A 144,179-nucleotide genomic window follows, 5' to 3' on the forward strand; every position below is an offset into this window, starting at 1 on the left:
CTAGAATCTCTTTAACATTATTGTTATGGATCAACACAAAAGGAATCTCCAAAACCTTTTCCTCCACAGGTATTTCCTTCCAGGAACATCATCATCTAAACCGCTTCTAGATTTCTTTCCATAAAGAGTTGCGTGCAATTGAAGTAGAGATTTTACAGAGGGCAAAAAGAGGATGTAACTGGTGGGATGAATTATTATTCAAGCCAATGTTAATTAACAGGCCCAGGACAGAATGACGTGGAATGTGTGCAGTGTGCTGCCACATGAGTGATTTGTAGTGCTTCTTCCATAATGCACTGCATAAATACTCAAAGATGTTTCTTATTTATTATGGTAGTTTCTAATGTACTGGTAGAACACTAAACAAAAAATATTGAGGAATTTGATTTGGAGTAAAGCAACCTGAGTTTTTGTACCAGCCTGCTAGGTACAGCCATGTGCTGAAGAGTGACTTTTCCATCAATAACTCAGAGGTTACATTATGCACGTCATTGTAGTCCTTGTACTTTGTATAAGTGCACTGTGTAATGTTTGCACATCTTTTCCCCGAACTAACCCTGGGGTTAATGAGGGCATGGCAATATTGTATCTTTTATGAAGTCCACACTCTATAGAATAAATTCCATTTTAATCAGAAAATAATTGCTTTTTGAGCCACAACCTTTTAGAATAAAAAGTTTGAACACTGTAGAGTAGGAATGTAGTGGAGAGAACCTTAAAACACAGGAAGATATTTTTATGCAGTTTAAAATGGTACAGGTTGAGTTATTTAGATGCTCACAGGGGATTGGTTGCAAGACTCCAAGAGGAGTCCAAAGTTCCTGTGTTCAAGTCCATTATATAAAACAGCCTAGAATTTGTCCTTACTCATATTCTTCCATAAACCTTAAATCTTCTCTAGATCACTTATAATGATATCTATCACAATGTAACTTCTGTGTAGATAATTGTGATGCTCTATTTTTAGGGAATAATGATGAGAAAATAATCTGCATGCATTTTCTATCCACAGGTATTTAAATCTGTCCATACAGACCTTGCAAAAGTGGAGGCCACCTGCTTATGTACTGACTCCACACACTTCCGACTTTAATTCTTTTATTATCATTCTTATTATAGAGTTGATTACAGAGGGGTTAAATTTACAATTAATTAGATCGCATAGTTTATAACTAGTGGCAGTTTACTATAATTTACAATAATTACAATTAACTAATTACAAAGAATTAAAAGGGGAAGCATGGTTCAAAAAGAATTGTACTGACTATAATTCCTGATGGTAAGTACACAGTATCAGGAATCTTCATAAATGAAAGAATTTTAGAACTATTGGTTTAGGGAAAGAAAACTATTGGTTTAGGGGAAGGAGAGCTTTCAGTATATTTGAACCTTTTCTAATGTGACTGAAGCTATATTTGATTTAAGATTTAGTTGACCAAAAATGGAAAACCACCTGGATGCGTTCAGGAGAGAGTTAGTGGATGTTCAGGGCATTCCACTCTTCTGGAGCATTGCTGAGCAGTGGTCTCTAGTGGAATCATTTGAGGCCCGACCTGATGACCTTCTGATCTCCACCTACCCTAAATCTGGTAAGACAGTTCATTCAATTGTACTAGAGGATTACACGATGATCTATGCCCATTTGCCCTCGAATCTGCATGTTCTTCATCAGGTCCAACCTGGGGTGTTTACATGCTTGTCAGAGGAGCACTGTGGAGGTTTGTGGAGCCACTTACATTGTAATTTGGCACACATTCACTCTGTGTTCTGAAATGATCTCAACTGAACAGAGACTGTATCTAGAGAAGAGCTAATTCTATTGCTTATTTTGTTTTGAAGTTCAATCAAGTTATTAAAATTATATACACCTATGTGACCTGGATATATACAGACTTTAGGTTATTTTACATGTTTTGTTTGTTTTAGACAGAGTCTTACTATACAGTTAAACTGTCTTCTAACTTGTAATACTCCTGCTTCAGCCTCTCAAATGCTGGGATTTAAAGGTGGGCAACATCACTCACAACAAAGTTCATACATATTGTCTATGAAAGCCATGTATGTGTTTTGCAATAAGCTGAAAGGAAAATTTAAAGTGATTCAATAAGAATTCATAATGCTTATCTTTGGATATATTCATAATATTCATAATACAGCCTTCTGATCCACCTAGTGACCTATGAGATAGCAGAGAGATTAGACTCTCTTTTAACTATCCAATTAATTTACCTGAATTCATTACAAATTGGTCACTGTAATTCTTAAGCTAAATTTTCCCTTATATTCCTATCTCAGTATTTATTGTTCACTGACTCTCCATTTTATTTTACTTTTTCATATATTTTTATTGTAATTAATAGAAGGGTTACATGATATTTGCCAGATAGATGGTGCATTAATTCCCATACATTGATACCCTTTCACATGTCTTGGTCCCCATTTCCCTCCCTTCCATCCCCACCCCTCATCTTGTTTTCCCCCGTTCCCTATTCAATTTCAAATAACCAAATACAAATATATCCAATATATCAGGTAACAAAGTGAGATACTGTAACAATATGAGATAACCAAGGGACAGCAAAAGAGATGAGAGATAACATAGTACCTTAAGGACAACAATCATTCATTGTATGGCTTATGTTTCTATATCCTAGAGATCCTTTCATTTAGTGTCCTACTATATGGCCTTTTGTATCAAGGTTTTGCTCTATTGCAAATCTCTGCTAGGAGAGCCCAAGGTTTCTACTGATTATGACAAATGAGGGAAGCCATTGAGCCTCAGTTCCTTTGTGACTCTCCATTTTATTACAAGGAACAAAATTATTACAAGGAAGGGGGAAAACAAGATGAGGGGTGGGGGTAGAGGGGAGGGAAATGGGGACCAAGACATGTGAAAGGGTATCAATGTATGGAATTAATGCACCATCTATCTGGCAAATATCATGCAACCCTTCTATTAATTACAATAAAAAATATATGAAAAAAAAGAAAATACAGTTTACTGCAAAGATAACTTTTTGAACTGAATTGTTTTCTAGCAGAGTAAATACTACATGGCTATGCTTAGCATGTAGTCATAGGCAGAATAGCTACATGCCCTTGGGTAGGTTTTGTTAATGTTGCTTTCCCACAAACTGTTGATTATATTATTATTTCAATGTTGGGTCATAAGATGCAAATCACTACCTCTTTCCTTGAAATAAATGATGTGTCCCTTTTATTTTTTCAAAGATTATGAGGGAAAAACTTTTTCAATACAAGCATTAAAAATAGCAAAATTGATGTTTCTCTTGACAAAACACTTTCATAGATCATGGTTTGGGTCACTTATTGATAAGAGATAAAGTGTTTTTAAGTTACATTTTGGAACTTCTCTCTGAAGACTAATGAGATAAGAAAGCAAAACATTTGAGGATAGACTGAGCTCTCTTTTTTACTTAGTAAGTAATATTACAGTTATCTACAAGGAATAGGAAGATGAGTTAGATTTAGAAGGAAGAAGGAAAATAATGGACACAAGAAACAACTCTAAGAAAGATCTTGGATATGCTAGTGTCTGATTTAGGGGTACGTATATAAGTTTATCATTTCATTCTGATTGATTAATTTTAAGTCTTCAGTTACCACTCATAATTATTCAGTTCTGAGACCTGTGTGAACACCTTTGGTAAAGAGAAAATGAGTGAGACCATTTAGAAGATGTTTTTCATAGACATTTAATTATTACCTTTAGCAATGTCTCAGAAACCTGATAGTGGGAACTGAAAGGCAATTAAACAAACAATGGCACCATACGCTTTAGATCCATTTCTCAAAGGACTGGAGAGACCTAGTGTCATAAAGTTCGGAGTGAATCAGGTTGCTCTGCTCATTCAGAATCAATTGCCTTAGCTAGGGTGCTATCCACTGCCCATTACATGTGACTCCTCAAAATTATTATCTCCCTTTTTTACACACTCCACTGAATGTCAAAAATTTTTATCTAAAGTTCTTTTCAATGTCTAGTAATGGATTTGTTAACATCAGTGGGAAAACGTAGAGATATTTCTAGATGGAGAAGAGAAAGGAAGTAACATTTTTATTTCAGATAAATTCTTTACTATTGTCCTCTTTTAAAAGGAAATTTTAGTTTCTTCTTGTTTTATTCTTTTTCTGTAGGAACAACCTGGACCAGTGAAATATTGGATCTAATCTATAACAATGGGGATGCAGAGAAATGTAAACGAGATGTGATATACAGGAGAGTGCCATTCATGGAACTCATAATTCCTGGGATAACAAATGGTACTTACTTTTATGTCACTTTTCATGAGGAGAATGATTCAAGGAAGGATTAGCTGGTTCAAATTGTAAGTGTTTATAAGAGAATAGTCAGATTTTGGCTATGCTGATATTGTGTAACATTCCTTCTCCATCCAAAGACAATATTTTCATGAGAAAAGATTTTGTTGTAACATAATTTCCTTATTATATAGAAATATTCAGAATTGGAGTAATGTGTCATTATTACATAAAGAAAATTTAGTGTTGGACTGAAAAATGAGTCATATATACTACCAATTAGTTGATACTTACAAACTCAAGGAAAGATTATGGGAATAAATGACCAGGAGCTTTATGATATAATTGGATGATAGAACTTTTTATGAGATCTCAAAAGGAATTTTAAAACGTTATAGCTCAAGTTTTTCATATTGCAAAAGAAAAACTCGATTTTTATTGATGTCTGAGAAGATAATTACCCTATACTAGTCATGGGAGATTAAATATATTCTATTTATAGGAGATTTACTAACCAAGATTCCTAACAGTTTATCTCATTGGTGATTTCAAGAATAGTTAAAACTGTACAACCATATCATATAGCTATATTAGGCTATAAACTGGATTAATGAAAACAAAGTTTTGGGTTACATTGTACATAACTGTGATTGTGTATTTATAATTTCTTTTGTTGTTTCGTGTGTTTATAGGTGTTACACAGTTGAATAATATGCAGTCTCCTCGATTAGTGAAAACACACCTACCTGTTGAACTTCTCCCTCCTTCATTTTGGAAGAATGATTGTAAGGTAGCAAAATTTAACAAAATAAATTCTTTGTGCTGAAATTTCTTCCTTAAAAAATATAAATTATGCAGAAACAAAAGAAAAGAGATTATTACCTTGGATAAATAAAAATAGAATGTGGCTACCATATTTCAAGGACTAAACTAAAACCACTGAACACCAGAAATATTGAGATTATACTTCATACTCAAGTCTTGAAAAACTATCACATTTTCTTCCCTTTTAAATTCCCTTACCCACAGTACAACTACGTTTAAAGAATTGACATGCAAGTAATTTCGAAACCAATATCATTTATATGTAAATCACAAATTCATTAGAAAATTCATTTCGTGTATAAGAATATCTAAATGTTTATATCATTAAACATTAATTCAATGTAATTTATAGGACATCTTTTCTTCATGAATTCATTTTAGGCTCCCTCTCCTCTCTTTTTCTCTGTTTCTCTTGTGCCAGTACTAGGGCTAGGACCCAAAGATCCAGGCTCTTACTCAGTTTTTGTTTCCCCTCTCAGGATTGTCATTACCCCTTCAGCCACATCTCCAGACAAACTTTTAGCTAATTATTTGAGGAATGAATTTTCTCTATTTTGCACAGGCCAAAATGGAACTAATATCCTTGGGTCTCATCCTCCTGAGTAGTTAGGATTAGAGGCATGAGTCAGTGGCTGGCTAGGCTTCTAAACATTTTAATTCTAGCATTTGAGAAGAAAAGTACATAGGTCCTAAGTATACATCTTGACAGGTTTTAATAAACTGAGCATGCCCACAAAATTCACATTTAGATTCAACAGGATATTGTTGAATCCCCAAAGCTCAGCACCCACTGCCAATCAGAAACCTCTGTCTTCCAAGATTATTATCCATTTCATCTTTGTATCACAAAACGATAACAAAAGCAGCTTGCGAGTTCCAAGTCCCACAGATCTTCCCATTATAGTTTTTGGAAGAAGAGTGAAAAATCCTATGGGTTTTTTTTTCTCCCTAATACCAGAGAACTGGGGAGACAATTGGGATGTCCTTCTCTACGCTATGAGAAGCCAAAACAAACCATAGTAAAGAAGGTATAAGTGATGGTGATAGAAACTGAAAACAAATTCTTCATTGTCATCATCTAGTTATGTTGAAACAAGCAGTGATCAACAGTGTTTCTGGAGTTTGTTCTCAAGCAGTTACATGAGCAGGCTCTCAACTATTCAAACTCCACACTGTATCATTTTCAAACTTTCTTTCAACCACTCTATCCCCACTCCCATCCTTATCCCAGAATTTGCAAACTACCATCAACGATGTGAGAATATTGAAGCTTAATTTCCTTTGCCTACTGTTTGGGAGAAAATGAACATTTCATTGTTGTTAGATGAAAGAATCCTAGATGGATTTTCCTTTAGAAATACATTCACAGTGTGCAATATTAATATGCTTCCTCAGTGAAATACACTGTGTGAATTTCAATAGATTTTGTTTGAATATTGGATATCCAAGATATATGACAAAATCATTACCACTGTAAAATTTTCTGCCTTCAAGTAGATTTCAAAGCTTCAAACATAAAAAATATTTTAATCTCACACCAGATATAAAATAACAATCACTATTATCATAATTTTATAATTTTTATCTTAATTTACTTACTAATGTTTTTGGTCAGTCCTGGGCTTGAAGTCAGGGCTTGGGAACTATCCTTGGGCTTTCTCAAGGCTAGCACTCTACCACTTGAACCACAGCCCCAATTCCAGCTTTTTCTGTGTATGTGGCACATAGGAATCAAACCCAGGCCTTCTTGCGTGCTAGGGAAGCACTTTACCACTAGGCCATGCTCCCAGCCCCTAATAATATTTTATTTTTAAATTTATTTTTATTGCAATGTATAGAGTGGTTACAATTACATTTGCCAGATAGTAGGTGCATTACTTTTCACACATTGGTACACCTTCTCATGTTTTTTGTCCCCATTTCCCTCCCCCACCCATCCCAATCATCTTGCTTCCCCTTCCCTTTCCTATTTCAAATAATCAGATAAACATATATTCAATACACCATGTAACAAAGTGAGATACAGTAACAATATGAGATTAACCAAAGGGGAACAAAAAAGAAGAGAAATAACAGTACATTAAGAACAGCAATCGCACAAGATAACACTCTTGTTTCCTTATCATGACTCTATTAATATTTCCTAGTAAACAATTTTAAATAAAGTTTACCTTTGATTAATTTTAATAAGACATAAAAATTTTAAATTTATGATACAACAGCTACTTCGTTATTTAATATGTAACTATAGTTTTAATTTTACTTCACATTTAATGTCTCAAGGGATGGTTTCTATAAAAGCCAAAAGGAAAACAAGGAGAGAAGATATAAGATGGGAAGTGAGAATTTTTATTCAAACAAGACACAGGGCTGGGACATAGCTCAGTGGAAAAATACTTGCCTAGCAAGTCAAAGTCCTGGGTTCAATCCCCAGTACCCAAAAGAAAAGACAAAAATAATAAAGTTAAATCCCATTCCCACCAAAAGAAAAATTCCAACAAAACCCAAAAGACAATTGTAGATATAATATCTGAGCTCATTGTTATAAGTATTAAGGTCAAGAAATACAGAACAGAAAATAACGACAATGTAAAAAAATGTGTAAAAAATATTAGAACAGAGAAATATTCTGATTTTCTGTATCACTCTACAGATGATTTACATGGCACGGAATGCCAAAGATGTGGCTGTATCTTACTATTACTTTTACCAGATGGCCAAAATGCATCCAGAACCAGGCACCTGGGAAGACTTCTTGGATAAATTCATGGCAGGAAAAGGTGGGTACTAGGGTTGTCACTTCCATATATGAATTTTGATAGAACAAAATTCACATATAACAAGTTTTTTTTCCTAGGTATATTATGAACTTAATGAGGAATGCTTTTTATGTACTTCATTTTTTTATAAAAAACATTTTTATTTTAATATTAGAGGGGTTACAGATACATTCGCCAGATAGTAGGTGCATTACTTTTCACACATGGATACCCCTTCTCATGTTTTTTTCTCCATTTTTTCCCAGCCCCTCCCAATCATCTTCTTTTCCCCCATTCCCTTTGGTATTTCAAATAAACAAATAAACATATATACAATATACCAGATAACACAGTCAGATATAGTAACAATATGAGATTGACCAAAAAGCAACCAAAGAGAATAGAACATTAAGAACAACAATCACACAAGATAAAGCTCTTGTTTCTATCCTAGAGATCCTTCGTTGAGCCTCATCCTATATAACCTTCTGTATCTAAGTTCTGCACTATTGTAATCCTCTGCTAGGAGAGTCCTAGGTGTGTACTAATTATTACAAATGAGGGAAACCATTGAGCTTATGATCTGCCTTACTAAATTGTTTTATTATATACTTCTTTTTTTACCTCTTTTTTTTAACCTAATACGACTCAATGAATATTTGCTGGTACTGGAGGTACAGAATGACATTTGACAGGTTTTTTAGTTAATGAAAATAGTTGTAATTTTACAAACATTTCCCTTTAAATTTAGTGAGTTTTGGTTCTTGGTATGACCATGTGAAAGGCTGGTGGGAGAAAAGGAGAGATTATCGTATCCTTTATCTATTTTATGAAGACATGAAAAAGGTAAGAGGCTACTGTAATTTCTTTTTAATAGTTTGAAATAAATTTAAGATTAACTTTCTTTCCTGTTAACTTTCTTTTCCTCCTGGCTTATACTACCCTACCCACTACCTTAAACATAGATTTTTTTTTTTACTCATCTACTTTTGTTTGTCACTACCACAATCCCACTGTAGCCCAGGTACCTGGACTTCTTCATTTCACTTTTATGATTTACAAAGAGATAGTTGTCATTCTGAACCCAAAGTATTCCCACTCCCATTTCCCAATGTTTCAGTGGTTTCTGTCTTGATGGGAAATATAAATCATTAAAATAGTTAAAAAATCTGACATTTCTTAACTTGATTTCTCTAATATCTTCTGAGGATTCTGAGTGAATACACATGAAAAGTTTCCAATGGTTTCATTATTTCCTCAGCAAGTTTTCACCGTAGATTTAGTGACTAGGTAAATTGTTGCTCTATTTTTTGCTCCTGCCTCAGTTCATGGTCCAGAAGGTCCAACTCAGCCTTATCATGGTCATTTGGATGTCTATAAATCTCCTTAATATGAATTAGATACACCCATTTTTTTCTATGATTAGATAAATCTGTTTTATATCTCTAAGGAAACCAGCTCATTCAGTTCTACTAACTCCTTATAAAGGTCCCTTATTCAAATTCACAATTTATTCTCCATATTGTTAAAACTACTTCACACCCTTTTATAGATTAAGGGAGACAGTGCCCAGTTATGGATTTCAACAAAATAAGGAGTGGCTCAAAATGACGCTTTCAGAAAATACACAAGCATCCCTCATTTAGATAAAAGAATTTTAGAATAGACATAAAAAGATAACATATCCACGTAGCAAGAAATACCTCAAAATGACTCAAGGGTTCAAGAGTCTCTGTATCATCAGATCATCCTAAATATTTAATTCTATGTTTGAACATTCCATCCTTTCCTCATCACCTGGCCAGTTGACTTTCATGTGATTGACCTAGAATTCCAAATTTATTGTACAATTAAGGTTGTATCTAATTTTCAACATAATCTGTAGCTACAAAAGGAAGAGTGATTCTAGAAGAGAAGAGAAATAACATTAAGAACAACAATCACAAGATAAAGCTCTTGCTTCCATATCCTTAGAGATCCTATCATTTAGTTTCATCTTATATGACCTTATGTACCTAGGTTATTTTCTTTTTTTCCTCTTTTAACCTTCAATCTGATATGCCATTTTCTACACTGTTTGAAAAAGCAAATTGGAAAATATCATAGAAATCTAAAATTCTCTCTTCCATTTTAATGGCACAAATAGAAACTTGTTAAAGGTATTCCCTTCTTTATGGTCAAGTCTATCAGAAATGATTCTTTTTTCTATACGTTTTTAGGATCCAAAGGGGGAAATTCAGAAGCTATTAACATTTCTAGAGAAAGACTTGCCAGAAGAAACTGTGAATAAAATCATTTACCATAGTTCTTTCAGTGTAATGAAGCAGAACCCGAATGCAAATTATACCAGTATAAGCAAAGAGGAGATGGACCATTCTGTGTCTCCTTTCATGAGAAAGGGTAAGGATATAATGTTACAGTTTCTGTAGTTTGCTGATTACGCTGCGGAGAGTATAAGTGTGTTTTTAGAGGTTGAGCTGAGTGATATGGGGACAGATAAGCTGAAAGAAAAGAAATCCCAGAGGAAATAGTCTGTGGTTGATATTTTATTTATGCTGCACTGCTAACTAATACTGTTCATCTCATTTATAATGCAAGTGTTTATGCACATAATTATTTTTATCAGAATACCCTGTTGATCTGAATTGTCTAGATATGGGTGATTTTCCTTAAAATTTTATCACACTAGGAAGTTAACTTTAATTACGTTAGATGAACTAACATAGCTGTTGTTATTATTTCTATAATTTATTGCATTCCATTACTGAACTCTATATATAGCATCTTGCACAAAACTGATCTTTAACACATACATTGAATTGTGTGCGTGTGCATGAAAGTGTGTAAGGAAGAATCAACTTTGGTATAAAATAAAATAAACTTTAAGGAACTCAGTAAGACTTAATCAAAGATTTATTTTTTATTTACTTTGTTGATGAAGACTTCACACTTGCTTGGCTTTTATTTTATTTTTTTTCTCTTTTTGAAATGGAAAGCAAAACAGATACTTGTAAGTGTGCTATGCCTGATGTATTATAAACTGGAAGATGAAGAGAACTGGTAGAAACTTGTTATGACTTTTTCTGTTGAGTTATACACATCAAACATTCCAATTTCATTGACCAAAGCAAATAAAATCTCAGGTCCAAAGTTAATGGAAAAAGTGGTATCATATACATGAGAACAGAAATGTACAATATTACTAGTCAAGGAGGGGCTGCTTAATTACTACCAAATAATAAAATCTTAGATGATTTCAGAGAATAAAAGTTGTTTGATGATAGGCTATAATAAACAATGCTAATTTTAATTATAATGAATAAAATTATATAATAGATTCTAGAGCTCTTTTACAACCAGAAGTTAATGAAATATTCCCTGAATGAGTAAGTGTGGCTGGGCGTTTCTGGGTGTTTCCAGATCTAAACTCCATGAGATTTCTTTTTTTCTCCTACGGGATGAACATCTGGAGATATTGTTATAGTGTTGTAGTTACAACTTGAGTTATTATTAGAAGATACCTCATAAGTAAATGCTAAAACCATTAATGGATGGCCTATAATGCACAAGTTAGGGCTTCCTTTACCCCAAAGAATTTATTGGATTTAAATGTCAAAAGAGGAAATATAAGTAAATTAAATGAAAAAGTTGGGTCAGACTGACACACAGTCATCCCTTCATATCCCTGGGGGATTGTCTCTAGGGACTCCCATGGATCCTGAATGCACAAATACACAACTGCCTTACAGAAAATAATGGAGTAATACATGACCTATCTGCAACTTCCTGTGTACTTCCAATCATTTCCAAATGACTAATAACAGCTTATGTAAAAGCCACTGTAGGGAAACATGGCAATGAAAAAATCTCAGCACATATTCTGCAAGCATTTCTAATGATGGGGTAGATCTAAAGAGGCAAATATTCACAATACCAAGAGTTTCTTGTAACTATTTTGAATGTTTTCTATATGGGTTTCCAAAATGTAGATTTCCTAAAAACTAGATTTTTAAAAAAAGTAGTACTTTTTAAACCTTACGATCATTGTAAATTTAATGTCTAGTAGGAGTCTTAAATTTTCTCATATTATGAAGTTTGAAGACTCAGATATGTTTAGTTACCTTTATTCTACCAATTTTACAATTTTGTCATTAAAATGATTTTTCCATAGGTTATCATTTGACATGGGAGAATACGTATTTTTTGTTGTTGCTATTGTTTGTTTGCGTGGTGGGCCTTGAACTTGGTGTAGGCATTGTCCCTGAGTGCTAGCGCTCTACTACTTCGAACCACAACCCCACTTCCGGTTTTTAAATGGTTAGTTGGAGATAAGAGTGTCATGGAGACTTTTGTGCCCAGGCTGGCTTCCAACCATAATTCTCAGATCTTAGCCCCTTGAATAGGTAGGATTGCAGGCGTGAGCCACTGGTGCCTGGCTAACATTAGAGTTTTAAAATGACTGCAAAAGTTCCTCTCTATTCTTGCTAACAGAGGTATTGTAGCCAAAGAATCAGGACTTGGAGATGCTGGCATTTCCCTCCAGGGTCTTTGCTTTAAGTTAATTAGGGGCTTATTGCTCTTTACCCAAGTCAATGGGAAAACCTATGGGAAAACGTTATGCATGTTTAAGAGTGGTACAGTATGAGGTGAGAGCTAGGTGAGGTCCTAAAATTAAAAGTTTAAATTTAAAGTTTAAGTATAGTAATTCATGTTAAAAGTGTTGTTAGAAGCTACTGTGGCTCAAACTTGCCATCCCAATAAGTTGTGAGGGAGAGACTAGAGGATTGAGAGTTGTACTAGTCTGAGCAAATTTAGCACGATCCTATCTCAAAAATAAAACAGGATGTTGGACTTTGTCCAAAGCTTTTCTGCATCTTTTGAGATGGGGATTCTCTTGGTTCTTTTAATGTATTGTATTGCGCTTATAAATAAAATGTGATATATATTCATATACATATTCCATCATGTATATATGGCAGAATTTCATTAATCTGTTTGGAAGAATATTATTTGCAAGGATATGGGTGGACCTGAAAATAACAATAGTAAGTAAAGTATGTCAGGGACACAAAAATGACATGCTGTCACTCATATATGGAAGTTAGGTATATGGAAACATATACATGTAGTATGTATATATGCACAAACATACTAATTAATTATGATATATGCAATGGTGGATTCCAATGGTGTCCTTTAAACAACAAAATGAACACTGGGGAGCTAGAACATGTGTTGTGGGGGAGGTGTGACTCAAGGGGAGGAGGTGGGGTTGCCAGTGCTGTCATAATGAACAAGGTACATCTGTGAACATAGAGCTAAGTAAATGGCGATGCTGAGATATAAGGGAGAATGATGAAAGGATGAAAGATCACTATATTCACAACTAATGCATTGAAAATCCCTTTGTAAAACATAATAAAAAATGATATAAAAATTGTAATTTGAAAAATAAAATAAGGCCAGGCGCTGTGGTTCACACCTGTAATCCTAGCTAATTAGGAGGCTGAGATCTACTGATGGGGATCCAAAGCCAGCCCTGAACTCTTGAGACTTGGTGAGACTCTTATCTCCAATTAATCTCTAGAAAATAGGAAACAGGGCTTGGTTCAAGGGGCTGAAGAGCTCAGGCTCAGTAGAACTGTAGCCTTGAGGAATCTAGCCCTAGATACTGGTCCTGATGGAAACCAGTAGGTAGGGGAAGATAAATAAAGAGGGTGAGTGAGGTGAACAGAGTTGAAGTGTTTTATATGCACGTGAGAAAATACAAAAACACAATTTGCTGAAATGGTTTTAAGATGGGCCAGAGTGAAGAGGACTAAGGTTCAACCAGGGTACTTTATGCTCATATATTAGAAAGTCACAAACTCCATTGTATGACTACATGTATTTATACTAATCAAAGTGCAAAGGAAATAAACAAAGGACCGGGTTATCCCAAGTGATAGAGAACTTAACTATCATGTCCGAGGCCCTGGATTTCAATACACAGTAACACATACACACACACACACACACACACACACACAGGCATAATCAAGGGACGTTTTTTATAATATTCTCAATTTTTCTCAGGCATTTCAGGAGACTGGAAGAATCAGTTTACTGTGGCCCAGTATGAGAGATTTGAAGAAGATTATGAAAAGAAAATGGGAGCATCTACACTGAAATTTCGATCTGAGATCTAGGAAATACTTATTTGTTCACTATCTCTTTCGCTGGTACCAAAATTGACAAAAATTCCTGTGTATGCTGTTTATTTACCTAGATTTATAGCTTCTAATATAGAAGCCAAAGAATTTAAAAACCTTTATGTCAATATTGCTCCTATTTTAACTATCTTCTGCAATATTTATAATGAAAATTAATAGTAAGAGTATGAATAAAAAGTCCATTACATGACTATACAAAAATATCATAATGAATGAATATGTGCTAATAAAAATATACTTAAAATTTTAAATTCATAGATAATTTATATTTAAAATTAAAGTGCTGATCACGGGCTTTGTGAAGAAGATAGCTATGGAAATGTTCAAATGAAAGGATTACAAGTAAATGTCCCATTATAATATCTGATTTTTATTTATTCTATGCCCATGTAAGTATAAAAGTAAAATCATCTTTGTACAAGGAATTCACTGAAATTTATTGCCAGAAAATAGATTTCTATACACAAATTCTCCATTTATTAAACATAATGGCTTCCTGTTAAAGTTTATACAGTTCAATAGCCAAGGTATGGAATTAGCTCAGATGCCCCACATTAGATGAGTGGATCAAAAAAAACAAGTGGTGCCTATAGACAACAGAATTTTATGCAGCCATTAGAAATAATAAAATGATGTTATGTGCAGGAAAATAGATGGGACTAGAAGAAAACATGTTAAGTGTGGCAAGCCAAGTTCAGGTATACAAAAGGTTTATGTTCTTTCTGATATGTGGAAATTAGATATAAAATCTCCTGGGATATGATAAATGAAACAAGATTCTAGATATTCATCCACAGTGAAACCAAAAGAAGATATTCTAAGGATAGAAACACAAAGCACAGGGCCTATTTTCATCTTCATGTTTATATAAAATAATATATAAATATATAAATACATACTAAAACAAACTCAAAAATTTATACAAAATGAAACAAAGAAGAAGCTTTATTTTTTCTTTTCTTATTTTTAGTTTTTAGTTTTTAATGATGTTTGTCTTCATTACGGTATGTATGGTAATTGTAGGTGTATATCTTTAGGAGGTTGGGAAGGAGGTATCAAATTTGGGGGTGGGGAGGTGAAAAAAATGAATCAGTGGAGCTCACGGGATAGTGATGAAAAGTGAACTATAAAACTAGTAGATGAGAACTAGAAGGGGGAACTAGGGGAGAATGATGACACAGAAGATATTATACACATTTACTGACTCATAAATGCAAATTAATAGGTAAAAAATAATAAAGTTTGAACTTTCTTCACATAAAATAACACCAATAAACTATTAGGTATTATTTTCATGATGGTGTACTAGGAACTGTCAGGGTGAAATCTAGGCAGCAACTAATATAAATCTAATCTAAGCTGGGCGAGGTGGCTCACACCTGTAATCCTAGCTACTCAGGAGGCTAGGATCTGAGGATCAAGGTTCAAAGCCAACCCTAGCACAAAAGGACCTGAGACTTATCTCCAATTAACCTCTAGAAAACAGAAAGTGGGGCTTGGCTCAAGGGTAGGGCTGTAGTGTTGAGCTGAAGAGCTCAAGGACAGTGCCCAGGACAAGTTCAAGTCCCATGACCCCTCCCCCCCACAAAAAACCTAATCAAACTTATAAAACGTCTATAAATAAATAATTATTATTACAAAATCAAAAACAAAATAGTATCTTGATTTCAAGAACTAAGTCAAATTAGAAATGAAAACAAAATCTTCTCAATTTCACTCTGAGCTAAAAATTACTCAGAAAACTAAGCATTTTTTGTTTACATAATGTTAGTTGCCTTTACTCCCATATTCTTTTATTAATATCTCCTGAATTATCCCTTTCATGTTATCACAACTCAGTTTTGCATACTAACTGTAATATCATAGTTTCGACCTCATCTAGATGTGATTAAATTTACAAACATCACCAAAAACTTTCCTTGATGTGGAAAAACAGATGTTCTCAAGTCACATTCATTATGATACTTTTGTCAGAGGTACTTAAAATCTGCTTTTTTCTGTGCCCAAGATTTAACGAAAAGCAGAGGAGCTTAGCCTTTGTATGTCTTTGCACTAGGCCTTTCCCTCTTCAGTCATTTTCCAAACACACAGGAATCCAGAAGGAATAAGACTCATCAATAACGTATTATGACAAAGGACTAAGAAAATTATCTCAAAGAACAAATTATTTCTAAGAAAATTATTATCTCTAAGAAGAAATGGAGCCCTACCAGGCAAAATGACATGCTGATCCTGATCTGTAATGAGATTACTTCTCTAGTAACTACTCAGAAAACAAGAACTGAAATAATTGCCAACAAGGACATACTTTGGCAGGAACTCTTTAATAATTGTTCTATGTCCCTCCCCTTACCTCAGTTGTCTGTTTATTAAACCTAAAGCTCCTGTCTATGCCCACAAAGCTGCCTGAAGATGAATGGCAGTGCTGTCTTCATTGTTTACTTGTTTGATACAGAGAGGCGAATAGCTGAATCTGACTTGTGAAATTCTTGAAGTATCTGGTCTAACACTCTAGTTTTAGTTTGATGTTCTAATCTGGTCATCTTTGAATCTTTCCAAATATTCACACTAAAGCTAGCACTGCCTGGTGCTGGTGGCTCAAGCCTGTAATCCTAGCTTATTCTGGAGGCTGTGATCTGAGGATCTCAGTTCAAAGCCAGTCTGGGAGCAAAAGTCCATGAGACTCTTATCTACGATTAACCTTCAGAAAACCAAAAGTGGTGTTGTGGTTCACAGTGGTAGAGTGCTAGCCTTGAGCAAAAAAGGGCTTAGGGCTAGTACCCAGGCCTAGAGTTCAAGACCTATGAAGATAAACAAAACAAAACAAGGAAAAAAAAAGCAAAACAAATAAAATCATTCACATTAAATACAAAGTCCTAGGTGTAGTACAATAATATCAACAGACTGATTTCCTTATAAATTTCACATATATATTATATGAATATATGGTATTCATTCTGAAATACAAATGGATTTTAAAGGAATAAAACTATAATAAATTATCAGGAATACACTTTGAGTAGCTATAAGAAGCACACTGGTATTCATTATAATATTTACTAGTCATGTGAAAATGATAAAAATGTGATTGAAAATCATTTATTATTTGTGCATGTGTCTTGGTCCTGAGCTTGAAGTCAGGGCTTGGGCTTGTGTCCTGTCCTTAAGCAAATTTTGCTTAAAGTTAGTTCTGTGTGTGATTAATTAGACACAGGAGTCTAACAGACTTTTCTTCCCCTGACTGGCTTCAAACTATGATCCTCAGAGCTGAGCCTCCTGAGGAACTATGATTATAGGCATGAGCCACTGGAACCCAGCTTTAAAAATTGCTTATTACTTAAAAAAATTTTGTTTAATAATTTGATTGGGAATTATGGTTCCAAGTCTAGATATTTTCAGTTCTTGTTTGCCATACTTGATTATAGACACCATATTGGCTCTTGATGTTACCTCCTCTAATGCAAATCAGTTTGAAGCTTTCATAAATATTTCACTTATTTGCTTTTTAACATGATATGCATAGCAATGTTTACTCTGATTTTTGCTGTAGGACAGTGAAGAAGACATTACAGTGTTTGAAAAAGTGAACATTGTCTCTTGTAGACTTGCAAAGCACATTCAGTAATCTACTAGGGAAATCATATTTGTATTCTACTGGTTTCCCTCTCTAAAATCCTGCTAAAAGAAACCAGAACAAAGTGCTAGGTACTAGTTTAAAGTTAAAATGGGAGAAATTCTATGAAAACTTGTCTTACTTTTTTCTTGATTTCTTCATCTACAGTAGCCTCCTGTGCTCTTTGCGCTTATGTATATATGGCTGTGATAGGCAACTTCTATCCCCTGGATACTCAACTCCAGATGCTGGGGGGGGGAGGAGAATGTCAGATAGATGTTTACCTGTTACACACGGAGACCAGAACAGGCTCAGACCTCTTACCAGCTGCCACATTGTTTCGGTACTTAGAGCTTAAGTTGCTGACTGCCTAATATTCCATGACGCATATTAACATGCTCTACATTTTTCTGTCTAACATTGACTCCCTGCCAATGCTCTGGATCAAACAATATCTCAAGAAGTCTGCCAGCTGCTTTGTTGACCTTGCTAATGCCCGGAAAGCCATTATCTCTTCTCTGCTGCATTTCAGGCATGCTCGCTCTCTCTCTCTCTCTCTCTCTCTCTCTCTCTCTCTCTCTCTCTCTCTCTCTCTCTCTCTCTCTCTCTCTCTCTCTCTCCCTCCCTCCCTCCCTCCCTCCCTCCCTCCCTCCCTCCCTCTCTCTCTCTCCCTCTCTCTGTCAGTAGCAATGCTACTCTCACTGTTGGATACTAGGATTCTATTTCCCATTCAGATATCAAATTCAGGATTCAGTCTTCATGTATCGAATACTCATGTGCTCAAAAACTTCACGAGGTGACAAACACCATGACGTCTTAACAGGGTTCAGTGACAGATTGATTTTGAGGGATATATTTTGTGATGTGATTGTCCTGAGAATAACCAAAGATGTGTGGGCTTTGGTTCCATAATGTCCACATTATGGAACTGGAGGTTCAAGAATATTATTGTGCTGCTTAGGATCCATCTGCGTCACAGATTCAGATACAACACAACTGATGTCCATTCCAACAGGAAATGCCACCTCTGTCTCAAAATGTAGCAGGAATTTTAAGTGTTTTGAATAGTCAGGCAAGGCATGCCCTGTTGACTTTATCTTTAAAATCAACAGTTTTTTTCTTCCTGAAATATCTTGGAGGAGACTCTTGGCTCAGACTTAAAATTCAAATATTAAGCAATACTTTTTTTTAGCTCTCTATAAATTATTCTGGTCTAACAATGCTACATAGAAATCTTAGCCAAGGATCCAACCAGTTTCTCTTGACCCAAGATTAGGAATTTATAGAATCTGAAAAAACATAGATGGTCTATTCTTCAAGAATGGAACATAGCTGGGTGTCAGGGGCTCACACCTGTAATCCTAGCTTCTCAGGGCACTGAGATCTGAAGATGAAGATGAGAAGTTACCTTCGGTAGGAAAGTTCATGAGCTTTATATCACCAATGAACTACTGAAAACTGGTACTGGAGGTCTGGCTCAAGAGTGCTAGACTTGGGGGGGAAAACTCAGAAACAATGTCCAGGTCCTGAATTTAAGTCCCATGACTGGAATATACAGGAAAGAATACAAGAGAACATAGAAGGAAAAAAGGAAGGAAGGAAGGAAAGAAAGAAGGAAGGAAGGAAGGAAGAAAGAAAGGAACAAACGAACTACAGAAGAAAATCTTGGCATAAATCTTGGTCGTTGTTTGTGATGTTTTCATTGATTGCAGCATGGATGCTTCTCATTAGAGTTGTGGAGAAAGAGTTATTTGAGTGTTGATATTAGTTATTCCAGGAAATAAAAGTAAAACTTTCTCTTCAAAATGTAAAAAAAAAATGAAAAAATATCTAGTTCAGATGAAGACATTCACTTTGTGATGATTGAGCTTACCTTATGTCTCTCATGATGGCACTTGTGAAATTTGTATTCTGGATTCACGGCATGATTTTTATAGTGATTGTGTCTGTACCCAGACAATTCTTTTCTATCCTGAATCAAAGGGAATCTGGGTCAAATATTTTTCTTAGTAGTTTGAAGTTTCAGTTAATGTTTGTAGAAGATCAAATACAGAAAAATAATATCTTGTCATTCTAGTGGTTATACAATTCTGTTATTTGTAAAATAGGAAGTCAGTGATATGTCTTTTGACATCAGGAAGAAGTAGTCACAATCTGAGAACTCCATCCATTATGCCTCCAGTTAACTAGACCAAAAATGGCACATATACTTCTTGGCTTTCTTCCTGTTTCCCATCCTTTGTTATCTTGTCTTTAAAAATCTTGAAACCTTTGACTAGTAATAGTAAATCAAATTGTCAAATTGTCAGACACATTTTCTGATCCTCCTCTTATAAGAGAAATAACAAAAATTTAACTTAATTTAGAAATATGAGACTATTGTGCCAAAGTTAAATCAGATGACAAATTGCTGTGAAAAAAAATGAATTAGAATTGGTAGCTTGAGGAGATATTTGTTCCATGTGTAGAAGAAGAATATTAACGCCTTCAACATATACAGAACTATAAATATACATAAATCTTACAATATAAAACTAAGAAGACTAATAAAAGTATAGTTGCCCCACTAATGAAGAATGTTAGAGTAATATAGAGCAATCAAGGGCTGATGTCATTTAAAACAATATGACTATAGTATTATTTTTAAGATCCTACAATACCACAACATTTGGCTATAATTAAATATTGGCTACTGGGCTGAATAAAAGGTATTTTGGCCAGGAGTGGTGGCTCATGCCTGTAGTCCCAGGTGAGAGCTGAGAATGAAGGTTCAAAGCCAGCCTAGGCACAAAAGAACTGGAGACTCTTTTCTCCAATTGACCTCTAGAAAATGGGAAGTGGGGCTTGGCTCAAGGGTAGGGAAGTAGCCTTGAGCTGAAGAGATCAGGGACAAGTTCAAGTTTCATGACCCACAAAGAAAAAAAAAAAGGTATTTTGCTGCTGGAAATCTGAATTGTTACAATGTTGTTACAATTGTTATAATTGTGCTTATTGCTGGTACTCTATCTCTTGAGCCATGAACCCACTTCCCATTTTTTCACTTTCTGCCAGCTATTTGGGTCTGTCTTGGCTGACTGTGACCCTCAGATATCAAATCTTGGCTAATTGAGTAATTAAGAGCTGCCCGTGCCCAATTTAAAAAAAAAAGTATTTTTCTTTACAGAAAAATCAGTATCAAGTAATATTACATCACAACACTATTATTTTAGGTTACAAAATGTGAGAATTAATTTTGAGAAAAGATACTGAAAATCTCTAAGTAAATAGGAAACCCTGGCAGTCTCTCTTTTTTTTTTCTTTTATCTTTTTTCTTTCTTTTTTATTTTTGTGGGAGTGAACTCTGGGCCTGGCCACTGTCCCTGAGCCTGTCAATATAACTGATGGTCTAAAAGTATCTTCCAATTAGGCCTCCTGACTTACCCCAGACTAACAGTGACATAGTTGACAAGACAAAGGCTTAGAGGCTGTCAGTATCATTAAACCACAGATAACTGCTCTTAAGTAAAAAAACAACCAAATGAACTAAAAAAACCTCTTAGCTTCTGGGCTATAATGATGGGGAGTAAAGGAGGGCAGGTTAAAAAAATGTCCTTCTTTACACACATTACTGAGTGTCTTGTGGGCCCTTTTTCATGTACGTGTGACTCAGCAAATCAAAAACAAGAAAATGAAATCAGACACACAGAGCTGAAACAAGGGAGATGATAAGGGCAACAGGAAGCCAGTACACCTGAAACCCTCAGCTTGGTCCTCTTGTTCTGCTTTTCAGAAAGATGTTTCACACTTCCTACATATTTGGAAACTCACTTTTCTCTGAAGATAAGAACAGATACACACATATAATTATGTTCCTCATAATCAAATGATTAGGAGACCCTCCAAAAGAATGTTGAAAACCACAAGCTTTGTTTCACTGAATCTTTGCTGCTTCCCACCTCCCCTCCTATCCCCTTACACCTCTGTCTCAGGCCCCCAAAACCATGCAAGAACATCAAATTTAGACGATCAAATTTAGCTGGGCAGCATCCTCCTCTATTTCCTCCTCAGTGCTTCCTGATTCTGCCAGATGTTGAAACAGCAGAACTTCCTCCCATGTGTATGTATCAAACTGTTTATATCTTAGTTGCCTGTAATGTCACAGAACACTGTGTTCAGATCTCTCCTTGAACTTGTTTCTTTTTTCCTGGAGACAAGAAGACAAGTATTTTGCCCTCTAGAGCCACCAGTGGCTCCCAGCTGGCTTCTCAGCAGCAGCAGCACTGACTGAAAGTGAAAACGGAACCACAAGATCTCATTGTGAGGTGAGTGTTTTGATTTTCTTTGCTTGATGATTTTTGTCTTACAGTTGCAGAATATTGTGCCCCTGAGAACAATTGCTGTTTGGGACAGTTCCATAACCTGAAAACTCGGTGTTGTGTTTATGCTGTGCAGAACATTTTAGTCTTTCAATGTTTACCTCTTGTTTCTCTGGCTCAATGGAATGCTTTTGAGACATAACAGGCTGGGGTGGGGGGAGGGGGCTTATTATGAACCTTATTATGAACCTTTAAGCCACTTAAGAAAAAAGGAACCTCCCCTAGTCTCCTCTCTTCTCTCTCCTCTCCTCTCCTCCCCTCTCTTTGTACTCTCTTTGACATCCACCCACAGGAATACACACACACACACACACACACACACACACACACACACACACACACACACAATTAATGACTTTAAGCATATTTCACAATAGAGAATAAGTTATTTACTACGTATATTTTAGGGATGGGGGTTGGATATAGGACAAATAGAGCTGAAAGATTTTAGGGTTAGACGAATTGAATAAATAATATTTTGAATAAAAGAATCATTCCCTTTTGAGATCACATAACTCAATTTCCCCTAATAGGAACACATTGTTTTTAATTTCTCTTTTATTTCATTAATCTTCCTTAAAACCAATTTGGCATCTTAATTTTTTAGCCTATGGCTCAACTTCTATGGGAAGACATTTTGTGTCGTGTAGACCATAAATTTTTATACTCTAGATTCTTTTAATACAAAAATACTGATCATATGAGGGAAACATATCATCTGATAACTGCATCCAAAGCACACACATTTGAAAAAAGCCAAAAATTAAACAGATTCATTACATTGTGATATAGTTAAAATGCAACCAAATAGAAATTGCAGTGTTCAGCCACATCAGTTTAAAAAAATGCCTAACATCTTAATTTTTTGTGGAGTCTTAATGGCCTTTATGAATTACCTTGTATATTCTAAACTATGTAGCATCCTATGAGAACAAATCTGGTTCAGTGATACAAATCATCTTTCATCTTTTAGCTCTTCCCCTGTAGATCCCGCCACTGAAATTCTGAGCCATTGCTCACAGGGAAGCAATGCTTATTTAGAGTCACTTCTCTACAGGTTCCAAAAGTGGTCACATCTGCTTTTCAGGCATGACTTACAAGTATTCAGAATGGCTTCTTTGCTTTCCTTGTGTTGCTCATTCCATCTTTGGCAACATCTTTAGAGCATGAAGGACTCTAACTTTTTGTCAGAAAACAGTTGCCTTGTAAAAGAATCATTCTTTTACATTATGGTGAATACCTTATTTGAGTGAGATAAGCCACAGATTTTTTTGTTGTTGTTTCTGTTTTTACTCAGGGTTGGGTCCTGTGTAAATGTACAGTATGATAAAGTGAGCAGACTGAAAAGATACTTCCTGGTAACAAGTCCCTTTCTGTGATTCTTGGAGTGAACATGCTAAAGTCCTGCTTTCCAATCTTATCTACAAGGAGAAATCAATACAATCCTCAGAGTGGCTTGAGATTAGAGATAATATATATAAAGCACAATACTGCAACTTATATTCCAGAAGTTACTAAATTCATTTTGTCAAATACACATTCTATATTGCTAGAGAACAAAATAAAGATGGTTTAAAGTCATCCTCCATTTTTTAAATCTCACATTGATGATTTCAAATTCTTGTTAAAATACAAATTCTGATTGGAGACTGCATTTCTAAGAAGCTCTCGGATGAGATCAGTTGCACTTAACACTGACTATAATTTGGATTAGCTCCTAGAGAAAATAGAGTCAGTCAGTAGAGAAAATAAATGTAGCCTATAGATATACATTCTATCAATTAAAGCTGTGGGATCATGGCCCACAGTTAATGGAAACCACAATTCTGCAAAACCCAGCACAGCTCCAGTGTAAACTTCTACAAGTGTACACACACACACACACACACACACACACACACACACACACACAATAATCACACCATGAACCATCACAATTTGTTTGCTCAAAGTCAGTGACAAAGAACAAAACCTTAGAACTAGAGAAAGTAGACTTATTGTCTATGGGTCTAATGTAAGGATGAATGACAGGAGAAGGTCCCTGAGGAAAACTGAGGTACAGCTAAGTTCTAAGAACCACCCATAGACTCATTTTCCTAGGAATCTAGGATTTGTTATTTGCAAGCCATAGTTCTGTGGATTCAACTTGAAGCGTTTGTTTCAAAAGAATCACTAAAGACCTTGGTTCTATTTTTTGCTGAGCCAGTTGCCCCACCTAAAATATGTAATCTTATGCCCATAAGGATGCCCTTTGTATCCAATTCTCTGTGTATTCAGGGTGCTAAAGGTCAATTCTACCTTATATTTCAGTGCCTTAAGGCTCGCCTTTGTTTCTCAGATTTTGATTTCTATTGTCCTCATTGCTCCTTTTCATTTTTCTACTGTTTGACAGTGACAGTCTATTTTGCAAATAAGCATTCTGCTGGAAAATGAGCTCTCCACAAGATGTCCTGAGAAAAGACTTGAAGATGATCCATGGCTGTCCTATGATTTATGCTTTTACAAGCAACTGGGAAAAGATTGAACAGTTCCAGAGCAGGCCAGATGACATTGTGATAGCCACCTACCCTAAATCAGGTGAGTTCTACAGCCTGCAAAACATAGATGTGGCCTTATTATCCTCGGTGAACATTCCATTCCTCAGTGCAGCTATCTAGTTGTAGTGTACAGTGAAATAAATACTTAAAATAGAGAATAAAAACTGTCAAATTACATGACTAGAGAAGGTGTTCCAATGTCTCTTGCCACCAGAATTAAATGCTGACTACAGACTTGTTGCCTTTTGCCACAGGTACCACTTGGATTAGTGAAATCGTGGATATGATTCTAAATAATGGAGATATTGAAAAGTGCAGACGAGATGTTATTACTGCTAGAGTTGCAATGTTGGAACTGAGTGCTCCTGGATTAACAATGACAGGTAACACTAATTGATCTGGTGATAATTCTATAATATTATTTATACAATATAACAATTTTCACACTTGACTCCCATTTAACATAACAGGAGTAAATTCAGCAGCATAAAATTAATGTTTGGAGCTGTGAGTTTGGCCTAGTTGTAGAGTGCTTGCCTAGCATGCACAAAGACCTGCGTTTGATTCCTCAGTACCACCTACATAGAAAAAAGCCAGAAGTGGTGCTGATGAGGCTCAAGTAGCAGAGCTCTAGCCTTGAGAAAATCCAAGGACAGTGTTCAGACCTTGAGCTCAAGCCCAGGACTGGAAAAATAATTAAAAGTTTGAAAATAATACAATAACCAAGGTATATAAAGAAACTTGTTTAGTCTGTTGCATATCCAGATATAATAGCAAATAAGGAAAGTTTTACTATTGAAAACTTGGTTCATAATAAATTTCCTTACATTTTATGGACTTATTTTAAGAGATCAGAGTAAGAAGATTCTCACTGAAGTGGTTAGCTAATTCACAGTCCAATGAAATGAATCCAGAAAATTGGCACTTGGAAGTTGCATAAGGGGGGATCAAGGGAATGGCGCAGGTGAATGAAGAGAAGAAATGGAGAAGAATGAAGTCATAATATTAAATGCATAATCTACAAAACTGAAAACTGAGGGGAGGGGTTAGTTGAGAGGAATGGGGAAATTATGAAATGGATGGCATGAATCAAGATGTATTATAAACTGGTCTATTACATGGTAACTCCACTGTAAAACTGTGTTAGAATAAGAAAGTACAACTTAAATAAGAAACACTAGTTCTTCTTAAAGTGATATTTACTGTTAATAACGTTTATGTTTGATTTCATAAGTATTTTTCAGTATTTCCAAAAGATTATTGTACACTATTGTGGTCTAGACATTAAAGGATCAAAAAGTTATCTATTTTATACCCAGAAAGTTTATAGTTCTATTTGACATTTAAAAAGTAAATTAATAATATATCAGTACTGATACCCTTATATATGAACAGAGTTTATGAGAGAAAATCTTATTTTTTTTTTGGCTAGTCCTGGGCTTGGGCTCAGGGCCTGACCATTGTCCTTGGACTTTCTCAAGGCTTAGCATTCTACCACTTGAGCCTCAGCACCACTTCCAGCTTTTTTTCTATGTATGTGGTACTGAGGAATGGAACCCGGGTCTTTGTGCATGCTAGGCAAGCACTCTACCAGTAGGCCAAACTCCCAGCCCAAGAGAGAGAATCTTATTTTATATTGGCTAAGTGTCTACTCTGAATTAAGACCCAAAGTCATATATATAGCTGTAGAAAGCATATTTGAAGGAGGTAAGCCAGGAAAACTTTGATGTAGAAAACATTTTAGTTTCTCATGTATGTAGTGGCACATGAGAAATGTGGGGAAAATGAAAGAACCAATGGTTATTCCCAAGGTTTTATTTTGATCAACTAAAAGGACTATGGATCAAGGTTCGAGAAGTAATGTACCCACTCTCTGACGAATGTGACTGTAACTCCTCTACACATCACCCCAACAATAAAATACAATAAAAAAGAAGTAAGGTACCCACTACCTGATGAATGTGACTGTAATCCCTCTATATATCACTCCAACAATAAAATACAATTTAAAGAAAAGAAAAGAAGTAATGTACCCACTCCCCAACGAATGTGACTGTAACCCCTCTATACATTACCCAGACAATAAAATACATTTAAAGAAAAGAAAATGAACTATGGACCGATCTATTTTATGAAAAACAAAGTTCTCATTTCTCTGCACTGCATGACCTGGCTAAAGGTCACAATAAAATCCCTGGCAGAATTATAGAGGCCTATAATTAGTATTTCCAAATAAGGATACCCAATCCAACAGCCAGCTTAACTGAAAATTTTAATCATTCTCTTTACTAAAATATTACATAATGAATTTATCTGATCATTTTTCATTTTTGTTTCTGTTGATGCCATTTTATTGTTATAAATGGTTCTTAATGCTGATGGGTTATTCCCTCTTATCGATTATATATTCTTTATGAACAAATAAGTTACATCTCTACTCTAATGTAATCTAGTCATATTCTAGCTATATTGAGAGCTGAGGGTTACAAAGAAGTATGGGAATATATAGTAAATAAATACATAAATGAGCATATGCAAGTAAATATTACTAAGTACTTAAGTTTTGGAAAATAATAATAATAAAATAAAAATAATCTCCTGGATGAGAGACCTGAAGGAGAAGCTAAGGAAAATTTTCAAGTGACTAAAGTGAATTCTGTTATCCCTCATTTGGAGATAAGAAATGTGAAGCACATTCCTCACTTTTGTGAAGTAATTTTCAAATTGTCTTATAATGAGTAAGTACTAGTAAATGTTTAACCCAGGGATCTCAGTCTGTTGCATAGTATTACTTCCCGGAATTCTGAGACATACCTCCGGTTCAGAATTTAGTTGTGTTATTATACATGCCCCCCAAAATGCATTGAAAAGTTGATTGGGAAGATAAAGGAATGCAGGTTCCTTGAGCACTAACTTCCATATACTTAACAAATTTCCCAGGTGTAGAAGCATTAGAACAGATGCCTTCTCCTCGGCTTGTGAAGACACATTTGCCAGTTGACCTTCTTCCTAAGTCATTCTGGGAGAACAACTGCAAGGTACATTCTGCAATGTAAGCAGGATTTTCAATGTGACCCTGGCCTTTTACTCACGCACATTGGAAAACAAAACAAACAAAGACAAAAACACACACAAAAATAAACAAAATGAGCCAAATGTCATATTGACTTGTGATCCTGAGAGTGGAGATACATGAAGAGTGCCACTTAAAATAAAATTTCCAGATAATTTTGGGTTACTTGAGTTTTCTAAACAAGTAGCAACAGATGTCTCATATCAACACAAATTGCTACTTTTATTCCTCTGTTTGCCCTAGATAATATGATCTCCTGCAAAACATAAGCATAAAGATGCCAATTTTTATTGGAACTCTTGGTAAAAATGCTTCATTTGTACTTATATATTTGCTTGAAAAGAATATTTTATTTCAAGTAAATTTTATCTAATAGTCATAGTATTTGATGGCTTTTTAACTAGTATTTTCTAGGTTTTGGTACAGGAAGAATTTTTCAATGCTGTGGAGCTAGTGAATGAAACATTGCTTGTATTATGTCATTACTAAATTGCAATAGATGAAGGATTGGTTCCTATTTTTGGTTTTGCTCCCAACCTTAATTGTGGTCTTTCTTTTGTTTCTGTTGGTCTTGTAAGAGGGCTATCAATTTTATATTTTTGTTTAAAGTGCCACATTTTTGTTTTTATTCTTTTTTATTTTTAGTTTTTTAGATTTGCTTCATTATGATTATTATTTCTCACCTGTTAGTATGGGGGATTAAAGATTATTTTATTCTTATTTTAATAATTTATTTCAGTAAGAACTTAGAATGTGATTTTATTCCTTTTGCCATTTTTTTCCTTTTTTTGGCCAGGCCTGGGGACTCAACTCAGGGCCTGAACACTGTCCTTGAGCTTTTTTTCCTCAGGGCTAGCGCTCTACCATGTAAGTCACACCACCACTTCTGGCTTTTCTAAGTATGTGGTACTGAGGAATCAAACCTGGGTCTCCGTGCATTCTAGGCAAGCACTCTAACCACTAAGCAAAACTTCCAGCCCTCCTTTTGTCTTATTTAATGTAAGTGCTCAGTGGTGTAAAATTTCCTTCTTATTTGCTTTTATTTTACAAGATTTGATTACTTGTACTTTCAGTTTGATAGAGTATACAGTTTCACTTTTGAATTTTACCCTTTTACTGTAGGATTATTTTACAATGGATTTTTTTTCCCGTGTGTTGAAAGATTTTCATATTGCCTTTCAGTTACTGATTTTTCTTTTATTCTATTGTGGCCAAAACTACCCTGTGTAATTTTGATCCTTTTTGAATTACTTACAGAATATTTGAGTCTAGTTTTGTTGCTAGAGTCAGTTGAGAAAATTTGATTTCCTTAGTTAGTTGAAATATCCTGTAAGTTTTGGTCAGACCTTACTCTTCAATGATATTATTCAGTTCTTCTATACCCTTATTGTATTTCTAGCAATTCTATCAATTAAGATGAGTTATAAATGCACCAACCTACTCTACTAATTTATCTTTTGTTGGTTCTAGCTCTGCCAGGTGTTGTTGAATGTATTTTAAAAGTCTATTGCTTATTGGATTGCAGCATTTTCCTAGATGATTAGTTCTTTTGTCATTGTGTAATTCCTTCTTTTCCCCTTACAGCTTCTGTACTGAAATCTTGCATTAGTGCAATCCCTCCTTGTTTTTGCACATTCATATTTTCATGTACAGTTAAATTTTAAGCTGATAAGGTGTATTGGCTTACATCTGGAATAGAGCTACTCAGAAGGCTGAGGTATGAACATCAGTTCAAAGCCAGCTGGGTAGGAAATCCTGGAATTCCAATCCAGGAAATGCAATAAATTACCCACCCCCCCAAAAATGAGCCTGAATTGGAGCTGGAGCTTAAGTGGTAGAGCACTATCCTTGAGCCAGAAAGCTCCAGTCCCTGAGTTAGGCCCAGGATTGGCACACAAAGAATCCTTCAGTTCTCCAAATAATTTTTGCAGTTTAATTCCTTGTCATCTCACCCTGGAGCTCTAAGTAGATGAATGATAGAGCTTTGATTATTACCTCACACATCTTTAGGGTTCTGTTCACTTAGGGTTCTCTTCTGTCTGCTCCCTCACTCTTGTCCATATATTGAGTAACTTCAGGTATGTGCCTTAAGTTGAACTGGTTTTATTCCTCGTCATTTCCATGTACTAGAATCCTATTCAGTAACATTTTTTATGCCAGTTATTGTACATTTTAGATCTACAGTTTCCCTATAATGTATTTGTTCTCTACCTACGTCTACATTTGTTTCAAGAGAATTTTTTTAGTGTTCCGGCTTCTGACAGTTGCTTTAGAATTATTGTCAGATAAGTCAACATTTATTTCTTTGCAGTTTGCGATCATTTGCCTTTCATATTTGTATTGCCTTTTCCTACTTTTTGGATAATTTCCACTTATATCCTGAGTATTTTGAATTTGATAGATTTTTTTCAAAAATCCTATCTAATGAATTAAGTTTAGCACTTTCGTGCCATATGTAAATGGTCTTAATCTCAACACTGCATTGCTCTGATGAAAAAGCACCTTAATTGATTCTTTTTTTTTCTTGTGTCTGTCATGGAGCTTGAACTCTGGATCTGCCCCTAACCCTAGCTCTTCAGCTTAGGGCTAGTGCTCCATCACTTTGAGCCACAGCACTACTTCCTGGTTTTCCTTTTGAAAACATTTCCCAACCCCTTCTTTATTTTTACATTCCTGTTTACTAAATATAAAATGTTCTTGGACAATTTTGATGCTCATGTGGTTTGGGGACAAAAATGGTATGCATTTCACTACATCAGAATGTTTTTTTCCAACTAGCAGATCAAATATGCCTTAATACATTTTTCTTTCCAGGTAGATGTCAAGCAGCTGGTAGACTAGCCATTTTTTGGTGCAATTATTAGAGAGATGCTAATTTGTAAATTGTGTACTGCTCATTTGGAGAAATAAGCCAGTAGACAAGATTTTCCTGTTGAGGAAAAGGAATTCTAGGCAAAAAGAATTTTGCTATTTTACTTATCTATTGATTAAGATTTTACAGATAATATACCAACTATCTAATTTCCTTCTTCCTTTTCCAGATAGTTTATATGGCCCGAAATGCAAAGGATGTTGTAGTCTCATATTACCACTTTGACTTGATGAATAGTTTACAACCTTATCCTGGCACCTGGGAAGAATATTTGCAGAAATTCATGACTGGAAATGGTAGGTGGACTGGCAGAATAAGACAGATAGTACTTAACAAATTTGTTAAAAATTTTTTTCTTAAAAGTAGGTGATAAGAGATAATGTGAATGGAGCAAGTTTGATGGAGAAAATTTTCATGCATATGTAGGACTAATAGAGGGAATCTAAAAATGTCTAAAATAAGAAGTTTTGAAAGTAGAACTTTCGTTAGTAATGTTTATATATATATATATAACTTATTTTTAAGTTTTAAAACTTATTTACATTCAAAGTCAGCATAAGTATATTAAGGTTACATGTGGAAAATAAAATCAACCACAATCAGTATTTTTTAATCATACCAGTTAATAAGCATCATTACTAGTCACTGACATAAAAAAGATACAATGGAATCTCTTCTAATTGTGAGAAATTCTTTAGTCACAATGCACAGTGTTTAACTTACTCAAATATTATATTTATGATACTTAGATATTTATGGATGAAATTAAATTTCATCTGAATTGCTTTTTTCATTTTATGTATCTAAAATTTGTTCATATATCCATAGAAAAATGGATTTAACCTTTAAAATTGATTTTCTTTTCTCCATTTTTCTGCTTACCAAATTCCACAAACTATTTTGCAATTTATTGTTAAGAAATAAAATTAACATAAGAAGGGCTATCAAGGTATGAGAAATAATGCACCTATTATTTGGCAAATTTTACTGTAACCCCTCTATACATTACAATAAAAAAAAGCAAGAAAGAAAATTATCTGGGTGCCCATGGCTCATAATCCTAGCTACTCAGAAGACAGAGATCTAAGGATTGTGATTTGAAGCCAGTCCAGGCAAGAAAGTCTGTCAGACCTTTATCTCCACTAAACTACCAAACAACGGAAAGTGGATCTGTGACTCAAAGTAGTAAAGCTAGACTTGAGCTCTGTTTGGAGACAGTTCCCTGGCTCTGAGTTCAAGCTCCAAGAATAGCAACAAAGAGAGAGAAAAAGAGCAGGGGGAAGGAGGGAAGTGGGGAGAGAGAGAGACAGGAAAGAAAGAAAAAGGAAAAAGGAAAGTTGATGAGTATTTATGGCAATGGTTTCTTGTCCTTAGTGGCTTATGGTTCATGGTTTAATCATGTTAAGAGCTGGTGGAAGAAAAAGGAAGAGCATCCAATACTTTTCTTATTTTATGAAGACATGAAAAAGGTAGGACAGTAAATATTTGTTTTCAATTATACCCTACAGTTTACTTGTATAAAAGGATTAATGCTAAAATTTCAACTTAGATTGTAGAGTCTAAAATGACACCACACATTTCCTGTCCTCCACACCTGCTTACCTACATTTTGATACACTTAAAGTTTATTTGTTTTCATTTTAAAACACATGGCTTGTCTAATTTCTTCTTCTTTCTTAACTATTGGGTTTTGGACCGTCCTCTCTTTTTGAAATTCTCTCTTGAATTTACCAGGATTTCACTTTCTCGCTTACTTTCTGGATATATTTCAATGTATTTCTACATTCTACATTTTCATATATAACTGTCCTTTTTGATTTTTGTTGCTATATTTGGGCTATCAGTCTCATGGATATTTTTTTGCCAGTCTTGGTGCATGAACTCAGGGCCTGACTACTGTCTTTGGACTTTCTCAAGGCTAGAGCTCTGCCACTTGAGCTACAACATCTCTTCAGGCTTTTTCCTGTGTATGTGGTACTGAGGAATCAAACCGGGGTCTTCACGAATGCTAGGCAACCACTCTACCACCAGGCCAAACTCCTGGCTCATGGATATTTTTTCTACAAATATTTGTAGAATATTTGTGTGCTAATGACTTAATGACTCCCAGATCTGTACAGTCATTTGGCTTTAAACATGATCTTATACTAAATCCAACATGCTCAAAACCAAATATAATGTTTCTTTCCCAAAATACAGAGGGGTTGCAGTTACATTCATCAGGTAGTGCTTACATTACTTCTTGAGTTGTTACCACTTCCCATGTTTTTCTCCCACTTTCCCTCCCCCCTCCCCTAACCCCTCCCACTTATCTTGTTTTTCCCTTACCTTCCCAATGGAAGCTCCTAATGTAACCTTTCTTTATTGCTTTACGTCTTATATTCTGGACTTGTGAGGCATTTGCATGTTTTGCCTACTTTCAAATATGTTCCTGCTTTACTTTCTCCCTTTATCTCTTTCAGATCAGAGACTTACAGTTGTCCACCTAGCCTTGTACGAAGTAGTAGCAACTCAATAACATTGCAAATTTGTAGAGGTTAATTGGAGATAAGAGTCTCTGGTCCTTTTGTGCCCTGGATGGCTTTGAACCTTGATCCTCAGATCTGAGCCTCCTGAGTAGTTAGGATTACAGTGGTGAGCCACTGCACCTGCCATTGAGTGATTGTTTTAATGAATAAGTGGATACACAATGATAATCAAAATTTTAGTGGCATCAATTCTAATTTTCATAAGACATAAGAAATCACGTTTCTCATATCTTACTACAAAACGTTTCCTGAGTTGTTCTGCTCAGCCCTTATTTGTGGTCTATAAAAGAATCTTACATCCAAAACTGACAATATAGTCTCTTTATCCAGAGCTTAATAACATTTGTGAGATTTTCTGTCCATACAAAATGGCAAAACAGGGTTTATGAAACCTTTTTAATAATATGGTAGCATTGTATCAATGTTTGGTAAGAGTTAAGTTGTAAATTTTTCATGAGACATAGAATTGTATATTTGTCAAGTATTTCTTGGATAGCAGAGCAATATTTATTAGCTTTATAGATTAAAAATATAAATGCCGGGCACAGTGGCTCACGCCTGTAATCCTAGCTACTCAGGAGGCTGAGATCTGAGGATCAAGATTCCAAGCCATCCCAGGCACAAAAGGACATGAGACTCTTATCTCGAATTAACTTCTAGAAAACGGGAAGTGGGGCTTGGTTCAACAGTACAGTGGGTAGCCTTGTGCTAAAGAGCTCAGGGAGAGGGCCCAAGCCCAGTTCAAGCCTTATGACCTACAAAAAAAATTAGATGCTGATCTTTCCATAAGTTTGAAAAATATACATAACATATTTTTTTTGCTAGTCCTTGGACTTTCTCAAGGCTACAGCTCTACCACTGGAGCCTCAGCACCACTTTGGGCTTTTTTCTTTGTATGTGGTACCGAGGAATCCAACCCAGGTCTTCCAGCATGCTAGGCAAGCACTCTACCACTAGGCCAAACTCCCAGCCCATACATAAAATATTTTTTGCAATATTTTTTAGTACTAGCTTCAGTCTGGGCTAGGCTGCTATTCAAATTTGGATGCAGATTCAATGCTTTCTCTACGTGCCATTCTTGCAAGCATTTTGTTCTTTCTTCATTCAGCTCAAGAGACTTATTCAAATCAACACATTCAATCAGTTAATAGTCTAGCCAAATCACTTTTTTAGGCATTGCATTATACTGTAGAATCCTCCTCAAAATGCTACAAATACCCTACTTGCAAGAAACCTGATTTTTTTTCTACTGCTATCCAGTCATATGAAGAACTCAAATATAAGAACAAATATGGAGAACATATCAAGAAGAAAATTCAGGAAAAAGTCTGATAGTTTACATGTGCTATACATTCTGCTGTCTTTACTGATATGCTTAATCCTTTGGCAGTGGCCATATTATTCTTCAGGTCCTTTGCAAGTCTATCCATGCATTTTCCTAGAGTCACTACTAAATTTGCTTTCAGACCTTTCTATTTCTAATGCCTCCCATCATTGAAATGGCAATCTCATTTTTCTTTCATGGTAGTTTGATGGGAAAATATTACCCAAACTTCTCTTAAAGGAAACTCCTTGCCAACATACCTATATGTGTGCCTATAGACATGCACTCAGTCAATAATACATGTTTTTTCATATATTTTATTGTAATTAATAGAAGGGTTACATTATATTCACCAGATAGAAGGTTCATTCCTTCACAAACATTGATACCCTTTCTCATGTCTTGGTCCCTATTTCCTTCCCACCACCCCTGGCCCCTCAACCTGTTTTCCTCCCTTCCCTATCCGACTTCAAAAAACCAAATACGCATATATACAATATAACAGATAACCAGGTGAAATACTGTAACACTATGAGAGAACCAAGGGATAGCAAAAGAGATGAGAGATAACAGTACATTAAGGACAACAATCACTCATTATATGGCTTTTGTTTCTGTATCCTGGAGGTCCTTTCATTTAGTGTCATACTATATGGCCTTATGTATCTAGGTTTTGCTCTATTGTAAATCTCTGCTAGAAAAGCCCAAGAGGTTTCTACTGATTAGGCCAAATGAGGGAAACCATTTAGCCTATGTTTCTTTGAGTCTGGCTTATTCCACTTAATATGATTTTTTTCTAAGTCTTTCCATTTCCTTACAAATGGGGGGATGTCATTCTTTCTGACAGCAGCATAGAATTCCATTGTGTATAAATACCACATCTTGTTGATCCACTCATCAACTGAGGGGCATCTGGGTTGGTTCCCTACCTTTGCTATGGTAAATAGTGCTGCAATGAACATTGTTGTGTTAGTGGATTTAGTATGTCCTTATTTCTGGACGATTGGGTAAATGCTAAGTACTGGAAATTACTGAGTCATTGGGGAGCTCTATGTTTAGTCTTTTGAGAAACCACCATACTGCTTTCCATAGTGGTTGAACTAGTTTGCACTCCCACCAACAGTGTAGTAGTGATCCCTCTTGGCCACATTCCCGACAGCATCTGTTGTTATTCGATTTCCTGATCATGGCAATTCTAACTGGAGTGAGGTGGAAAGAAATGTAAATCAAAATAATATATGTTTTTAATAAGGAGATGCTTTTTCTTAAAAGATACAGCCTAAAATCTTCACCCAGACACCTAAGGATGGTCTCAGTTTAGCTCAGACTCACCTTTCCACTCTGATAGCTTCTTTCCCTAGTGTAAATAATTCACTCTAACTCCAACCACTACTTTATTTTGTTTTCTTTCTTGTGAACACTATGAAATACTACATTTCTATTTCTTCTACTGGAAATTTGCTTTCCAGCATTTCATTCAACAGTACATCTTGTTACATTCTATATCTTAATATCCTATTTCAGCTAAGATGCTTTTTCTCTGAAAAACTTTTAGAAAGTTTAATTCATATTTAGTTGTACTCCCAAAATGTGTAAAAATTTCATTGCCACTTTAGAAACTTAAAAATAGCTACTATTTAGTTTTTTCCATTTTATTCTAAATGCTCAATGAATAATTTAGGCTTTTATGTTTGTACTGGAAATTTTACTTCCTTTTTTTTCTCTTTCATGCTAAGAATCAATCACAGATTCTCATGCAATTTAGAAAATATTCTATGACTGATTTATATACCTAGGTCAGGCATCCATTCCTTCTTTTGGGGCTTTGAGCTCAGAGTCTCACACTTGCTGGGTTGTCATTCTACTGCTTGAAACACATCAAGGTATTTTCTTATTATATGTGAATTAGGATAACGAAGATACACTTATTTTGTTTTTGCTAGACAACTATTGATTTCAAAGCTCTTGTGATTAAATGATTGAAAAAGTCATGAAAATTTTCAACCAAACAAAATGAGCATTTCTTTTTGTAGTGGAAGTCCACCTGAAGAAAACATGTAACAGAAGTTATATCATTTTGATATTATTTTAGTAATTTACTTGTTTACCATTTTGGGGGCATATCGTTTAACACACAGAATCCAAAGGGAGAAATCCAGAAGGTTAGCCACTTTTTGGGGAAGACCTTAAGTGATGAAGTCGTAGACAGGATAATCTATCAGACTTCATTTGAAATGATGAAGAACAATCCTATGGTGAATTACACGCACCTACCTACTGCAGTGATGGATCACAGCAAGTCCCCTTTCATGCGTAAAGGTAATGCTGACTTTTATTTCTTTTTCTTTATTTTCTTATAAAGGCTTTATTCTGATTCTGTATTAAGCCTGTTTAGGGTTCAAACCTTCCACTATAAAAAATCCTAAAAATACCTACCATCCAAAGTTGCTAAGTTGGACTCAACATTATTAAATGAAATAATGCATGTAAAGCTATTACTAGAAAACCTAAATATCTTATAATCATTTCCCTATATAGTTTTTTGGTAAATGTAAGTGCTTCAATTTTAATATAGATAATTCCAATTTTAAAATTTTGATTCCATTCATTATTTGTCTAAATCAGTTGCACTTGCCTAGTTAGATCTTGAAGTAAAGTCCTAGTTCAGCAAAAGCAAGTCTTTGTCTTAATTGGTACAATTCTCCTCCTCCTCAATGACATACAAATTTTATTCAGTGAGTTATTATCTTCTTGATCTTTACCATATTACATACAAATAATCATCAGAAGAAAGAGATTTATCTCGAGTTTCTCAGGAAATATAGCCACTGGCACATATACAAATGAGTGTCAACGAAGAGGACAGTAAGTAGTAAGACAACAATTTTAATGTAGAAGGATACAATGTCAGATAGATCAATGTCATTCAGTTGCCCAATAGACCATACAATCTTGAAGGATTAATTATGTCTAGCTTTTTACTACTGTCCCAAATTTCAACAGAACAGCAACAAGAGTCCACACTTGGGCCAACATTTTATTTTTAAAAACTCTCACGAAATATATGTATTTGTACTGTAAAATTTATGTACAGATTGAAAGAGCTTTGAATACTTTACATATAACTCCTCACTGTTTAAATGTGTTCTCCTCTGTTTCTAATGACAACGGAATCCTACCACAAATACATTTGTGTTGATCTTCATCTAATATGAGAGATTAATGTGAATTTATTTATATTGCCTAAAATTTATGTTTAAGATGCTTTGGGAATATTATATGTTTAATTTTAATGTCATTCTCAACATAAATGCAAATGAAGAACAAATGTGGTGAATTAGAGAATACAAGTATATTACAAGTACCATAATACTCAAATTCTAGGGAAGTATAGTTACTAGCTCTGCATTCTATGGTTCTTTGAATAGTTTCTACAGCTACCACAGGACATAATATATCCCTTACAACTGATTTAGAGATTTCAATGACAAGCCCAATAGCAGAATAGTTCATAACGAAAAAAAATAAGGAAAGTGAAATATGCTGTGTTGGCAAAGGCCAGTAGAGAAAATGAACAAGGGTAAATATGGGCAAAATACTTTATATATAGGTGTAAAATTACAGCAATTTAACTTGTTGAAATTGCTTTATGAAAGAAAGGGATGAAGAGAGATACAGGGTGGATTTGCCTGTGATAAACTGTGTGTGTGTGTGTGTGTGTGTGTGTGTGTGTGTGTGTGTGTGTGTAGATTTATCTATCATGTGTCACAATGAAACTCCTCATACTAGTAATATATGCTAATAAAAATAAAGAGAAAAATGGGGAAAATAGTAAAATAATCTATTGCAAAAAAGTGTTATAATCTCCATGAATTTAGATTTAAAAATTAGCTCTCCTTAAGAACATCTCTTTAAGAGATACACACTATGTTTGCCAATGATGAAATGCTAATTTTTTTAAAGAAATGTTCCTCTACAGGCCAGGTCTTAAGATTTCTGGCCTTCCTTGGTATATACTATTTTTTCCTTTAAAATAATTTTATTATATTTTTTCCAATGTTGTTTTGTTATTATTAGGGATTACTGGAGACTGGAAGAATTACTTCTCGGTGGAAGAAATTGAGAAATTTGAAGCCATTTACAAGAAGGAGATGTCTGAAACGACTCTTCAATTCTGCACAGAGATTTAAAATGCTGTTTAAAGAAGAAAACACCTGCGGTTTATTGAAATTGGAATCATAACTTGAATTAGATTTCTAGTCAATTCATCATTTAGCTAAATCTCAGGGCATGCTTACCTTTCCCAGGCTGTTCCTGGCTTTTTCTGCCCAAGTACTGAATGGGAGTAGTAATACATATCTGATGGCAGTGAGCTTTGATTCTATAGATTTGATACAGTATGTATCACAAATGATTTCAGGATGTGAAACTTAGAAACATATTTTGTCCAAGAGTACCCACTTTACTCAACCTCATATGCAGTATGCCTGAAGGTTAAGTTCTCTTCCCTATTAGTATAGTCCAGGAAACGCTATCTGCCCAATGACACCATAGGTCTTCATTCTCCTCCAATTTCTCTTTGCTAGAAGTTTGACCCAGAACACTGTGCCCCAGTGCTATCTGCTAGCTTTCAAGTTGTTCATTGAGTCATAGTTCCTCTACCTTCAATCCCTCTATTTAGATAACTCAGTTCTAATTCTAGATCTGGTAGAGAATGTGTAAATGTTTTCCTATACCCTATCTTGTTGCTATGTATCCCAAGTCAAAAACATATAATCTCTTAAATGCTATCTTCCTACACTATCTTCCTTCTCCAGCTTCCTTTCTATTTATTGTCTGTCTGCTTGGACTGATTGTAGATATGTGGTGATAACATTAGTTTCTCAACTCTGTCTTGAGTATCAGTATGTGTACCTACTGCTACAGGTCATATTGAAAGGTGCCAAATTCCATCTAAAGTCACATGAAGCTGGTTAGAGTGCCCTTGGCTGGGTCATAATTGTTCAGGGAGTTAGACACGTTGAAATATAACTGAGATAGGAAGGGGTCACAGGATTTTTTTTTACCTTCATAGGAAATCTCAGCTATTAGCCTGGAATGCCTGAGATAACTTCTTAGACCTGCAGCTGGTTTCAACCTAGCAACTTACTCAGTTCCAACTGCAAACCTTGAGCTCTTTTGCTGAAGGCTAACATTTGAGTACTTTGAACCATAGTTCTACTTTCTGTTTTCTGATAATTAACTAGAGAGAGGGGCCTCAGGTACTTTCTTGACTTTAAACCACAATCCTCAAATCTAAGCCTCCTAACAGAAGGCTTATAGACTTGCTGTCATGAATCACCAGTGTTTGACTGCTAGTGCTTCTTTTTAGGAATAAGTTTTTAGCTGAATAGCATGCTAAAAGAAAACCAGACTTTGCCTTATGTTTTCACTAATAGTTGTCTCTTACTCATTCTATTATCATTAAAATGTCATCACCTGAGGAGTGTAGAAAATATCTATATATTTTCCATAAACCTATGTTAGCTATTTGTATTTTTATACTTGTATTTCCTTAACTTGTCTCTCTGCTTCTGTATATCTGCTTGCTAATGCCCTGAGAAATGCAACTCCTGTTCTTGTGGCTAATCTACAACCACCCATTTGTCCTTGGTTCCCAGACTGAGCTACACTGCAGTAAGGAGTATACACATTCCAAGCCGGGAGCTAGAGATGGTAGCCATCTGGTACCTACAAGGTCGGACTTGCGAGGGCCAGCAAACTATGGCAAATGTCAACCAATCACAAGCCCGTTACCATGGAGATCCCCCTAGACTCATATCTGGCCTAAAACCATCCTCCTAAAATGACAGCCAGCTAGACTGACCAATGATTAGTCACGACCCTTTTCCTGCTTTGTATTCTACCAATCATTTAATGGAATTATAGTATAAATTTCCCACATGGTGTATTGATTTGTTGCTATTACTTGTTGGGGCCTTCCCCCTACCAAAAAATGTATAAAAGGGGCTGTAATCTTGTGCTCAGGGCCTCTGGTCTGCACTCGACTATCATTGCGCAGAGACCAGTGCTCGAGCTCATCAATAAACGACTCATTGCAATTTGCATTGATTTTTGGTCTCTGGCTAGGGGGGGGGGGGCTTCAAGTTTCTGGGCACAATATTTGGTGCATTGGCCGGGAAGCCCCTTTCCCGGACACCCAGACGCCCGGTCACTGAGTCGTCAGGAACGGCCAGTAAGTTGAAAGGCATTGCCGATCTGTACTGGTTATAACCAATCTGTATAATTTCTGGTTGCTTGCAAGCTCTCTGTCTGTGCTGGCAACACGTCTTGGTGGACGTGCTGTAAGACAGCCAGCGGGCCGTGGGAGACATCCCTTGTGCCCTTCTGGGGGGCTATTTTTGGGGCAGCCAGGCTGCCACCGCCCCTCTGGTTGATAGTCCCACCCAGGCTGTTCTGGGGGCTTATTTTCGGGGTGGCCGGGCTGCCACCACCCCTCTGGTTGATAGCTCTCTTCTGGTTGGCAGCCTGGGCACGCATGCGTATTGGGTGGATGTTGTTTGTTGTTTGTCCTGTTTGTTTGGGTTAGCTGTCCTGTTAAATGTTTGTCTTTAACTACAACAGCTAAAATTTAAAAGGTTTATATCTGGTTGATGTGTCTTTGAGTGACAAGGGAGAGCAGCCAGGGGAAAGATTCAATCTGGGTGTAAAAATTATAGAAGCAGGTTCGCTCCCCTGACCTTGCATGGCTGCTGCCTCCTGGGAAAGGAAGGGGAGAGTGCAGAGGAGGACTCTGCAGACTACTCTTGGTCTTTGTATCTGTCTGGTGAGGTTTGCTCAGGGACGGAAGGGCCCCTCTGACTGCTGCCTCTGACTGTGAGATCTCTACCTTGTAACTTGTAGGAATGTTGTAGCTGTTTGTCTGCTCATTGGGGGTGGCAGCCTCATCAAGTGGTGTTTAAAACTGTCTGTGTCTTAAGGAGACTGAGTTCCCTGATTGTACTCTACAACCAGTTTGTTTCTCTTACAGGCTCTCATCGTCTTATCACTAGATAATTAGATATCTGTTTCTGTTTCTGTGCGGGTTGCGGCTCGATTCCCCCTTTCCTTGTGCTCCGGATACTTAGGTTTAATTTTACTTTTTCACCCTGGAAGCAGCTGCAGGATTAATCCAGTTTCCTTTTTCATAACAACCTGCTGAAGTGGCAGTCTGGAGACAGTTGGTGGCAGAACACAGGCTTCAGTCTTAGTTCTCCTAGGTTTAAGACTCCCACCCAATTTTCATCTGCAAAAAGTAATATGTCTGATATCAGAAACAAGCTCTAAAAAAATAAATTCCAGCTAAGTTGCCTTGCAAAAAGTTTTGTTTTAAACCTGGTTCTCACCTGCAAGAGTAAAATTGGCAAAGCTCTCTTGACACAAACTTCCGGAAAATGAACGGCCGATATTAATTTTGCACGCTTTAAGAACTTTGAGTATAAATGTGTGTAAATGAGTGAGTAAAAATGTTCAAGGTTAAATTGTCAGCATGCTGTATAAAACAATGGATTAATTTATACTTGAAACAAAAAGGCAATTGGGTAAATCTAAGTTTAAACTTCAAGAAAAGTATTAGGTTTAAATGTTTTACAATGTCTCAAAGGATTATTACATTGTTTTAAAGAAAAACTGGTAAAAAGTATTTTTCTAAAGTAGAAAAAGTATTTTCTAAATAAAATTTGCATTTAAAAAAGTTGATATTGTAATGCATAGAGCTGTTTACATTGTAAACATTGTATCCTGTTTAGTACAGAAAAATTAAGAAATTTAAATTTTATTTCCTTAAGTTAAAGTTTGGAGACATGTATTAGAGATTTAACTGTAAATTGTTTATCAATGTCAGAAACTTTGCCTGTCTTTTAAAACTGTTTAGGTAATCAATAGCCAAGAGAAAGGACGGGAAAACTTCGGATCATCTTCATCCTTTTTCCTTGCAGACTAACACTGAAAATCTGATGGTAAAATATGGGTAATATGATTAGTATTTTAAAAAAATGTTTAAAAGTTTATCTTTGTATGATTTGGTTTCATGTTACTGGATTGCAATTGAACGTATTTTAGAAAAAGAAGGAAACTGAGTCCAGACTTAAACTCTTGGTGCACTGATGATATTTGTAGTTCTTGCATTAAGAAAAAACTTATTTGGGTTTAAACTGTTGGAGTTCTAGGCGGTAATCTTAACTGCAGAAAAAAAAATTCCTCTTCTAAAGGGCAAAGGAAGTGCCTTGAGACCTAGGGGGCCTGGAGGCAAAGGGAGTTCCTTGAGACCTTAAAAGTTTTTTAAATGCAAATAAAGACTAAAGTGTTAAGTGTTGAAGTTAAAAAATGTAAAAGTTTTAAAAAAAACATTAAAAATGGGTTTCTAAACAAAATTTAAAAGTAAAGTTGTCCTAAATATTTGTTTCAAAAAAAAAAAGAAAAATTAGGACTACCAAAATGATTGCTTAATTGCTATTTCAGCTTACTCTTGTAAGTTACTTTATAGCAATCTCCAGCAATCCCATGGAGAAGGACAGCAGATCCTCATTCAGATATAATTTTGGCCCTCACCAAGTTCCAGGTAAGATCATGCTTAGAGACTATTTCTGAGTTGACCACCTTGTTGCTTCTAATTGGAGTAAAGTGGCCTTTTGTAGGACTCATTGATCTAAAAGCTGCAGTTTTGAGCCAGCCTGCCCAAAGCAAAGTCCCTGTGAGACTGTGGTGTCTAATCTGGCAGCAGAGTGCTATTGAGGCAGAGTTGCTTTGGAGCTCAAAGTGGCAGAGTGCTAGCTCTGAGCTGAAAAGCTGGGGGACAGCACTCAAGCACCAAGCTCGGGACTCACAGTGGCAGAGTGCAAGCCTTGAGCTGCAGAGCTGAAGAGCGGCACTCAGGCCCTGAGTTTGGGACTTAAAAGTGGCAGGGTGCTAGCCTTGAGCTGGAAAGCTGAGAGACAGCACCCAGACCCTGAGTTCAAGTCCAGCAACGAACAAAGTAAAATGCCAATTGGACATTCATCCCTGTATAAAGAGACACTACTGGGACAAAAGATGCAGTAAGCCACTGCTTGGATGGCAGAGATGGTGTCAGATCCTAGAGTCACTTGTGCTTGGCCATTCAGAATTAATCAGAGCTGGGAGGTCATAAAATAGTTTGTAAGCATGCCTTACTAATGCCCATGCCTTTCATAACTGGGCAGAAACATGTCAATCATCTGTAATAATGGATAGTCTAAAGTCCTAACTGAGCAAATTTTGATTTGACACCAGCCACAACTTCAGGGAAGTTTGTGGATCTGAGGCTTGTGTCCCCACTGATCTGTATATAGGCCTACACGGACAACTGAAACATAGTTAAGCTCTCCAGAAAATCAGGAAAATTCCTTTGCAAATGGGTGCTAAGTAAGCTAAATTATCGTAGCCAAAAAAAGGTCTGTGCAGTTGTTAAATGTTAAATATGACCTCTAGTTTGGAGCAAATCGTTTTTCCTGATAGCTAATCCTGGCAACCCCTTGGTAAAATAGGCTAAGCTTTTTAAGGTCCCTAGTCGAGTACAGAGACAACGCCCCTGAGTCAGCATAAAAAAGTTACAAAAGCTGAATCTCCGCCCATCAATCCCCTTTAGATAAAGGGACCAGAGTCATTTTTAAAAAGTAAAATTAAAAGATATAAAAAAGAGTAGTAACAGATGTGCAAGAGTGGAGACTGCACTTATAAAAAATGGCTACAGGTTCAAGTCTTCTATGCCTGCCCAAAAAAATCCTAGCCTTATTTAAAAAAAATCTGGTTACTAAAAGTTGTCACCCTGGTATTCCTTTGGAAAAACCAATGGGGTGCCAGCCTGCAAAATCAGGCCTTAGGGTAAGCTTCTCTAACCAATCTGTGCAGAAATTTGCAGGTGACCCAGAATGAGGTGTGACAGTCCATGAAAACTGCTGAGAGACAAGGTTGATGCCACATCCTGTCCTGCCTGATTCCACCACTCCAAAGCTACTTCCTGAGAGGACTGGAACTAAACCCTTGGTGGTGGGACATTCTATCTGTGCTAAGTTCAAAGTCCTCTAGGTTTTTACAGCCATTATGGTGACTCTGGATGGATAAAGGGAATTCTCCATCCAGTGCTGAACAGCCTAGAGGTGAGAGGTGCAAATGTAAATAAGGGCTCAAATTAAAAAAAAAAGAGTAGTAAAGGTTTTGGGAGAGGAGTAAAAAAAATGGTTTATAAAGGATAAAAAAGGATCTAAAAGAAATTGTCTTCAAAAAATGCTCATGTAAATTATAAAAGGTTTGAGTATGTAGCTAATGGTATGAGTATGTTTTGAGTAAAGTTGGTATGCAGTTAATGCAGTAATAGAGTGCACTGATGTGAGGGGTTACTATGCTTGGATGTATATTTCCTAATTGTGAGGGTTTTTCTTGGGCACAAAACCAGGAGGGCACACCGTATGTGCCCCCAAACCAAAGAATGCTGTCTGCCCAAATCTGATAACAATTGTTGCCCCCCTAGCCATATGTTATTTCAGCTGGCACTGTTAACTATAATTCAATCCAGTCCTTACAAGCCTTATATGTTAATCTGGGGACATGTTCATCGTCTGGTTTCTAATATCCTGGCACTCAAGTGTACCTGCACTGTGATACGCAGCACGCCAACCACTGTAAAGGTAATGGAAAAGACCTGCTGGATTCATCACTCCTGTGGAGACAGCGTATAAAGATATTGGACTTTCAGATTCCCAGAAAAATGGACTTTGACATTATTGGGTCCCCAAAAGGATGTTTGTGAGTCACCCTATGTCACTTTTGAGCAAACCATGCTGGAGTAATAAAAAAAGAAAATAAAATAGTCTGGCAACTGTCAAGAGGAGACTAGATAAACAACAACAAAAAAGAGAGAGGGGTCCCAAAAATAATATGAGAGGCTGTACAACTGGTCCCCCTGGACAACTTCCCTAATCCTCAACCACTATTGACCCTCTGGTAATTATTTAATGTCACTGCTACTGTTGATTGGCCCATGTGTAATTAATACAATAATGTCCTTAGTAAAACAAAAAAAATCAAAATTATAAAACTGATGGTCCTACACACCTGGTATAACCCCGTTTGTACTGAGGTAAATAGTCAAAGATTTGACTAGACTAAAATAAAGGGGGGCTGGAATGAGGAGCGTAGAAAATATCTATATATATTTTCCATAAACCTATGTTAGCCATTTGTATTTTTATACATGTATTTCCTTAACTTGCCTTTCTGCTTCTGTATGTCTGCTTGCTAATGCCCTGAGAAATGCAACTCCTGTTCTTGTGGCTAATCTACAACCACCCATTTGTCCTTGGTTCCCAGACTGAGCTACACTGCAGTAAGGAGTATACACATTCCAAGCCGGGAGCTAGAGATGGTAGCCATCTGATACCTACAAGGTCGATCTTGCGAGGGCCAGCAAACTATGGCAAATGTCAACCAATCACAAGCCCGTTACCATGGAGATCCCCCTAGACTCATATCTGGCCTAAAACCATCCTCCTAAAATGACAGCCAGCTAGACTGACCAATGATTAGTCACGACCCCTTTCCTGCTTTGTATTGCACCAATCATTTAATGGAATTATAGTATAAATTTCCCACATGGTGTATTGATTTGTTGCTATTACTTGCTGGGGCCTTCCCCCTACCAAAAAATGTATAAAAGGGGCTGTAATCTTGTGCTCAGGGCCTCTGGTCTGCACTCGACTATCAGTGCGCAGAGACCAGTGCTCGAGCTCATCAATAAACGACTCATTGCAATTTGCATTGATCTTTGGTCTCTGGCTATGGGGCGGGGGGGAGGCTTCAAGTTTCTGAGCACAATATACCCTGATCACCTCATTCAGCAGCTCACCTAACAGCCAACAGTTGGAACTAGAATTCAGAAATAGTTAAAATCCTTGAGTAGATCTCACATTGAGAAGCAATAACTATCCTTTGAAATCATCTAAAACCCTGTCATCAACTTAGTTTCCTAAAATAATAGTTTGGTCACTTCTGCTATTTATCAGTTTTCCAACAAAAAGCATTCTATTGGCCTTTTAACATTGAAACACAATGATGTAAGGACAGCAGTGAGAAAGAATAGTTAGCAACACTATAATTTGTTTTTCTTGGAAATATTTTCTTTTCATGGAAATACTGGCATTAAAATTTTTTTTAATTTTACTCCACCCTGTTTTGGAGTGTTCTGTTCCTCATTTGTCCTTGTCCACACCATTTATGCTACTTTGCTACTAACCTTGTGTTCTGACAATTACACCATTTGAGAGTCCTGAGCATAGACTAGGATGTCCTCTTTACCAACAGTTCTCAACATTTCAGCAATCTTTGTGAACACAGAAAAGTAGGCAGGATAATCTGTTCTAAACACTTGTTATTAATGAGACCCGAGGAACCAACTGTTTGGGGAGAGTTCATCATATAATTTCAAAACACTTAGAAGTAAAATGGATTAATGTATTGATTTTTAGTAAAGTATTTTTACTAGTATCTGTTGGATTCTCTGATCATTCAACTTGTTATATGGTAGCAAATTTCTGCATTATTGGCAAATTACTTTCAATCTTTTAGACATCCATATTTAATTACTTAAGGTATATATGGTTACAATAAAAACTAACTCTATCTCTAAATGTTGTTTTCTTCATTGTTTAATGTAGCAATTCAAAATCACAAGTGACATATTTTACATATTCTCAACTTGTCTTCATGTTGTCAGTTCATTGTCTGAAAATTGTTGAAAGACTGCTAAAGTCTTGAATGTCACATGTGAGTATGACAGCACACAGTGAAAGATAGACTGTATTTATCTGTTTTGAATAGTGGCTAAAATATTTCCCTGAAGGTTTTCCTCTCAAAGGATCTTGGCAATCTTCTAATGGTGAAAATGCATTTTTCACACATCTTGTGAAGCACAGGACTGCACACAGAGAGAAGATGGTTAACTGAAAAACAAACAGTTGCTGCTGAAGGAATATAGCATGAGAAACTATAAATTATGAAGAGACTAATTCTGGAGATTTGGTGGTGATGTCAAAGTCTAAACAAATATAGGATAGATGTTTTAAGAACTGGTCTCTGTTACTTCCTAAATAACTCTATTACTTCATAACTAAATAATGTCCTTATTTATAACCAAGTAATTTATAATGCCAAAGAAGTAGTTTAATATTTTTATACTTCAGATTTTTATCTGTAAAATGAAGGCAGTAAGAAATTGCTTCAAAGATGAAAGGAAATAATATATATAACAATTCAGACACTGTCTAGCCTATTTTACTCTTCCTGTTTATTCAGTTCCTTATGATTACCATTCGGGAAATCATTATTAAACCCTTGAAACTTTATCTATAGAGCTTACAGGATCAGTTCTCTTGTTCTACATGTCTTTAGATGGGTTCAAAGGGGCAGGGATTTTGCAAGTTACTAATAGATAAAGAATTCTCTGATATCATTATTATTGTGATTGCTCTTTTGCCATTTGTTAGCCAAGTTAATTTTCTATAAATGTGAACTGTCTGTCACTAAATATTTTCAATGGTAGTCAATGGTCATCATTCAAAATGAAAGCATAAGAAGCCGGGTGTGGTGGCTCACTCCTGTAATCCTAACTACTCAGGAGCCTGAGATCTGAGGATCAAGGTTCAAAGCCAGCCTGGGCACAAAAGGACCTGAGACTCTTATCCCAATTAACCTCTAGAAAACTGGGAAATGAAGCTTGGCTCTAGAGTAGGGTGGTAGCCTTCAGGTGAAGAGCTCAGGAACAGCGCCCAGGCCGAGTTCAAGTCTCATTACCCACCAAAAAAAAGAAAAGAAAAGAAAAGAAAACAGAAATGCATAAGAAAGCTCTATAAAAATCTTGCAACTTTGCAAGTGATGCAAGCCATAAAATCAAGACTTTTAGTCAAATAGAGTTAGATACGGAGATATGCTCAATCATGTCAGTGACTTGAAATTTCTCAAGGAAAAGTTAATTGTATTGGTAATGTACATTGTTAAAAGTACTTGTATTTTAAGTATAGTCACATTTATATTCCAATAATGTTTTGGATTCATCTTGGTAGTATTCAGAAAGCAGCACGTTTCCATATTTTTAAAGAAAATTCTAGTATATTTGTAGGAAATAGTTTTTAAATGTGTTTGATAGTTATAAATTATAATTTTGCCCAAGACAATGTAGTATACATGACTTATTGGTTGGTATTCTTCCAGTACATAATTACCTGTGGCAGGGGCTCACTCTTTCATCTTAGCTACTCAGGAGGCTGAGACTAGAATTTGAAGCCAGCTTGGACAGGCATATCTAAGGAAAAAAAAAAACTAAGCAAGAACATGAGGTCCTGAATTGAAGCCTTAGTATCAACACACACACACACACACACACACACACACACACACACACACACATATCTTAATTTATTTACCATTTTGTGCATGAAAGAAATGGCTATAGTGACCATACTTATTATTGACTAGAGCCATTCTTCCTAGAAATATTATTTCTAGTAATTATGGAATTAGCACATTATTCAAACACATCAATTGTATAATTTTAAAACAAAGCAATGTGTGATAATATGTAATTATTTTGTATGTTTTACTGTCATTTGATTATTTAGTAGAAGTGGGGAAATTTTTTTTGTTTGTCATGTGGCGTGGACTCTGGGCCTGGGCACTGTCCCCACACTCTTCATCTCAAGGCTACCACCCTATCCTTTGAGCCACAGCACCACTTCTGGTTTTCTAGTGGTTAACTGGAGATAAGAGTCTCACAGAGTTTAGTGCTGAGCTGGCTTTGAACAAAAATCCTCAGATCTCAGCCTTCTGAGTAGCTAGGATTACGGGCATGAGCCACCAACCTGGCTAACAGTGGTGCAATCTTAAAGAGGTATTCCTATGCCCATCTTAAAGTGAGCAAATAAAGATGTACAATTAAATTTAAATCTAAATCTTGGGGTCAGGAATTCTTTTAAGTCGTTATTATTTTTAGCTGATATATGCATACATAAGAAATAGAGTGTACAGTATATATAAACTGATTCTAAAAAAAGCTTAGGTCAGAATGATCTAGAACATTGTCCATTTCTGTACACAGCACAAAGGAAAGCATCTGTACATTTGAATGTTTGCATAAACCTTTATTATCACAAAAAAATCTAAATCATATTGAAAAAGATTATTCTTAGTGATTAAATGGCAATACATGGAACTTTATATGAATAACATTCTTTACATGTTAAGTTATTTCTCAAAATATGGGCATAGAAACAATGTAAAGGTTGCAAGAAAGCTTAGAGAGAGCTTGTTGCAGATCCTCTCAGAGACAAAGCAAAACTGTGAGACGTATGAGTGCTTTTATTCCATCAAACATGTCATAATTGATGCTTGTTTGTAGGTGGAAATATCAATGACAATAACATCATCCATACTTGATGCAGTTAATTTGCTCTACTGGCATTAATTTTATACTTAAGAAGTAGAAAGAGATGTCCCTGACAAAATACATACAATCCCAACAAATGATTAATAAGATAATTTTTGTAATGCAGTGCATTTATAAGAGAGGCACTGACTGTACTCTGTCCTGTTCTCTCCTATTCAGGGACGGATGAGAACAAGCTGTCATAAAGTTTATGTTTTCCTGCAAATTGAAATACTGCATAACAAGAGAGAAAAAGAACTGAGTATTCTTACAACTTGTAGTTTATCTCTTCCTCTGGTCTTGTTATCAAGGAAAGCAAAAGCACTGTTCATACTGGAAGCATTTGTAAAGAAAGTGCTTTTTGTAGTTCTGCCTCAAGATTCATTCTTCTTAAGAAAAGCTGAGACTCCAGATGCTGCTTTTTTCTTTATAATCCCTGGAAGTGATTTCATGGCTACATTTACTATTGCTCTTCTCTTTTTTTATTTCTTAAGTAACTGTTAGCTAGCTACGGGAAAACACTAATCAAGGTACCTTTTTGCACTGACTAGATTTTTCTTTGTTTTTTTTCTTTTCTTTTGTCTATCATGGAGCTTGAACTCAGGGCCTAGTTACTTCATTGAGCTCATTTGCTCAAGGCTGGTGCTCAAAAAGCCACAGCTCCACTTCCTGTTTTCTGGTAGTTTATTGAAGATAAGTGTCGGGGAGATTTATCTCCTGAAGATAAGAGTCTCGTGACCCGGCCAGCTTTGAGCCAGCTCCACAACTTAGACTTTTGCGGAGCTTGGATTATAGGTATGAGTCACCAGCACCTGGCTTGGATGCATATTTTTTAAATACAAACAAAGTAAAATAATATGAAGAAACAAAGCTTAAACCCAACAGTTTAACATAATGTGAAATGAAAAAGGAAGTTCAGTGAATCACTCAGTTCAAAACTGGGCTCATAGCCAAGGTGTATGGGTTTCAAAATAAAAGAAATTGGCAACTTTCCCAGTACAGTTTGCTCACTGTGTGAACTATCCATTTGTTAGCATAATTTGTGTGGATCAGGTTCCACTGAGCATTTTTGCTTATTTCCTGGAATGGTATTCCTTTCAATGTACGAAAGCTAAGCTTCTGACTAGATCAGTACATATGAATACCATATTCCACCCTTCACTCCATGTGCCATTCACTAACATTCTAATCTGTCATATTCTGGGACTTTAGGCTTAAAGCAATAGAGCCCCAATTATGATTTGTGTAAACCTATGAGAATAATCACATCAATTATATGATTTAGCATTAGTTATATGGCTTAGTATCCCTAGCAACGTCTATTTGTCTGCTCTAACAACACATCACAGTGTCTGTTCAACTTATAGTTCTGGAAGGGAAGAAGTCCAAGATCTAGGAATGGCAGATACCATGTCTGGTGACGATTCATCTTTGTTTCCAAGATGATACCTTTGGCTGCTTCTTTTGAAGGGGATAGACTCTATCTTCACAGGGGGGAAGAAACACAAGGACAAAAAGAGGGTTGGCTATTTTCTTCCAACCTTATTTATGAGGATGGTAAACTTATGAGTTCACCATCTGCTAACAGATCTGCTACCATCTTCTGTTGTCATGTTGACAATTATGTATCAGTGTATCAATGTGGAGACACCCATATGCTTTTCCCTCTAGCCTCTCATATTTACCTCCTTACCAAGAAAAATCATGAGATGTCCATTCCAAAGTCTGGGTATATGACTTCTTCAACACAGATGTCTAAAGTCTGGAATTTCATCTAAATCTGATATAGGTAAAATGTAAGGTAAAAGTTGTCCTGAGACAAATTCTCCTCTCTCCATTCAAATGAATGGTATACTTTCAAACTAGAGTGGGTATGTAAACAAGGGCTGGCATGGGACAAACAATCTCATTCTGAAAAGGAGAAATGGGGAGGAAGAAAGGAGCAAAATTCCCAACTGGAAAAGTGCTAGATCTTACAGCGTTAGGTTGTTTTTTTTTTTTTTTTAAGACTTGATATCCTATTTTCTGGAAACCTAGCATGGGTATTTGGTGCCAAATATTGACAGCTTCACTGAATACAAACAAGACAACTCTTGGGAGTTAAGAGTCTTGTCTCTGTAGTCCTCCTATGCTGCAGTTGCTGTGCTAGAGGCATTATAGTAAGAGAGCTCCAGAATGGCTTGTTCCCTATGGCTCCTTTCATCACTACCCTGGAAGTTTTTTTTTTTGTTTGTTTGGAGGTTCCATTCCTGTGGCAATTATCCGTATGAGTTCTGAGACTCTCTTAGGAAAAAATTGAAGCCTAGGTAAAAGTAGTCATGTCTCTACAGCTTATGTGCTCTTTAAACGTGTACAGTCAGTAAAATGTAATCACCACCAAGACTGCCTGTTCATACCCCCTGGAGTTGTAGTCTAAAAAGTATTGACCCATTTGAACCATAGTTAGGGATGAAAATTGGAATTTGCAGAGAACTGAAATGGTCCTGAACAGTGGCTTCCACGTCTCAGGTATGCCCAGGGCTGCTTCTTCAAAACTCTTCTACTTCCAAGGACTGCGATGCTCTTAGCCTGTGGTAGGAGAAGCAAAGTCCTAATTATCCAAAAATAATTCAGGGAAATTCTTAGGTTGCTTTAATGAGAAACTTACGTTAAACTATACTAATCTCTTTATCAATAGCAGTTCAAATATACTGTTGGTATTCCCTCCCACATACAGGAATTTACTTCTTAACGTAGCCCAGGGAAATTTTTCCTATATGCTTTCATTCTCTTCTTTTATTATAAGTGATATTTAAATTAATTCCTGTTTTCTTATATTTTATTGTAAGTAACTATAAAAAGCAGTATAGGTTTTTTTAAACACTGCCCAGAAATTTCTTTCAATAATTTTGCTCTTAACTTCTGCCTTCAACTAAGACATGATTAACATTCTGCCATGTTCTTTATCACTTAATTGAGCATGGCCCTTCCTCCAATTTCTAGTCTTTGCAATCTTATAATTCATCAGAATATACTATGCTATCTGTATTTTACCACTATCCTACTCACAGACTAGATAGTAAATTTTAATGTAAAAAATGTATTTCCAACACCTTAAAGGAACAAGTAAGAATGCTTACCAGAAAAACATATCCAGATATATTTTGAAAATCAATAAGGAAATAAAAGATCCTAATAAACAAACATATGAAAACATTAACTTATGGCTGTTTCTATCCAATCCATCTGTGATGTGCATACCATGCAAAATGAAATGAAATCTGATTTATCTGCTGTAAGGTTGCTTTAAGGCACAAGATATCAACAATGAAAAGAAAGAAAAGGAAGGCAAACTTAGGTATGTCTAGATTTGGGAGGCAAACATACCCCTTATTTCTTCTTGTTGATGCTCCCATATTCAGTTATCATGGTGTGTTTAGTTTAAAGCTTTTAAGCAATAACATTTCCCAGAGAGTAAGAGCATCCTGACATGAATAAGAACAAGATGCTCTGTGATGTGGTTGCCAAAAAACAATGCTATACAAACAGGCTTTAAGTCTATCGTGCAGATCTTGTAAGGAGTAAGTGAATCCTAAGGGTCTAATCTTATGTTTTATGGATTTTATTAGAGGACAACAACATCTTGTCTTTGAGAGATTCTCCCCAATCTCCATCATTAGGCAAGACATCAAAAATCCCCAGATATGATTCTCCAATAAATAAGCATAGGTTCTGGGAGAAAAGCCAATGTGTCTACAGATAATGAAGACCGTGCAGATGTTCGGGTCGATTGTTTGTGTGGGGTGAAGGGGAGCATGCTTGTCTTAACTTGATTCATCCTCAGGCAGAATTTTAGCACAAAAATGTCTAATTACAAGAGCAAGAGAAAAATGACTATACTGATATATTTGACTCACTTTGTTTGCTTTCCTCCAACAATATGTATTATCAGTGGACAGTGAGGAATTGGAATCAAGGGAAAAAAGAAAATGGAGATAAAGTTCAGGAAAACACTTTTTCTATGTATGTGGTATGGGCATACTAAGCAAGCACTCTTACCAGTAGGCCAAACTCCTGGCCACTTGAGAGTTATTTGTATAAAGAGACTCTCTATGCCAGTTTTAAAATGCTTGTGCTTCAAAAACTTGTTTTTTTCTTTCCCTACTTGTATATAGTTGATGCTATTAAAAGTGCCACAAAAATGCATGCAGGAAGATATGTCTTATTCTTAACACATCAGCAAAAAATGTACACAATTCAAAGAAGAAAACGTTAGAAAAATTCCATGGTTGGATTTTGTTGATCTCTCATTTTTTTTAAAAAAAAAGTGCAGTTAAGAGTGAACTACTTCAGGGCCAGGAGACTGGCCTAGTGGTAGAGTGCTTGCCTACCTGCACGAAGACCTGGGTTCAATTCCTCAGTCACATACATAGAAAATGCCACAAGTGGTGCTATGACTCAAGTGGTACAGCTATAACCTTGAGAAAGTCTAAGAATAGCGCTCAGGCCCTGAGTTTAAGTCCTGGGACTAGCAAAAAATTAAAAAATAATTAAAAAATAAAAAGTGAACTACTTCAGACTGTAGACTGAAATTACAAATGGTCTTATTGCTTTCTGCAATATTTGAGTATTTTGTCTGACCTTCACTCATACATATACTAAGTAGAGAGGTGATTGTTAAATAATGTTTTAAGTATTTTATGTAATGAACTATCCCCCAAACATCTGAAAGATGCTATGGATTCAAAATCCAAAGAAAGTAAAGAAAGATGGATTGTTTCTGCTTCATAATGTTGGCAAACTCAATTGTGAAGACTTACATGAATGGCAAATGAGTATTCTGCAGGCTTCATTTGTGTCAGGTTAGCTGTCAGTACATGAAGATGAGAGCTCAAATGATAAAAAGAACCAGAGTGCTACCTGTTACCTTTCCTCATAGCTTGAACTTCCTCAGAGCATGGTATGGCCTCTTACTTAGATACTTGGGACTCCAAATGCTAGTGTTACGGGGAACAAGATGATAGTTGCAAGACATGTGTGATCTGGGATCAGAAATTTAAAAATAATTGCTGAGGTACCCTTTTGTTAGAAGCAGTCACAGACCTATACATTCTCACTCAGAGCCTTGTCTCACAAAGAAGAGTCTGCAACTTCTGTAATGCTTTTTTTGTCAAATACTAATACAAAGTGTTAATAGAAATATTGAAATATTTCCTTTCTTTTTTTGTCAGTCCTGGGGCTTGAACTCAGAGCTTGAGTGCTGTCCTTGAGCTTTCTCAAGGCTAGTGCTCTACCTCTTGAGCCACAGCACCACTTCCAGCATTTTCTGTATATGTGGTAGCCACGGAATTGAACCTAGGGCATCGTGCATGCTGGGCAAGCATTCTCCCCCAGGTCAAACTCCCGGTCACCGTATTTTCTATTATAATAGTCTGGTTATTCTTTTTTTCAATTGGGATAAACATTTTTTTAGTTTTAACAGTAATTATTTTCCCTCTTCAATCATAAATAATAGGACCATGGAAGGGATACTGAACCTTAGAAAGCGATATTGAATATATACTTCTGTGTTTTATTGAAATCATACAGGGCTGTGTACAATTTTTACCTACTTTGCAGGTAAGCCATAAGACACTTAATTTTTGCTATACATAAAAAGATCTTAAAAGCATTAGGTAACAGTGTAAAAAAAAGATTGAGGCAACTAACCCCTATTACCCAACTCGAAAATGTTACTAATAACTAGATACCGATATAATAAAAATCATCCTTCACTTTTCACCTGACCCATTTCATTCTCTATCAGACTGGGTATTTGTGAAGTTAGACATTTACATTTTATCTACCCATATGCCTATCTCACTTGGAGTCATGAGTTTAGATAGGATTTCTGAGTGAATTTCTTTCTATCTTATTTTCCCAGTCAGAGGGACTTAATCTGGTAAAGATGATCTGCAAAGTATTTTCTGTTAAATAGGAAACTGGCTGAGATGACGGACCCTGGCTAGCTGCCTGCTGTAAAGACTCCTTATATTTTTCAGTATGAATTTGTATAATGTGATATCATTTTAGTATAGCAGTGACACAAATAAAATATGTTCATGATTTGCTTAATATACATGAATGAATATGCACATAAACACACATCTTAGAGTACACATGAGTGAAGGATGTGCATGTTTTTGAAAGTGGCAAAGAGGCTGCCAGTGCACCTGACTGGAAACACTTGCTGGAGAAGCAGTGACATTTTTTGAAAAGGGCAAAGGAATCTGAGACCCTTACACCACCATCTCCAGCATAAAAAAAAAGACCAGCCCAGTGGGGGGCAGTCTTGCCTCACAGTAGCAAGCAAGGACAAAGTCAGCATCATTCCAGCCAAATCCCAGCATGGCTCATAGCCAGATGAGCACCTCGGAATTACAAACCCAACTGTGGAAAACTGAAGTTAGATCTTTATATGTCATGCTGTACCAGCATCAATTCAAAATGGATCAAAGGTCTCAAGGTAAAAACAGATACCCTGAAAATATCATGGGAAGGACTAGGAGAAACAGTAGGGCTCTGACCATGAAAGAAATGTACATCACAGTAACAATGAGATTCCACCTTATCCCATTTAGAGTGGACACTATCAAGTAAACTAACAATGACAGTTGCTGGTGGGGATGTTGCCAAAAGGGAGCGCAACTACAGTTTTGGTGGAAATGTAAACTGATTCAACTACTCTGGAAAGCAGTGTATAGATTCCTCAAAAGAATAAGCATAGAGCTTCACTATGAGCCAGCAATCTCACTCCTGAGCAACTATCCAATTGACCACAAACCAGGCCACACTAAAGCCACCAGTAAAACCATATTCATTACAGCCTTGTTTACCATAGACAAAATATAGAATCAACCCAGAATCATTGCCTTGGTGGACCAAGGGATTTCTATATTTCCATCACAAAGAAAGACATTGCCAAATTTGTATGGGAATGGAAAGACTGGAAAAAATTATATTAAAATTAAAAATGATTAGTTTGACTCAAAGAAAGAGACTGCATGGTTTCTCTCATTTGTAAACATTAGATTTTGCCTATATATTTATGAGTAAATACAATGAATAGCAAAATAAAAAATTACACTTGGATATGCTAAATTAAACAAAACTCTTAAATATTCACACAGTGAAACCAAAGAAGAATGTTCTTAGAAAAGAATCAAAAGAAGTTAATATTTATGTGATCAGATAAAATGATGCTCATCAAAACAAATTCCAAGAAATGGAAACAAGATGTTTTTTATTTTATTTTTGTGAGTGGCTTTTTTCTGTTTTTCTCTTTTTGTCACTTTTTTTCTGTGCCTTGTGTGTAAGTTTATCTGATTTGGGGAAGGCTAGGAGAAGCACAGAAATGGTGGATGGTGGTAAGTGAATTCAGCAGGATACTCACTAGACACTATGTTGACATTGAACTATACAAATTGGAGAGGAGGGGAGTTAGGAGGGAAAAACTGTGCATCGGAGGGAAGTAGTGAAACAGTTCAAGAAGAAATGTACTCATTACTTATGTAACTGTAATCCTTCTGTACATCACCTTTATAATAACATTTTAACAAAAAGAAACATGAGAAATAGAGACAGAAAAGCCAAAATATGGAGAGAGGAATGGAGAAAACAGTAAAGGAGAGGGAAATGTGTTAGAACAATATGAGAATGATTGATATATTCAAGAAGATCCAGGGATATGTTTATTTCACAAAACTTTTCTTTAGTAAAAAGTCGGTAGAGCTGGGAAGTATAGCTCACACCTGTACTCCCAGCTTCTCCAGAGGCTGAGATCTGAAAGGATCACAGTTCAAAGGCAGCCCACGCAAGAAAGTCCATTCCATAAGAATTTTGCCTACAAAAAACAACTCAGAAGAAGCTGGAAGTGGAGTTGCAGGCTTTGTTTTTCCCTTGAGAAAAACAGCCCAGGGACAGTGCTCAGGCCCTGTGTACAAGCCCCAGTACCAGAACAAAAAACGGTGGAAAACTGAATGATTGAATCCAGCTAACATTAGGATTTTTAAAAAAGGAATATGGTATGGTAAAGGCTGATAGAAATAATAAAAGATTTAATAAATAAAATCTGTAGGATAGGTCATTAAATTCAAACCATAAAATATAAGCTAGAAGAGATTAACTCATATGTGTTGGCTCTGTCTTTGTACCATTTTATTCAACTTTAAGACATTCCTTTTAAAGGGGGAGCATTATTAGCTAAGTTTAGCATAGTCATAAATATGTATTAAAAGTAACTCTAGATAATTCAAGATCTGTAAGATTTTAAAAAGAATAAACAAGTATTACAATTTTGAGTTGGATGGACAGATCTTTAAATGTGTAGAAAAATAGGAAATTCAGCAGTAGTTTGAGTAAAATTATTTACATTCAGCAGCAAATCATTTTTGGAATTAGTTATCCAGTTTTGCTATGAATTATGCATGGAGACCTCATCTGACTGATGAGAACTTTTATGCCCATTTATTGTCTTGACCATAAATTATGTGTTCAACTCTTGCAACCTTCTGCTAATACACTTTTTCTTCTGCTTCCAGATTAATTCAAACATTTTCTGCTGTCCTCAAACTTCTAAAGCAATCTTTCCTTAATTTCCCCTGAGTCTTGTCATTCAGTCTATGTCCATGGGACACTCTTGCCCAGTATTTCCATCTTTGCGTGTGGAATTTCCATGTTGTCACTTTGGAATATGGCCCCCTGTCTACTTACTCTTTTGCTTCTTCAAGAAAATCACTCCATTATTTCTCTATTTCTTACCTGATCATTCCCACAGATCACAAATACAATTTTTTCCTTCTGTAGTAAAAAAAAACAAGGACAAAATGCTGTTTAGTTCGTTAGTTTTCACCAGTCACCCATTTCTCTGCTCCTTCCACTTTTAACTCTTAGGAAATGTTAGCTATATCCACTGACATCAGATTTTCTCTCCTCTTGGAATCTCTCCTAGTGAGGCTTTAACTATTATTCTGTTCTTGCTAACTTCACCCAAGCCCTTTATTATGCCACAAAGCATATAGCAAAATCTTAGTTTATTGTCATCATCCTCAGATAAATTATTAGTGTTTGACTTTCTGGAAAATTGTTATCTGGGTTTTAGGAGCCACCACAAAAATGTACTTCATTCCAATAAGTGCTTATTCTGTCACACCAGTTGTTCAAGGAAATTATACAAAGCAAAATATCCATAGTGTTATCTCCATTTCACCTTCCTCTGGTGACAGCACTACTTTCATAAAACACATCCAGAAATTTGTTCTCCCATCTTCCAAAAGAACATTTCCCAGTTTCCCAGTATGATGCGCTTTGCTTATTGTAAAATCTCTGTATCGTGCTTTGACCTTTGCTCTCTACAGTCTCCTCTCAGGTGTAGAACCAGAAAACTCCTAAGAAGTGGTAAGTCATATAATCCTCCTCACTCCCTGTGTGAAACATTCCTGTGACAATCCATTTCACTTGGAGTAAAAGGCAATGTTGATCCCGTAGCCTGTGAGGAGCTATGCGACCATGTTTAGGTTCTCCTGCGTTTGTGCCTGAGTCTCATGACCAGCCCTGGCTAACGCATTAGTGTTCTGAAGTATTCTGTACATAAATAGGCCTCAGGGATAGATCACTTTGCTTTGTTTATGACACTATTCTTTTACATATCCACATGACTCACTTCCTCATTATTCACAAGTTATTTCATTAGATACATTCCACAATCATACTATGAAATCTCATAGTCTATTCCTTTTCCTCTTTCCTCATCTTCCATTTTTCCCGGATTACTCGTCTTCTGACATAGTACAATTATTTTTTTTTCATTACTCATTTTCTATGATGAATATCTTAACCACTGTGTCTCGAAGATAGAAAGGATGGAGTGAGGTAAAAGCTATCATTGCTAAAGAAACATCACTAATCAGCTGAGTGAGGCAGACATTCAGTTATTCAGGTTTTTGTCTGGGGTTAAGTATGACATCAGAGTTTCTGTACACACAGTCAGAGTGACCCAATCTGATACTTCATAGTGTTTGTGCCAAACAGGAAATAGGACTGAGGTAACAGCAGCAATTTGTTTGCCAGCTTTTCAGTAGCAATTTGTATAATGTAATCTCTTCTAAGAAAAAAATGTCATTGTCAACAACATGTCAAAAACTTGTGCGTATGTATGCATACACCAATAGAAACACACATAAAAGAATGTGTGGGGGATATATGTGTGGTAATAGGAGAACATTTAAGAACTAAAGAAAAATATGCTAAGTTTAGTCAAGGGACTGGGAGATATGAAAAAAGGACACCCAAGAGGAAAAATTATAAAATTTTACTTGTTAATATCTTTTTTAAGGGTTTTTAATGTTTATAAAAATCAGCTTATTTATTTATTCATAAAATATTTTAGTGTCTCCTGCTAAGTTCTCTATATATTGTTCTATATTATATTGAAAGTGATCTAGTGACTTTCCTTACTTAGCAGAACAAGATAACTAGCAAAACAAGGAGTATAAATATTAATAGAAGGGCTGAGAGTTCGGCCTAGTGGTAGAGTGCTTGCCTAGCATGCACGAAGACCCGGGTTTGATTCCTCAGTACCACATACATAGAAAAAAACTGGAAGTGGTGCTGAGGCTCAAATGGTAGAGCTCTAGCCTTGAGAAAGTCCAAGGATAGTGCTCAGGCCCTGAGCTCAAGCCCAGGACTAGCAAAAATAAATAAATAAATAAATAATAAATAAAATAAATAAATATTAATAGAACTGAAATCCAAGGAGTGTAAATATTAGTAGAATTTTAAAGACCTTGTATGCTCTTTATTTCTAAAGGAAAATGAATTAATACTATAAAAATGTTACGGTAAATACTTGACCTGTGGAAATGATTTTTCTTAATATGGTTGAGGTAATGTATAGAGGGGTTACAGTTACATTCATCAGGTAGTGGGTACATTCTTTTCTTTTTTTTTTTGCCAGTCCTGGGCCTTGAACTCAGGGCCTGAGCACTGTCCTTGGACTTTCTCAAGGCTAAAGCTCTACCACTTGAGCCTCAGCCCCATTTATGTTTGACTTGTTAATATCTTTGAATGAGAAATAATCTTATGGCTCAAAATGGTAGAGCACTAGCCTAGATAGTGCTGAGGCCCTGAGTTCAAGCCCTATTACTGACAAGAAAAAAAAATAAAATAGTTTGAATGGTAAAACTGCATTGGTTGCAGTGATCATATATGTTCAGTTAGGTACAAGTTGAGATGAGAATTCTGATATGTTCTGAAGGCAAAAGGGTAATTTAAAGGCCTAAGGAACAATTTATAGTTGACAGCCAATGACCTTGATCCTTAAGTTTTTCAATAAAACCCATATTATATCAAATTCCTTATTATATATAGAACAGTTAAAAGAAAATGCTGAATTGAAGTATAAAATGTTATAGATTTTTCTATTGTGGAGGACAATAGTTTTATTTTGCATTACAATTCCTTTCCTAAAATACATTTAAATATAATATTTAACAAATATGTATAAAATGAAGTGTAAAGGAATTCAAATCACAAAATATCTGACGCAACAGAATAAAACTAAGGAGTAACTTTTAAAATTAAACAGATGAAACTGGGAGCCCATGGTGCTTACCTGTAATCCTGGCTTCTCAGGAGGCTAAGATCTGATGATCACATTAGTGAGACTCTTATCTCAAATGAATCACAGGCAGCTGTAGCTCAAGTAATAGAGTGATAGCCTTGCACAAAAGAAGATCAGAGACAGTGCTTTGGCCCAGAGTTCAACCCCCGGGAGAGAAAAAGAATTTAATTAAATAAATGAACAAAAAGATGTTACAAAATTTGAGACAACCAAAAATTGAAAAAAATTGCTTAAGCAGAAATAAATTAAAAAAGAGGAAAGAAAAACAAAAAAAGAAAGAAAAAGATGTAAAGAAGAATACTAAGAGAATGAAATAACACATATGAAAGAAGTAATATTGATTATAATAATGTTGGCATACAAGATGAAATGCACAAATGTTAAAACAATAATAATGATGTTGATAACATTTTTTATGCATCTGATAGATTGGATAATAGATGGCATCCATAGATGTCTATTCACAAATTGTCCATAGGACTTTCACCAAATGGACTATCCTATAAGAATTAGGCAAGATAATTACCTACAAAGAATCCCTGTGCCAAAAAAGAGTTTTGAATGAAGAAATGGAGACAGAAAAAAATGTGTGCAAAAGAGCCATTTTACTAGTAAGTGAAAGGAAAGTATAATGGAGGAAGACAAAAAAGGAACAAATAAGGCTTATAACTGCTTATTAAAAGGCAGTTAGTATTCAGTATTCAACACTGTATGTGGTGACTTACATATAATGACTGTGAAGAAAAGAAGAAGAAAGAAATTCAGAAGTAGAAATAAAGTTACCCAGGCCAGGAATTTGGCCTAGTGGTAGAGTGCTTGCCTTGCATACACAAAGACTCGGGTTCAGTTCCTTGGTACCACATACATAGAAAAAAGCTGAAAGTGGTGCTGAGGCTCAAGTGGAAGAGCTCTAGACTTGAGAAAGTCCAAGGACAGTGCTCAGGCCCTGAGCTCAAAACCCAGGACTGGCAAAAAAAAAAATAGCCCAAATGAGATTCATAGAGAAATAAATGAAACAAACCGCAATAAAAAAAAACATACAAAAGTAAAATCAAAATTGGTATTTACTCTGTCTCTGTCTCTCTATCTCTCTGTCTCGGGAAGGATTTGAAAGTTTAGAACTTCTAGTATAATGTTTCCTGGAAATCCTCCTGTATTTTCATTCCACTCTGTATAGCAGAGAAATAAAGCCCAAATCATATGGCTGTTCACTAGCCAGGATATGTAACAGCTAATTAAAGATGATAAGACATGAAAAAGCACATGCTATGCATTCCTTTGTAAACTGGGAACCTGGCCTTCTGTTACAACAGTGATTAAAACCTAATGAAATCTTGGTTTTTCTTGGCCACAATTCTTTCTAAATAATGTTTTTAATCCTCATTTTCCTCTGGGAGTTTCTTCTGCAAAAATGTCTTTCTTTTTGCATATGTGGTTTTTCTAAGTAATAATGGAGTAGGAGAAAAAAAATCTACCAGTTTCTACCCGGCATCTTTGTCAATGTTTTTCTCTATTCAAAATAAAACACAAGCCGGGAGAGGTGGCTCACTCCTGTAATCCTTGCTATTAAGGAGGCTAAGATCTGAAGATCGAAGTTCAAAGCCAGCTGGAGCACTAAAGTCCCTGAGACTCTTAGCTCCAATTAACCACCAGAAAACTGGAAGTGGTACTGTGGCTCAAGAGGTGGGGCAGTAGCTTTGAGCTGAAGAGCTCAGTGACAGCACCCAGGCCAAGAGTTCAAGTTCTATGACCGACAAAAAAAAAACATAAACAACAACAAAACAATACAATGGGGAATTGGGGAAGTAAGATACAATTCATGTTTTCAGTTGTAAGGAAAATCTCCCCTTTTGTAATCTTCTTCCATTTGTATATAGAGTAAGCACTAGCGAACTTTTGGAAGTATTCAAGGAAAAGTTGTGTATGAACGCTTTTAAACACTGTTACAGTAAACACAGTGTTCATACATTAACATGGTCATTGCAGCATTATTTACCATAGCTAAGATATGGAACCAATCCAGATGCCCTTCAGAAGATGAATGGATTAAGAAAATGTGGTATTTATACACATCAAATTCTATGCTGCCATCGAAAAGAATGACAACACTTCATTCGTAAGGAAATGGAAAGACTTGGAAACAATCATGTTAAGTGAAGTAAGCCAAACCCAAAGAAACAATGACTCCATTGCATTAATTAGTACATGTCTAAGGTAGTCCTAGCAGAGGCTTGCAATAGCTAGTTATGTGCATATGACCAGATATGATACTAATTGAAATGAACTCCAAGATATGGAAAATGAGGGGTTTCTCTGTTGTTTTCAAGACACTTTGTGAAGTTATTCCCCCATTGGCTTATCTCCTGTTGTCACTGAATTTGATTTTGGTACCCTGTGTCATATATATATATATATATATATATATATATATATATATATGCGTGTGTATATATATGTACACACATTTATCTGATTTGGGAAAGGTAAGGAAAATAACAAAATGGTGAAACAAAAGAAAAAGGGTGAGAAAATGCAGCAGCTACATTCACAAGACAATGTTGGAAATGAGCTTTACAAATTGGGGTGGAGGAAAGAGGGAAAGCAAGAAAGAAATGAGGGAGGGGTAACAATGTTCAATAAGAAATATGCACATTATCTTACATATGTAACTGCAACCCCTCTGTACATCACCTTGACAATAAAATTAAATTAATTAAAAAAAAAAAAAAACAGGCTCGGAGTTTGGCCTAGTGGTAGAGTGCTTGCCTAGCATGCACGAAGACTGGAGTTCAGTTCCTAGAAAAAAGCTGGAAGTGGTGCTGAAGCTCAAGTGGTAGAGCTCTAACCTTGAGAAAGTCCAAGGACAGTGCTCAGGCCCTAAGGTCAAGCCCAGGACTGGTAAAAACAAAAACAACAACAAACAGAAACAAACCAAACAAAAGCCAGCTCTGAATGTTAGGCCTTCTCATAGGAGCAGAGCTCGCTGAGGACTTCATCCGGCTTTATCATGTGCTGCCACCATGTGGATAATGCCTAGTAGTGCTTACTAGATATGAGAGATCCAGACTATTAGAATTTTCATAGTTTTGCTTACGGAATAGAAGTTAATCTAGATGTACATGTATATAATGGATATCTTGTTATTTATTCAACATATTACATGCATGTATGTTACAAAATAAACTGCATATATGTATGTATAAGTGTGTTAAAACAATACATTTAATAAGAAACTTTGCAAATATCCTTTAGTCAATAGATTTCTTGATATTTATCATGAGATAGCTTAGCATAGTGTTATTTGTGTATGTATGTATTTATTTATTTTTTGTGGGTCATGGGGCTTGAACTCTGGGCCTGGGTACTGTCTCTGAGCTCCTCAGCTCAAGGCTACCACCCTACCCCTTGAGGCAAGCCCCACTTTTCGTTTTCTAGTGATTTATTGAAGATAAAGAGTCCCACGTTCTTTAGTGTCCAGGCTGGCTTTGCACCATGATCCTCAGATCTCAGCCTTCTGAGTAGCTAGGATTACAGGTGTGATCCACCGCACCCAGCAAGATAGTGTTATTTATAAATTAAAGTTATGAATATTTCTTACAGCAGGCTTGGAGAGACAAAAGATGCACTTTTATTTCATATGTATAAGCTAGATCTAACTTAGAAATTTACAAAAACAACAATGTGCATACAGGATTGTACGCAAGTGCACACAAATGTCTTAACCAAAATGAGGTACTTTCAGAGAACAATTTAAATGGTGCAATTCCTTAGAAAAATTGTCCAATAAAATGAATACCTGGTAACTGGCACCTAACCAGTATCAGAAGAGATCAAGAAGAAATGAAGGAGAAATGAAGAGGGGAAAGAGGAAGAAGAAAGTCATAATATTCATGTACAACATAAGGAAGAAAATTGGGTTGGGAGGGATGGGAAGAGTGATGGAAGGATGACATCAGTCAAAATACATTGTACTCATGAATGGGTTTGTTGAATGGTGACATCTTGACAACTACTTATATGCAGTAAAATATTATTTAAAAATTATCAGTACTTCAATCAACCATGATTTGAAAACACTAAATGCAAATGGTCAGAAACAATTTATAAGTTAAAATAATTATATGAATACATCAAAAAGTGGATTTCCTTAGCATCATACAGGATCACTAATGTATCCAGTAGGGTTATTTTTTTTGGCAATCATGGGGCTTGACCTCAGGGCCTGAGGACTGTCCTTGAACTTTTCTCAAGGCTAGAGCTCTACCACTTGAGCCACAGCACCACTTCCATCTTTTTTCTATGTATGTGGTACTGAGGAATCGAACCCAGGCCTTCATGCATGCTAGGCAAGCACTCTACCACTAGTCCTAACTCCCAGCCCTCACTAGGGTTATTTTAACAGCAATTAACCTCTACTTTGCATGAGTATAGTGTACTATTAGATTACATTGCCTGTCAAGTTGAATCACCGTCTTAATTTGGTTTTCCTAGTCTAACTTATGATTACATATTAGTTATTGAAGTTTAATTGTATTATCAAATGTTTTTATGGAGAGTAGATAAAATTTCTAAAGTAACATGTAATAATGTTAGATGAGATTTATTTCTATTTAATTGAATTTTTAAAATGTAATTATTTCAAGGAAGTCACGTTTGTTTTTGCTTAAAAGTATTAAAATCTGAAATTCTCTATCTTTTCTTTATAGATAGTCTACTATGTAACTTTACAGTGATGAGAAGATAAAAAAAAAATTAGGTTGTGGCTTGGCTGTGGTGAGTCATGTCCGTGACCCTAGCTGCTTAGGAGACTAAACTCTGAGAACTGTGATTGAAAAGCAGCCTGAGCAAAAAGGTTCATGAAATTCTTATCTGCAATTAAAAACCAAAAGAGTTAGAAGTAAAACTGTGGCTAACATGCTAACACTGAGCAATGAAGCTCAGAGATAGTGCCCAGGCCCTGAGTCCAAGCCCAGGACTGGCACACACACACACACACACACACACACACACACACACACACACACACACACAGACTCACATACCCATACACCCACCCCCCCCCACACACACAATTATCTTGCCAGTTATCTACATTCAAAAGTACTCTGGGAACTTAAATCCTTTCAATGTAATGAGATAGTATTTGTTTACTAAGGTCAACTGAATAAGACCAAAATAAGGTCATATACATACATTATAGAAAACAATGTACTAAAATGTTAATCTCAGCAAAAAATTTTGGCAAGAATATCTAGAACAATGTTTAATCAGTTTTCTGGGCATCTTTGCTCAGTGAAGTTGACACATAAATTTAAGCATGGCATAGAGCTTCAAGATGTCTAAGTCATCTATGAGCTAACTTCAGGAGGTGGGTACTGCCAAACTGAGTTCAGAATATACACTCACCCATCAAATGAGGGGCTGGGAGTGTGGCTTACTGGTAGAGTGCTCGCCTAGCATACATGAAGCCTTATGTTCGATTCCTTGGTACCACATACACAGAAAAAGCTGGAACAGTGCTATGGCTCAAGTGATAGAGCACCAGCTTTGAGAAAGCTCAAGGAGAGTTCCCAGGCCCTAAGTTCAAGACCCAGGACCTGCAAAACAGGAAATGATTGCTGCTTGAAGCTATCTAATTTCTGGACCTTAAAAAATAATTACATCTATTATAATGAGGAAAAATAAACTCAGATGAAAATGATAAGAACACATATGACATAAAAATTTTAAGTACTTATTAAAATGGATAATATTGTAGCATAAGCTGCAAAACACTGTTGTCTTACAGAAACAGCTTAGTTGTATACCCTGCTATTAGAGAGAAACTGTAGTCTGCATAACCCAGTATCAGGTTATGCCAAGCCAAAAGCATTGCTAAGTCACTGCATTGGAGAGTAACCGAAGTTTGCAGTCTTGTTTTTTCCTACGCAGAGTTAATTGTGAGTCTTTGGCAGTCTGTGAAAACGAAAGCTAGGATGAAACTTTTTCCATCTAGAAGCTTGATGAAAACACATTGATCCTTAAGTCTACTGTGCCAAAATTATATTAATTTTTTGTTCTCATTTTGAGTTTCTTATTTTATGATGTCTAACAGCACATTGCCAATGGCTGATATTTCCAAATTGACTTAAATCACCTTGCTATGACTTGAAATGGGCAATTAACTGCTTGATGTATATAAAATCCTGGATGAGAAAAAAATCTCTACAATAGAGTTAATACAATTCAAATGAAGTTACAGATTTTACAGTGCAAACAATCTTAAATTAGCAATCAACAAAGACAGTTTCTTGGGGTAAGAATGCTATGTGTGTACTCAATGAAATTATTATGTCCATATGATAGGAAAAAATGTAACTGACTTCAGTGCTGTCTTTTGTGAAACAGTAAAATGTAGAGATAAAAGAAATTCTCACAGTATTGTTTTCCGCATATGAAGGCAAAGATTTATTGGCAGATATACAAAACTTCAGCAAAAAATTTTAATCTGAAATGGCATGTTGACATATTTTCTTGAAGATCTGTTCAGTTTGACTGAGAAGTAAATTTTTCTAATTAAAATTTTCTAATTCAAAGATGAAATTATTCTACAAGAAATATAGTGATTGTGGAAATGTTATCTCATTTATGAAAGCAAAGAATATTTACAGGCAAGCATGTGCAATCTAACTGGTCTTAAACTTGAGGAACTTTGTGGTGTGTTATGTCCTTTTCTTTTTCTTCACTCCAATATTTTCATAAAAATGTGTATCTCTGTGAAAGAGCCCTACTTACAATAAGTATGAAATTTACTTACTTATTTAAGAATTTAAACAGAGAATGGCAATGTTCAATTCAGTGCCTCAGCTTTTACTAAATACTGCATATATGAGACACCATGCCAAAAACCGAAGCATCATTAATCATTTATTTTTTCTATATCAGAATATGTATATAAAACAACATAATTAAATATTTATTCTCAAGAACATAGTATAATGAAACCCACAACTTTCAATACTTGGTTAGTGATTCAGATAACTCTAAAACATGGCCACAGCCTATAAAGTTGCTCAATATCATCATTATAAAGTTCAGAAAACAATTTAGGAAAAAACAAGTCAGGCTGGATATGTGTACTCAAGTCTGTAATTCTAGGTATTTGGTAAGCCAAGATTATAGGCTCATGGTTTAATGCTAGCCTTAAACCATAGATCCCATCCAAACAGAAAAGGCTAGTTGTAGTAGAGCATGCGTTATCCAGCTTAGGGGCAAGTATAAATAGGAAGATTGAGATGAGACCAGCAAAGGCAAAAAGCAAAACCCTTCCTTAAAAATAAACAGAGCAGAAAGATTTGGAGGTATTGATTATAAATGATGGATCATTTTCTCTACAAGGACAAAGCCCTGAGTTCATATCTCAGTACTACCAGAGAAGCAGAAGTTGAGTAAGCACATTTTAATTAAAAATATGATTAGAATTGCTAATAAAAACGAAGAAGTGTATGTTGCATAAGTTTGAGGGACATTAATGCCACGTTTCTTTACAATAACCCCAAGCTTACTAATCATCATATGTCATTTCAGTCATATCCACAATAGAGAGCCAAGGTAATTTCTGACGTTTACAATTGCCAGAAATCCAGTGACATGATACACCATAAACCAAAACTTAATCAGCTTCAGAAGCTAGTGGGTGGGAATCACTAAGTGTAAGAAAATATATTTAATCTTTTTTACAATTAAGATCATATTCCCCATCATATCCTTTTTACCCTGCCAGGATGTATTTAAGTTCAACTTCTTCACAGTGGCAAAGAAGTACTACTAAATCGTTGCCAGAAACTTCAGGTAAGAAAACTGGGACACACATCCCAATCAACACACACACACACACACACACACACACACACACACACAATTACACATATATTGTATAATGTGTATATAATATATGTATATAATATATATGTTGTAAATTTGGACTTGTTGCTTTTCAAAGAAATGTCAGTTATCACAATGCTGTGTTTAACTTTTGGATTGTTTTATTGCTTTTCAGTTCAGAAAAAGTTTTCAGTTTTATTTTGACAAAATCCGAGGGATTTTTCTATTCAGATTTTTTTTGTTTCAAATAATTTTATAGGTACTGAGGAAGAAAATCATAAGGTCGTTATCTGAGTTTTGTCTAAATATGAATTTATTGGTCTCTTTAAGTATTCATTTCATAACTCTAATTCCATTGGAGAGTTAACTTGTTTCTTTACTAATGACACATAAAGGAGAATGAGCTAACATATGGTGAATACAAAGCTGAATTTTATAATTGATCACTATGTACGTGAAGATGCAAGAGTTTACCATTCCATCAAACTTCATTTTGTAATACTATTCAATTTTTATTCATATTTAGAAAAATTAATGCTTTAAAGGTAGATGAGTTAAAAATCAAATTATATGCTTCATTTTGTTTATTAAGAGAGTAAATGACACTTCTTCACAGAAGTATGTTGACAAATTTAAATTTAAATATTCTGGATATCTTTCCTATTTGACGTCAGAATAAATAATGACTTTAGAATCTCACCATGGCAAAAAAAATTGTTTGTTTGTTTGTCAGTCATGGGGCTTGAATTTTGGGCCAGGGCCCTGGCCCTAAGCTGTTCAGCTCAAGGCTAGCACTCTACCAATTGAACCACAGCATCACTTCTGGTTTTCTGGTGGTTTAATTGTTGATAAGAGGCTCACAGACTTTCATGCCTGTGCTGGCTTTGAACTACAATCCTCATATCTCAGCCTCCTAAGTGGCTAGGATTACAGGCTTGAACCACCAGTGCCATGCTTAGTTTTAGACTTAAAAATATTTTTTTTACTTGTATTATTTCTTTTTTTGTGTGTGCCAGTCCTGGGCTTGAGCTCAGGGCCTGAGCACTGTCCTTGGACTTTCTTAAGGCTACAGCTCTATCATTTGAGACACAGCATCACTTCTGGCTTTTTACTATGTATGTGGTAATGAGGAATTGAACCCGAGCCTTTGTGCATGCTGGGCAAGCACTCTACCATTAGGCCATACTGCAGCCCTATGATTTCTTTATGCAGTTTCCTATTTAATTCAAGAGCACAAATTAATATAAATTTTACGTATGTAGTTCTTAAAGCTGGCCATATTTCTGAGGTGCTGAAATAACAAAAAAGTTAATATATGCTGCGTTTGAGACCTCTGCTAAGTGTACACATCAAGGTGGCTCTTTACTTCAAAATCAGTGTCACGATCACATCACTCGTGAAGATGGGACAGGAAGCAATCATTATTTAATCTAATTCTGAAAACGTTTTACATGTATCATTTCACCTAAAGACACACATCACTTTCTCTAGCAGCAATCAGGAGGAAGAGTCACAGATTAAAAGCTAATAAATTATAAACATGTAATATATTTGTTGCTCTATCAATGGAAATATTTCTTTAAACACACATTTATGTTCTAGTTATGTTATCACATATTTTATAGTATCTGTTGTAAACTACTGTGCATATAATTTACACATATTATGGTGATGATTTTATTACTATGTTTTATTATTTATTCATATCTGAGTGAAGACAGTATTTAGACTAGTCTAAGGTTACAATATCTAAGCCTAAATGTAGAGTTGAGATACACAATGGCTTTTAGAAACCTAGAGGGAAAATTTAACAATTTTGAAATACAAAAAAAAAGTTGAAAGAATGAGCTTAGGAGAAAGATCAGAGACAAGGAATCATAACTAAGCTAGAATAAATGGTTGTAAAAGACACATTATTCTAATTATTAAACTTATAATTACCATAAACAGCTAGCTATTATTGAACTACAAAAATAACTCAAATAATAAACTTGTAATTCTCATAAAATATTGCACTGCCACATTTTATACTTTATTATGACTGATATTTGGTAGAGAGCAGATTTTTTTTCTTTGTTGATTGTGGGGCTTCAACAGCTTGGGCCTTGTCTCTGAGCAATTCAGCTCAAGGCTAATGCTGTGCCATTTGAGCCAAAGCATTACTTCTAGTTTTCGGGTGGTTAATTGGAGATAGGAGTGTCATGGACTTTTGTTCCTGGGTTGGCTTTGTGGATCTCAGCCTCCTGAGTACCTAGGATTAACAGACATGAGCCCCCAGCTCCCAGTGAGAGTAGATTCTTAAGGTGTCAATGATTTGGATTGAAACTGAACAATGTTTTATCTTTCCTCTGTTCGTCTACAGCCACAAATCTCATTTGTTTCCCATCTTCTGAAACCTTCCAGTTCAAGACGCGCCATGTTAAAGAACCTTTTCCTGTTGTCTCTTCATATCAGTCTCCTGGGAACCAGCCTGGGTGGGAACATTCTGATTTGGCCAATGGAGGGTAGTCATTGGCTAAATGTTAAAATAATTATAGATGCACTCATTGAAAAACAGCATAATGTGACTGTCCTGGTTGCCTCTGGCGCACTTTTTATCACACCTACATTGAACCCATCTCTGACATTTGAAATATATCAAGTGCCCTTTGGGAAAGAAAGAATAGAAGGAGTGATCAAGAATTTCGTTTTGACATGGCTGGAGAATAGACCATCTCCCTCAACCATGTGGACATTCTACCACGAGATGGCCAAAGTCATCAAAGACTTCCATATGGTGTCTAAAGAGCTCTGTGATGGTGTTCTTAAAAATGGAAAACTGATGGAAAAGCTGAAGAGAGGCAAATTTGAAGTCCTTTTATCTGATCCAGTATTTCCTTGTGGCGATATAGTAGCTATAAAACTGGGAATTCCCTTTATCTACTCCTTGAGGTTTTCTCCTGCCTCAACAGTTGAAAAGCACTGTGGAAAGGTCCCTTACCCCGCTTCCTATGTCCCTGCGATCTTGTCAGAACTCACAGACCAAATGTCTTTTGCCGACAGAGTAAGGAACTTCATCTCCTACCACCTGCAGGACTACATCTTCGAAACTCTATGGAAACAGTGGGATTCCTACTATAGTACGGCGTTAGGTATGTAGCAATTTTGGTCTTCTTATTTGATTATGATCAAGCATAAATTTACATTGCTCAATTATTATCCAGATTTGTGTATCATAGCACTATCATGTGACAGTGTGAAAGAAAATGTTAAGAATAAACATATGGCAGTACTACAGCAGGCTATTTTATAGCTTTACGTACTGAATGACATTGATTAAATAAATTCAGTGACAACTACCTTATAGCTGTAAATGAACTAGACCTCACTGAGATGTTACTCTACTAGACATTGCATAGAAATTGGAGTTTTACATGGAAGAAGAAAGATTTTATACTTTTTACGAATTAGTATAGACCATAGTGTGTATATTTAAAGGTGTGTGTGTGTGTGTGTGTGTGTGTACACAGTTTCTAATCACTGCTTAGTAAAGATAAATGGCAAAAATTTAAAATGCTTGAAGATGTTATCACTTTTATTTCTAAGCTAAGAGCTTAAAGGAAAGCAAAATTAGGCATTGAAATAATCTATCCCTATTAATCTAACTTGAATTCTGAAGTATATGCACTATTAGGTGGAAAAATAGAATTAAAAAATGATAACATTAAAAAAAATTCTATGATGAAGAGCTGGGTATGGTTCAAATGGCAGAACATTTACCTAGCAAGCATAACACTCAAACCACAGTTTAAAAAAGAACCACAGAATTGTATGGGTCATGTTGACATGGTCATATTGCCTAAAAGTCATCTTAATATTACACATATTTTTCCATTTCCTATGTATCTGAATTATATATTTATTTTTCACTGATTGTACATTTCCTAATATTTTTATGTATTTAGTTAGGGAGATTAACACACAGAATAGATTAATTTCCTGTCTTAATGTACTTTAGAGTCCAGAGAATGCAGACATGAAAATGTAGAGTAAGTTATATAGATTATATGAATAAAAAATACAGAGATAGTATAGCAGAAATGAGGTTACATGACAGGAAGAGTTGCAGTGGGTATTCCACAACTCTTAAAAGTTAAGGTGATGCATCAAGAAATGCATAAGCAGTAAATATTAGAGTTATTATAAAGGATGCCTGACTGGTGAGAGCTCAAGTAGCTCTCCTGGAGATTGCTGATGACTTACCAAATGTGAGGCATGGAATCCACCAGAGGAAAACATATTTCCAACGGGGTCATTAACCAGTTCATTCATTTTTATAAAATTCTATTGTATGTTATACTATTTTCTCCAGCTTTTAACCTAATAATACATCCAAAACTACTTGAAGGGATGTCTAGTGATTAAATTTATATTTTATATCAAACACTTCAAAGGATATGGAGATAGAGTGGGAAATTTGAGTTAGATTACACCATTAATCCAGGAAAGATATGCTATGGGCACATATCAGGAAAGCAGATTAGAAATGGACAATGTTTTGTACTATAATACCATATACTAATAAGGCTAGGAAATCAGGCTCTTGAACCCCAGGAAAGTAATCTGTTCTTTTTCTTTTTCTTTTTCCTTTTTTTTGCCAGTCCTGGGCTTGAGCTCAGGGCCTGAGCACTGTCCTTGGACTTTCTCAAGGCTAGTGCTCTACCACTTGAGCCTCAGCACCACTTCTGGCTTTTTCTATGTATGTGGTACTGAGGAATTGAACCTGGGTCTTCATCCATGCTAGGCAAGCACTCTTCCACTAGGCCAAACTCCCAGCACTAATCTGTTCTTTTTCATCCACACATCGTTTATCTCATCTCTAATAACATCACAGAAGCAAGTGCATTGTGAACATCTAGAGGGATTTTTTTTTTACCATTGTAGAGCATTATTGCAGTTCAAAACCAATCTGGGTAGTCTCTGAGACTCTTACTTCCAATTAACCACAGAAAACCAGAAGAGGTGCTGTGGCTCTAAGTGGTAGAGTGCTAGCCTTTAGAGAAAGAGCTCAGGGACAGCATCCAGGCCCTGAGTTCAATTCCCATGACCAACAAAAGAATATAAATATAAAAAATATAGAGAATACAAAGAGTGGTGAAGAATGAACAGAAATTTTATAAATCAATAAAACTGGAAAATTGACAAAATTCCTGTGTAAGGTAAACTAATGAAGATATCTGCATATGTGTTGTGTATCAGTTAAAGCCCAGAATAGTCTTAGACTACTCTTAGGGTAATTATATATTTTTAAATCAAGCTACATCTGCTTTTTATCTTAGAAATATAAATCTCCTGATTGTGATTCTAATGTCTCTTGGGTAATCTTCTCCAGACTAAAGTCTCAGAATCCCACCTTCTATTGTGTGGCCTGTTAGGTAATACTGATAATGAAAGCACACCACTCTCCCAGTTTCAAAACATGAGACTAATCTTTCCTCATAGTTCGGGAATACAAGGAACGTTTATTCAGATGCTCTTACATTGTACTTGGATGCAGATGTTCATGTCTCTAATTGAATTACATTCTTCCGACTTCCCATGACTATATAAGTTTGTATTTTCTAAAACACAGCATTACTAAGACCAGAGGCCTTGTTGCTCAGTTTTTACAGACAAGGTAAGACACCTAAATATTGACATGAGTAGCTCATGTTTGCCCAAGATATGGTAGATGTAGAGTGTGGTAGATGACAATGATAAGTGGATTGACTTGGCTTGAATAATTTCCTTTCAAATAATCTGAAGTTAGCTCTTTCTCTTAAATGATTTCACAATATTCTTAGTAGTGAGGCCATATCTGCTCAAGTCTCAGTCACACCTGAGTAAATAGTTATACCAACTTTTCCTAAGATTATTTCTCTTTGGTAGACTATAATAGGAAATTCAGAATGGGTCCTTAATCTCTGTTAATTAGTAGGTATTGGGTATTATAATGTTAGATTACCTATTTCATTTCAAATCAAAGGTATTTTGCTCAAACCTGTGGGTATAATAATAGTATTTTAGTAATTTTGGAATTTTTCCCATTCACTAGAAACTGTGATAGATGATTTACTGTGATAGATGATTTTCTTTCTTAATCCTTACAATGAATAAATTGTCATTTCCATACAAAAATGACAATGCATATAATTATCTTTTTCATAGCAATATCTCTATGACTTTCAAGTGCTAGAATTATTGTCTCCTAATTTAAATCTCAGGTGGAAAACTATAAATTATTTAAAATAGTTTTGATTTAAGCATTCTGGGTATTTATCTTCTTCTTGATATATTTCATTTTGAAAGCTGGTATTCTATTTTACCTACTCTTAATTCACTGCATGTTCATTGGGCCACATTGTTACTAGGTAACTTCTATTCCTTAAGGCCTAAACCTCTGTTATGAATCTGTTGTCTAAGATGTGTTGTCTGAGAATATTCTTTATGATTGTAAGAGAGCGGTTGGCAATCTCTACCTGAAAGCAAAGAAAGGGCTCTGCAAACTTCAAATATGTTTTTAAAATTGAATCAGGTAAATTATTAATTTTTCATAATATCAATAAAAATCCCAACGTTAAGTACACATTTCAGACAATTATATAACAGTTGTATAAGAGAAAAAGTATTTAAAATGCATAAACATTAGGTGATGTAAACTGCCTTTGAGCTTCTGAACAAGCAGGTGTTGGATTTATATTATATTGCATTATTATACTATTATATATAATTATATAATATAATGATTAGATAAATGGCTAAGAATGACTGTCACCCATAATAACAATAAACAAGATATTTCAAAACAACATAACCTTAAGATGTTTGTATGATATCAATGACACTGAGGGCTAGTAATCAGTATGAAACGAAAAGCTGGGCTTAAATATATGATTATTTTAAATGTGAACTTCTTTTGCCTTTTTGCTGGCTGTACTAGTATTTGATCTTCTTTTTGTAAATAGGCAGGTATTTTCCTTGAACCATACCTCAGGCCCTTTTTAGTCTAGTTATGTTTGAGACATTTCTTAAGTTTTGCCTGGGATAGTCTGAACCATGATCCCCCTCTTGCTGCTTCCTGCCACAATTGAAATGACAGGCACAGTGCCACCACACTCAGTATTTTCTCTTGAGTGGAAATCCTGCAAATATTTTTGCCCAGGCTGGTTTGGAACTGTATTCTTCCCAATTTCAGCTTTCTACATAGATGGGATAACAAATTCTGCATGACACAGACCTCAGTTATTGATTGAGATGAGAATGGGAGTCCTCACAAAATTACTTGGTGTTGGGAGCCAGAGTGGAATCAAACTGTATTTTGATTTGCATCAGATAAATGCTTTATTGTCTTATTGTTTTTTGACCTTGTTCTGTTCAATTGATCTGAGATTTACCATATGAATGTAACCCCCAACAGTTCCCGGATTTACTATATGAATGTAACACCTGGCGGTTCCCTGGTTTCAAGAAAGGATATAAGCCTTGAGTTGGAAATAAAAGGGGCTGCAGTCTTTACCTGGGCTGCAGACCTCCCGAACCCCATCTGTTTGTCTCTTCTACTTTTTCCAGTCCCTGCCCCTTACTTCAGGAATTCTGGTTCGCTGCCGGCAGGTCCTGGCAACTTGGGTTGGTTTTGAACTGAGATCCTACCTCAGATTGCTAAATAGCTATCATTACAGATGTGACCCACAGTACCTTGCTGAACTTTGTTTATTTTATAAAATCAGAGTCATTTTATCTTGTAACTATTTTGTTTATTATTTATTTTATTCATATATTTACTTATATTTATATGATCAAATTTACATTTATATTATATTAATTGCATACTTTATAAATCATGCAATTTATATATTTATATTAATTTTTATATTGCTGAATCATATTCAGAATAAATTATTTTTTCTGTTTGTAGGAATTTAACTAAGATAATAATTATGTGATTTCATAAATTTGGTGTGTATTTGTTTAACATTACTTTTCTCCTCTATTTTGCTCACTCTCATTCTGGTGTTTAATTATTCTAACACCCCAAATTAAATAGTAACTGAGCACCTATGGCTAGAGAGGTATCCCATGACTTAATATTCATTCTCAATTTTTGGCTTATATCTTTTTATCAGCTAATTTGTTCATGTTTACTTGGTAATGGCAACCTTGAAAGGTTTGAAAATGACATTCTTCTATGCTTATCCTTGTTCAGCTGGATTCATTTAGCATTCCAAAAGATATCTCTATATCCATGTCTGGACATATTAATCGGTACTTCATTGATGAACCAGTTAAATTCATTGAATGCTAAGTTTTAGAAAGATGTATTAAACTGTTAATATATTATACTCTTCATCTTAGCCAAGCAATTTTCAAAGTAGCTTTGAGGTATTATTAATACTTTATGAAGTAATATAATACAATGTCATCATTATTTCTCCCTTATATGTGGAAAGTAAAGCAGAGAGGAGGTAGGTAATTCTCTAGGGTCACAAAACTTACAAAATAACAGTTTCTTGATCTGGGTCTATTGAATTCTATAGCTCGTGTAACTTAATTGTCCATGGAGCTTTGTGTAAAATAGGCTGAATTTCTTCAGGGTGCCAGGCACTTGACATAAATTATTAAGGTAACTATACAAAGTATACTTACATAAAAAACTGGTAATCAAACAAACTTCCAGAGCTTATAGATTAGATTATATTAAAATGCATGCTTTAGCCAAATGTCAGTGGCTCATGCCTATAATTTTCAGCTACTCAGGAGGCTGAGATTTGAGGATCTAGTTCAAAACCAGCCTAAGTAAAAATGTCTGTAAGACTCACATCTCCACTAACCCACCCACCCCCACACACAGCCTAAAGTGCAGCTGTGGCTCCAGTGGTAGAGTGTCAACTTAGAATGGAAAAGTGGAGGGATAGCACTAAGGCCCAGGGTTCAAGCCCCAGTACTGATATGCATGCCCATGTTTACTCACATGCCTACACACGAGCACAAGTACACTCTCTCTATCTCTCTGTCTCTGTCTCTGTCTCTGTCTCTCCCCCCCTCTCTCTCACACACACACACACACACACATAAACAGAGTTCTTGAAACTTCATCTCACTCAGTAATATCAATTCCAGTGACAGCAGCGTGCACACACACACACACACACACACACACTCATACACACAGAGGCACATACACCTACAAAATTCCTGTTATTATCACAGAGAAAAAGGATACTAGGCTAATCACTTCCTCCTTTTTACTTTAAAATAGGCCTCCATGTCATTCGTATGTATGGCGTAATCATTTTGCTACTATAACAGAATTTGAATTACATTGCTTTCCTTTTATGCTATAGATTAGTTGGTCTACAAATGTGTATAGCTATTATATTCAATATTGTTTTATTTGAAAAAATTACCTACATACATTGAAGATTTACTTTCCTCTTAAACATTTTACAATAGGATGCTTTCCACAGTGGAAATGAACAGGCCTAAGAAGATTGCTCAACTGCTCATTTTTTATTTGACCCTGACTGAAATTGTTCAAAGCGGGAATGTGCTAATTTGGCCTACTGATGGTAGCCATTGGTTAAATATTAAAATCATTCTAGAAGAGTTGATTCAAAGACATCATAATGTCACTGTGTTGGCTTCTTCAGCAACTCTATTCATCAAATCCAATTCTGATCCTTCTGTGAACTTTGAAGAGATACAGGTTTCCTATAAAAAGAGTAATATAGATTCTTTAATTGAACATATGATCATGTTGTGGCTAGACCACAAACCAACCCCTTTGACACTATGGGCTTTCTACAAAGAACTAGGAAAGCTCTTAGACACTTTTTTCCGAATTAATGTACAAATCTGTGAGGGTGTGTTAAACAACCCCACACTCATGACAAGACTTCAGAAAGGTGGCTTTGATGTGTTGATAGCAGACCCAGTCACGATCTGTGGAGACCTCGTGGCTCTGAAATTAGGAATCCCATTCATGTACACGCTGAGGTTCTCTCCAGCCTCAACGGTGGAGAGGCACTGTGGGAAAATCCCCGCTCCAGTTTCCTATGTACCAGCAGCCTTATCAGAGCTCACTGACCAGATGACCTTTGCTGAAAGGGTTAAAAATACCCTATCTTATCCTCTGCAAGATTATATATTTCAGTCCTACTGGGGAGAATGGAATTCATACTACAGCAAAGTTCTAGGTGAGTCTCTTGAAATTTCTCTTGTATTGATAAATTCAGTTATCTTTATTCATATTCTTGCATTCCATGTGTCAAGAAATTCCTTGGTTATTATATTTTGGTAAATTCCTATAAAAGGATGTGCCAATATTAACTTGTATAGTATTATCTCTTAATGAAAATAAGCTCATGCCTTTTTACTATATAAATAAATCTTCAAATATAAATAAGAGATCGTTACTGGAAGAAATTATAATATTGATAAGCAATTTACTGTTAAATATTTAGAAATGGTTAATACATTGATAGTCCTGTTTTATTTTTATCTTTCTGTACAAATCTTTATTAAAGCATAAAGTTGAGAATTAAAAACTAAATTTGTGGCCGGGAGTTTGGCCTAGTGGTTAAAGTGCTTGCCTAGCATGCATGAAGACCCGGGTTCGATTCCTCGGTACCACATACATAGAAAAAAGCCAGAAGTGGTGCTGGGGCTCAAATGGTAGAGCTCTAGCCTTGAGAAAGTCCAAGGACAGTGCTCAGGCCCTGAGCTCAAGCCCAGGACTGGCAAAAAAAAATAAAAATAAAAATAAAAAAATAAAAACTAAATTTGTATTTTATCCTGCCTTTTAATATTTGTGTTTAAGCTTTAGGGATGCTTATGCTAGCATTTGATGTAACTTTTCTGAACCCTTTGAGGACTTAAAGATTTATTATTTCAAAAATTATTTATGAGATGCAAGTAAAATAATGTGACTATCAGGAAGAATTCTGATTGGTTGGTTATATTTCCTTTTTTTCTAAAATCATGAACTTCTCTTCCTTAAAGTAATTTTATTATTTTGCTATTTGTTTGTTTTACTCTTTCTGCTTACATGACTTTTTATCATTTCTGAAAACAGTAACAAGAAACATTTAGTATCGACGACAAAAATCAATATTACTAACTGTGCTTTTTTCCCTTTTGTTAATACTGGAGATTGTTTTTAACTTGTGATGCAAGTGATTCTACCACACCTCCAGTCCTTGGTTCTGATTAGGCTTTAGACATAGTGATACATTTTTCCCAGGCTTGCTCTGGATGGCATTATTTCTATTTATGCTTATTCTATAGCTAGTATAACAAATACATTACACCAGACCTAGATTTTTCTGGTCAATCAGAGATCTCATGAACTCTAACCCAAGCTATCTTGGGACTTCAGTCCTCCTGGTCTGCAACTTTTGTGTAGCTAAGATTGCAGGTGGGAGCCACTGATGCCTGGCTCCATCATATGTTTTACAGAAGTTATGTGCAAAACATTGTTATATGCATTTTGGCCTTCTTTCCATTCTCTCTTCTTTTCCTTCTCTATTTTTTCTTTATATTAAAAGAAATTAGAAAGTACCATTACAGTGCTTGCCACTTTTTTAGGTAGTACAACAATGGGCAAAATAGGAAATAAAGAACACCCTACCTAAACTATATTTAATTTAAAGGAGACAGTAAAATACGCACATAAAGTATAAAGGACTTTAGACTGTGATACACCATATGTAGTAAAATAAAAATGAATACTACACAAAAAGAGGCTCTAGAAACATCTCAAATGAAAAGGAGACTTTTGGATAAGGGACTAAGTGGATAAATTGTGAGCTAAGGTACTTATTTTTCTTTTGATATGTTGATATAATTCACCTAGATTCTCATGGCTTACACTTTCAAACTTCTATAATCTGCACACAGAGAGGATGCTGTCCCTAGCACCTATATGTAGGATAAAATATATACAATATAACATTTACATTTGATTTTGAAAATATTAAAATTTGATATTGGTAAATTAAATTGTATGAAATGTCTTTATAGCTTATTATGTGATTTTGGTATATTGTAGAGGATAGAAAGTTCAAATGTCTTGAAAACATGTTTAGATATCAATTTAGATATTATTTACAGCTTTATTTCTCAAGACCTTTGAGACAAGCTTTATATATCTGCTCACATATGAATCACACAGAGACTATGCTACTGCAGGTGCAAAATGAGATGACAGTGAATACTTCTTCATCTGGAAGGGAAGGGTTTTTGGTTCAGTTCCAATTGCTTATTCTTTGATGCAAGGCAAGTTAAGTGATGAAATGATCTGAGTGACAGGGCATCTGTTCCTTTAAATGATGTTATTTCACTGGATTCTTAATCAATGATTTGTGTGTGTGTATGTGCAGAGTCATTTTTTTTAATCTGATGTTAAAAATACTATTCAGAAGCTCCTCAATGGCAGCCCCTAAATTATATGACAATTGAGTTATGCATACAAATCTGTCATAAATACTTACTAAACAAAGAAATTTCTGTATAAATGAAATCTTCGTTCTCAGTGAAAATTATATAACATTAGAAAATTCAATTTGGCAAACAGAAATTCCCAACATCTCATCTTTACAGGATAATCTACATTCAGTAATACTATCTTTTAAGGAACTAAATCCCTTACTTAAATCCCTTGTACTACTCATGTTTCCAAGTATACTTAACAAATAGTTTAAGTTGAAGTACACTGCCAAGAAGAACTGGTTAAAAAAAAGAATAGTTTTCCTTTTCTGTGAAATTATATTCTTAAAGTATTAACACCATCTGGTAATGGAAAGCTGATGATCAGCATGCAATTTTACACTATTGTGTTTGAACACAGGAGATTTAATAGCATGCCAAATTTCTGTGCAGTTTCTATTTCAAAGGTATTAGTTAATGCTGCGTGAGAAAATAGGCTAGAAAAATGATATGTTAAACTATGGTACAGAAAAAAATTCAAATGTCCTGAATGGAATAGTAATACACAGCAAGAATATATCTAATTTTCACTGGGTCCAATGCCTGTGTCCTGTATCAGTGAAGTGAAGTGTGTGTGTGTGTGTGTGTGTGTGTGTGTGTGTGTGTGTGTTCATGGGAATTGAACTCAGGGCCTTATAACTTGCTAGACAGGTACTCTAAAATGTGAGTGGTGCCACAGCCCCAGTTTTGTATTGGTTATTTTTTATATAGGATATCACTTTATGTTCATGCCATCTTGGGCTGTCATCATTCTAGATGGATGGTCAGCCGTCTGTTGCTAGAGATGACAAGTGTATGTACTTTTCTTTGGAGAAATTGTGTTTGATTTTTTCACAACTTCTATTGCTAAAATTCAGAACAGTACAATTTTTACCTCTTTCTATTTTTTAATTTGTCCTTAATCTACTATGTTATCTCTCATTGTGGGCATATGGGAAGGCAGTTGATTTTTGAGGGTTAATTTTATACCCTGCTACCTTGCCAAAATTTTGAATGAGCTCAAGGAGCTTGGGAGTTGAATCTATAGGGTTCTTTAAGTACAGAATCATATCATCTGCAAAGAGGGAATGTTTCACTTCCTCTTTCCCTATTTGGATCCCCTTTATGCTTGCTTCTTGCCTTATTGCTCTGGCTAGGAATTCTAATACTATGTTAAAGAGGAGTGGAGAGAGTGGGCATCCTTGTCTCATTCCTGATTTTAGAGGGAATGGCTTTAACTTTTTGCCATTAAGTATAATGGTAGCTATGGGTTTTTCATACACAGCCTTTATTATACTGAGGAATGTTCCATGGATTTCTAGTTTCTCCAGAGCTTTTAGGATAAAGGGGTGTTGGATCTTGTCAAATGCCTTTTCTGCAACTGTTGAGACAGTCATGTGATTCTTGTCCTTGCTGCTGTTGATGTGTTGAATTATATTAATTGATTTGTGTATGTTGAACCAGCTTTGCATCCCTGTGATGAATCCTGGTAGATCAGAGTGTATAATTTTTTGATGAGTTGTTGAAGACAGTTGGCCAGTACTTTGTTGAGAAGTGTTGCGTCAATATTTATCAAAGAAATGGGTCCATAGTTCTCTTTCTTTGATGAATCTCTGTCTGGTTTTGAGATGAGGGTTATAGTGGCTTCATAGAATGAGTTTGGCAAAGAGCCTTCGTTTTGAATTTCATTGAAGAGGTTGAGGAGTATTGGTATGAGCTCTGTTTTGAACACCTTATAGAATTCAGCTGTGAATCCATCTGTCCCTAGGATTTTCTTGGATGGAAAGTCTCTTATTGCCATTTCTATTTCAGTGCTTGAAATAGGTCTGTTTAGTTAGCTTAGGTTTTCTTGGCTCAGTGTCGGTATGTTAATATTGGCTAGGAATTCATCCATTTCTTCTAGATTCTCAAATTTGTTGGCATAAAGGTTTGAAAAGTATTCCCTTATGATGCTCCGGATCTTTCTATTTTCTGTCATGATATTACCATTCTCGTCTATCATTTTGTTTATTTGGGTGTGTTCCCTACTTTTTTTGATAAGATTTGCTAAGGGTCTGTCAATTTTGTTAATTTTTTCAATGAACCAACTCCTGTTTTGTTGATTCTTTCTATAGTTTTTTTGGACTCCAATTCATTTAATTCTGCTTTGATTTTAATAATTTGCTTCCTTCTACTGGGATTAGGGTTGGTTTGTTGCTCTTTTTCCAAAAGTTTAAGGTGACACATTAAATTGTTGGTTTGCAATTTTTCCAATTTGTTAATGTAGCCACTTAGAGCTATAAATTTTCTTCTGAGTACTGCCTTTGCTGTGTCCCAAAGGATCTGATATTTTGTGTGCTACTTTTTGTTAAATTTCATAAACTGTTGAATTTCTATTCTGATCTCCTCAATGACCCATTTGTGATTTAACAATGTGTTGTTCAATCTCCATGAGTTACAGGGTTTTCGTTGGTGGAAATTGGTGTTCAGTTCCAATTTGATGCCCTTGTGGTCTGAGAAAATGCAGGGAATAATTTCAGTGTTTCTGAATCTGCACAGGTTTGCGTTATGCCTTAAAATGTGATCTATTTTGGCAAATGTTCCATGTGCTGCTGAAAGAAATGTATATTGTAATGTTGCCGGTTGAAATAGTCTGCAGATGTCTGTTACATCTAGTTGGTTTAATTCTGAGGTTTCTCTGTTGAGTTTTTGCCTGGTTGATCTGGCCATACGTGAGAGTGGTGTGTTTAAGTCACCAACAATCACTGTGTTTCGATCTTTGTGAGGTTTTAATGCAAGTAAAGTTTTCTTGATGAAGTTTGATGCTCCGCGATTAGGTGTGTAGATATTTAGGATGGTTATGTCCTCCTGGAGGACATATTCCTTTATTGGTATGTGATAACTTTCTCTGTCTTTTCTCACTAACTTTAGTCTGAAGTCTATTTTAACTGATATGAGTATGGCAACTCCAGCCTGTTTATGGGGGCCATTATCTTGATAATCTTTATTCCAGCCTCTCACTTTCAAAAAATGTTTTTTTGGGGGGAAGATGTGTCTCTTAATTATAGCAGGAATGATAGATCTTGTTTTTTGATCAAACTAGACAGTCTATGCCATTTAATTGGAGAGTTAAGTTCATTGATATTGAGAGTTAGGACTGAAAAACATTTACTAGTTCCTACCATTTTTAAAAGCTTTCATTAGGGCCTGTGGCTTGACAGTTCTTGTAGTACTTAAATGGTATGATTTTTAGGTGCCATTTCTTTGTCAGTATCAGGTTTGTGTTGGTTTTCAATGTGTAGAACATCTTTGAGAGTTTTCTGTAATGCTGATTTGGTTGCTACGTAATGTTGCAACTTTTCCTTGGAAGGTTTTTATTGTTCCCTCAGTTATGAATGAGAGCTTAGCTGGGTACAGTATTCTTGGCTGGTAGTTATTTGTCCTAAGGGTATGACATATAACCTTCCAATCTCTTCTTGCTTGCATGGTCTCTGCTGAGAAATCTGGGGTTATTCTGATTTGTTTTCCTTTGTAGGTGATTGTTCTCTTCTCCCTGGCTGCTTTTAGCTTCCTTTCTTTGGTCTCTATTGATCCTGTACAGATTATAATATGGTGGTGGGATGTTCTTTTCTCAGGTCTGTTTGGGGTTCTAAAAGGTTCTTGTAGCTGGATGGGCCTGCCCTTCTGGATATTTGGGACATTCTCTGAGATGATTCCCTGAAGTATATTTCCAAAACCATTTACCTTTTTCTCTAGGCCCTCCTCAATACCAATTAGCCTTAAATTACACTTCATAATTGTATCTTGGACCTCCTGAAATGTCCTCTCATGTTTCTTAGATTTGGTTTGACTCATTTTCTTTTCTTTCTGTATAACAACTAGGTTATCTTCAACCCCGGAGATTCTTTTTTCTTCATTATCTAACCTTCTATGAATACTGTCTACTTTATTCTTCATCTCCTTTTCTTCCAATTGCTCATTTTTGATGCCTTGCATCTCTTGTTTTAGATTGTGTATGGACTTCTTTAATTCTTCAATTTCCATTTGAGTGGTTAGGTAAGCAACTTTACTCTCATTGGACATTTGTTGGAGTTTGATCAGCTTTTTGTTTATGGATTCTGTGAATTGGTTCATTTTTCTTTGTAAGTTCTTTATTATGGCCTCCTTTATGGCTTCCTCATGTTCATTTATCACCCTCTTTATGGTTTCATCTCCTTTAGATATGGCTTCCTCACATATCTCTTTGTGTATGTTTTCAAACTTTTCATTAATCATGTTTATCAGTTGCATTTTTATAGCACTTAGAGGACTCTGCCTTTGACTGCTCCATTGCCTGTTTATATTGGATGGGAGATGCTATTCCTTGATTTGCATTTTTCTTGAGTTTCTTGTTAAATTGCTGGATTTTCTGGTTCCATGAAGCTGGCAGGTCTGCTCCATGGCCAGGTGACAGCTCTGGAATGCGCAGGCTCTGTCTGGAGCTGGCAGGTCTGCCCTGCCAAGAAGCGCTGTGTGCTCAGGTTCAGGAGGGAGGCTTTGTCTGGCAAGCTGTTTTCTTGCGTTGGTTTTCTGCCTTTTTCCTCTCTGACTGAGATCTCTGTGGTGCTAAAGCTTACCTAGGATCCATCTTTGGGTATGAACTCTCCCCTACAATGTTAGAACTGATATCTTGGCGAGAGCTCAGAAAGACTCACACTGAACTGCTGCCATCTTCCACCTGTTAAATACATTTTCTAAGTGTTTTGGGAAAAGGCTCTCTGAATATATTCTTTATATTAAGTCTCCTGGCTAGTTTTTTAGTCATTTATTGCCAATATATCTTTGCTTTGCCCATACTGATACTAACCTGTAATCATGTCCCACGTTGCCTCTGAGCTAGGGTATTTATACTGTTTTAGCCAATGTGACTTTGTTAAATGTAGTACAGAGAGCTTCTTTTAAGATTGAGGCTTACTTTTATTATTCTGGAAACTTTGTGCTCATGATTGAAGCTTCCTTTGGGGTTTTGAGAAACACACAGCACCGTGCTAATACCTTCACAAGTTAGAGCATGGCTCTAACCAAAAGCCCTATAAAATACAGGAAAATCTCAGAAACTAATTAAGGTTAACAGAAACATGATAGCATATTTTACAAATGTACAAAATTCACACATACATATACATACATAGTACACCATAGATGTGGCATGTGTATGGCACATATGTAGTATATATGTATGGATATCCACAAACATATGCATATTTATTTTTGTATCAGTATTTGGGTTTGAAGTCAGGTTTTCAACTTGCTAAGCAGACACTCTTTATCATGAGCTTTTTGTGCCCTGATTATTTATCAGCTAGTGTTGTACTTTTGCAGGACCTGCCTGGTATGTGATCCTCCTATTTTATGGTGTCTGCCATGGTAGCTGGCATGACCATCATGCCATATTGTTCTGTAAAAATAAGAATCACTCATTTATTGTTGGAATGGTATGTAACTGATATTAGCCTCTATTTTTTTTTTTAGCTAGAAGGACAGATGTGAGCCACTGGGCTTGTCTACTAAGGATATTTGAACACTTTTCCTATTTTTTCTTGATTGCTATCACATGTATAAATTTTTATTAAATTCTATTCCACCCTTGAGTTAATTTAACTAACACTTGTTTATGTGTGACTCTGTATTGCTCTTTTGTAAAAGCAAAAAAACACTTAGGACTTGAGCATTGTCCCAGAATTTCTTTTTCTCAAGGCACTATATCACATGAACCAGCTCTACCACAGCTCTACTTCTGATTTTAATTCAGGATCAACTTCCTCATTCTTTCTCTCTGTCCTTCCCTCTTTTCCTCCTTTCCAAATAATCTCCCTCCCTCATTTCTTTTGTTCATTCTTTCCTTGTAGCTATGTAAGAAACTAAATTTCCTCCAAATAGCTTATAAGGAAATCAGTGGTATGGCTTTTCTTCAGCAAAAGTATGTTCTAGTATCAATCTACTGTAACTTTTCTTTCCTCTAGGAAGACCCACTACACTGTGTGAGACAATGGGCAAAGCTGAGATTTGGTTAATCCGAACATACTGGGATTTTGAATTTCCTCGTCCTTATTTACCTAATTTTGAGTTTGTTGGAGGATTGCACTGTAAACCTGCCAAACCTTTACCTAAGGTAGGTCTCTCATAGTAATGTTTTTATGCACTTTAACACACACACACACACACACACACACACACACACACACACACATTTTCTTTTAAAGTTTACCGCTTCATCCACAAAGAAGTATTTATGGATATCTTAGGTTTGTTCTTTCCTTCCTAACAAGGGAAATTTTCTTGAGTCATAGCAGACCTTTTGGAATTCATCTGAAAAAATATATGATAGAATTAAATGATCCAAGAGGTGTGTTAAATGTATCTGTTTCTATGCCATAAAAAATTAATTGGAGGAGTGGCAAACTAGAGTCAGAAAAATTACCAAAGAGAGTGTTGTAGTCTTCCTAACATCCTGATGAAGCTATGAACTGGCACTTTCTCTAGAATGATGGGCAGAAAAAAGATGCCAACATGAGAACTTAGGCAGTGCATGGGATGCGATGAGTTAAGAGGAAGACATTCAGGCTGTGTCCCCACGTTTCAATCTTAGGCACTGCTGACCTTTACTGTCATAGAAACAATTGATGGAAACACTCTTCTGGATGATGATGATGAATTCAACTTTAAAATCATTCATTTTAATATGCTAAATGTATTGTAGAGGATTTCCACAAAATATTTGGGTGGTAAAAAATATTCTCAGTATTGGCAAGGAGTATGGCCTAGTGCTAGAGTGCTTGCCTAGCATGCATGAAGACCAGGGTTTAATTTCTCGGTACTACATACATAGAAAAGGGCGGAAGTGGTGCTGTGGCTCAAGTGATAGAGCTCTAGCCCTGAGAAAGCCCCAAAACAGTGCTCCGGCTCTGAGTTCAAGCCCCAGAACGGGCAAAAAAATATTCTCAGTATCAAACATAGAATGAAAATCATTGGCATAAAAGACAATGATACTCATAGTATATTGGTTCTTTATGATTATTATTTCATGATTACTGGAGTGAAAAAAAATCATACTGTAACAATATGAGATAATCAAGGGATAGCAAAAGAGATGAGAGATAACATAATACATTAAGGACAACAATCACTCATTATATAGCTTTTGTTTCTATATCCTAGAGGTCCTTTCATTTAGCATCATACTATATGGCCTTATGTATCTAGGTTTTGCTCTACTGCAATTTGTTATCTGATATATTGGATATATTTGTGTTTGGTTATTTGAAATTGGATAGGGAAGGGGGAAAACAAGGTGAGGGGTGGCGGTGTGGGGGAGAGAAATGGGGACCAAGACATGAGAAAGGGTATCAATGTATGTGAATTAATGTACCTTCTATCTGGCAAATATAATGTAACCCTTCTATTAATATTAATTACAATAAAATATATGAAAAAAGAAATCATACACCACATGCCAAAGACCATGGAATAATTTAGGATGCCAGTTATGTTGGACAACATTGTCAAAGTATAAAAATCAGAAGATACAAACATGGTTACAAAAAGAAAACAACTTGTATTTCATTATTATTTCAAGGGCATGCACACTTGGCTTGTTTTTAAGGCAGAAGACTATACTCTTCAGAAGCCTACAGGGAAATAATGTTCCCAGGATTGCTCTTGATTCCTAGAGCAAGGTCTAAGTAACACAGAGAAAGTGATGTAATATGCACAGCTTCTCTAGATAATGTTCCTTACCCATACTTTTGTTTTGCTGTTTTGTTTTGATTTTTGTTGGTCTTGGGGCTTGAACTATGGGCCTGGGTGCTACGTCCCTGAGCTAGTACTCTACCACTTGAGCTACAGCCCCACTTCTGGTTTTCTGATGATGAAGTGGAGAAAAAAGTCTCAAGAACTTTTTAGTGTCTGGGCTGGCTTTGAACCCCAGCCTCCTGATCTCAGCTTCCTGAGAAGCTAGGGTTAGAGGCATGAGCCATCTGCACCTGCCTTATATTGTATTTTATCCTCTTGCACCCCTTTGCAAAAACACAAATTCTCAAAATATCTATGAAACATTTTTAGAGGAAATGAGATTCTAGAGGCTGGGAATGTGGCTTAGTGTTAGAGTGCTTGTTTTGCAGGCTTGTAATCCCAGTTCCATTCCTCAGTACCTCATAAACAGAAAAAGTCGGAAGTGGTGCTGTGGCTCAAGTGGCAGAATGTTAGCCTTGAGCTCAGAGAGGCTTAGGAACAGTGCCCAGGCTCTGAATTCAGGCCTCAGGACTGGCCAAAAAGAAAGAGAATGAGAAAGAGAGAGCAGCGGGGAAGCAATTCTATTCTAAATTCAGCTCTTCTATATCAACATAAACTTTGAAGTAAATAGCAGTCAGTCATGGTAGCAATTTGTGATGTCACATGGCTACATAGACAAGAGAAGAAATAAAGGGCATAGCTCAGTTGGTACAGTGACAATAGCTTAAGATTCACAAGACTTGTTTATAGTTCTAACACCCACACCCACACCCACACCCACACACACACACACACACATTCAGCAGCAGCAGCAGGTGTGAAGCGGTTGGGTAAAAATTCTAAATTTTGTCTAAGGTGTATTGTTTTCTATAGTGATGTAGTGCACTCCTATATATAATATATGGACTTTAGCCTAGACATTTTAGGCACAATTTTCATATTTTATGCAATTATACATATATATTTATATATTTTTAGCCTTTACATTTAACCCCAATTTTCAAAACCTTCTTTTCTAAAAACTCTAGATGTATCCATGTGTCATTTCAGAACCAGTGTCGCAATTTCTCTGACACTTCTGTACACTTTCCCTACTTATAAATGTAGGTGAACTTTTTCTCTCTCTTCTGCCAAGATTCCTTTTTAATCAGAGCAATGTTATGTCTGCAGGAAATGGAAGAATTTGTCCAGAGCTCAGGAGAAGCCGGCATAGTGGTGTTTTCCCTGGGGTCAATGGTGAAAAATCTCACAGATGAAAAGGCTGATCTCATTGCCTCAGCCCTGGCCCAAGTTCCACAGAAGGTCAGTGATCCTCTTATCCAGGAAATTAGAGCAAATTCTTATTAATTGGAGTAAGAATGCAACTAATGGTAGTCTTCACAAGTGTTTAGTCAACATTCATTGCATGCTACATATGACACGGACTTTAAGAAAGAAAAATGTAACATAGTACTGTGCACAGTTGATCATTTGCCTACTGAAACGCAATATGACTGTAAGATTGTGTGCTTTTGTGGTGATTTCTATTTCCTAGAAGAGATAAGAAAATGTTAGACCCTCTGAACTCTTTGGGGGCTGTATTGAATGCTACTAAAATGTCTGAAGTATTTCAGCTCCATAGTCCAAATTTGAGGCATTATATAGAGACATGTTCAAATATAGCCAGATTTCTGAGATTTATTTATTGAAGTGGATTCGGTACAGAGTGGACTAACTAAATGTTCTAGGACTCAGCATTCCTTCCATGTGACTTGATTCTCCCCATGTTCACATTGTCTTCCACAGGTTCTATGGAGATACAAGGGAAAGACACCCGCATCTTTGGGATCCAACACTCGGCTCTTTGATTGGATACCCCAGAATGATCTTTTGGGTGAGACTAAGGGGAAAGAAAAGCTGTTCAGTTGGTCAACATGCCAAGTGACCACTTCAAAACAAATGCTTAGAAAAATATTTAGATAGTTCACATTTGAATTCCATTGTAAAGCAAGCACACTTCAGCCATTAGTTTCATAGATTCTCCTGGAGTCACAAAATATATCTTCGGTTCAGATTCTTATGATACACATCACCATCTTAGAATATGAACCATCTGAATTCCTCTTCTTAGATTTCATTTTTCTGGTTTAGCAAGTTCTCAAGTGTCGAAGACAGTGTTGAAGTGTAGAAGAAAAGGTAGTTCTGGGCGGTGCCAGACATTATAGCTTTCATTTGGTTTGTTTCTGAAATTATGTCAAGGTATGAGCTTGAAGTCGGAACCCATTCTCACATCCTCACTCTATCCTCAAACCAGGGCACCCCAAAACCAGGGCTTTCATCACTCATGGCGGAACGAATGGCATCTACGAAGCCATTTATCACGGGATCCCGATGGTGGGCGTCCCCATGTTCGCCGACCAACCTGACAACATCGCTCACATGAAGGCCAAAGGGGCAGCTGTGGAGGTGGACATGAACTCCATGACCAGTGCAGACTTGCTGGGGGCCCTGAGGACAGTCATCAACGATCCTTCGTAAGTCCTGCTGCCTTTCCAAGGCTTACCCACCACAAGCGAGCTTACCTACCACCCTCGAAAATTCCCACTGTTTAACTGGTTTATCTGCAAAATGAATATAACCAAAACGATTTCACTTTCCAACTTCTCGACTGATTTCCTGAAATCAAAAATAACATAAAACCATATGTCGATTTCCTGGATGCATATCGATTTCCTAAGTATTTAATATGCCCTTAAATATTATAATACATTGGTAAATACAAAATGGAAGTGATACAGAACCCAATATGACCATTGAAAGAGACATATTAATGCTGAGGTTCATAAAATGTTATTTAGGTAGTAGTTATTTGTGAATTTATTGGGCAATAATTTCAGAATATTATAGAAATCATATTTGTATGGCTGGGCAGAGGGCTTGGCACTTCAATGATACCTTAAAACTTTTGTTTCTTGTAATTTTTATTGGCTTAGATAATATATAATATGCATAGTATTTAAGTGCGGTACTGTGCTTATTAAATGTTTTATTGGTTTGTATCAATTTATGGAGGAATTTCATCAGTTTACTACTGACTACAAATGCACTTGACACAAGGCAAGAATATAAATTCAATTAAAAAAATCTTCATGGAAAATTATTTAATTTAATGTACAGTTACATTAATCCTAAACCTAAATACTAACTCTGAGATTGTTTGGAAACACCTATGTATATTTAAAATACATATATAGATATAGATATATTATATTGCCATTTATTGAAAGAACAAGAAGCACAAATGTTCATTTTAACGTGCAAAGCACACTAATTATAGTGAGAGTATTTTAGCATAGTCACAAAATATTAGTACACCAATATATGAAATAATACTTACATTAACACTGTCCATGTTTATCATAACCCATTGAAACACAAACTTACTCTATGTTTACTTAAATAAGCAAATTTATCAGTCATACAAAAATTTCAAATTTAATTCTCTGTAGTTGTCAGAAAACCTGAAAAAATTGATTTGCAACAAAAGGCATCTACAGCAAATACAGTTTGCCTAAATACATTGGGAGGACTGCATGGACTCACTGTATTGACCTTCCCTGTATCTCATGAGCTACAAGTGAAATGCAGAAGGGCTTCAGTTCACTGTGCATGGAGATCCTGCCAGTACCAAGACATGTGGCCCAGTATCCACTTACATTCACTCATGTCCTTCGTGTCAACATGAAGAACACTAAGCTTCAGTAGTAGACTCAAACATTAGAAACCATCAAATGAAGACATAGTTTCAAATGCATAGAAACCACCCAAAGTGGCATGGAATCTTATTAGAACTGTGAACTCTTTACAACTCTTTCTATTTAGGTGCCAATTTGGTTAGAGAATCTAATTCTAGGTCAATATATACCTTTTATCTTAACAAGCCAAAGTCCTCTAAATAGTTAGATATGCTAAACCTTGTATCATTTTAGTCTTTCCATTTAATGCTGACACTGCCTAAAGAGACATTGTCTTTCTTATCATTGTGTTCAAATGAGTATCCCTGTACAAAGTTCTGAGAATTGTGAAATCCTTTGGAATAATGTTGAAAAATAATTCCCTGCATCTGTCATATGAGCTACTTATAGATTCATGACTTTGAATATTGATGTTTTATATGACATTATCTCATAATATAGAGTTATTCGCTTTCTGGGTTTTGAAGCAGTCTTGTATATCATAGTTTACCAAATATTCAAATTCTTTCATAGGAAATTGGTATAACATTCACCATTGAATATTCTGTTTCTTAAACCTAGTGTCTTAAAGACTGCATTTATCCATACCTCCTCCTTCTTTACCCTCTTAAAATCATATGCAATAGCAAAGATTATAAAAATATTAATACTTTTTTCTGAACATATCCATGGTCATTGGCTCGTATCATATATACATCTCTCGTGTGTTTACCTCCAATACAAATGACAATTAACTTATGACCACTTGCCTTCTAGTTATAAAGAGAATGCAATGAGATTGTCCAGGATTCACCACGATCAGCCAGTGAAGCCTCTGGACCGAGCTGTCTTCTGGATTGAGTTTGTCATGCGCCACAAAGGAGCCAAGCATCTTCGGGTTGCAGCCCATGACCTTTCCTGGTTCCAGTACCACTCTCTGGATGTGATTGGGTTTCTGCTGGCCTGTGTCTCAGCTGCTATACTGTTGGTTGCAAAATGTTGCTTCTTTTTCTTCAGAAAATTTTGTAAGACAAGCAAGAAGAAAAAGAGAGAATAGAACAAGAAAAAGAAAGAGAAGATCTTTTGAAGGTTGGCAAATACTAAGTAGAGCAATCTTACTCATTGTATCCATGAGGAGCTTAGAAATAATATGTTTTCATCCCATCTGTAATTGCTACATTTCTTCCTCTCACTTCATGGATAAATTCTAAAATTTAATATGATCATGAAGTAGTCAGTGTGTCCCATTTCCTCCTTTATTATTGTTCAGTGGCTTTATCAATTTCCCTTAATATACAATAGAGGCACGGTATTAATTTTAAATGAGTATGTTCAAAAAATTCACAAGTTAATCTAGATTACATTCTGACTAATGATAAGCTGATTCTTAGGAATATACCAATATCAGAACTTAATGGATGTAGGCAATTTACAAGCTCAAAAAACCATACAAATCGAGAAATCCTGCAGGAGATGGAGTTTTGAGAAGATTAATGATTGCATTTGTTAATAAAAATAAACATTTCTGTTTCTCCAATGTTACAAGTATTGAAACATGAAAATATCATGTGATTTGTATTACAGCAGGCAATTTTTCCATTGGGCACCTTGAATCTTGTAATTTGTACCTTGTCTGTAATAATACATGATTGCCCTCTTGTGGAATGTTGAGGCATTGTCTCCAAGAAGGGAATCAATCATCATTCCAGAGAAACAATAAAGAAGCACAAATTATTTTTAGAGAGCATAGAGAACAAAATTTAGAAAAAGGAATTAATCATTTTATGAAAAGTTCAGTCATTTTATGAAATAGTTTGCAGAACCATTTGTAACATTGTCTGATTCACTATTCTTAATATATCTAATTAAAATATTTAATATTAAAAATGAGTAACACTGAAAATCTGATAACTAATTCTAATCAAAGTTTATATTAAAATAAAGAGGAACTTGCTTATAATTTGAGTGCTTTGGATTGTTTTTCTGTTTCTATTCTATAAACTTAATATATCAGTTAATTTTTATGCTTATGATAAACTAAGCCACCACGTTGACAAAGAATATGGTAAGGTCCACAGTGTTTAGCTTCACATCAAATTATGGGAAGTCAGAAGAAGAAGACTGAAGGATAAAGGGAGGCAAGCCCATTTCATTCACCTTATATTTGAAATATTCCTGTAGAATGCACTCCCTTAGTCCTAATAAATTTGAACATTCTCATGCATTAAAGAAAATCTAAGAACTATGATGATGTAATTCTATACTATATTTTCATAGGCATAATTTTTATTGTATTTTATTATCAGAATACAGTTACATTCATCAGGTATTGCGTGCATTACTTCTCAAAACTTGATACCCTTCTCATGTTTTTGTCTCCCTCTCCCTTTCCCCCATCCCTTCCCAATCATTTTGTCTTTCCCTTCCCCTTCCCTATTTCAAATAAACACATATACAATATACCACGTAATCAGGTAGAGCAGTGCATGAGATGAACCATAAGTGGAAAGAGAAAAGAAATAATGTCACATAGTACAATAAGAACAACAATCACATAGATAAACCTCTTGTTTCCATATCCTAGGGTTCATTTTATTTAGTCTCATCCTGAATTACCATATGTACATTGCTTTTGAGCTACTGCAGTAATTTTTGGCAAGACATTTTCCTGGTTGTAAACTTGTCAGATTGTGTCCATGTTCATTATACGGGTTTGTCTTACTCCCGTTCTTGCCACATGAAGTGGTTCTTAAGCATTAGCATAAACATTTGCTTTTTACCAAGCTTTATACAATTTTAGATATTAACAAAGAAGTTGTTTCAAGTAAGAAATTAAGTTTCCAACAACCAGCATAGTAGAACTGAATGAATTGCGCACATCTAACAAAAGTCAGAGTTTCTTATTGATTTCTAGTTTTATTCTATCATGGTCTGATATAAAATAGAAAATCAGTTCAATTTTCTTACACATCTTAAGACTTGCCTTGTTTCTTAATGCATGATACAGTTGAAGAAAGTTCCATGAGCTACTGAGAAGAGTGTAAAATCTAGTGGATGAAATCTGTTGATATCAGTTAAACCCACCTGATCTATAGTTTCATCAATTCTGAAGAATATTTGTTAATGTTTAATCGGAATGTCCCATATCTAGATGAATTTGGGATATTAACATTATCCACTATTATTGCTTTGGTGTTTATCTGCTCTGCTACGTCTAGCAGCATTTGCTTGATGAAATTGTGCACACTGAGATTTGTTCTCTTGCAAGATCATTGCCTTAATCAATATTAAGTGAGCTTCCTTATCTCTGCTGATGAATTCTAGGTCAAAGTTTTCTTTCACACACATGAAATGCAGCTGATCTATCTTGCTTTCAGTAACCACTTGCTTGGAAAATATTTCCTACAAATTTTCTCCTAGCTTCTTTGTCTTTTCTAATGAGGTACATTTCTTCTTGTTGGCCACAAATAGCTATGTCATCTTTTGCAATCCAGTTCACTGGTCAGTGTTTATGCCTAGGTCAACTTGGCGGGGAGATCCATTTTGGGATATCAGGATTTTTGTCCATTTTTAATTTTGTTTCTTTTATTGTTAGTTACATAAAAATTAAAGGTGCTACCTTAAGAATGCCACTTATGGGGGATTTTAGGGCCCTTGAGGTTTGAATATTTCCTTCTATGACTGGAGATACTGTGGTAATCATATATCAGGAAAGAAGGCTTGTGGATTCTCACATTAGTATCAAGATTTGTTTGTTTGAATAGGTCTTGCTTAATCTTCTCTACAGATGTTATGATTTTATGTTTTGTTTTGTTTTTGGAGGTGGCTCATTAATTTGTTAAAGTTTGCAAGCTTTTTAAAATCTATCTTATATCTTCTATTAGACATCATAAAGATGACGTGTTTTGCATTTCACGTGAGATATCATATTCACAGTCATGCCGGTGGACTCATATTTTTACATGATATTAGTTACCCATGTCCAAATTATCTCTGACTTTACTATATGCAATTGCAACCCTATCATGATATGAATGGTTAGAGTCTGGTTGAAAAATATTTAGTGTTCCTGCAAGTGAGGTCATATGTTAATGAGAGCCCTTGAAACCCTAAAAGATACTTGTCAGAATTGTGTTTGTCCCATTATTGAATACCAGTTCTGATTTTTTGACAGAAAAATAAGGGATTGAATTTGCATGTGTGCCAGTATGCAATCCACAATGTTGAGCCTATACGTAAAACCAGGAGTTTGCCATTGAATATAGGGCAGGGGTCAGTTTCAGAGGGACTGCTGGGGTAGGAAGTTGGGTTTGGTAATCCTCTCTCCAGAGCCATAGTTACCTTTTGTGTGGTTTCTCAAGAATTGTTTTAGTGATGCTGAGTGGAGAGGAGAGTGAAGATCCATCGTGTAGCTCTTCTGTTAGAGCTGATAGAGTCATGCAGGCCTGGACATGCAAGACTTTAGGCCATTTCTCTAGTTTGTGTTTAAAAAGGATATGGCCTTACTGTCATCACACCACATTAGCCACAAAGCTAACTTATCCCTCAAGGAAGAATTGAGTTCAAGTAGTGTTACACAAAGGGGAGTCATATTTTTTTCTTTAGAAAGAAATTCAAATTTTTAGAAGAGTAAAAGTTTTTACAGGACACCGAGGGCTTCCTATTTGTAGTCTGTTGTGCTTACTTGTACATAGAAGAGAACATCCATTATTCTTTGATATGGCCTTGTTTTTACTTATGGCCTTCCAGTGACAAAATCCATGTAACACAATAATTCCTGTGATTCCTTTGCATCACTGAAGTGACAGCTCCTAAAACCTTTGTCTATGTGGGGCTCAGGGTAAGAGAAGGCAGGGTAAGAAATCCAACCACACTATGTTCTTTCTCTGTACATCACGATGGCTTCTGCCTCACAGAATGTGGGCCATGTAGAAAAGGATAGGGAGAAAAGTGGTTTTCATAGGGAGAAAAGTGGCCTGTGAGTTTGAAATGAAGACAGGGACATTTCCATATAAATGCAATAGGCTGAGCAGCCAGAAGAAAATGTAACTATTGGGAGGTAGCTTGCCTCTTTCATTCATGATTGAAGATGCATGAGAAATACCTATGATCAAAATTTTGGTTGTGGAAAGGCAGAAAGTGAAGAAAAATGAGTGAATTATCACTTCTGACACATGAGAATTAGGCTGAAACCTATTTTAATGATCTTAGTTATAGCACCTGATATGTTATCAGTGAGCAGCAGTCCTTGGAATGATGGCTTGGAATGATGGATTGCTTGTAGTACCTTGGTTCTTAGATACAGAGTCAAAATTGGAACATGGTACTGGTGGAAAGCAAACTCAGCTTTCTGGTATTTATTTTGTTAGACTGTAAATTAGTTGTTCCAAGGAGGTAGACAATTAGAATTCTCCCCTGCATATACCATGTTTTAGTTAATGCATTGGTATATTAACTAAAGAATGTCCTTCTATTTGTCTGCAAAAAATAATGTAATATGCTGCTGGGAGTTTGGCCTAGTGGTTAAAGTGCTTGCCTAGCATGAGCGAAGACCCAGGTTCAATTCCTTGGTACCACATACATACAAAGAAGCTGGAAGTGGTGCTGAGGCTCAAGTGGTAGAGCTCTAGCCTTGAGAAAGGCCAAGGACAGTGCTCAGGCCCTGAGCTCAAGCCCAGGACTGGCAAAAAAAAATGTAATATGCTTCCTGATGAATGAATGAAATTTATATATATGTATATAAAACTTGCTCTTTTTTGCCATTCTGGGGCTTGAGCTCAGGGCTGGAACACTGCCCTTTGGCTTTCTCAATGCTAGCATTCTACCACTTGATCCATAGCACCACTTCCAGCTTTATCTATGTATTTGTTACCAAGAAATCAAAACTGGGTCTTAGTGCATGATAAGCAAGCACTCTACTGCTAGGCCAAACTCCTGACCCTATCACTTGCTTTTTATCTATTCATCTATCAAAGTATGTCTGAGCTGTTTCCATAATTTGGTTATGGTGAATATTGCAGCCATGAACAGCATTGTGCAAATATATTTACGATTTTCTCACTTAAAATCTTTTGGATAAATGTGCAAGAATGGTACCACTGAATTATAGGTAGGTTTCCACTGATGACTTTTTTATATGAGTTTTTATAGTATTATTAAGTAGTTGTACAAAGAAGTTACAGTGTATCTTGATCAGTCTGTCCCTGTTGTCATAACATTTTAATACATGCATATCTTCAAGTTTTTACTCTTTTTCTGGAAATCCCTCAAAAACCTGCTTATACCATATTTTAGCACAATCACTATAAAGCTGTAACAGGGAGGCTGGGCAGAGGGACCAGAAGTAAGGATAACCTGTGACAGAAATGAGACCAAGAACATACCTAGGGACCCAAGGGCATGTGGCCCATGTCTTGCTGCTTCAGTGTGAAACAAAAACTTGAAAGAGCGTCTGAAATATCTTGTCATTTCCATCAGTAAAAAGTGCTAAAATTTTCTTTTATTTATTTATTATATTTTCAAAAAATATGAATCCTTTTATTGTTAAATCATAAAAAGGTATCAAAATTAAAAACAGGACTGGGAGTTTGGCCTACGGGTAGAGTGCTTGCCCAGCATGCATAAAGATTGGGGTTCCATTCCTTGATTCCACATACATAGAAAAAAATTGGAACACAGGGTGAAACTTTCTGAATAAGGACCAAGAAACACAATAAATCAGAGAAAGTCTGGATAAATGGGACTACATTAAAGTGCTAAGCTTCTGTATGGCAATGGACACAGCCAGCAAATTAACTAGAAAGCCTACAGAGTGGGAGAAGATCTTCACTAACCATTCAACAGACAAAGATCTCATATTTAAAATATATCAACAGTTCAAAAAATTGAATCACTCCAAAACTAATCTCCAAAGAAACAAACATCCCATTAAAAGATGGGCCAAAGACTTAAAGAGAGTCTTCTCTGAAGAAGAAATAAGAATGGCCTATAGACACATGAAGAAATGCTCCACATCTCTGGTCATAAAATAAATGCAAATCAAAACAACTCTGAGATTCCACCTCACTCAAGTTAGAATGGCCAGGATCAAGAAATCTAATAACAGCAGATGCTGGAGGGGATGTGGCCAGGAGGGATCACTACTACACTGTTGGAGTGCAAACTCGTTCAAGCAATATGGAAAGCAATATGGCAGTTCCTCAAAAGACTAAACATAGAACTCCCTGATGACCCAGCAAATCCACTACTTGGCATTTACCCAATCATCTAGAAACAAGGACATACTAAATCCACTAGCAAAATAATGTTCATTGAAGCACTATTTTACATGGCAAAGATATGGAACCAACCCAGATGCCCCTCAGTTGATGAGTGGATCAACGAGTTGTGGTGTTTATACACAATGGAATTCTATGCTGCTCTCAGAAAGAACGACGTTGCCCCATTTGTAAGGAAATGGAAAGACTTAGAAAAATATCATATTAAGTGAAGTAAGCCAGACTCAAAGGAACATAGGCTCAATGCTTTCCTTCATTTGTCATAATCAGTAGAAACCTTGGACTTTCCTAGCAAGGATTTACAATAGAACAAAACCTAGATACACAAGGCCATAAAGTACGACACTAAATGAAAAGACCTCCAGGATATAGAAACAAAAGCCATATAATGAGTGGTTGTTATCCTTAATGTACTATGTTATCTCTCATCTCTTTTGCTGTCCTTTGGTTATCTCATATTGTTACAGTATTTTACCTTTTTATCTGATGCATTTTATATATGCTTAATTGGTTATTTGAAATAGGATAGGGAAGGGGGGGAAAACAAGATGAGGGGAGGGGTGGGGGGAGGAAAATGGAGACCAAGACATGAAAGGGTATCAATGTTTGTGAAGTAACGCACCTTCTATCTGTTGAATATAATGTAACCCTTCTATTAATTACAATAAAAATATATGGAAAGAAATGAAAAAAAAGAAAAATGCCAGAAGTGGTCCTGAGGCTCAAGTGGTGGAGCTCTAGCCTTGAGAAAGTGCAAGGACAGTGCTCAGGCCCTGAGCTCACGCCCAGGACCGACAAAAAAAATTAAAAGCCAAAATTACAGGTAAGTCTTAACAAAACTGTCAGCCACATCAAAGGAAGCAAAAATGCAACTAGACTCAGGGCAATATGAATAAATGAACATGGGAATTAGTAAACATGGGAATAGGGAGAACAATGAGTGTGTTCTGAAGATACTCAAGGAGAGGATCTGGTGAAATTTTGTTCTTAAGACATGCGCCTCGGTAAAGAAATAATGGGATAAGATCCCTAAGCCCCACTGTCTGCTTGAGTCATCCTTGCCATTGGTGCTGTCTCTGTCATCCTCCTTCATCCGTCTCTTTTCCATCATCCTTGATCAACTCCAGCAGGTCTGGCCCCTCCTCAGTACAGTCATCCACACCCTCCCACTGACTCCATCTTGACAATAGTCTCAATTATTTAGACCAAATCTAAGAAATATAATGACATAACTGTACATTGGATTTTCATACACTAGATTTTACCATGGCTATTCCTGGTTATCAACATGGTGGACACTGCATAACTCAGAGTGCAGCCATGATTGAGTTTGGGAGAGCCTAACAGAAAAGATGAAAAACCTGAAGATATGAATGTGTTAAAACATTATGACAGAAGGGGTATGATTAATCAAGATACACTGTAACCTTTTTGTGCAACTACTTAATAATACAATAAATACTCATATAAAAAAATCATCAATGGGGGCCGGGAGTTTGGCCTAGTGGTAGAGTGCTTGCCTAGCATGCATGGATACCCGGGTTCAATTCCTTGGTACCAGATACATAGAAAAAAGCCGGAAGTGGTGCTGAGGCTCAAGTGGTAGAGCTCTATCCTTGAGAAAGTCCAAGGACTGTGCTCAGGCCCTGAGCTCAAGCCCAAGACTGGCAAAAAAAAAATCATCAATGGAAACATACCTATAATTCAGTGGTACCACACTTGCACATTTGTCCAAAAGTCAGAAAATGTTAATCTCCAGTTCTAACCATTTTTTCTGGCAAATAGTATGACATTATTATTTCTGTAATGATCTCATATACACATGTAGATCTATATATACTCATTTTCTTTTATAGGTATAAATGTGGGGGGTGTCTATTTTCCTCATTGAAAAGTCATCTAATCCAATTTCATAGCTTGACTAGTAGCAAATAATGCTTCAATAAACATCTAATCCTGCAATTATATTACTTCAGAGATATCCCTAAGAGTGATATTACTGCCTCAATAAGTATATCATTTTTCCTTTTCCCCTTATAACCTGGTTAGTATCTTTTGTGTTCCTTTTTAAGAGTTCCTTTTTGAGTTACTATTTTTAATACTGTGAGGGCTTTCATTGTGATATTCCCATATATACATATTGCACATTTTGAACATGTTTTTATTTTCCATTTTATTCTCATTCCTCTTCTCTCTCTTCTCCTTTCACAAATAACATTTGGTTCTTTTTATCATGACACTATCATTACTATGTGTGCGTGTTTGGTAGTGGTGGGGTGTTAAGTCCTTTTATCCTCTTTGCCTCACAGTAGCCCTTTGTTTCTCTCTTCCTCTTTTTACTAATCCCCTCCTAAAAAGTCCTATGTTTACATTCATATACCTTGTTCACCAATTACTATCATCATCAACATCATCAACTTAGGTGTCCATGCCACGGATGAACATGATAATGCTGTATTAGGTATTTTTATTTTGGTTCATAGCAGCCAAACTGATGATTTATAGTTTCACTTATTCTCCTGGAAATGTTAATTTTTCTTTATGGTAGAATAATATGCCTTTGCATATCTCATGTTAATATGTAATTTTATATATAATAATTTGAGGAAGGAATTAGAAGTAGATTAGAATTTGTTTTCAGTAGTGTATAGAGAGAGTTTCACTATTAGCTCAGAAAAATGTACCTGCAAATTTCACTTCTGCTGAAAAGTACTAATGTATTATTTTTATATATAGCACTTTCACTTGCATTCAATTCTTTTAAAATTAGATTGATTCAATTTTTAAATTTCCATGAAATGTAGACGGCATGACCTATTTTTTCTGAGTATTATTTTTATAGTCTGTTTTATTTATAGTAACTCTTTTTTATGGTTCTGTGAACTAAACTGAGTCTCAAGTTTGCTAGGCAAGTGCTCTAACACTTGAGCTTATCAACTTTGCTTTTACTAGTCTCAAACGACTGCCATAATGTCTTCATTTTCCAAGGATATGAGATTACCAATGCTCAACACAATGTAATCAGAGTCCATATGTATTTATGCATATATCTGTATATATGCATCTGTATATATGCATATTTATGTGTTCACGTATATATGAATGCATGTATATATGTATGAATATCAAGGGGCTTGAACACAGAGTCTGGACACTGTCCCTTACTGCTTTTTCTCAAGGCTAGTGATCTATCACTTTGAGTCAGAGCTCCACTTTCATTTTTCTGGTGCTCATTGGGAGACAGGAGTCTTCTGGAATTCCTTTTCTGGACTAGTTTTGAATAATAATCCTCAGATTTCAAATCTCTTATGTAGTTAGGATTACAGGCATGAGCAACTATGGCCTGGAATGGTGTCTAATTTTCTTATATTCGTGACACGGTGCTATAAAATATGTCCATATGCATGTCTCACCCACAATGTACAATGCAAACTCTCTAACCATTCTACCCTGAGCAGGACATTTTCAGTAATTTTCTACTTCCTTTGTACTTGCCTGTCTTCGCATAGATCTGTAGTCCTCTTTAATTCCGCTTCTTCATTTACTCTCACTCACTCTTCATGTTTATAAAAATCTTAGTTGGTTTTGACTGTGCAGAAATCAACTTCATTTTTTGTCAACAATCTCCCATATTTCAGTAGTCTGACTAAAATCTGTTATCTTTTTTAAACTTTCCCTCTCTTTTTCTGTGGACAGATATACAAGGAGTTCATTTCATTATGCTTTATTAAAATATTCCTTTTCTGAAAATGCACAACAAAGCATTGGATTTCATGCTTCTCACAGAGTAACAGGATCAAATTTTCACAGGTCCCTGCTGATTCAACTATAGTGATTACATAGACTAGTGATGTGGAACTTTTGAGGAATTCTGAAATGAGAATTTTACATTATTTCATGTTTAATCAGGAGGAAGCTCTATTTGAAAATTACAAATGCTTAGGTATGGGTAGATACATAAGGCCATATAGTATGACTCTAAATAAAAGGACCTCAAGGATATAGAAACAAAAGCCATATAATAAGTGATTGTTATCCTTAATATACTATCTCTCCCCTCTTTTGTTGTCCCTTGGCTATCTCATATTGTTACAGTATTTCATCTTGTTATCTGATATATTGGATATATGCATATTTGGTTATTTGAAATCAGATAGGGAAGGGGGAAAAACAAGATGAGGGGCAGGGGTTGGAGGTAGGGAAATGGGGACCAAGACATGAGAAAGGGTTTCAATGTTTGTGAAGAAATGCACCTTCTATCTGGTTAATATAATATAACCCTTCTATTAATTACAATAAAAATATATGGCAAAAAATGTGGAGGAGAATCTATCGCAGCTTGACTGTGCTCACAATCATTAGGGTGGTCTTGCTTTGTAGGCTTTCTGCTCTTTTCTTGAGGTACTGAAAGCTCTAATCTCTCTTTTTCTTGTTTCCCATCTTCAAAAACTTTTGGTAAATAAGCAAGCAACATTTCATGACAAGGAAAGTTACAGTGGCCACACAGGCCAGCAGGAACCCAAGGACATCCAGAGAGTGGTACTGGTACCAGGTGAGGTTGTGAGCAAGTGGCCTCAGGTGCTTGGCTCCTTTGTGGCGCATGACAAACTCGATCCAGAAGACAGCTCGATCCAGGGGCTTCACAGGCTGATCATGGTGAATGGCTGATAACCACATAGCATTCTTTTTATAACTAAAGATAAATCAGGATGAATTCAATTTATGGAATGAACTAGAGAAGAGAGAGATTGAATTTTGTGTAGATGATAGGAATGATTCTATAAAATTTGAGAAAAAAGGAAATGTTTTTGTTCTGCAGTATTTCTGGACATGTTAGTGTAAAAGGCAGAGCATCTGGATGACTCTGGATTTAACCATGTCATGAAAAAGGGTATCAATGTTTGTGAAGTTATGCACCTTCTATCTGGTGAATATAATGTAATCCTTCTATTAATCACATTAAAATAAAAAAAATCTTGTTAAACAGAAGAAATTGTGGAGTAGAAAGTAGAATCAGACCAGGACCATATGGCTCATGCCTCTAATCACACCTCCTTTGGAGGTGCTTTCTCTTTTCCCTTCTCTTCCCTCCCCACAGTCTGTCTCAATTTTATTGTCAGATTAATGTAAAGAGGGGTTACAGTTACATTTATAACATAGTGAGCTCATTACTTCTAAAATATTGTTATTCCTTCACATGCTTTCCTCCCATTTTCCCTCCTCTATCCCTGAAGACTCTTATCTCCAATTAAACACCAGAAAATTCGATGTGGTGCTGTGGCTCAAAGTGGTAGAGCACTAGTCCTGAGCTGAATTGCTTAGGGACAGTTCCTGGGCCCAGAGTTCAAATGCCATGATGGACAAAAAAATTCAGTGAAATTTCAAAGACAAAATGAAAGCTTAAATTATCCACTAAGCCATTATTAATTCACCTGTTGTTTAAAGTTCAAAATTGTATCAAAATTTGGAGGCACAAAGAATATTCAATAACGGTTGTTCTCATGGGATTTGTATTTATCTTTTATCACTGGTTACTTATTAATTATCATATAGCTATAAAGGTTACAGGGCTTGGCACTATTTTGAAGCTTTGTTTGCTTAAGGGAAAAATTCTATCTCTTAAGCCAAAGCTCCAAGAAGCAATAAAGGAAACAAAACCAGAAACAAAAAAAGAAACAAAAAGCTAGAAACTGAAATGATGGACACTTTCAAGCAGCTCACAAGTGTAAAATTTCAAGAATGTTGTATTCTTGAAACACAGTGAATTTTTATTTTGTGAATGGTAATTAGTGAAATGTTAGGTTGAAAGGAAATCATACCAGAAATTGCTCAGTTTATTTGTTGAAGGAATGATCATAAGCCCCTAATTTCTTGTTCTCCTCATCTTCCTTACAATCATCTGTTGTTTTCCTCAATGATTTCTTTCAGTGCACTTTTGCCTTGGTTTAGAATTTTGCACTATTCTCAATGTACTGATTGTTCTATTCCACTGAAATCATTGGGCAGGGGTGTGAAACAACTGATTATGGATGGAAATGAAGTGGATTTGTGAAATCTCAGCATTCCAAATGCTGAGAGTTGATCATCATGAGTTTGAGGCCATCCGGCAAATATAGCATGACAGGGTTGAAACACACACACACATGCTCTCACACAAACACATACACACTCATACACACATAGGCTTTCTCTCTTTCTCTCTCTTTCTCTCTCTCTCTCTTGCTCCCTCCCTCTCTCTTTTTCTCTCTCTTTCACACACACATACACACACACACACACACACACACACACACCATCATATTGGGATGTGTGAATGAGATCTTTATAAAGTCTTCCAGAATTACTCAAGTGAATGCTGAGGGTAACTTTCAGGGTCAGATTTACGTGAACAATTATTTGTAAATACTATTTTGTAAAGCAACAGTCAAACTAACATGTAGCTAGACTAGAGTAGTTACCTTTCATGAACAATTCTCTAGGTTTAATGTCTAATGAACAGACAGACAGTCACATACACACATACCCCCATACAGTCATCCACTCACTCTCTGTCTCTCTCTCACTCTCTCTCTCTTTCTCTCTCTCTCTGTTGCTCTCTCTGTCTCTGTCTCTGTCTCTGTCTCTGTCTCTCTCTCTCTCTCACACACACACACACACACACACACAGATACACACATACTGCAGCATGTACTCACACAGGGTTGTTAATGACTGTGTCCAGTGCTCTGAGCAAGTTTTTTCTTGACATTGCTCTTATATCCACTTGAACAGCTGCTCCTTTGGCCACTATGTGAGCAACGTTGTCATGCTGTTCCCCAAACAAAGGAATGCCCACCATGGGAATCCCATGATGGATGGCCTCATAGATGCCATTCGCTCCACCGTGAGTGATGAAAGCTTTGGTTTTGGGATGACCTAGGCGAATTTCAACAAGAGTGCTCATTAAAATATCTGGACACAAAATGAGAACTGCACAATGCAGGCACTGAGTGGAGCAGTGTTCTCCAAATAACAATATTGAACCAATGAAACTGCATTGAAATGGCTTTCATGGCTCACCGCAAGTAGCACCTAGTCCACTTGAGAGGTCAGCACAAGTCTTATGGGACATGCTTTATGTTTTGTGTGACCTGAGTTTTGAGAATGAATATACCATTTCCTGCTGAACAGAGAGGAAAAACACATAATGGATAACAGAGAGCAAAATGTGAAGAAGAAAATGTTCATGTTAGATTATGTTCTCATAAACTTGAAATTGTTGCATTAATGTAATGAAAGAAAGATGCTTTAAACAGTATATTAACACTACATGTTAAGAAACATGATGTTATTTTTCCTGCATAAAATTCAATTTTACTCATAATAAAATAAAGAGGTTTCAGTAGCATTGGAAATACTTGCTGTCATTTACGATGTTAGATAGTGGAGTGACTGAATTAAGGGACAGAGAGATATGTCAGAGGTAAATGTACTGTGAGAAAAGGTAAACTGATTATTATACAGCATATGATGGAGTATCACAAAACTGCAACTTTTAAAGCTTATTTTCTTAGGGTGCAATTATAAATCTAAAAGCATTTGCTTTCATTTTTGAGTTTCATTAAAAAAAACTCCATCAGTTTGTTTCTTTCAATAGTTATTTTTCAATCTTACCAAGGAGGTCATTCTGGGGGAGCCACTTGTACAGCCGAGTATTAGCTCCTAAGGTGTCTGGTTTCTTGCCATTAAATCTCCAAAGAACCTGGTAGAGAAAGACAATGTACTTTTAAATTTTAAAATTTGGAGAACACACTGTTAAATGAATTTCATAGAAAGGATAATGAGAACAGGCGTAGTTAAATAATGAGGAGTATTGTAAGACAGACAGGATATCAACATTTTCTGTATTTATTTTCATATTTAATAAGATGGATTACAAGTACATTTTCACAGTAATTAGACAAATGATGAAATGGGTGAAAAATGCATGTGATAACTTTTTATTTAGTCATAGGCATAGATCTCACACAAAACAGAACTTCCAATGATTAAGATTTACAGCTTTACACATAAATATTCACCAACTAGCTATCCACTTCCATTTGTATTATTAACCCTTGTAAAGTGTTATTAGGGTAATATTCTCTTATGCTATGGGAAATAATTGTAGTTTAACATTTTTTATTTGCTTCTCAACTACCTCTTTATGACATATATTTTATGTTCTCAATTCTCTTTGGAGAGACATTGTGTGAAAAGGTACTGTTATATTTGACCAGAAATGGAATCAATCAGTATTCTGTACTTCAGAATACTGAATATTTGGCTGGGATGTAGCTCAGTAGCAAGGCATTTGCCTAGCAAGTGCAACGTCCTGAGTTCGATCCCCAGTACCAAAAGAGACAAAAAATACAGTTAAAAAACCCAACAGAATACTGAGTATTATACTATATATTTTGTGACATAATGATCAACATTATGCAAAGAGTATACCATACTAACATACTACTGTTCATATTATGAATGGTCCCACTTAACATGGTACAGACACAGTAACAATTTACATTCTTGTACTGCATGTTATGGCTGCACCTACTGCCTCATAACCAGCATGTGGACAAATGTTATGTTTATACAAACTTTTCTATGACAAATTCTTTCTGAGAAATAAATTGATTCTTTTGAATGAATTTGATCCCAAATTTATGATACTGACATCTAAACATCGATCATTAATGGGGAAAAATCATTAAATGTAAGAAATAGAGCATGTAGTTCGTAAGTCACATGGCTGCTGAAAAGAATCCAAATTTTTATGATGCTACTTTTATTTTTCAGATTAGTATGTCTACATGCACATGAACTGTACAGTTCTGGTTTCAGATATGAACAAGGCCCAATCCAATAGGGAAGGTTAGTTTTGTTTACTTTCTCTTAATGAAGAAGCCTGAATACATCCCTGGAAAGAGTAGTGAAATGTCCTTTTCCTTTCTCTGAATAATCCTCTCAAGTATACACTAAATGTGTCAAATTCAAAATTAAAGGAAAGGATTGCACGGGAAGTCTAAACTATACAATGTTATTATATGACTTCAATTATTAAGTGACTTTACTTCCTTTCTGAAACACGGTTAGTGTATTATAAGGCTTAAGATTTCTGCAAGGACCAGATGAAATTTAATGATTTTTGTGACATCTTGCTAGCAATATTATTACAGTTACAAAATTTCACTTTATGGCTGTGTTTCTTTCTGGTAATAAAGTTCATTTTGTGGTTATTGTCAATTGAAAACAATCAAAATTCCATACAATTGGAAGATCTGCCAGGCATATCTTTGTCTTAAAACTGGCAGAGATCAATTAGAATTATTGTGACAGTGTAGTTTTCACTAGGAAACTATTGTAATCTGATAAGTACAGGTGGATTTCAGGAAGATTACTATTGAGGCACTATATCTCACCTTTGTGGAATTTGTGCCAGTGCAGATGCAATCTCATTGGCTGTCTCTTCTGTTATGTTACCAACCATTGACCCCAGGGAAAATACCACCACACCATTGTCCCCAGAGCTCTGCACAAAGTCTTCCATTTCCTGTGGGAAAAAAAATACACACACATGCACATACATACAGAACTAGCAGTAAAGCAAACAGTTTTGATATATCAAACTACTCAAATGTGGGTAGCCTTTGCCTATAATCTAGCTACTCAAGAATGTAAGATCTGAGTATCATGGTTTAAAGCCTACTTGGACTGGAAAGACAGCAAGACTCTCAGCTCCAATTAAACACCAAAAAACAATCTAAAACCAAACAACAACAAAACAAACCTGGAAGTAGAACTATGGCTTAAGTGGTAGAGCACTAGACTTGAGTACTAAAGCTGAGGGACAATGCCCATGTCTTGAGTTCAAGTCCTACTTATGACTGGAATGAAAATAAAACTAAGGAGAGAAAATTAAATATCAACAGAAAAGAACTGAGGAGTGTAACATAAACACAGTAACACACATCAAATACAATTTTCCATTAGCCTCTAGAAAGGGCACAGGTAGGGTTATGAAGTATATTGGTATCATTGCACAATAAATTGTCCAAATATTTCTATCTGGACTCTAAATTATTTCTTGAGCAAATTTACATGATAAGGAAAACTATTGTACATTGTTGCCACTGTTCTAATTTGCTTTTCTTCATATTTCTTTTTCAATTTTAATTCCTCAAATGATTTCTGAGCATTGCTCATATATCATCTTAATATTGATGACTGAGAAACGTCCTGATTCCCATCTCTGTTCTTTTAGTATTATGTCTGATGGTTTCACAGAACTTTGACTTGATTCTATACTATCTTTTGAAATGGAGTCTAAGGTGTGAGGGTTGCAGTAGAAAAAGTCATTCTGTTTACATGCATATCTAACACTTATTTCTTCATATGATAATTACTTGTTACTTTTAAGAGTGAATCAAGGATTCCTTCTAGATGCTGATTTTAAGTCTTAATTAAACTGACTTTGTTTTAAATGACTCTTAGATGTCTGAAATACAGAAACTTGTGAGAAAAAGTTCAGAAGTCAGCTTCAGTTGTTAGAATTCTTTATCCCCCTTCCCCTTCTTGTTTCTGTTTCACTGTAAGCAAAGACTTGGAGTGAGTGGCACAGAGCCATATTTATTGAAAAGGAAATCATGTAACAGACAATAGGAATATATTTACCTTGGGCAAGGGTTTTGCAGGTTTGCAGTGGAGTCCTCCAACAAATTCAACATTTGGTAAAGTTGGGCGAGGGAATTCCAAGTCCCAGTAGGACCGAATAAGCCAGATTTCTGCTTTACTCATTGTCTCCATTAAGGTAGTGGGTCGTCCTGAGTGGAGAAGTGGAAAAAGTAAATAGTAAGAAAGAACATGGCAGAGGTGTTTATGAATACCGTATTCATTTTCCCCCCAAAGGATTGGTATAATTTGTACTCAATGATATAAAATTTTCTTGTTGGTAAAACAAATACATTTATGTATGATATAAATGAGATGCACAATTTATTTTTTGATTATGTATAGCACAGGAATTGTGGTGTGTGTGTATTTGAGAAAGGCATATTCATAAGCAACTATTTTTATGGTACTTCCATTTATGAAGTCATATTTAATCATTATGTTTTTCTTTTGTCTTTATCAATTAGATAAATGATTCTAACTGAAATCAATAATTCTAGCATATTGACAGAAATCATTTTTCTAGTAGTTCTTAAATTGGTTTTCTATAGTGTAACATACTGTTCATTGACTACTACTCTTTCCTCTTCCTCTTCTTCTTCTTCTTCTTCTTCTTCTTCTTCTTCTTCTTCTTCTTCTTCTTCTTCTTCTTCTTCTTCTTCTTCTTCTTCTTTTTGTGGGTCATGGAGCTTCAACTCTAGGCCTGGGAGCTGTCCCTGAGCCCTCAAGACTACCGCCCTACATCTGAGCCATAGCGCCACTTCCCATTTTCTCAGGGTTAATTCGAGATAAGAGTCTCATGTTCTTTAGTGCCCAGGCTGGCTTTGAACCACAGTCCTCAGATCTCAGCCTCCTGAGTAGTTAGGATTACAGGTGTGAGCCAAGGCACCTGGTTGTGCGTTGATATTTAATTTCCATGTAAATGTATGTTTAATGACTGTGGCTGAATTCCTTATTTCCACTTGATTCACAATACAACCTTGAAGATGTTTATTTATTATATAGAGACACTAGCAAATATCACTTGGACATATTTCAGAAATAATTTGACTAGATAATTGCATTTATCATGAGTACATGGATAATATTTTATTAAATGCAGAAATATGAAGTAAGATTCTGGGAAGATGTTGATGATCCAGGTTGTCATTCTGAGCTCTTACCAAGTTACCAGTTTTAGCACTGTAGTGGAAAGTCTATAGCTAAAGAACGATACTTAGTAAGCTGTAGTAGCACAGAGATCTCAGTTAGAGAGGAAAAAGACAGGCAGCCAGCTTGAGAAGACAGTTTTGAGCCCACACTGGTGGCAGTAGTGTCAGCGGTGGCAGCTGCTGCTCCCCAGAGGAGCAGCAACATGTTAGCTACTGGCAAGAAACCTGCCAGACCAACTAGGAGATAACTGGCACCTGAGAAGTGGTGTTGACAATGTCATTTCTCCAAAGGGCAAAGGACTGGACCAGTGTCAACTTAGCCAGGTGATTGGTACCTTGCCCAGGGGAAAACAATTCCTCCCTGGGCAGAGAGGCTTGCTTCTCCCCAGGTAAACAAAGTCAGAGGCAGCTCCTGAATTGGCTAAAACAATAGTATACCCAGGCTTGATCTGAAGCTCACCAGGGACTCCAGATAAAATACAACTCCATTCATATTCAACCTACAGAAGACACCCAACTTTCTCCTACAGGACACATAAAGTTTATCACCCTGCCAGTAACTTAATCTGGGTGACAGTAACAGAGACTCCAAATCTGTAAGGCAGAATTTTTCTGCCTAGTCAAGCAAACTAACTGGAAAAATCAACTAAGTCAAAACACAGAGATAAGAGACTACATAAAGAGACTGAATCAGTGGAGATACACATATACCCTGAAAAAAAAACTGAAGAATATTTTTTTCTGATCATATTTTTTTTAAATTTTACTACTTTTTTCATTTTCATTTTTACTTGTTCCTATTTTTTGGCCATTTTTTTCTGCATCCTTTTTTTTCCTTTTTTTTTCTTTTTCTGTCATTGTGGTCATTCCAGAAACATAGTGTCAGCAATTAGTAGTAGTCCTCCTTCATTGTGTACAGACTTGTTACAAATATTTTTATTGACTCAGTCCCCTGCTTTTTAATCTTTTGGGTTTTTTAATCTTAGCATTTCTTTTTTTTATATTTTTATTGTAATTAATAAAAGGGTTATATGATATTTACCAGATAGAAGGTGCATCAATTCACATACATTGATACCCTTTCACTTGTCTTGGTCCCCATTTCCCTCCCCATCCCTCCATCTTGGTTTTCCCCCCTTCCCCATCCAATTTCAAATAACCAAATACAAATCAATCCAATATATCAGATAACAAAGTGAGATACTGTAACAATATGAGATAACCAAGGGACAGCAAAAGAGATGAGAGATAACATAGTACCTTAAGAACAACAATCATTCATTATATGGCTTTTGTTTCAATATCCTGGAGGTCCTTTCAATTAGCTTCATACTATATGGCCTAATGTATCAAGGTTTTGCTCTATTGCAGATCTCTTCTAGTAGAGCCCAAGGCTTCTACTGATTATGACAAATGAGGGAAACCATTGAGCCTAAGTTCCTTTTAGTCTGGCTTACTTCACTTAATATGATCTTTTCTAAGTCTTTCCATTTCCTAACAAATGGGGCGATGTCATTCTTTCTGACAGCAGCATAGAATTCCATTGTGTACAAATACCACATCTTGTTGATCCACTCATCACTGAGGGACATCTGGGTTGGTTCCATATCTTTGCTATGGTGAATAATGCTGCAATGAACATTGTTGTGGTAGTGGATTTAGTATGCCCTAGTTTCTGGATGGTTGGGTAAATGCCAAGTAGTGGAATGGCTGGATCCTAGGGGAGCTCTATGTTTAGGCTTTTGAGGCACTGCCATACTGCTTTCCATAGTGGTTGAACGAGTTTGCACTCCCACCAACAGTGTAGTAGTGATCCCTCCTGGCCACATCCCCTCCAGCATCTGTTGTTATTAGTTTTCCTGATCCTGGCCATTCTAACTGGAGTGAGGCGGAATCTTAGAGTTGTTTTGATTTGCATTTCTTTTATGACCAGAGATGTTGAGCATTTCTTCATGTGTCTATAGGCCATTTTTGTTTCTTCTTCAGAGAAGACTCTCTTTAAGTCTTTGGCCCATCTTTTAATGGGATGGTTGTTACTTTGGAGATTAGTTTTGGAGTGATTCAATTTTTTGAGCTCACAATTGTGAGGTGTTTTTCTTTAATCATTGATCTCATATATATAAATATAAATGTTCTCTTTTTCTTTTATATATTCTTTTTCTTTTTTAAGTTTCAATGTTTGAATTTTTTTTTCATTTATTTACTCTTCCTCTCACTCTAGGTCACAATTATCAGTATTCTATTCCTTTCCTTCATTAATACATCTTACATTCCTACATTACCCTTCCCTTATTTCTCCCTCTTGTCTTTCATAATGTCTTTCTATCTCTGGTCCTTTATTTCTTCTTTCAATTCCACAGGGCATGGATCTACAGTTGATTGTTGCTGACCCAGATGGTATATGTATTTGTTCAATTACACTATAGGCCTAGAGTGATTTAAATCTCAAAGAGATTGGAATGTGGGGGTTTTTTGGTCATAAAACTGTGTTTGGTGGGGCTGGGAGTTTGGCCTAGTGGCAGAGTGCTTGCCTAGCATGCACGAAGACCTGGGTTCGATTCCTTGCTTAAGTGGTGGAGCTCTAGCTTTGAGAAAATTCCAAGGACAGTGCTTAGGCCCTGAGCTCAAGCCCAGGACTGGCAAAAAAAAAAAAACAAAAAAGAAAAAAGAAAAAAGAAAACCACCTGTGTTTGGTGGTAGTGTTGGATTTGTTTGTAAGTGCACAAAAGGAGAGAAAGAGTGAAAATGCCAGTCTAAGATTGTGTGCTTCTGTAGTTTGGGAAGCTATGGAGTACTAGGTTGGATATTGTCTTAAATTGTACTCTTGTGTGGTATTAATTTTGCTCCCAGTTTCAAACGGAACAAGAAACTTGATAAAAATGGCCAATTAGGAATTGCATCTTCCACTCAAATTAAATAGGCAACAGAGCAGTCAATTGGAAACCTAGAGGACAGTCTTCTAAATGCTCTACAAATGCAATTGGTAAATGTGATCAATGAAAATTTTGAAAGCATAAAGAAGGATATATTTTAGATATGAGGCCCACTCTGTGGGCTTTCTATTTAACTAGCTAGATAAAGTAGACCACATTTTAGGGCATAAAGTAAATCTGTGCAAATTCAGAAACACTGAAATAATTCCCTGCATTCTCTCAGACCACAATGACATAAGACTGAAACTGAATACCATTCCCCACCTAGGAAAACCCTGTAACTCATGGAGATTAAGCAGCACATGATTGAATTACCAGTGGGTCATCGAGGAGATCAGAACAGAAATTCAACAGTTCATGGAATTTAACAAAAAGGAGAACACAAAATACTAGCTCCTTTGTACACAACAAAGGCAGTACTCAGAGGAAATTGTATACCTCTAGCTGTCTACATTAATAAATTGGAAAAAGTTCAAACCAACAATTTAATGGTGTACCCTAAGCTTTTGGAAAAAGAGCAACAAGCCAATCCTGATTCCAGTAGAAGGAAGAAAACTAATGAAATCAAAGCAGAATTAAATGAATTAGAGTCCAAAAAAACATAGAAAGAATTAACAAAATAAGGAGTTGGTTCTTTGAAAAAATCAGCAAAATTGAGAGACTTTTACCAAATCTTACCAAAAACAGAAGGGAGCATACCCAAATGAACAAAATCATGGATGAGAATAAAAATATCATGACAGAAATTACCAAGATCCAGAGGGAATACTTTTCAAATCTTTTTGTCAACAAGTGTGAGAATCTAGAAGATATGGATAAATATCTAGTCAATGTTAACACACCCGAATGGAACCAAGAAGATTTAAGCCCACCAACTATTTCAAGTATTGAAAGAGAAATGGTAATAAGAGACCTCCAATCCAAGAGAAGCCTAGGACCTGATGGATCCAATTCTATAAGGCCTGCAAAGCAGAGGTCACACAAATACTCCTCAGACTCGTCAATTAAATTGAAAGCGAAGGCTCTCTGCCAACACATTCTACGAAGCCACCATAACCCTCATCCCAAAACCAGACAGGGACTCATCAAAGAAACAGTATGATAGACCCATTTCTTTGATGAATATTGATGCAAAACTTCTCAGCAAAATACTGGCCAATCGTCTTCAACAAGTCATCAAAAACATTATTACACTATGATGAAACAGGATTCATCACAGGGAGGCAAAGCTGGTTCAACATATGCAAGTCAATTAATATAATTCAACACATCAACAGGAGCAAGGACAAAAATCACATGATTGTCTCAATAGATGCAGAAAAGGCATTTGACAAGATCCAACACCCCTTTATCCTAAAAGCTCTGGAGAAACTAGGAATCCATGGAACAATTCCTCAGTATAATAACGGCTGTGTATGACAAACCCACAGCTAGCATGATACTTAATGGAGAAAAGCTAAAGCCATTCCCTCTAAAATCAGGAATGAGACAAGGATGCCCACTCTCTCCACTCCTCTTTAACATAGTATTAGAATTTCTAGCCAGAGCAATAAGGCAAGAAGCAAGCATAAAGGGGATCCAAATAGGGAAAGAGGAAGTGAAACTTTCCTTCCTTGCAGATGACATGATTTTGTGTTTAAAGAACCCTATGGACTCCACTTCCAACTATCTTGAGCAGATTCAGTTTGGCAAAGTAGCAGGGTAAAAATTAACCTTCAAATATTAACTGTTTTCCTGTATGCAAACAAACTAGAACAGTGATACAGAAATGAGGAAAGCAACTACTTTTGCAATCACCTCAAAGAAAATAAAGTACTTAGGAATTAACTAAGAATGTGAAGGATCTTCATGTTGAAAACTTTAAAAACATGAAAAAAGAAATTAAAGTAGAACTGAGGAAGTAGAAATTCCTCCCAAGCTCCTGCATTGAAAGGATTAAAGTTGTGAAAATGGCAATCTTGCCAAGGGCTATTCCAATGTCATTCTTTAAGGAAATAGAAGAAGCAATCCAAAATTTCATATGGAATAATAAAAGACTCCCTATAGCAAAAACAATCCTTAGCAGAAAGAACAGACCTGGAGGAATTTTAGACCTATTACAGAGCTCTAGTTACCAAAACTGCTTGGTACTAACATAAGAAGAGGAGTGAGGACCAATGGAATAGAAATGAAGACTCAGAAATCAACCTGCAACCTAAGGCCACCCAATATTTGATAAGGGAGCAAAAAAAAAAAGAATGGAAGAAATACAGCCTCGTCAACAAGTGTTGCTGAAGAACTGGTTAAGCACCTGCAGAAAACTAAAGTTGGACCCTCCTATGTCACCCTTCACCAGGATTAACTCAAAATGGATCAAAGACCTTGAGGTAAAAGCAGATAGACTGAAAAGTTTACAAGAAGGAATTGGAGATTAACTAGTTCTCCTTGGCACAAGTCAAAACTTTCTTAATAAAGACTCAGAAACACAACAAATTAAAGAAATTTGGACAAACGGGACTGCATTAAACTGCAGAGCTTCTATATATCAAAGGATATAGGTAGAAAGATTAATAGAAAGCCCACAGCGTGGGAGAATATCTTCACTAACCATACAACAGACAAAGGCCTCATATTTAAAATGAATCTAGAGCTAAAAAATTGAATGGCCTATGACACATGAAGAAATGCTTCACATCACTGGCCATAAAAGAAATTCAAATCAAAACAACTCTGAGATTCCACCTCACTCCAGTTAGATTGGCCAGGATCAAGAAATCTAATAACAACAGATGCTGGAGGGGATGTGGCCAGGAGGGATCACTACTACACTGTTGGTGGGAGTGCAAACTCATTCAGCCACTATGGAAAGCAGTGTGGTAGTTCCTCAAAAGACTAAACACAGAGCTCTCCTATGACCCAGCAGTAACCCAGATGCCCCTCAGTTGATGTGTGGATCAACAAGATGTGGTATTTATACACAATGAAATTCTATGCTGACATCAGAAAGAATGATATCACCCCATTTCAAAGGCAAAGGAAAGACCTGGAAGAAATCATATTAAGTGAAGTAAGCCTGCCCCAAAGGAACATAGGCTCAATGTTTTCTCTCATTTGTAATAATTAGTACACAGCTAGGATTCTTGTTGCAGAGGATTACAATAGCTCAAAATATGGGTACATAAGGTTCTATAGGATGCGACTAAATGAAAGGAACTCTAGGATATTAAAACATGAGCTTTGTCTTGCTTTATGGTTGTTCTTAATGTACTATGTTATGTCTCTTCTCTTTTTTACTCTTATGGTTAATCTCATATTGCTACTGTATCTGAGTTTGGTACCTGGTATATTGTTTATATATGTTTATTTGTTTATTTGGAATAGGATAGTGGAGGGGGGAAAAACAAAACGATTGTGAGAGGATGGGGGTAGAGAAATGGGGCCAAAATCATGAGATGGGTTATCAATTTGTGAGAGTAATGCACCTATTACCTGGTGAATGTAGCTGTAACCCCTGTATACATTACCCAGACAATAAAAAAAAATCCTGAGAACAGAAACATGATTTAAAATGATAGAGAATAATCTAATGTGATTTTCCACCTCACTAGAACTTTTCTTGGGATAGATGATTAAAAAATAAAGGCATTTGGAATCATTTTAAGTTATAGTCATTCAGTCTGTTTGAAGACATTGAATCGCTCAAGAATAATAAAACTGTTAGAAAATTAGTCACCAGTGTCTCACACTGGTATCCTTAGCTACCGGGATTCTGAGATGTTGAATATCGACATTTGAAGGTAACTTGGGCAGAAATATCCTCAAGGCTACTTCTCTAATGAAGTAGCAAAATGCTGGGCTGGAGGCATGCCTCAAGTGGTAAAGTAATAGTCTAAACAATTAAGTCAAGAAAGCTTGAGATCCCTAAGTTCAAACCTTTATACAAGCACAGAGAAAAAAAGGTACCAATGTTTGGAAGTTATGCACCTTCTATATGGTGAATATAATGTAACCCTTCTATTAATCACAAAAAATATATGAAAAAAAGAAAAAAATATACTGACTGAAATCAGTAATTTGATTGAGGGAAATACTTTCTTAATTCCTACAAAGATAGCAATAGTAAAATATTTATACCTTCATTATATATACTTTCATTCATCAGTCACTTAGGAAAGTAATTAGAGATTCTGATAACAAAATTAAATGAACATTTTTTTCCTTGTGGGTGAAGTTTTTCATACTGGATGACCTCCTTGAGTGTTGTATGGAGACAGGTAGCAATCCATTGTCTTCCTTCCTCTAATGTAAGATTTTTAATAATCAGGAGTCTGATAAATAATTTTATACCTCATTTAACAAATTTCTTTTATTTCACATGCATTTCAGAGTACCTATGCCAACTCGCACAGAAATTACAATCTTATCCCAATAAAAATGAAACATGACTTACCTAAAACTTCACTGTAAAAACTATTCCACTTCTTTGATTCAAATGTCTCAAACCAAAAGTCAAAATAGAACATGCATATCATGTTTTCTATCCTCTCCAGGAATGTCATCTGACCACTTAATCCTGACAAAATGATAGGTACATAAGAAGGAGGAAACAGAAGCCCTCCACTATACTTTTCTGTTGTGTAACCAGGAAAGAAGCGGAGAGTGTACACCAAAGGAATCTTCAATATCTCAGCCAGAAGTTCTCCACCAGGACCAATGGCATCTGAAATCACAATGTCAAATCTTTCTTTTCGTAGTCTAGTAATAAGTTCCTTATTCAAAGCTGCATCTTTACAAATATTTAGCATAGTATCTGAATATATCTTATAAATACTCTCCAACATTGGTGAATAGGCCAAACATGTTGTTCGTGGTAATTCATATGTCAACAAATAGATCATTCGTGAGAAAGCTGCAATGAATTCATCACTCTTGGTAGAAGAGGAAAAAGTTTCAAATTTAATCCTGGATGGTTCCTTGCTATCAACAAGAACAGCAGATGATGGCCTCACAACTGTTACTTCATGACCCCTCAAGATGAGTTCATCCAGTATTACTTTGATATTTATCCAGTGGCTATATTCCATGGGCCATACCAGTACTTTCCCACAACTTCCAGAGTTAAAGTAGCAACTCAGGTGCAGCAGCAGTGGAACCAAAATCCATTTCACAGTCATGCTGGCTAGCAGTACAAATTCCTTTCAAACTGTGTTCACTCTCTTAAATTATTGTGCTTACATTGAAGGAAGAAAATCAATCATGAAGTTAAAATATAACTTGGGATGGTTCAAGCAAACATGTAAAATGACCAGTCAGAGCATGTTGATGAAATGGTATATCTATAAAACAAGTTTTAAGTTCAGGATGATAAGATAGGCAAGTTCAGCTTCTCTTGTAAAATAAGGTGCCTTCTAGTAGCTAGGAGTCTATGACCCTTGTGTGAAAGTCACCTGATTTTCGTGAACTGTTACTCACAGAACATTAGAAATTGAGAGGTGACTTGTCTTTGCATTGTCTTTGACAAAGAAATAAACAGCCATTTTCTCAACATTTCTTAGCATGATTGAAGAAATTTTCATAGTCACTCTGTGGAAATATAATTCATATTCCTCTAGCTCAGTTTAAAGTATAGCACCAATCTTTTCTAGAATATTTCCAGAAGCCTGTAACTACATGCACTCTCAGTTTTCCAGCATTTAAGTACTCTAATAAGGAATTCTAACAATGCTCTCAGGAACTCTTCAAAATGGCTAACTCAAACTACTTGAAATGCTTTGGTCCAAAGGAAGGATTTAATTCACAAAGAACAACAGCTATTCTCCTGGTGGGTACTAGGCAGTGTGCCACAGTGAAGTATGCTTGTGGATGTGATAGAGACATTACTTAATCACAGATACAACATGGTCTTTCAAAGAAGTTATCGTGCACACAGCTCTCCTCCATAAAGCCTTTAAATACAGGACTACATGTTTATTCTATCTGAATGTGCATTTTACATCTAGCTTCCCCAACATGAATTGCTGTTGTCTCTAAGCTTGTCTTACATCACGTAACATGATTTTTCTAGGTCCATCATTCCCTCGCAAATCACAGAATATTCTTTCTAGTGGCTGTGCAAAATTCCCTTTTATATAATGCCAATCTACTTGCAGTGAGATGGATTCTCTGAGTTTTTGGTTTTCCATTTCCCTTTATGGCTAGGGATGATGAGCATTTCCTCACATTGACTAAGAGATGCTTTTCAACCTTTAAAAACATAACTCTTAATTTCTACATGTATTTAATATAGTTTGCAAGACACTGAAAACAGTGGAGATTACATAAGGAAGGAAGACAAATTCTAGTAAAACCTCTATTGTGGTACACAGCACTTAGATATCTGAGTGGTGGATATCATGAGGATCATGGTTCTAGGATAGAGAATTTCACACCATAGTTCACACAGCTCAGAATAGTTCACATCATAGTTCACACGGGTCAGAAATGTTCACAAAACCCATATTAACATCAAAAGCTGAATCTGCGTGTGTGTACCGTCTCCCCAGCATGTAAAAATCTGTAAAGAATGTCATCATAGTCTAGGCTGACACAGGAAGAAAGTAAGTGCCTATTTTAGATTCCTTCTCTGATTGTGAGTTCACTTCAACTGAAAAGGACTATCACCTGCTAAGTGTTTATTGCTCTCCAATACCGTGATTAGAATAGTGCATTCTGTTAACCTACAATCTCCAATCCAGAGGTCGATTAAGAATAATTACACAAGTCAATGATTTCTATTTACAAAAGAGAAGTTTTGCAACTAAGAATAAGGTAAACTCAATATTAGTAATCTCAATGCCTTTAATTGGAGAAAGATTCATTGTGCAAATGTTTTAATACCTAGACATTACATTAGCAATATGTTAACAGTCAAATTCATTTTGATTTCTGAATTGCTATTGTTTCACATTCCCCCTAATTGCCAACCCCTTAAATGACTGCAATTTTCATGTCTGAGTTTCATTGATGAAATACCCATAATGAGTGGCAAGCTTTTGTATAGCTAATTAAAGGTAAACAGCACAGTGAAAATAATTTAGAGTCAGACATTCATGGTACCTGAAGCTTATAATTCATCAACTGGTGAATTTGGTGTAGGGAGACCTTGATTTTGAGACCAGATCAAACAAAATAATGGAGACTCTCTCATAAAAAGAAAATATAAAAAATAAGGGCTCTGTATGACGCTCAATGAACACAGTGCTTTCCTGTCTATTTACTATCTGATCATGATACTAATAAATAGAAATTTTTCTTAATATTACTTTTTCTGTAAAGCTGATATAAAGCCAAGGGCCTCACATACCCTAGGCCATTGGGCTGTCACTAAACTACATACACATTCTTGACTACATTCTTGTTCTTAGCAGAATTAACTGATGAACTTCAGCTTTTTAGGCCTGCCTTTGGGATTTGAAGTTGGTACCTGATACTTTCACTGAACCATTCCTCTAACTTCTGACCATAAATTTATAGATGATAATTACTGAAAATAATATAATAGCCTCACATTTTAAGTTTGCATTTACTTCTGATAGAATATTAAACTTCAGATTATACAGGTGAAAGAGATTAAGAAATTGTGATTTTTCAACATGATAGATGGACTCAAGGATATCAAATAGAACAGCCAGTGACAATTGTCATAAAATTGCTAAGTTTTATGAGATTTCTATATTTATTATTTTTATTTGTTTGAGAATGTGTCTGTTCTTCTTATACTGCTATTTCACACTGCTATATTGAAGTAAGAGCCCAAATCTTCCACTAGAGAGCATTCAAACACTTCTTGGAGCTAAGAAGTCAGGCAGAAGAGGATTCACTACGTTCCATGAAAATGCTGTAGTGATGAACCATTACATTAGAAATTTGTTTTACCCTTGGTAAAACCAAGAGAAACTACTGAAAAAATCATTATTGTTATTAACTGACCAGAAATGATTTGTTTGTTTGTTTATATTTTGCCAATCCTGAGGATTGAACTCAGGGCCTAGGCTCTGTCCTTGAGCTTTCTCAATGCTAGCGCTCTACAACATGAGCTGGAGTACTACTTCTGGCTTTTTCTGTGTATGTTGTATCAAGGAATTGAACCCAGGGCTTTGTGCATTCTAGGCAAGCACTCTACCACTATGCCGCATACCCAGTCAAATTCTTAATTAAATCATTTAATTCTTTATAAAGCCCTTGGGAAAAGTTCGTGCTTGAAATTATCTGAGAATTATTTTCATTTTGGGTACTCAATGAATACAATTTTTAAATTTTAATTGCTCATTGTACAACAATTATTCCATATTATTCAGTTATTCCCTCTGTAATTGTTAGCCAGATTTCTGTTACAACAGCAAAATAACTGAGGTAATCATTTCTGAGGAAGAAAGTTTCAGTTGATTTCCAGTTTTGGAAGTTTTATTCCACAGTCACAATCACGTGGGATGGTTCTGGTGACATGGCATGATTCTACTCTGTTTTCTCTGTTATCTGATTCTATTTTTTTTTTTTTTGCTAGAAGTTGATACTGTGGTGAAGTAGGACTATCATATTGTTGTGTTTACAATCATAGTGCCAAAGACAAATGAAGTCAATTTATGATATAACTCCTTTGCTATAGCCCTTTTTTTAATAAGGTTATGCTACCTCCTAACAGTGCTACCAGTTAATGAGTGAGCTTCTAGTAGAGTCTTTAGATGGACACTCAAGATGCAAAACACAGTATTCTTCCTACTATAGACAAATTTAGAGAAGGCAAAATTTTTCATGAGCATTTTGTCAAAAGCATGCAACAATAGCTTTTTGAGGCAATTTTCATTGTCTCTGGTAACCATGTGCTTTTACTCATTATGAACTTATAACCAGACCTTTGAATATAAAAGGTACAATCTATAAAATATTTACAAAATTAATTATAGTTGTAAGAATTTATTTGAAAGATAAAAAACTGAAACTGAAACAAGAGAAAGAATTTCCAAATTTTGATTATGCATACTATACATATAATTTAGATACATCATTGTTATTGTCAGTATCAATAACACATAGTTAGGTTATGAGTATATTTCTTGGTCAATTTTCCCATTTCATTACTCTCCTCCTTTTTCTCCCTCTCATCCTTACCCTCAACACACACAATTCATTATTTTGCCTAGTATATGTTGTATGTAATGACTGCATTTTCTCACCTCCTCCCTGTGTCCCTGCATACATCCCCCCAACCATGCTTTCATGCCTAGTGTTTGTTTCGATAAATAATACTTTAGTTGTTCAGAGGAGTTATGTTTTTAAATTTCTCCACTAAGTATACTCCACTTTAACTTCCAGCTACTTTTGTGTGTAAATGCATTGAACTTTGTATATGTTATCATCCATAGTTGTATTTGAGGTGGCATGTTCACATGGGAGAGAAAACAGCAGATTACATATTCCTTTCTTGAACATTTTTGCAAAGTTGGACATTAGTTCATAATAAGATCACTGCATTGTCCCTATGACTGCTAAAGCACTGTGAATTATGGAGCTGTGCAGTAAGCCTAGAGACATGCATTACCACTGAAAGTAACTTGTGATCAGTGTTAGTCACATCATTGAGAAAACTACTCCTCTATTGATGCTACAGTTGATAAGACTCTATGGAGTAGACTACTACCTCTCTGTTGACATATTGATAAACATTGTAGACATTTGTACTTATTCTGTGATATCTTTATGAATATAAAACAAACTTTTAAAAATTAAATACATGTAAAAGATATTAGATTCACCCAAATAAACCTCAGGGAAACCCCCACTTTAACAATTTTTTACATTCATTTTTTTCATATATTTTTATTGTAATTAATAGAAGGGTTACATGATATTTGCCAGATAGATGGTGCATTAATTCCATACATTGATACCCTTTCACATGTCTTGGTCCCCATTTTCCTCCCCCTTCCCCCCACCCCTCATCTTGTTTTCCCCCGTTCCCTATCCAATTTCAAATAACCAAATACAAATATATCCGATATATCATGTAACAAAGTGAGATACTGTAACGAGACAAGGATGCCCACTCTCTCCACTCCTCTTTAACATAGTATTAGAATTCCTAGCCAGTGCAATAAGGCAAGAAGCAAGCATAGGGGGATCCAAATAGGGAAAGAGGAAGTAAAACTTTCCCTCTTTGCAGAGGACATGATCCTGTATTTAAAGAATCCTGTAGACTCTACTCCCAAGCTCCTTGAGCTGATTCAAAACTTTGGAAGGGTAGCAGGGTATTGAATTAACCCTCAAAAATCAACTGCCTTCCTCTACGCCAACAGTGAGAGGAATAAGGCAACAATCAGGAAAACAACTCCTTTTGAAATAGCCTCAAATAAAATAAAGTACCTAGGAATTACCTTAACTAAGAGTGTAAAGGACCTTTTTGATGAAAACTTTAAAACCCTGAAAAAGGAAATTAAAGCAAAATTGAGGAAATGGAAAAACTTCCCATGCTCTTAGATTGGAAGAATCAATACATTCATTTTTTTATTTTAATCTTTTCATAAAAGTTTATGTATAATAATGATATATAATTAGGAAAGTACATGATATAATCAAGAATATAACTGATATAATGTAACTATGTAAGTACATGATATATGACTAGGAAACAATACTATTCAATCTAGCCCTTTATTGCAATATTGAAAAAAATTTAAAAAGTTTTACTGAAAAGATGATGTAAAAATAGGCTACATTTACATCAGTCAGGTAATTAGTACATTTTTTTAAGGAGCACAAAATTTTATTTGTGAGGTTTAGTGCAGAATCTGAGAAAGAAGGGAAAAGAGGAGTTCAAAAAGATGTGCAGGCGTGAGTACATTTCTTTTTAACAGTGTCATCAACTCTCATTTTCCCATAGGTTTTTCTCTCCTGACTCAACTCTTCCACCAATTGGATAGTTCATTTTCAACAGGTCATCCTTTGTCCCACTATTTCTGTGCTTCCTTTTCTCATCCACCAAACAGATAAACTTACAAAAAATAGAAAAGGTACAAAGATTTAAAAAAATTGACCAAAGGAGAAAAACAGAAAGTATTTTAAAAACTAAACTAAAATAACTCTTGATTTCATATCTGGAAGTTCATTTAATAATTCTCATTTTATATGATTATATGTACATCAGTATGGATCCCTGTAATCCTCTCCCAAGTATATCTTTCTTTGGTCTCATTGTGTGACTAGTTAGAGTCCTATTTAATGTATCATGTACAAGTGTAAATATTTTTCTTACTATCCTTTGGGTTGAATTGTAGATTTACACGTATATTCCAATTAAAAAAATTGTGGCAAAACCTTAAACACATGTTTCTTTGCTTCTGGTTTACTTTGCTTAATATATTTTTCCATGTTTTTCCATTTCCTTACAAGTGAGGCAATGCCATTTTTTTTTCTGATGGAACCAGAGTTCCATTGTGTAATTATACCATAATGTCTTGATTCATTCATCCACTGAAAGGTATCTGGGTTGATTCACTGTCTTAACTATGGTAAACAATGCTACAAGGAACATGGTAGGGCTGGTGACTTTAGTGTGGCCTAGTTAGATAGATGCCCAAGAGTGGGACTGCTTGGTCTTAGGGCAGCTCTGTTTAGCGTTTTGAGACCCTGGCCCTACTGCTTTCCAGAGTGGATGAACAAGTTTACATTATCACCAACAATGTACTAGAGCTCCTTTTTGGCCACATCTCCACCAGAATCTGTGATTCTTCATTTGACCATTTCATTTGGCCATTCTAATTGGGGTGATGTAGAATGGATATACAATTATTTTATGGCCAGAGGTATTGAACATCTCTTCATGTGTCTATTGGCCATTCTTACTTCGTCTGAGAAGTGTCTCTTTAAGTGTTTAGCCCACTTATTAATGGGGTTGTGTTTTTTGAAGATATTTGGGGGAGTTGAATTTTTTGAACTCTAAATATATTTTAGATATGAAGCCTTTGTCTGATTCGTAGCTAGTGAAGATCTTCTCCTAATCTGTGGGTTTTTATTTACTTTGGTAGCTAAGTACTTTTTCCATGTAGAATGTCCAGTTTGATGCAATTCAATTTATCTAGGCTTTCTTTGACTTGTTGTGAATATAGATCTTAGGAAGTTTCTACCTGGACCAAGGAGCTCTAATGTTTCCGCTGACTCTACCTGTTATGTTTTCAGATCAGATCCTATTTTGAGGTCTTTGATCAATTTGGAGTTGATTCTGTCGCAGGATGATATTTGAAGGTCTAACTCATTTTTCAGAACATGAATAGCCAATTCTGTCAGCATTATTTTTGTTGAGGAGGTTGTCTTCACCAGCTTGTGTTTGTGGCTCTTTTTCAAATATTAGATGGCTATAGTTTCAGTATCCACTTAGGAAAAGATGCCATGCAGCCAGATTCCCTACTTGATGCAAGTGTGATTTAGAAATTGCTTTTTAAGCTAACTTTACTAAAGAATGATTTTGTTGATGGACACTGCAGTGTGGGGAGCCGGAGCGGCCGCCACTAAACAACCTCTTAGTTCTCCTTATTTGGTATGTGAATGCAGAGCGTTTGCTCTTTCCTCTGAGTCTGCGCGTATGACGTCAGAGGCCTGACCAATCCCGAGTTTTAAAACGGCCCTGGCAACAGAGCGACCAATGGCAAAAAAACCCCGGGTTCCTTGATTGTATGTAAGCAGCTGCATTTCCCTGCCCAGGGCCCTTTTCGCTTCCTGCTCTCCCTTCAATCAAAAGACTCTCCAATAAAGTATGATTTGAGAAGAATCCTCGAGTGGTGGTCGTTCTTCCTCGCTGGTCGAGGAGCTCACCGCCACTGGTGCCGGAAACCTGGGACCTTGGGAAGACAGGACAACAAGCGAGGGGCCGAGGAGGATTCAGAACTCGACATATGGAGAGGAGACGTCGGTAAGTATCAGCCTGATCAGCTGAGATCCCCAGGTATGCTGTTTTTTGGGGTACAATTCTGGGTGCTTGCTGTTGTCCTTCCTTTGTGGGTGCTGCTGGTGTGTTTTTGTTGCATTTGTCTGCGTTGCGGCAACTCACAGATTGTTAAGAGAGCCAGTAGGACATTGACGAAGCACCAGGATAGTCTCTCCGAGGCAGAATCAAATGGGGAGGAAAAGGGTAGGCCAAAAAGAAAAGGGAAAGAAAATAAAAAAAGGAGACGTTATGTCAAAGAACAGAGGGTGGACGCACCTTTCAAGATACCGTGCAGGAGAGAGATAAGGAGGACCAAGGCATAAGAACAATGGAGCCGCCCCCAGGGCAGTCTTACCCGGATCCGGACAGGTTTCAACATTTACAAATAAGGGAGTCTAGAGATGAGGAGCTAAACGATTCAAATGAGGAGTTAAGCAACTCAGATGAGGAAGTGACTAACAATTCAGATGAGGAACAGGACCCGAAAGAGGGAAAAGGCTTGGAGGAGGCGGCTGCTAGGTATGAGGAGGGTAGGTATGGAGTTCAACGACCTCTTCTGGCCGGAGTGTCTAAAGGAAATGAGCAAGAGAGAGCCATGCCCTCTGCGCCCCCGCCTTATCCTGTGGCGGCGGGAAAAAGTCATTTCATAAAAGGAAGCACTTGGTCCCGCCTGGCGGCTGCGTTCCCAGTTTTTGAGAACCCAGTTACCCAGGAGAGGACCTTTGAACCAGTCTCCTATAAACAGTTAAAGGATTTGATGGAGGCAGTACGTAATTATGGAGTTACGGCCAGTTATACCACTGCCTTGCTTAGAAGACTAACTGTTAATGCTATGACACCTAATGATTGGTATGAGGTCGCGCGGACATGCCTCGATTATGGACAGTTCCTTAACTTCAGGTCTATAGTTATGGACAGAGCTCAGGCTCAATATAGAGTAAATGTACAAGAAGGGCGGCCCGAGTGGACTGTGGACATGCTCCTAGGGCAAGGACAATGGGCTGCTGATCAGACAAATTTCCCCTGGGATGTTTATAAACAAATAAATGAGGTTTTTTACAAGTCCTGGAGGGCAATCCCAAACAAAGGCCAGGTCACTGACAGCCTCACCAAAGTTACTCAAGCTGTCACGGAGTCATTCTCCGATTTTGTGGCCCGTGTGCTCGAAACGGCGGAGCGCGTTTTTGAAAATCTTGAAGTCTTTATGCCAGTTGTCCAACAAATTATTTTTGAGCAATGTACAAAGGAATGTCAGAGAGCTATTATGCCGGTCAAGGAAAAGGGCCTGGAAGCATGGATAAAAGCCTGCAGGGAAATAGGGGGGCCATTAACTAATGCAGGCCTGGCTGCAGCTGTACTGTCAGCCACCCGAGCGGCCAAGGACTCTAAAGGTAAAGGATGCTTCAAATGTGGCCAACTTGGACACTTTAAACGCCAGTGTCCCAGAACTGCTCCCCAGGGTCCTCAGGGAGTTCAAAAGATGCCAGGAACATGTCCTAGGTGCAAGAAGGGAAAACATTGGGCCAATGAATGCAAGTCAGTAAAAGATATTAATGGACAGCCCATTCCTTCTCTTAGTACAGACCAGGAGCCAAAAAACGGGATAAGGGGCCCCCAAATTTATGGGCACTTCAGACTCCGGCACCTGTTCCCAGCCTACAGCAGCCAGTTCGGCCAGAAGGGCAACCCCAGGCTCCGCAGGTTTGGTTTTTAAGCTAACTTTACTAAAGAATGATTTTGTTGATGGACACTGCAGTGTGGGGAGCCGGAGCGGCCGCCACTAAACAACCTCTTAGTTCTCCTTATTTGGTATGTGAATGCAGAGCGTTTGCTCTTTCCTCTGAGTCTGCGCGTATGACGTCAGAGGCCTGACCAATCCCGAGTTTTAAAACGGCCCTGGCAACAGAGCGACCAATGGCAAAAAAACCCCGGGTTCCTTGATTGTATGTAAGCAGCTGCATTTCCCTGCCCAGGGCCCTTTTCGCTTCCTGCTCTCCCTTCAATCAAAAGACTCTCCAATAAAGTATGATTTGAGAAGAATCCTCGAGTGGTGGTCGTTCTTCCTCGCTGGTCGAGGAGCTCACCGCCACTGGTGCCGGAAACCTGGGACCTTGGGAAGACAGGACAACAAGCGAGGGGCCGAGGAGGATTCAGAACTCGACATATGGAGAGGAGACGTCGGTAAGTATCAGCCTGATCAGCTGAGATCCCCAGGTATGCTGTTTTTTGGGGTACAATTCTGGGTGCTTGCTGTTGTCCTTCCTTTGTGGGTGCTGCTGGTGTGTTTTTGTTGCATTTGTCTGCGTTGCGGCAACTCACAGATTGTTAAGAGAGCCAGTAGGACATTGACGAAGCACCAGGATAGTCTCTCCGAGGCAGAATCAAATGGGGAGGAAAAGGGTAGGCCAAAAAGAAAAGGGAAAGAAAATAAAAAAAGGAGACGTTATGTCAAAGAACAGAGGGTGGACGCACCTTTCAAGATACCGTGCAGGAGAGAGATAAGGAGGACCAAGGCATAAGAACAATGGAGCCGCCCCCAGGGCAGTCTTACCCGGATCCGGACAGGTTTCAACATTTACAAATAAGGGAGTCTAGAGATGAGGAGCTAAACGATTCAAATGAGGAGTTAAGCAACTCAGATGAGGAAGTGACTAACAATTCAGATGAGGAACAGGACCCGAAAGAGGGAAAAGGCTTGGAGGAGGCGGCTGCTAGGTATGAGGAGGGTAGGTATGGAGTTCAACGACCTCTTCTGGCCGGAGTGTCTAAAGGAAATGAGCAAGAGAGAGCCATGCCCTCTGCGCCCCCGCCTTATCCTGTGGCGGCGGGAAAAAGTCATTTCATAAAAGGAAGCACTTGGTCCCGCCTGGCGGCTGCGTTCCCAGTTTTTGAGAACCCAGTTACCCAGGAGAGGACCTTTGAACCAGTCTCCTATAAACAGTTAAAGGATTTGATGGAGGCAGTACGTAATTATGGAGTTACGGCCAGTTATACCACTGCCTTGCTTAGAAGACTAACTGTTAATGCTATGACACCTAATGATTGGTATGAGGTCGCGCGGACATGCCTCGATTATGGACAGTTCCTTAACTTCAGGTCTATAGTTATGGACAGAGCTCAGGCTCAATATAGAGTAAATGTACAAGAAGGGCGGCCCGAGTGGACTGTGGACATGCTCCTAGGGCAAGGACAATGGGCTGCTGATCAGACAAATTTCCCCTGGGATGTTTATAAACAAATAAATGAGGTTTTTTACAAGTCCTGGAGGGCAATCCCAAACAAAGGCCAGGTCACTGACAGCCTCACCAAAGTTACTCAAGCTGTCACGGAGTCATTCTCCGATTTTGTGGCCCGTGTGCTCGAAACGGCGGAGCGCGTTTTTGAAAATCTTGAAGTCTTTATGCCAGTTGTCCAACAAATTATTTTTGAGCAATGTACAAAGGAATGTCAGAGAGCTATTATGCCGGTCAAGGAAAAGGGCCTGGAAGCATGGATAAAAGCCTGCAGGGAAATAGGGGGGCCATTAACTAATGCAGGCCTGGCTGCAGCTGTACTGTCAGCCACCCGAGCGGCCAAGGACTCTAAAGGTAAAGGATGCTTCAAATGTGGCCAACTTGGACACTTTAAACGCCAGTGTCCCAGAACTGCTCTCCAGGGTCCTCAGGGAGTTCAAAAGATGCCAGGAACATGTCCTAGGTGCAAGAAGGGAAAACATTGGGCCAATGAATGCAAGTCAGTAAAAGATATTAATGGACAGCCCATTCCTTCTCTTAGTACAGACCAGGAGCCAAAAAACGGGATAAGGGGCCCCCAAATTTATGGGCACTTCAGACTCCGGCACCTGTTCCCAGCCTACAGCAGCCAGTTCGGCCAGAAGGGCAACCCCAGGCTCCGCAGGTTTGGTTTTTAAGCTAACTTTACTAAAGAATGATTTTGTTGATGGACACTGCAGTGTGGGGAGCCGGAGCGGCCGCCACTAAACAACCTCTTAGTTCTCCTTATTTGGTATGTGAATGCAGAGCGTTTGCTCTTTCCTCTGAGTCTGCGCGTATGACGTCAGAGGCCTGACCAATCCCGAGTTTTAAAACGGCCCTGGCAACAGAGCGACCAATGGCAAAAAAAACCCCGGGTTCCTTGATTGTATGTAAGCAGCTGCATTTCCCTGCCCAGGGCCCTTTTCGCTTCCTGCTCTCCCTTCAATCAAAAGACTCTCCAATAAAGTATGATTTGAGAAGAATCCTCGAGTGGTGGTCGTTCTTCCTCGCTGGTCGAGGAGCTCACCGCACTGCAGATTCATTTCTGGACCTGTCCTCTATTCCATTGGTCCTAGGGTCTATTCTAGTGCAGTACTAACCTGTTTTTATTACGACATCTTTGTAATAGAGTTTGAAGATTTGTTTTGACATGCCTCCTTAATGATAAGGATTGTTTTTGCTATTCAGGTTCTTTTATTATTACAAAGGAAGCCCTGCACTTGCAGAACGTTGTTGAGATTTTGATAAGTATTGCATTAAATTTATAGACAACTTTTGGAGAACTGTCATTATCATGACATTAATTATTCCAATATTGAAAAATGAAAGTTTTTTTCACAGAAAGGAGCACACCCAAATAAACAAAATCATGAATGATAATAGAAATATCAAGAAAGAAATTACCAAGATACAAGTATCATAAGGGAATATTTTTCAAACATTTATACCAACAAATTTGAGAATCTAGAAGAGATGGATGAATATCTAGCCAATATGAACATACCCACACTGAACCAAGAAGACCTAATCCAACAAGCAAACCTATTTCAAGTACTGAAATAGAAATGGTAATAAGAGACCTCCCATCTAAGAAAAGCCTAGGACCTGATAAATGCAATGCTGAATTCTCTAACGTCTTCAAAGCAGAGCTCACACCAATGATCCTTAAGCTCTTCAATGAAATTGAAAGTAAAGGCCAAACTCATTCTACGAAGCCACTATTATCCTGATCCCAAAACCACACAGAGACTCATCAAAGGAAGAGTACTATAGAGCCATTACTTTGATGAATATTGATGCAAAACTTCTCAACAAAATACTGGCCAACTGTCTTCAGCAACTTATGAAAAAATTATACACTATGATGAAATAGGATTCATCACAGTGATGCAAAGCTGGTCCAGTATATGCAAGTTAATTAATATAATTCATCACATTAAAAGGAGCAAGGATAAGAATCACAGGCTGGTCTCAGTAGATATAGGAAAGACATTTGACAAGATCCAACATCCCTTTATGCTAAATGTTCTGGAGAAACTAGGAATTCATGGAACATTCCTCAGTATAACAAAGGCTGTGTCTGACAAACCCACAGTTAGCATTATATTTGATGGCGAAAAGCTAAAGCCATTTCCTCTAAAATCATGCATGAGACAAGGATGCCCACTCTCTCCACTCCCCTTTACCAAAGTATTAGAATTCCTAGCCAGAACAGTAGGCAAGAATCAAGCATAAAGAGGATCAAAATAGGGAAAGCAGAAGTGAAATTTTCCTTCTTTGCAGATTACATGATTTTGTATTTAAAGAACCCTATGGAATCCACTCCCAACTGCCTCAAGCAGATTCAAAATTTAGGCAAGGTGGCAGGCTATAAATCAACCACCTTCCTCTATGCGAAAAATGAGAGGATTGAGGCAGGAATCAGGATAGCAATTGCTTCTGCAATAGCCACAAAGAAAATAAAGTACATAGAAATTAACTAAGAATGCAAAGGACATTTATAATGAAAACTTTAATATCCTGAAAAAGAAAATTAAAGCCGAACAAGAAAATGAAAAAAAAAACTCCCATGTTCCTGGATTGGAAGAATTCACCGCAAAAATGGCAATTTTGCCAAGGGCTATCTACAAATTCAATGCAATAACCATTAATATCCCAATGTCATTTTCTAAAGAAATAGAAGAGGCAATCCAAAATTTAATATGGAATAATGAAAGACCCCGTAGAGCAAAACCAATTCTTAGCAGAAAGAACAGCCCTAGAAGAATTTCAATATCAAACTTTAGACTCTATTTCAAAGCTAATGTAACCAAAACAGCTTGGTACTGCCCCAAGAAAAGGCCTTAAGACCAATGGAATAAAACTGAGGACCCAGATGTTAACCCACAGACCGATGACCACCTAATCTTTAATAAGGGATCCAAAAAAATAGAATGGAAGAAAGACAGCCTCTTCAACAAATGGGGGTAGCAGAACTGGTTAAGCACCTGCAGCAAACTAAAGGTGAATCCTTCTATAGTACCCTGCACCAGGATTAACTCCAGATGGAACAAAGACCTCGAGGTAAAGGCAGATAGACTGAAAAGTTAACAAGAAGGAATTGGAGATACACTTGGTCTCCTTGGCAAAGGTCAAAACTTTCTCTTTTTTCATATATTTTTATTGTAATTATTAGAAGGGGTACATTATATTCACCAGATAGAAGGTGAATTACTGCACAAACAATGATACCCTTTCTCATGTCCTGATCCTCATTTCCCTCCCCCTACCCCCACCCCTCATCCTGTTTTCCCCAGTTCCCTATCCTATTCCAAATAACCAAATAAGCATACAAACAATATATCAGATAAAACACTGTAACAATATGAGATAACGAAGGGACAGCAAAAGAGATGAGAGATAACATAGTACATTAAGGACAACAGTCACGCATTATAAAGCTTTTGTTTCTATATCCTGGAGTATTGGGGTCCTACTAGGATGTCTAGGCAGGGGGTAAGTTGGCAGTGGAGCCCACGAATAAGCCCAGGAACACAGTTTCCGGAGACCAGACTCTTGGTGCAGATATAACTTTATTTTTAAAAACGTGCTCGCTAGAATTCTACAGATGTTTAAAGATGAAGTAACACCTATACTCTTGAAGCTAATATTACTCTCATCCCCAAACCAGAGAAAGACCCAACAAAAAAGAAAACTACAGACCTATTTCTCTAATGAAGACAGACATAAAATTTCTCAATAAAATATTAGCCAACAGAATCCAGAAACAAATTTTAAAAAGTATACAATACTATCCAAGTAGGCTTCATCCCACAGATGCAAGGCTGGATTAACACTCGCAAATCAATCAATGTAATACATCACATCAATAGAGCTAAGCATAAGAATCATATGATAATTTCTCTGGACGTAGAGAAGGCATTTGACAAAATACAACACCAATTCATGTTGAAATCACAAGAAAAAATAAGAGGTACATTCCTTAAAATAATTAAAGCCATATATGAAAAACCTACAGCCAGTATTACACTAAATGGTGAAAGACTGGAACCATTCACCTTAAAATCAGGAACTAGACAGGGATGCCCACTTTCTCCACTTCTCTTCAAGATAATGCTGGACCCCTTAGCCAGAGCAATAAGGCAAGAAAAGGACATCAAAGGGATCCAGATAGGGAAAGAAATAATTAAACTATCTCTATTCGCAGATGACATGATCCTCTACTTGAGTGACCCAACAAACTCCACTCCCAAACTCCTAGAATTAATAAACTACTTTAGCAAAGTGTCAGGATACAAAATTAACCTTCAGAAGTCAGTAGCCCTCTTGTACACCAACAATACTCAGAAGACCAAATCAAGAAAATGATCCCATTCGCAATAGTCCACAAAAGAATAAAATACTTAGGAATATACTTAACCAAAGATGCAAAGGAATTATTCAATGAAAACTATAAAAGCCTAATGAAAGAAATTAAAGAGGACACTAGGAAATGGAAAGACATTCCATGCTCATGGCTCGGGAGAATCAACATAGTGAAAATGGCTATACTGCCAAAATTGATATACAAATTCAATGCAATCTCCATCAAAATCACAAATACATTTTTGTATAACTTTTTTCCATATATTTTTATTGTAATTAATAGAAGGGCTACATTACATTTGCCAGATGGAAGGTGCATTACTTCACATCCATTGATACCCTTTCTCATGTCTTCATCCCCATTTCCCTCCTCCCCACCCCACCCTCATCTTGTTTTCCCCCCTTTCCTATCCAATTTCAAATAACCAAATATGCATATATCCAATATATCAGATAACAAAGTGAAATACTGTAACAATATGAGATAACCAAGGGACAGCAAAAGAGATGAGAGATAACATAGTACATTAAGGACAACAATCACTCATTATATGGCTTTTGTTTCTATATCCTGGAGGTCCTTTCATTAGGCGTCATACTGTATGGCCTTATGTATCTAGGTTTTGCTCTATTGCAAATCTCTGCTAGAAGAGTCCAAGGTTTCTACTGATTACGGCAAATGAGGGAAACCATTGAGCCTATGTTCCTTTGAGTCTGGCTTACTTCACTTATTATGATTTTTTTCTACGTCTTTCCATTTCCTTACAAATGGGGAAATGTCGTCCCAAAGACATTCTTTACTGAAATAGAAGACACAATCCAAAGATTCATATGGAACAAGAAAAGACCTAGAATAGCCAAAACAATTCTAGGCAAAAAGAGCAATGCTGGTGGTATTACAATACCAGACTTCAAACTCTACTATAGAGCCATAATAACAAAAACCGCCTGGTATTGGCACAAAAACAGACCAGAAGATCAGTGGAACAGAATAGAAGACCCAGAAATAGAACCACATGCCTATGGTCAACTTGTATTTGACAAAGGAGCCAAAGATATACAGTGGAACAAACACAGTCTATTCAATTATTGGTGCTGGCAAAACTGGGCAGCCACATGCAGAAACCTAAAAATTGACCCTAGCCTTTCGCCATGCACAAGCATTAACTCAAAGTGGATCAAAGACCTCAATGTCAGACCAGAAACCGTGAAACTGCTACATGATAGAGTAGGAGAGACACTGGAACTCACAGGCACAGGCAAAACATTCCTGAACAGAATCCCAGGGTCACAACAGATTGGAGAGAGATGTGATAAATGGGACTACCTAAACAAAAAGTTTCTGTATAGATAAAAACAGAGTCGCAAAAGTAGAGAGACAGCCAACCAACTGGGAAAAGATATTCACCAACCATACATCTGACAAATGCTTAATATCCAGTATCTACAGGGAACTCAAGAAACTAATCCTCGCAAACCCAACAAACCATTCACTAAATGGGCAAGGGAACTAAAGAGACACTTATCAGAAGAAGAGATTAAAATGGCAGAAAAGCATATGAGAAAATGTTCATCATCTATGGTCATAACGGAAATACAAATAAAAACAACCCTAAGATATCACCTTACCCCAACAAGATTGGCCAAGATTTTTAACTCAGACAATGACAGTTGCTGGCGAGGTTGTGGAGAAAAAGGAACCCTACTACACTGCTGGTGGGAATGTAGACTAGTTCAGCCCCTCTGGAAAGTATTGTGGAGGTTTCTTAAAGAACTGAAAATTGACCTTCCCTACAATCCCTCCATACCACCTCTGGGCATCTATCCTAAACATCATGACCCAAGATATTACAAGGACACCTGCTGAGCTATGTTTATCTCTGCACTATTCACAATAGCCAGGCAATGGAAACAACCCAGATGCTCTACTGCAGATGAATGGATACAGAAAATGTGGTGTACATATATACAATGGAATTCTACATAGCCAACAGACAAGATAAAATAATGGCATTTGCAGGGAAGTGGATGTATCTAGAGCGAATCATGTTTAGTGAGACAAGTTAAGACCTAAGGAACAAAAGGCACATGGTATCCTTAATATGTGGCTCTTAGATCCAAATAGTACAACAGCGAGGACTCAATATTTGTATACCCTATGCTATGGACATGGTACTGGAAATATAAACATAACTACATAGACATAAAAAAACCTATGATTCTATAGACATAATGTTTTTTTTCATAAATTAAGAAGTATCTATGATATACAAACCCTTAGCCTAATTTTGATTATGTTCTTAAAACTAAGTGCCAGTGATTGTATATAGAGATTCCCTTTTGAACACTTGTTTGTTAAACATGTCATTTGAAATATGATGTAAAAATCACTGTTAATAAATTCTTGAATAAAAAAAAAATGTGCTCGCTAAGTACAGGTCGAGAGGTGGCTTCCATGTCATCAAATAGGGATGTCCTAAATGTGACTGTCACCCAATGGTGTCCTGAGACACGCCCCACTTGCTCCAAGTGGGAGGGGCCAAGCCCCTCTGGCTCCTGACTGCTTGTGTCACTGAGTGTGTACTTGCTGAAGCACAAGTGGCTTGCAAACAGCAGTGTTCCTGTAGATACCCCCACAATGGAGGTCCTTTCATTTAGTGTCATACTATATGGCCTTATGTATTAAACTGACTCTGCAGTGTAATGCAGTCCCATTTATCCAGACTTCCTCTGTGTTTCTGGGACTTTATTAAGAAAGATTTGCAGGTCAAAACTTTCTTAAAGAACTAGATGCAACAAATTAAAGGAAGTTTGGAAAAATTGGACTGCAGAGATATTGTGTGGCAGAGGACATAGCTTGCAAGTTAAATAGAAAGCCCACAGAGTGGGAGAAGATCTTCATTAATCATATAACAAACAAAGGCTTCATATCAAAAATGTGTCTACAGCTAGAAAAGTTGAATCTCTCCAAAACATATCTTCAAAGAAACAGCCATCCCATTAAAGAGAGACTTCTCTGAAGAAAAAATAAGAATGGCCAATAGACACATGAAGAAATGCTCAACATCTCTGGCCATAAAAGAAATGCAAATCAAAACAAATTTGAGATTCCACCTCACTCCTGATAGAATGGTCATGATCAAGAAATCCATCAACAACAGGTGCTGGAGGGGATGTGGTCAGGAGGGATCACTACTACACTGTTTGTGGGAGTGCAAACTCTTTCAACCACTATGGAAAGCAGTGTGGCAATTCCTCAAAAGACTAAACATAGAACTCCTCTATGACCCAGCAATTTCACTTCTTGCCATTTACCCAAATGACCAGAAACAAGGATATACTAAATCCATTAGCACAATGATGTTCACTGCAGCAGATGCCCTTCAGTTGATGAGTTGATCAACAAGATGTGGTTTTTATACAAAATGGATTTCTTTGCTTCCATCAACATAAAACACTGTCTTTTGTAAGGAAATGGAAAAACTTGGAAAAAATCATGTTTAGTGAAGTAAGCCAGCCCCAAAGGAACATAGGCTCAATATTTTCCCTCAATTGTTATAATTAGTACACATCTTGGACTCTCATAACAGAGGATTACAACAGCTCAAAACCTAGATACATAAAGCCATGTAGGATGAGGCTAAATGCAATAATCTCCAGGATATGGAAACAAGAGCTTTATCTGTGATTATTGTTCTAAATGTACTATGTTATTTCTCATCTCTTTTGTTGCCCCTTGGTTAATCTCATATTTTTACAGTATATGACCTTATTATTGGGTTTATTATATATAGGTTTATTTGTTTATTTGAAATAGGAAAAGGAAGGGGAGAAAACAAGATAAGGGGAGGGAATGAGGGAAGGAAATGGAGAAAAAAACATGAGAAGGGCTATCAATGTGAGAAATAATGCACCTTCTATCTGGTGAATACACCTGAAATCCCTCTATTAATTACGATTTAAAAAAAGAAAGTTTTTTATTTCTATTTCCTCAAGGTTTATTTTCATTTCATTGTCTTGGTTTTAAAGTTTTCATCACAGAGCTCCTTCACATCTTTGCATAATATCTAGATTTATTTATGTTGTTATGGGACTTGAAATCTGGGCCTGGGTGCTGTTACTGAGCTCTTCACCTTAAGGCTAGTGCTCTACAACTTAAAAAAGACACTCTCTGGGGCCGGGAATTTGGCCTAGTGGTTAAAGTGCTTGCCTGGCATGAATGAAGACCTGGGTTCGATCCCTCGGTACCACATACATAGAAAAAAGCCGGAAATGGTGCTGAGGCTCAAGTGGTAGAGCTCTAGCCTTGAGAAAGTCCAAGGACAGTGCTCAGGCCCTGAGCTCAAACCCAGGACTGGCAAAAAAAAAGACACTCTCCCAGTTTTCTGGTGGTTCATTGGAGATAAGAGTCTAACAGACTTTCACTCCTGGGCTGGCTTTGAACCAGAACCCTCAGATTTCAGCATCTTGTGTCTTACATTCTTACAAACCAATTCTGCAGGTTATCCATCCAGACAACTGGGTTACAATTTCCTATTCATTGCTGAGGAGTTGTTTCTAATAATCTCTGTAGCTGTATTTCTGAAGTTTCAGGTAAGGTAAATGAGTATTTCATATGAATTTGGTTACTTTAGGGATGGTTCATCTAACAAAAAAGTGTCCATTTGTTCTGTGAAGTATTTTATACATTAATGAATAAATTAATACATTATCAGTTCCCAGGCCATTCTACATTGTTGGTTCATAGGACAACACTATTGATGCCATGTCTGCTCTGCAAGTTTCAGATCTCCAATTAGGAAGAGATGCCATGTTCTCATGGTGGCAAGGCAGCCATTGTGGTTTAGAAATTGCTTTTTAAACTAACTTCACTGAAGGATGATTTCAGTAAAAAAGAGAAATATATACCTGTGGTTTTGCTCTGTTAACTTTTCACTTGCAGTACATAAGACTCCACTGTGTTCTATGTGCACTTCCATTCAACCAGCACTGCAGTGGTTATTTTCTTGAGTCCCCATCCTTGGTGGAGTTTTGTTTTATCTACTACAGAGGCACTAAGAGTTAAGTGATGTGGCAAGCACTATTTATTAATTGGGTTAATAAATTTATAATCCCCCTATCATTCAGGGGCTTGAATTCAGCCCCTGGACATTTGTTCCTAAGCTTTTATCTCTTCTGTTTTGACACAGTGTAGCTACAACTCCACTTCCAGCTCCTATTGTTTAACTGGACAGAAGAGTCTCATAGATTTTCCTGCCTGGACTGTCTTTGTAATGTGATCTTCAAATCTCAGTTTTCTGAATAGATAGGATTTCAGTGATGAGCTCTCAATTTCAATTTTGCAAAATCTCTACATTCTCATAGACAAGTGAGAAAAGTAAATTTCTTTTTTTGTGGAAAGATGAGTCATGATGACAAGAGCCTAGCATTTCTGACAAAGTTACAAGTTCAATAAAGGTTAGAAAAATGGCAATAATTAACTCGAATTTCTAGGTCAAGTCAGGTTAGATTTGGAAACATTTGTCCATCAGAATTGTTACAGGCAATTGGCAAGATTTTAAAGAAAATAAATGCAAAATTGAAGCAAGTAATCTGAAGAAGTTCCAAAATGCAAAATCTGAGTAATTATACTTGAGTAAATAGTAAGAAATAATATGCTTTTTTATTTATTTGAAATGGGGAAGGGAAGGGGAAAAACACGATGATTGGTAAAGGTAAGGGGATGGAAAGCTGGAAGAAAAACCTAGAAGCAGTATCAATGCTCAAAAAATAATATACCCAATACCTGATGAATGTAGCTGTACCCCCCTCCCTTTTCCAGCACCCTGACAATAAAATATAATTGAAAAAATAAGAGTGTGTTAAGGGGAAGAAAAGACTACTATAAAATATTAAAAGTATAGCATTTAGACTGTTACCTGCTTTTTTCCATATATTTTATTGTAATTAATAAAAGGGTTACATTGTATTCATCAGATAGAAGGTACATTACTTCACAAATATTGATACCCTTTCTCATGTAATGGTCTCCTTTCGCTCCCCCCCTCTCACGCTCATCCTGTTTTCCCCCTTTCCCTATCCTATTTCAGATACCCAATTAAGCATATATAAAATATATCAGATAACAAGGAGAATAGGTAGGGTTACAGGCGTGAGACTCTGTGTCCCCTTGTTATCTGCTTTTCTTGAGCACTTACAACATACTCATTGTGGGTTCTTCCATTCAGGTTTACCAAGAAACCCAGATAATTCACTAAATCTCTTCACTTATGTTCATGTGCAGGTGAGAGCATTTTATGGTAATAAAAATGTCATATCATTAGCAAGAAAAAATGGATAGAACTAGACATTAGTGTGCTAAACAAAGAAAGCCAGGTCCAGAATGACAAAGGTCACGTTTTCTCTCACATGCAGAGTACACAGAGTGTACCTATAGTATTATTTTTGCATATATATTATTATATTTGTACTTATAATACCATAAATAACATGGGCATATGAGTAACTGTATATACCTATGTGTGAATATATGTATATACTAGTGTCCTATCACTAAATCAATATGTATATATAAATACAATGTGCTTCTAATTATTGGAAAGTATGAGGTAAGAGTAGATGAAAACTAAATAAAATGATTAAGGATAAACAATACCAAAATATATTGTCTGCAGATAAGTGCATGGGGTATAATGTGCTAAACTCAGCAACGTAGAGAGATGAATCAGGAACAAAAAAAAAAGCTTAAGGAGTATTTGTACAGAAACCATTGTTTATTGCTACAGTCAAGTTTTAACAGAAAATAAATGTTAATTTTTTCTTAAAGAATTTATTAACAGTGATTTTTACATTATATTTTAAATGACAAGTTTAATGAATAAGTGTTCAAGGGGGAATCTCTATTTATAATCACTGAGACTTAGTATTTAGAACTTAATCAAAATTAGGCTAAGGGTTTGTATGTCATAGAAACATATTAATTTATGAAATAAAACATTATGTCTATAGACTCATAGGTTTTTATGTCTATATAGTTATGTTTATATTTCCATTACCATGTCCATAGCTTTGGGAATGCAGTTATTGAGTCCTCACTCTTGTACTCTTTAGATTTAATAGCCACATATTAAGGATACCAAATGCCTTTTGTTCCTTAGGTCTTGACTTGTCTCACTCAACATGGTTCGCTTAAGATTCATCCACTTCCCTGTGAATGCCATTATTTTATCTTGTCTGTTGGCTATGTAGAATTCCATTGTGTATATATACCACATTTTCTGTATCCATTCATCTGCACTAGGGCATCTGGGTTGTGTCCATCTCCTGGCTATTGTGAATAGTGCAGAGATAAACATAGCTCAGCAGGTGTCCTTGTAATATCTTGGGTCATGATGTTTAGGATAGATGCCCAGAGGTGGTATGGAGGGATTGTAGGGAAGGTCAATTTTCAGTTCTTTAAGAAACCTCCACAATACTTTCCAGAGGGGCTGAACTAGTCTACATTCCCACCAGCAGTGTAGTAGGGTTCCTTTTTCTCCACAACCTCGCCAGCAACTGTCATTGTCTGAGTTAAAAATCTTGGCCAATCTTGTTGGGGTAAGGTGATATCTTAGGGTTGTTTTTATTTGTATTTCCGTTATGACCATAGATGATGAACATTTTCTCATATGCTTTTCTGCCATTTTAATCTCTTCTTCTGATAAGTGTCTCTTTAGTTCCCTTGCCCATTTAGTGAATGGTTTGTTGGGTTTGCGAGGATTAGTTTCTTGAGTTCCCTGTAGATACTGGATATTAAGCATTTGTCAGATGTATGGTTGGTGAATATCTTTTCCCAGTTGGTTGGCTGTCTCTCTACTTTTGCGACTCTGTTTTTATCTATACAGAAACTTTTTGTTTAGGTAGTCCCATTTATCACATCTCTCTCCAATCTGTTGTGACCCTGGGATTCTGTTCAGGAATGTTTTGCCTGTGCCTGTGAGTTCCAGTGTCTCTCCTACTCTATCATGTAGCAGTTTCACGGTTTCTGGTCTGACATTGAGGTCTTTGATCCACTTTGAGTTAATGCTTGTGCATGGCGAAAGGCTAGGGTCAATTTTTAGGTTTCTGCATGTGGCTGCCCAGTTTTGCCAGCACCAATAATTGAATAGATTGTGTTTGTTCCACTGTATATCTTTGGCTCCTTTGTCAAATACAAGTTGACCATAGGCATGTGGTTCTATTTCTGGGTCTTCTATTCTGTTCCACTGATCTTCTGGTCTGTTTTTGTGCCAATACCAGGCGGTTTT

The 144,179-nt window shown here is 36.3% G+C and overlaps 5 protein-coding genes across 9 annotated transcripts; 3 read left to right on the plus strand and 2 right to left on the minus strand.

The window, feature by feature from the left end:
• The first annotated feature begins 1,441 nt into the window (after positions 1–1,441).
• LOC150055653 (sulfotransferase 1 family member D1) lies at positions 1,442–14,053 on the plus strand. Its single transcript, XM_090344049.1, has 7 exons — positions 1,442–1,589; positions 4,159–4,284; positions 4,974–5,071; positions 7,760–7,886; positions 8,617–8,711; positions 10,085–10,265; positions 13,941–14,053. Exons 1-7 carry the CDS (start codon positions 1,442–1,444, stop codon positions 14,051–14,053), a joined length of 888 nt encoding a protein of 295 aa, XP_090200175.1.
• A 7,798-nt stretch (positions 14,054–21,851) lies between these two features.
• On the plus strand, positions 21,852–43,443 carry Sult1b1 (sulfotransferase family 1B member 1). The gene is made up of 8 exons (XM_090343474.1): positions 21,852–21,991; positions 24,438–24,622; positions 24,837–24,965; positions 27,523–27,620; positions 30,697–30,823; positions 31,902–31,996; positions 36,518–36,698; positions 38,457–43,443. The coding sequence occupies exons 2-8, from the start codon at positions 24,475–24,477 to the stop codon at positions 38,567–38,569; spliced, it is 891 nt and encodes a 296-aa protein (XP_090199600.1). The 5' UTR covers positions 21,852–21,991; positions 24,438–24,474; the 3' UTR covers positions 38,570–43,443.
• A 28,322-nt stretch (positions 43,444–71,765) lies between these two features.
• LOC150055655 (UDP-glucuronosyltransferase 2A1) lies at positions 71,766–94,348 on the plus strand. Of its 5 annotated transcripts, XM_090344050.1 has the most exons (7): positions 71,766–72,479; positions 78,930–79,560; positions 87,811–87,959; positions 90,749–90,880; positions 91,364–91,451; positions 91,872–92,091; positions 94,069–94,348. In XM_090344050.1, the coding sequence occupies exons 1-7, from the start codon at positions 71,766–71,768 to the stop codon at positions 94,346–94,348; spliced, it is 2,214 nt and encodes a 737-aa protein (XP_090200176.1). The 5 variants fall into 5 exon arrangements, with proteins under 5 accessions (XP_090200176.1, XP_090200178.1, XP_090200177.1 ...); XM_090344052.1 differs by lacking the exon at positions 78,930–79,560 and having other exon boundaries at positions 71,766–72,480; XM_090344051.1 differs by lacking the exon at positions 90,749–90,880.
• A 9,947-nt stretch (positions 94,349–104,295) lies between these two features.
• LOC150055656 (UDP-glucuronosyltransferase 2B17-like) lies at positions 104,296–108,309 on the minus strand. Its single transcript, XM_090343485.1, has 3 exons — positions 108,222–108,309; positions 107,264–107,483; positions 104,296–105,261 (listed from the first exon to the last, which is right to left on the minus strand). Exons 2-3 carry the CDS (start codon positions 107,404–107,406, stop codon positions 104,982–104,984), a joined length of 423 nt encoding a protein of 140 aa, XP_090199611.1. The 5' UTR covers positions 107,407–107,483; positions 108,222–108,309; the 3' UTR covers positions 104,296–104,981.
• Positions 108,270–120,494, minus strand: LOC150055657 (UDP-glucuronosyltransferase 2B15-like). The gene is made up of 4 exons (XM_090343144.1): positions 119,771–120,494; positions 111,261–111,409; positions 110,009–110,139; positions 108,270–108,309 (listed from the first exon to the last, which is right to left on the minus strand). The coding sequence occupies exons 1-4, from the start codon at positions 120,492–120,494 to the stop codon at positions 108,270–108,272; spliced, it is 1,044 nt and encodes a 347-aa protein (XP_090199270.1).
• Between the last annotated feature and the right edge of the window lie 23,685 nt (positions 120,495–144,179).

The sequence above is a fragment of the Megascapheus bottae genome, chromosome 13, assembly GCF_031878675.1.
Source record: "Megascapheus bottae isolate mThoBot1 chromosome 13, mThoBot2.hap1, whole genome shotgun sequence".
Taxonomy (NCBI): domain Eukaryota; kingdom Metazoa; phylum Chordata; class Mammalia; order Rodentia; family Geomyidae; genus Megascapheus; species Megascapheus bottae.

Bases quoted from the DNA above. Each gene is read 5' to 3' on its own strand.
- LOC150055653 (XM_090344049.1), top strand. From the start codon at position 1,442: ATGGAAAACCACCTGGATGCGTTCAGGAGAGAGTTAGTGGATGTTCAG. The intron at 4,285-4,973 runs GTACTTACTTTT...GTGTGTTTATAG, and splicing joins AATTCCTGGGATAACAAATG to GTGTTACACAGTTGAATAAT. The intron at 8,712-10,084 runs GTAAGAGGCTAC...ATACGTTTTTAG, and splicing joins TTTATGAAGACATGAAAAAG to GATCCAAAGGGGGAAATTCA.
- Sult1b1 (XM_090343474.1), top strand. From the start codon at position 24,475: ATGAGCTCTCCACAAGATGTCCTGAGAAAAGACTTGAAGATGATCCAT. The intron at 24,966-27,522 runs GTAACACTAATT...CAAATTTCCCAG, and splicing joins TCCTGGATTAACAATGACAG to GTGTAGAAGCATTAGAACAG. The intron at 30,824-31,901 runs GTAGGTGGACTG...TCTTGTCCTTAG, and splicing joins GAAATTCATGACTGGAAATG to TGGCTTATGGTTCATGGTTT.
- LOC150055655 (XM_090344050.1), top strand. From the start codon at position 71,766: ATGTTAAAGAACCTTTTCCTGTTGTCTCTTCATATCAGTCTCCTGGGA. The intron at 72,480-78,929 runs GGTATGTAGCAA...ATTTGGCCTACT, and splicing joins CCTACTATAGTACGGCGTTA to GATGGTAGCCATTGGTTAAA. The intron at 79,561-87,810 runs GTGAGTCTCTTG...TCTTTCCTCTAG, and splicing joins ATACTACAGCAAAGTTCTAG to GAAGACCCACTACACTGTGT.
- LOC150055656 (XM_090343485.1), bottom strand. From the start codon at position 107,406: ATGGTGGGCATTCCTTTGTTTGGGGAACAGCATGACAACGTTGCTCAC. The intron at 105,262-107,263 runs GTGAGTACATGC...ATTTATCTTTAG, and splicing joins ACAGTCATTAACAACCCTGT to TTATAAAAAGAATGCTATGT.
- LOC150055657 (XM_090343144.1), bottom strand. From the start codon at position 120,494: ATGACTGTGAAATGGATTTTGGTTCCACTGCTGCTGCACCTGAGTTGC. The intron at 111,410-119,770 runs GTAAGTCATGTT...TTCTCCACTCAG, and splicing joins TTTTTACAGTGAAGTTTTAG to GACGACCCACTACCTTAATG. The intron at 108,310-110,008 runs GTGAGATATAGT...TTTCTCTACCAG, and splicing joins CTGGCACAAATTCCACAAAG to GTTCTTTGGAGATTTAATGG.